The following is a 144179-nucleotide window of genomic DNA, read 5'->3' on the forward strand; positions in this document are numbered from 1 at the left end:
CAACAAACTAATTTCGGTCCCTGTAGGCCATGCCCAGGTGACCGAGGCCAACAATGAAGGCAATAGGTCGACGGAACAAAAAATAAACATGATACGATATCAGGATGGCAACAGGATCGAAGATGAGCTATATCAGGAACCTGCTGTCTCTGATAAGCCACAATATTCTGCTTGACACAGGTGCGAATATATCAGTTATGAACACGCAGTTTTTCAAGAAGGTATCGGAGATAAGGAGATTGCCGATTTTGCCGGCTGCAAATTGTAAGGTTATAGGGGCATTGGGAAAAAAGGCACAGAGTATAAAATACCAGACACAGGTGGAAGTTTCCTTGGGAAATGATCGCTTATTATGCACGTTCCTACTAATCGATAAATGGATAACTTGTCCATACCGGTGCTTCTGGGTCTTGAGTTCCTTCGGGAAAGGGAAGCTGTAATTGATCTCGCCCGTGGGACATGTGCACTTAAGTACCAACAGCGACCCATAACATTAATGCTGAATCGGGAGTTCGGTGCGAACCTTCCGCTGATGAGAAAAATGAATCTTTCTGTCAGCAAACAGAAGATGTTAGTGTTGGATCATAAGCACCCACAGATGTGTCACAAAAATCGAAACAACGATGCACCCAGCAACGTGAGTGACATCGTCACAACAATAGAAGAGAAAGTACAGGAGGCAACTTGCATTAATGCTTCAGAGGCTAGACAATTAACAGAATTATTATCCGGATACCTCGAAGTATTCACTGAACGCCCTGGAATCATAAAAGATTACCAGTATAATATGAAAGTATATTCGCACAAGACCTATTGCAGGGCATCTTACTCGGTCCCCTGGTCTAAGAAAATCGAAGTGAAGATACAATGGACCAATCAGAAGTGCAAGTGCACCATTCCACAACTGTAAATTTAATGTTTATGGTAAAATAATTAGCAGTAATAATTTGATAATATTATGTATGTATTAGTTTATAAGCTTTTATGTCAAGTATTACACTGTAATATTCTTGAATTATTTGAACAAGGAGTAGAGAATCCCCATAATAAATGTATTTTTACTCTAAAAGGGATAAATAACTTGATAAACACTTGAGTGTTGTTATATTAAGTGTGAGGAATTTTACCGTCCTATACGTAGGATAGAAATGGTTAAAAAGCTTGAGTAATATATTTGTTCGTGTGTAAGAATGGATACAACAAAAATATTTTCGTAAGATTGAGTCATGTAGTCCCACACACGTAGCGAGTGTTGGTGGTGTGTGAGCTGTGTGACTGAGAAAAAATAAATAAATAAGTAAGTAAAAAATAAAATAAACTGCTTTCACCACTAGTGAAGCGAAATCTGAATGTGTACTGATTTACGTACACGGTTTCATTACAAAGTCATTTAAAATGCTCTTATGAGCAACATTCCTGTTAGATAAACCGAACATGGACATCTGTCCCAAAAACATGGTAAATAACGATCCCAATAAAAAAAGAATAGAAATATATTAATATATGTATCTGTAATAAAAATGGAAATGTGCTGTTATCTGGACAGTTCAGTAATGATCTCATGGTCAAGATAATGTAGCAGATTCTGAAAGTTTTATATATCGTCTCATGTTTATGTGACAGTGTAAAATTTTAAATTTTGTTATTCAGTCATGGTAATATGAACTTATGTTCCAGTGTACCATACCTCATTACTTGAAAAGTGTCATTTGCATATAGATTGTCTGTTAAGTGCTGTGGAAAACTACTGACAGCAATCAGAACAGTGAAACGTGTTTCGCAGGAGCTAATGGACCCGTGAATAATGATGAACAGTGATAAAAACTGTGATCACCTAACCTTATGAACGCTCTTGGAGTGTCAAAGTTAGCAGCAACGCTATGAACGTTGAGTACTGTTGACTGTATTAACAATTAATTTGAACTGATGACCTTTAGTAGTTTGATATGAAGCGTCTCCGCGTGCCATATACGCTCCTGGAAATGGAAAAAAGAACACATTGACACCAGTGTGTCAGACCCCCCATACTTGCTCCGGACACTGCGAGAGGGCTGTACAACCAATGATCACACGCACGGCACAGCGGACACACCAGGAACCGCGGTGTTGGCCGTCGAATGGCGCTAGCTGCGCAGCATTTGTGCACCGCCGCCGTCAGTGTCAGCCAGTTTGCCGTGGCATACGGAGCTCCATCGCAGTCTTTAACACTGGTAGCATGCCGCGACAGCGTGGACGTGAACCGTATGTGCAGTTGACGGACTTTGAGCGAGGGCGTATAGTGGGCATGCGGGAGGCCGGGTGGACGTACCGCCGAAGTGCTCAACACGTGGGGCGTGAGCTCTCCACAGTACATCGATGTTGTCGCCAGTGGTCGGCGGAAGGTGCACGTGCCCGTCGACCTGGGACCGGACTGCAGCGACGCACGGATGCACGCCAAGACCGTAGGATCCTATGCAGTGCCGTAGGGGACCGCACCGCCACTTCCCAGCAAATTAGGGACACTGTTGCTCCTGGGGTATCGGCGAGGACCATTCGCAACCGTCTCCATGAAGCTGGGCTACGGTCCCGCACACCATTAGGCCGTCTTCCGCTCACGCCCCAACAACGTGCAGCCAGCCTCCAGTGGTGTCGCGACAGGTGTGAATGGAGGGACGAATGGAGACGTGTCGTCTTCAGCGATGAGAGTCGCTTCTGCCTTGGTGCCAAAGATGGTCGTATGCATGTTTGGCGCCGTGCAGGTGAGCGCCACAATCAGGACTGCATACGACCGAGGCACACAGGGCCAACACCCGGCATCATGCTGTGGGGAGCGATCTCCTACACTGGCCGTACACCACTGGTGATCGTCGAGGGGACACTGAATAGTGCACGGTACATCCAAACCGTCATCGAACCCATCGTTCTACCATTCCTAGACCGGCAAGGGAACTTGCTGTTCCAACAGGACAATGCACGTCCGCATGTATCCCATGCCACCCAACGTGCTCTAGAAGGTGTAAGTCAACTACCCTGGCCAGCAAGATCTCCGGATCTGTCCCCCATTGAGCATGTTTGGGACTGGATGAAGCGTCGTCTGACGCGGTCTGCAAGTCCAGCACGAACGCTGGTCCAACTGAGGCGCCAGGTGGAAATGGCATGGCAAACCGTTCCACAGGACTACATCCAGCATCTCTACGATCGTCTCCATGGGAGAATAGCAGCCTGCATTGCTGCGAAAGGTGGATATACACTGTACTAGTGCCGACATTGTGCATGCTCTGTTGCCTGTGTCTATGTGCCTGTGGTTCTGTCAGTGTGATCATGTGATGTATCTGACCCCAGGAATGTGTCAATAAAGTTTCCCCTTCCTGGGACAATGAATTCACGGTGTTCTTATTTCAATTTCCAGGAGTGTATAATGTGACAGCCTGTACAGCCAGCCGCGCGGCAAAACAATAATGCAATATTGGCTACGCAGCCCGTCGCGAAAATATTTACATTCCGCTTAAGTAAACGAAGCACACTACGGGCACTTGTATGGTTAACGGTGCAGTGTTCAAAATGCGCATATTGTGATAAACTTACATGTGAATCACTACATTGTGTTGAACAGTGTCAAAATGCAGAACATACTCCAAAAACAGTGTAATTCCATCCGTGTGAATGCAAGTGAAATGGACACTAATAGACTTCTCCACAGGATGAGAATAGTAATTATCTTGTCACTGATGCTTATATTTTGACATTTTATGTACCCGTCTTAAACTGAGGGACGCGGGAAAGGAGGAACAAGACCTGGTGCAGCGCGACTTCTAGCCAGCAGCAGATCCAAACCACGGTGCAGCCGTCGGCATCCGACGGCCACCGACTCGGCCGGGGGCGGTCCAGCAGCAGCCACTACCTGTCTGCGGTCCAACGGCTCGACAAGAGGGCGGTCCTCGACGTCAGCGGCAAATTGTTATGGCGTTCGATAAATGAGTAACTTTGGAAATTTGGTGATACCCCACCATGAAAAAACATTCATTATCTCAGATGCTTACAACAGAGACATAAATTTGCATTTTCCAGCATATTTTATTACATTCATGTCGAGCCTGACTGTTAAAAGTAGGTGTCTGTATTTTCTTGAAGCCCCTTGGACGGTTTTATTCCTGGTTTTCCGAGTCCAGTGAACCCAAATGAGGGTTCAAAATGGTTCAAATGGCTCTTAGCACTATGGGACTTAACATCTTAGGTCATCAGTCCCCTAGAACTTAGAACTACTTAAACCTAACTAACCGAAGGACATCACACACATCCATGCCCGAGGCAGGATTCGAACCTGCGACAGTAGCAGTCCCGCGGTTCCGGACTGCAGCGCCAGAACCGCACGGCCACCGCGGCCGGCCCCAAATGGGGGGGGGGGGGGGGGGAATAGTTAATCTGGGAAGTATCCGCAGCAATTTCTGAGATAATACAGTCGCTGAAGTCATTTAAAGTACTCGATTCAACTATATTTTATCATGTCTAAAACAACATTGAAATTAACATTTGCATCTTGAGAGTAACAAATCTACGTCGATTACGTGGACTGATAAAAACATATGCAATAGATAAACTAATTTTTTTTTCTCAGCCCAAGAGGCATTGTAACATCCATGTGATAAATTTTTGGCTACAGTGCGACGAGAGGAAATTATGCCTCTAACAGTTATAAACATTATTTATGCGACAAATGAAAAAATAGTGAATTAATTATTTATATAATATTCTACGATGTAATTGGACATATCGATGTGTATCATATAAAGACAATGATAATTGTAAAGTGCTTTTATGATCTGCGTTTGTCTTCTTTTGTTTTTAACTTTTGTTGGATGGCTTTTGTAGGTTCAGCACGCAAGACGCATATCAAACTGAGGTCTGTTAAGAAATTATTTTTTTATTTGTTAATTATTGCTTGAAAATAGAGCTCATTATTATTATAATCATGAGTGAATAATTATTTGTAACTGTAATTCCACTCTCAGTACGCATTATCTGTGTTAATTGTTTCTTTCCGCTGCAAGGAGCGCAGCCATTCATGATAGCGATTTGTATCGCGTTTTTGTCTGTGTTTTCCTTAGAAACAAATCAAATGTTTGCTTGATGAGGTCTAAATACTGCACAATATGAAAGTATAGTTTATAGCGTTTAGTAAACATTTTAAATATTTACTTATTTGTTCTAACAATAGAAAGTGTCTATCAATTGTCTGCCGCCATCTTAACAATTATCACAGCGGGAAATTCAAATTACGCAACTCTGCAGACATAAATGCTGAACGTAATACAAATGTGTAAAAATAAATGTGCACTGGTGGTTCCGAACTCATTTTAATGAAAATAATTCGAATCAGATTGGTTCTTAAATAACAGTGCTCATAGCAGAGAGCGAAGAATATTGTTTCAGGTAACATATGTCAGTGTTGTGCGCGGCTGATATTCGGTGGTTTCAATGATCATTTTGCTGAAGATAACTGCTTCCATCTTAATCAATAGTTGTATAGAGTCTGTTGTACGAACTGTGATTTAGTCACACTTACACAACTTACAGACAACACTTTAACACGACGTTAACTTGGAGTTCTTTAGCAACTTGATCAAATCTTAAGCCGGGAGAAAAATTATTTAAAATAAGAGTATCATTTCCATTTACAAATTAGTTAAATACCAAACCACTGAATGACACAGCGAACGCCACAAGCACCTATCCATAATGCACGGCCTGTGGTGGAGTAGTTACACGACAATAACATCCCTGTAATGGACTGGCCTGCGCAGAGTCCTGACCTGAATCCTATAGAATATCTTTGGGACGTTTTGGAACGCCGACTTCGTACCAGGCCTCACCGACCGACATTGGTATCTTTCCTCAGTGCAGCACTCCGTGAAGAATGGGCTGCCATTCCTCAAGAAACCTTCCAGCACCTGACTGAACGTATGCCCGCGATAGTGGAAGCTGTCATCTAGGCTAAGGGTGGGCCAACACCGTACTGAATTCCAGCACTACCGATGGAGGGCACCACGAACCTATAAGTCATTTTCAGCAAGGTGTCCGGATACTTTTGATCACATAGTGTATATGGAAGTTAAAGAAGTAGTGGTAATTTCTGCACACGATACAGATTTGGCTAGTATAGCGGTTGTAGGTAGGATAGTATTGAAGAGGATTGTAAAAATAGTGTAGACTAGAGTGGGACTGGTAGAGCGCCATAACTCGGTCAGTGGTATAGAAGAGCTCTTGAAGTCGGGTCACTGGTTAAATTTGTCAGACAAGAGATATCAATAAAGAAGTAATGACTAGTAGAAAGAGTACTAGGTCATGTAAGTTCGGATAGATTCCACACTCATAATGTCTTAAAAACGAGGCTAAGGCTAGGTTACTATGGACTTATTACTTTGGTAAATAAATTTTTCCTAACTGCAAAGATAGAATATACGGTACAAAAGGAGAGTGCGCAGGCCAGTGTCGCCAAGCCATAGGCCAGGCAGTGCATGTGAAATTCAATTCCCTTAGATCAGTTTTGCTCCCCATAGGTTATTGAAGCGTCTATTCTATATGATGGTCTGTACAGGTAGACAGTAAATTACTTAACTGGAAGAGAAAGAGTAGATGTAAGTAAGATGGGACTTCATCAGGTCCTATTAAGCTACCCTTATACCTTCCTCTCCCACGAGAAGTAACTACATAGCTACTTACCGTACTGGATAGAAAGAACTGATGGAATAATAGTGCAAACGGAACCTAGAGTTCTGTGTTTGTGCATCGTAGGAGTATGGCTCAAATGGCTCTGAGCACTATGGGACTTAACATCTGTGGTCATCAGTCCCCTAGAACTTAGAACTACTTAAACCTAACTAACCTAAGGACATCACACACATCTGTGCCCGAGGCAGGATTCGAACCTGCGACCGTAGCGGTCACGCGGTTCCAAGCTGAAAGCCTAGAACCGCACGGCCACCCAGACCGGCTTGTAGGAGTAAGGCAGTGAACCTAGTGCAAATATCAAAAGGAAACAGCAGCACCAAAAGCTGAAGATTATTCAAGGGTGTTTACTTCAGACATATCTAGGAGAATGTGGATCGCAAAAATAATTTTAATATATTAGTGCTTCGTCTGAAGCCAGTTTCTCAAGCACGTTTCCCAGAGGAGGAAGGAGCATGCTATTTTTAGCAACATGTTTTGCATTGTTATAGAAAGTAATCATTACGGAGAGTGGTGAAATTCATTGATGAGAAGCTATTTGACATACATAATAATTTGTGAGATATAAAACAGAGAGAAGAAATTTATAAATGAGGCAGAATTTTGGATGCTTGTGTATTTTTGGTAAATAAAGTAGACGCATTACGTATTTTTGATGACGTGTCAGCACATGGGAGATGATACGTTCCCTATTCGCCACAAATATTTTTTCGTATTTTTTAAGATAATACAGGTCGTTTAGATAGTTTTGAACATAGCGCACAATTCAATCGATCAGATGTTTTTGCATATATGCACCTATATGACGCTCCACAAGTCACCGTATGGTGCATGGCGGAGGGTACCTTTCATCACTGCTAGTCATTTCCTTTTCTGTTACACACGTAAGTGGAGTGAGGAAAAAACGGCTATATTCCGTGCGAGCCCCAAATCCTCTTATCTTAACTTAGCACTCGTTACCCTAAATATACGTCTCCTGCAGTAGAATCTTACTGCAGTTAGCTACAAATGACGGTTCTCTAAATTTTATCAACAGATTTTCGCGAAAAGAAGTCGTACTTCCTCTATGGATGTCCATTTGAGTTTACGAATCATTTCAGTAACACTAGCGTATTGATCGAATCTACCGATAACAAAACCAGCAGCATGCCTCTTGAACTGCTTTAACGTTTTCCTTTAATACGACATCGTGCGGACTCTTTATGGATGACCCGTACTTTTCTAATGCTTTTCCAATAATCTGAAGTCGACCATTTCCCTTCCCTACTACCGCCGTTGCATGATGGTTCCATTCATATCGCTTTGCAACGTTTAACCTACGTCACAGTATCAAGCTGCACATAGTAATACTGTATTCGATATGTACATGATTGTTTTTCTCACTCATCTGCATCAAATTACATATTCCTACATTTAGAGCAAGCTGTCATTCAACACGTCAAATAGAAATTCTGTCAGACTCATCCTGTATCCTTTAACAGTCACGCAACGACGATACTTATCCGTAAAATACAGCGTCATCCGCAAGATCCTTTGCATTTATAGAGAACAATAAGGGCCGCATCACACTTCCCTGGGGCACTCCTGACCATACCCTTGTCTCTGATGAACATTCCTCGTCGACGACAACATACTGGGTTCCATTACTTAAGAAGTCATCGAGTCACTCACACTTCTGGAAACCTATTCCATAGGTTTGTACCTTCGTTAACAGGCTAGATTGGCGCTCTAAAAATATGAACTGTGACTGTTGCCTTTCGTTTATAGTTCGCAGTATGTCATCTGAGAAAAGGGCACGCTGAGTTTTACACGAGCGATGCTTTCTAAACCTGTACTGATTCGTACAAATACACTACTGGCCATTAAAATTGCTACACCACGAAGATGACGTGCTACAGACGCGAAATTTAACCGACAGGAAGAAGATGCTGTGATATGCAAATGATTAGCTTTTCAGAGCATTCACACAAGACTGGCGCCTGTGGCGACACTTACAACGTGCTGACATGAAGAAAATTTCCAACTGATTTCTCATACACAAATAGCAGTTGACCGGCGTTGCCTGGTGAAACGTTGTTGTGATGCCTCGTGTAAGCAGGAGAAATGCGTACCATTACGTTTCCGACTTTGATAAAGGTCGGATTGTAGCCTATCGCGATTGCGGTTTATCGTATCGCGACATTGCTGCTCGCGTTGGTCGAGATCCATTGACTGTTAGCAGAATATGGAATCGGTGGATTCAGGAGGGTAATACGGAACGCCGTGGTGGATCTAAACGGCCTCGTATTACTAGCAGTCGAGATGACAGGCATCTTATGCGCATGGCTGTAACGGATCGTGCAGCCACGTCTCGATCCCTGAGTCAACGGGGCCTTTTGCAAGACAACAACCATCTGCACGAACAGTTCGACGACGTTTGCAGCAGCATGGACTATCAGCTCGGAGACCGCGGCTGCGGTTACCCTTGACGCTGCATCACAGACAGGAGCGCCTGCAATGGTGTACTCAACGACGAACCTGGGTGCACAAATGACAAAACGTCATTTTTTCGGATAAATCCAGATTCTGTTTACAGCATCATGATGGTCGCATCCGTGTATGGCGACATCGCGGTGATCGCACATTGGAAGCGTCTCAGTCACCTCTTGTTCGCATTGACGGCACTTTGAACACGGGACGTTACATTTCAGAAGTGTTACGACCCGTGGCTCTACCCTTCGTGCGATCCCTTCGAAACCCTACATTTCAGCACGATAAGGCACGACCGCATGTTGCGGGTCCTGTATGGGCCTTTCTGGATACAGAAAATGTTCGACTGCTGCCCTGGCCAGCACATTCTCCAGATCTCTCACCAATTGAAAACGTCTATTCAATGGTGGCCGAGCAACTGGCTCATCACAATACACCAGTCACTATTCTTAATGAACTGTGGTATCGTGTTGACGCTGCATGGGCAGCTGTACCTGTACATGCCATCCAAATTCTGTTTGACTCAATGCCCAGGCGTATCAAGGCCGTTATTACGGCCAGATGTGGTTGTTCTGGCTACTGATTTCTCAGGATCCATGCACCCAAACTGCGTGAAAATGTAATCACATGTCTCTTCTAGTATAATATACTTGTCCAATGAAAACCCGTTTATCATCTGCATTTCTTCTTGGTGTAGCAATTTTAATGGCCAGTAGTGTAATCTTATTGGTCTCACTGAAATTTATTATATTCAAACTAAGAATGCGTTCAAGAATTATGCAGCTAACCTACGTTAGGGATATTGGTCTGGAATTTTGCGGGTCCGTTCTTTCACACTTCATATATACAGGAGTCACCTCCACTTTTTTCCCGTCGTGTGCGTCTTCGCACTGGACAAGAGATCCGTGATAAATGGAAGCTAAGTAAAGATGAATTCCATGAAGGACCCATTGAATGGAGATTATTTTGAGAAATAGGTCTTTTTGAAATTTTCCTGGCGAATTAAATGTTCAAACAAATTTCCGGCATGCAGCCGATCTTTGTTTAATTCATCGAGAGATATTTCGACTGTCGAAATTTATTTTAACAGGATTTTGTAGCCAAAAGAGTACTGAATAATGTAGTGTATTGAATCCTGAATTAAATCATTCTTGTTTCAGAAGAAAGAAGTGTTGCATTTACTTATTAAACGCCCATCGTATGACGGTGAGTATGAAACCGCGTGCTGTAATCGAATTTATAATTCGAAGAACTCGTCCAGACATGAAGCACCTTCTCATTCAGCTCGACAATGCCACACCACCCACTATCACTGCGACATCTGCAACAATCCATCGCCTTGGGTTAATTGTCATCGATCGTTCTAAAATTGTTAGAATTGTTGAAGGTGTCAATGGCTCTGAGAATTCAATATGCAGCAATAAAAAATTTTGATCTTTTGCCTAATAATATAAAATGTCTGACAGATAGCGAAGCAAGTTTTAAATTGAATTTAAAATCATTTCTCCTGGACGAAACGTTCTGTTCCATTGATATATTTCTGCTTAAACACCGATAGCCAGTAAAAAAAAAATGTTTCAAGTGTAATTGCATGTGTAGGAATGAAATGCTAATACGTTCATTAATATTAACATGTATTCATATTCTGTAAACTGAATGGTTCCACATCATTTCGATAAAAGAGTTTTTTAAATGATCTACGGAACATGTAACTAATTCTTCCATATAGTGCCGATTTGGCCCCTGTTTCCAAAAATTGAAGAACACTTTCGTCGACATCATTTTGATAGTGAGGAAGCGGTGCAAGCAGATGTGAGGTTGCGGTTCCGTCAACAAAGTCATGCATTCTCAACAAACTTCTCTCGTTGGGAGAAGTATTATTGTCGCCAGGGCGACTATGTTGAGAAATAAATGTGTAGACATGAAGAATAAAGATGCAGAATGTTAATAACGTCTGTTTAATTTAGAAAGCTTTAAGAGATTTCACATTTAAAAAATCGGAGGCATTACTTTTCCGAAAGCTATCGTAACTGATGTACATCCATTGTCTAAGTAGTCTGATGTGCAGAACTTAAGGATGAAAGTAACTTTCTGGTAATGTGTTGGTGCCAAACGGCATAGCCCGATGAAATTTGGACCATGCATAGAAACAATTCCTTCAATTATAGCACAGTAAGTAACAGAAAGAAATTCGCAATGAACGGAATGATACACTCCTGGAAATGGAAAAAAGAACACATTGACACCGGTGTGTCAGACCCACCATACTTGCTCCGGACACTGCGAGAGGGCTGTACAAGCAATGATCACACGCACGGCACAGCGGACACACCAGGAACCGCGGTGTTGGCCGTCGAATGGCGCTAGCTGCGCAGCATTTGTGCACCGCCCCCGTCAGTGTCAGCCGGTTTGCCGTGGCATACGGAGCTCCATCGCAAACACTGGTAGCATGCCGCGACAGCGTGGACGTGAACCGTATGTGCAGTTGACGGACTTTGAGCGAGGGCGTATAGTGGGCATGCGGGAGGCCGGGTGGACGTACCGCCGAATTACTCAACACGTGGGGCGTGAGGTCTCCACAGTACATCGATGTTGTCGCCAGTGGTCGGCGGAAGGTGCACGTGCCCGTCGACCTGGGACCGGACCGCAGCGACGCACGGATGCACGCCAAGACCGTAGGATCCTACGCAGTGCCGTAGGGGACCGCACCGCCACTTCCCAGCAAATTAGGGACACTGTTGCTCCTGGGGTATCGGCGAGGACCATTCGCAACCGTCTCCATGAAGCTGGGCTACGGTCCCGCACACCGTTAGGCCGTCTTCCGCTCACGCCCCAACATCGTGCAGCCCGCCTCCAGTGGTGTCGCGACAGGCGTGAATGGAGGGACGAATGGAGACGTGTCGTCTTCAGCGATGAGAGTCGCTTCTGCCTTGGTGCCAATGATGGTCGTATGCGTGTTTGGCGCCGTGCAGGTGAGCGCCACAATCAGGACTGCATACGACCGAGGCACACAGGGCCAACACCCGGCATCATGGTGTGGGGAGCGATCTCCTACACTGGCCGTACACCACTGGTGATCGTCGAGGGGACACTGAATAGTGCACGGTACATCCAAACCGTCATCGACCCATCGTTCTACCATTCCTAGACCGGCAAGGGAACGTGCTGTTCCAACAGGACAATGCACGTCCGCATGTATCCCGTGCCACCCGACGTGCTCTAGAAGGTGTAAGTCAACTACCCTGGCCAGCAAGATCTCCGGATCTGTCCCCCATTGAGCATGTTTGGGACTGGATGAAGCGTCGTCTCACGCGGTCTGCACGTCCAGCACGAACGCTGGTCCAACTGAGGCGCCAGGTGGAAATGGCATGGCAAGCCGTTCCACAGGACTACATCCAGCATCTCTACGATCGTCTCCATGGGAGAATAGCAGCCTGCATTGCTGCGAAAGGTGGATATACACTGTACTAGTGCCGACATTGTGCATGCTCTGTTGCCTGTGTCTATGTGCCTATGGTTCTGTCAGTGTGATCATGTGATGTATCTGACCCCAGGAATGTGTCATTAAAGTTTCCCCTTCCTGGGACAATGAATTCACGGTGTTCTTATTTCAATTTCCAGGAGTGTATTTTTATTCAAAGGCAGTAATCACACTGAAGCTATCGCGTTCCAAGATGATCCCCTTTTTTTTTTTTTGGTCATCAGTCTACTGACTGGTTTGATGTGGCCCGTCACTAATTCCTTTCCTGTGCTAACCTCTTCGTCTCAGGGTAGCACTTGCAACCTACGTCCTCAATTATTTGCTTGACGTATTCCAATCTCTGTCTTCCTCTACAGTTTTTGCCCTCTACAGCTTCCTCTAGTACCATGGAAGGCATTCCCTCATGTCTTAGCAGATGTCCTATCATCCTGTCCCTTCTCCTTATCAGTGTTTTCCACATATACCTTTCCTCTCCGGTCCTGTGTAGAACCTCCTCATTTCTTACCTTATCAGTCCACCTAATTTTCAACATTCGTCTATAGCACCACATCTCAAATGTTTCGATTCTCTTCTGTTCCGGTTTTCCCACAGTCCATGTTTGACTACCATACAATGCTGTACTCCAGATGTACATCCTCAGAAATTTCTTCCTCAAATTAAGGCCGGTATTTGATATTAGTAGACTTCTCTTGGCCAGAAATGCCTTTTTGCCATAGAGAGTCTGCTTTTGATGTCCTTCTTGCTCCGTCCGTCATTGGTTATTTTACTGCCTAGGTAGCGGAATTCCTTAACTTCATTGACTTCGTGACCATCAATCCTGATGTTAAGTTTCTCGCTGTTCTCATTTCTACTACTTCTCATTACTTTCGTCTTTCTCCGATTTACTCTCATGATCCCCTGGACACTATAAAAGGCCGGACATGGTTCGCTGTATTGTGTGTAGTCACCACGGATGGTAATGCATGCTTTGCGGTGTGCCGCCATGCAGGTCACAGCGTGGTTGTCAACTGCTCGATGTTCGTAGGTGGATGTGGGTGTGTTGCAGTATGCACCCGAAAGGCGATCGATGGGATTTAAGTCGGAGGAACTGGCAGGCCAGTCCATTCGCCGAATATCTTCTCGTTCGGGAAAAGCTCCTCCTCTTCCTGTACCTCCTCCTTCTCCTACGCAGTTCAGTGCGGTCACGCATTGTCATCCTTAATACTGAAGTCAGGGTTGAGTGCTCTCCTGAAAATACGCACTCCGAAACGAATACAGTGTCCAGTAACGTTGACCGACGAGTGTACCGTGTTCCAAAATTTGAAGGTCAGTACGCCCATGTAAAATTATGACATACAACAACATAATAACTGTACCACCAAAACGATCATATTCGATACTGTTCCTGGGTGCATCACGTATCTTTATATGGCGAGAGGTAATGATGTAATGTCCAGGGACTGACATGATGTATTTCTTTCCGTTACCTTTGTGTACTATACTGTAACAGTTCTTTCTATGTGTAGTCTGATTTTCATTGAGCTATCCAAATGTTACGTTACTGCTTAGATTTTCATACTATCGTTTGATGCTAATAACTGCTTATCTGCTCTTTCCAGAGTAAATACTCTCTCAGTCTTCTTGAAGGACTTATTAACTTCAGTAACCATCGTCACTATGACATCATGATCACTAATCCCTGTCTACACTGACACCGTCTATAAGGTCAAATCTGTTTGTAGTTGTGAGGTTCAAAATATTTCCATTGTGCGTGTGTGTTCTCGAGCTATCTGCTCCAGACAGTTTTCCAAAAACATGTTCAGAACTACCTCACAAGATTGTCTGGCCATGCCACCTGCAATGAATCCATAAATGTCCCAGACTGTACTCGGTAGATGAAAGTGGCGTCCAGCGAACATGACGTAAGCGGGGTACTTCCGCACTACTGCGTTACTGAGCATAGATTTACTTTGAATTATTCTGCAAACGTTACGTCGGTTAGCCGATAAAAACATCCCACGATAACATGAGAGTTGACCTAGGCCGGTTACTCTTGTCCAGATAATTTCACAATCGGATTCAATATTGAATACGATAGACACAATTTTGATGGTGACGGCAATGAACACTCCTTCTACTATAGCGTCTAATATGTCGTTTCAATATATGTTCTATGTCTCGTTCAATATTTGTGAACTTACTACTCTGTGTTTCATCTAGCTCTTAGTTTTGGAAATAATTTCAGCGCTACAACTTTTCCGGACGTTGATAAATTCAGAAAACTTGTTACGAATTTTTGGGCAACTTACTGTTAAAGGCCTAAAAATTGTAGTGTCTTTACTTTGTACGTGATCTGTCTTCGCTCTGTGTGTATCGACTGGCGAGCGTTGATCAGGGGACCGCAAACTATGGCCTAACCTAAAAGAAAAGAAAGATGTGCATTCTACAGGTAACCTGCTTCCAAAGTAGTTGCTTCCTCTGTGTAACTCGTCCTGACATATCAGTCCTACAGTTTTCCAACCCATAACGCAGGTTCACACATCTACAGACGACAGCTGAGAAGGCCTCAAAATCGATGGAGCCTCTGACTGAAAATCTCCACTCGGTTCCACCTATAAAGAACACGATTCAATTCTGGACATAATATGGCAAATTTTGACCCTTGATTGCACCCCACGAACGTGGTTCCAATTGATTCAATTCTGGCGATAGATACACATTTTTGACACGGAAGTATTGCTAATGAAGTATTTTGACAAACAATGAAATACTATACTATTGACAACATCGTTTTTTGAGCAACGCACCATTTCAGTTAATGTGAAAATCACACAATTTTCTTCCCAAATAAAACTGGTCATTTGACTTGAACTTGGAAGACACACAGTGGTTGTGTGTGTCATCAATGTTACTTGAATTTCCTGTTAACGTTAAGTCATAGGAAAAGGCGTATGGCTTGTAAAATCTTTATTATGGTTCCATTGATAAGGGCTGTGCCTCTTCACATTATGACGACGACAATGCAGATAACAGTGCGTGGCTTGTGATCTCATGGCTAGGGCAGCGACCTAAACAAGTGACGTCACAAATGTAAACAAAGTACACCAGAGGGAACGTGGCCCTTCTATTTTTGCATCACCTATTGAATTTCAAGCTAAGGTCTCAGAATTAAAATCTCGAAAATATAAACTCTCTCCAATCCGAAATTGTTAATAGCTGTGGCAGATTCGAAGATCAGAATGGCTCTACGCGCAAAAAAAGCTAAGCCTTTTTATAGAGGGTAACTCGGTTTCTCATCAACTGCGACAAGCAATTAACTTTGTCATTCATCAATGCGATACGTAATTTTCGCCTTGTGTGCTATCTTGAAACTAAAGATACCAAAAAGTACTTGATGAGAGACTGATTAAAGTGATACATCTTAATAAATTTGTCCATGAATATTTCGCCCACAGTCGCAATTAAAGTGAATGCTATTTACACATAATTTTAAGTAAATTTATTCTTATTGAACTGTGCCTTGAACCTCTGCGATATAAATTTAAGTGGGACGTCAGTCTCATAGGAAATTATCTGCTGTTTCTGCTGGTGTCGTATAAATTTATGTAGCTCCGATAGATTTTAAATTATGAGCGAATCTATGCAAAAATGATTTGAAAACAGCAATGAAATTCTGATAACTCAAAAACCTAAATTTTGCTCATAGTGTGTGGTTATGTTGTCCAATACATGCTGCAGTGCTATTTTTGTATGTGTTTTGTACATTTAGACTGACCTTAATTAATTATTTAATTCAGACCCTTCTCAGGGACTAGTTATGTGCTTGAATAATCATTTGAGTAGCTCATTCTGTTTGTTTCAACGAGTGCTTTCATTTTGTTGGTCGATCTTCTCAGTGGCTCAATTAGTGTAGATGTTCTTACAATTATTGTAAAAAGTCGTTACTGATTCATTTCCCACCTGTTAATTAATTAAGTACTTCACTTCCATAGGCAACCAATACATCAACACAAGTGTCTCAGTGGCTTTTTAATTTGATTCATCGTGCTCTGCTGTACATTCACTGGTTTACACTTCACATATGTAGACATGTATTAACTTCTAATGACTCCTGCGAATCAGACGAGCGTCCGCACGCTCGAACTGAAACACATCACCTCGGAGCTCTATTCAGGCTGCGTGTCGCAAGGGCCACACTGAGATGATAATCGTCGGTTATTTAAGCTGACCGTGGCGTTTAGTGAGGAACTATGATTTTTATCTTTTGTGGGTAGTAATCTAACATCTTAGCCTCAGATGGCGATCAGCAAATTCTATTTGCCACTGTGCCTCTTCTAATATTACTGATGGTTCAAATGGCTCTGAGCACTATGGGACTTAACATTTGAGGCCATCAGTCCCCTAGAACGTAGAACTACTTAAACCTAACTAACCTAAGGACATCACACACATCCATGCCCGAGGCAGGATTCGAACCTGCGACCGTAGCGGTCTCGCGGTTCCAGACTGAAGCGCCTAGAACCGCTCGACCACTCCCGCCGGCTGATATTACTAGTACAATCTTTAACCAGGTTCTTTTGAAGGCCATCCTGGGATCATATACAGTACACATGCATATCCGTATTTAGATTCGATCTAGATCACTGAATAATTACTGTTTTATACAGATCGATGGTGACTGTCATGGAGGCAAAGTTAGTGTTGCAGTTGGAGTTGCAATATTCCACTACCGCTATCTCTAGGAACTATATTCAAGTGTGTCTGCCGCTCGTGGTCTCACGGTAGCGTTCTCGCTTCCCAAACACGGGGTCACGGGTTCGATTCCCGGCGGGGTCAGGGATTTTTCCTGCCTCGAGATGACTGGGTGTCGTTGTGTCGTCTTCATCATCATCATTCATCCCCATTACGGTCGGAGGAAGGCAATGGCAAACCACCTCCACTAGGTTCTTGCCTAGTAAGGCGGCGCGGGTCTCCCGCGTCGCTCCATTACGCTCTGTAAAGAAGTATGGTACTCATCATCATATTCAAGTGTATATTTTGAAATAATTATGCGTCTTATTAATAACATCAGTGTCACTATCAATACTACCAAAATTTGTATTGCTGACAACAGTGACATTGATGAATATTAAGACTAGTTTCATATACGTAAGGCAGAGTTAATATATGAAAACAGCAACAGCCAAGAGATTTGAAGCAACTGTCACACACATACACATACATACTCTCTCTCCCTCTCTCTCTCACAAACACACACACACACACACACACAACACAAACACACACAGAGAAATAGATAAATGCACTAGTAAATTAAATATGATGTGAGTATAATTCAGTCTCCAGTCTCTGTAAGGTATAACAGTGCAAATTCCATTGAAACTAAAACAATGTGAAACAAAATACGTTTGTTATATACATAATATCGTCCTTTAATGAATAAAAATAATTATCTTCCAGTCACCTGCACAGCAGGGATTATTATTTTTTATTGGAGTATCATGTACGAACAAGGTGTCTAAAGGTTAAGTTCATAAACTATCACAGAAACTTCTTTCTGACCTCTCTCTTCACATGTTAAATCTATAGAACGACTGTAGACACCTACAAAAGTAGCTTCACGCAGTCTTCTGCTTCAGATTAACAGCCAAAAGTCTTTTGCAATAGGTGGCTGCCTTGAACAGCACGTAGACCACGATGGACGCCATTGCAACAACGAACCCAATCACGTCGAGCAGCAGCAGCTGCCACCAGCTCAGGTCGAGGGCTGCACTGCGCATGTGCGGAGCACCGTTTTGACGTATCACGTACTCGATCCACCAGACGGCATTGTCCAGGGACCTCTCCTGGTGCTCACGTAATACTGCTGAGAAACGCTTCATGTTTTCTCGATAGCTGTCGTAAAAGAGGACAGATAACCATAGACTACAAACAGCAAAAGAATAGTGTAAAAACCAGCTAAACGTAGTTAATGAAAAAGTAGATGAATATGAATAAAAACAAAAGGAATTGTCCACTACGGAAAACTTTCTACAGTCGACATGGAAAACACTGTTTTTAAATATAATAACAAAGAGGGGAAGTAAATTATCACCAATGACAGTAACTTGTGCGAGGAAATAAAGTTCACCAACAGAAATTTTCCATTGTAAGTCTAAAGCAAAGACATATCTCGTGCAAGTTAATTAAGAAAACGGCTGTTTTTTTTTTTTTAATATTGTCTTGCCTAGGCTAAACGAATGAGATAAAATTAAGGCTCACCTTTTGTTGACATAGACATCAATAGGAGAAAGCAACAGTCAAACTAGAGAGGGGAATGAAGTGGCTGTCTGTATGTTCCCTTGATAACATAAATGAAATTTAATATTTCTGTTCCTACCTGTCGTTTTCAAGAACTGTGTGAATGGCTTTCAGAATGGTATCGGTAGTGACATCTCTGAACAGCAGCTGGTAGCCAATACCAGATTGTACCATCTTAGCCACATTCTGTTGCTGGTCCGCAATAAAGGGAATTCCTATCAGGGGTACTGCAAAATAACTTGCTTCATTCATGCTCTGAAGTCCTCCCTGGGTAATGAACAGACGAATGTTTGGATGTGCTGGAAAAGCGAAAAGGGAGGTAAGACAAATAGCTTTTACAGTACTGCACCTACAAAAATTGGTGCACTGAGCAGAAGCTTACCCAAGACGTCCTGCTGGGGCAGCCACTTGGCTATCATGACGTTCTCCGGCTGTCCAGGCAGGCTGTCCACCTCCCACTTCCAAAGTACTCGCTGTGGTAACTGCGCAAAAGCTTCCAAGTATGCAATTCGTTTGTGCTCGGGCATTGTACTACCCTTCACATTAGTACCAAAGCTGAAGTAAATCACACCGTTTTTTGCACCATCAAGGAAATCCTGGATATCCTGCAAAATAATTAATTTCGTATTGTATAGGGAATGTGCCTTTTAAATCGCCTCACAAATAAGTAAACCGTTTTTGATTAGACACAGTAAATTCTTTCCATCCTTGAATACAATAAATGCTCCATTTATCTTTTTTTGTAAAATAATAAAAACAAATTTTATAACAACAGCAAAATCAATCTCAAATAATTTTCATCGCAGTGTTTTATCCTACAAGTACCAAAGCCAGTAATCTCATCTACCTCTAAAATACTGGTTGCCACCAATGTGAGACAGTATCTGCATAGTTAGGATGTCGTGGATATGAGCCTGTGATAAGGCGCTGATACGAATTAAATAAGTGTTCACTCATACACATGCTTCATAATAACTGAGGAAATTTAAATCACTCTGTAGATGAATAAGTTACATGTAAAATTTTTATTTTCTTACAACTGTCGAACACATGTTATTATATAGTGCCAATATTTTTGTTAAATCTAAGTACTTCTAAGTTATTGGAACTTCAGCCTCAACCCAAAAATTCTGCAATTTTTGCATCACAATACATTCGAAATGGTACTAGTAGATTTAACTTTAATCCCTTATGTAACACACACAAGTACACCTTTTTTTAAAAAAAATTGAGAGTGACAGTTGTTGAGAAAACTTCACAAGGATGAAAATGTGGTAATTTAGACTTTCTCGTCGAATCTGGATGATGAAGTCTTCTTGGGTTATCAGCTGAGTCAAGGTGTCGTTCTGTGGCATCCTACTTGCCGTCTTCAGGTCTGATAACCTGAGAAGGCTTTATCATCAAGAGTGAAAATGTACTGTCAAGCTTCTCTCGCTAATTAAGCATGTCATAGAGCTGTCTACCAGCGATTTCAAAATGAGTACCATGTATTAGTACCACATACATTAATAAACGTCAGCAAGAGCAATTAACTTGTAGGAACTCCAATTCAAAACTTTTCTCTCTCACACAGCACCACAGTTTAAGAGATTAGGTTCCAGTCTACTTCCAAAAAAGTAATCCATAATTCTAGTTCTCATAAATGTAGAGATCCCCCAAACTTATAAAGCTCACGTTTATGTATCATAAAATTACGCTTTTCTCTGAAACTGCAATCTAGATCAAAGAATTGGATGATTGAGGTTTTGTCAAACTTAAAAATGTGTCAATATGTGAAGAGCATTTCATGTGACTCGATAATCCTTTTTCTCTTCTAGGTAGCATCACACTGAATCTGAGAAAAGACGTCATTCCACAATGCTGTATTTTAAAAATCTTCTTTATTGAACTCTCCTAGTTTTGGGTGTGATCCAGTTTCAAGTGCATCTAGTTTCACATCCAGACTAAAGTCGTTTTCCTCCATGGTTGTTCAATATAACTAACCACCACTGTGGCAATCTTAAGTGTTTAAAAAAGAGACATTACATATACAAGGGAAAGCATTACATTCAACACTGCGCAACATAGCTACCAAGTATTATGGACTCCTGTAACTGATTAGTCAGCCAACAAGTGAATTAGCTATCATTTAACTCTGCAAAACTTCATTTGTATAGATAAAATTGTGACATTCAGCGTTACACGATTCACATATATCACAGAAATTTTAGTTATAGATCGTTTCTTACGTATAGTTTTGATTAGATATTTAGTAAGTTGCACTCTCTGTGCACTCCGAAAACCTAACAAGCTATATTTTGGAAGGTCTTCAAAGAGATATAAAAATATTGCAATGATTTCCAAAGGGTTTCAGGAACCAAACTCAGTCCTTTTTGAAGAAATAATGCTGCATTTATTTTTATCCACATGGAGGATTTATTCAAGAGAGTATTACCTTTGTTGATATTCTTTAAAGAAGGAGTATTTTCAAGTTATTAACATTCACTGTAATATGTCTCATTCAGATACTTCTCTTCAGCACCCAGTAAGCATTTTATGTTTAATTTAAGTTGTTAAAACTGTGTGTTTATATTTTGAGATTTGGTAAATATTTTCAGTATTCATATCACATTGTCACTATTTGCTTTTAAAACTTTCTACAAGTACCACATGGTTTGAATCATATGAGTGGAATTATAAATTCAAAAATTGTTTATTTTTAAATCTTTACTTCTATGAGTTTTATTTTTGTAGCTTTGCTAGTCATAGTTGATATGTAAAGTATCCATATCTTAACGGTTGGAATATTTATTGGTTTCTTATGATAATTGGTTCTTCTTCTGTTGTAGTTACATGTCATTGTGCTTTCTTCCTTTCTATATCTTCCAGTTTCCTGTATATATGACTGTATTTAAGATTGGCTTTTGGCTTTGGTCTTGTAGAGCACATGCGTTGGTATAGCTGTTACTCAATAAGTTTTCTTTTCATTTACTGTTGTAAGCTATGTGCCTTTTCAATTTAATTGTTATGATATACTCTAAGTGTGCTCTCTACAATGACTAAGAACATTTAATTGACTGATCATCATAGCAAGAAATACGATTGTTATTGTCGACTGTAGTTATTGCATGTATAACAGATACATACTTCACCACCTGAACAATAGTCAAGACCGAATTTGTAGCTCCAGGAAAATATAAATATCTAATTGTATTTGCATGGCTAATACTAAAGATTCCATAGCTCAGTATTTCATCAACTTTATGTAAGATATCAAATACAAACAAGTGATACACAAAACACTCTCTAGCAGGGAAAAAAATCTTGCAGATACTGAGACAGTAGCTGCTAGAATAACAAACGCAGTGTGAGTTTTGGATATCAGGAAGCAATCTCCACAAAATTTCTAAATGACAACTTTTTATTCGTTGACTGTATGTGTTTAGTGTTATCCTACAACTGAAAATTCTACTTTCAGCCAGTGTCTGGTGGTTTAGCTACATCATCAATAAATATTAAGGACATACATACCCTATGGAACAGCTATTACCATTACACAATGCTTTCATGAAACAATGAGAACTGATAATTAACAAGGACTACTCAAATTCTGATAAATATTGTCAGCATGGTTGAAAGAAATAAGATGAGTGCGATGTTATATGGCTCTTTTCACTGCTGTTATACACACCACCTGTACAAATGATCAAAACACATCTCCTAAAAGTGGTAGAAAAATAAAGCATTCATTACTAAATTTACGAGTATGTAATTGATAGAAATGATTTTCGGGGACTTGGCTTCGTGATGTCTATAAACATCCCAGTATTGTACAAAATACTGGTCAAAACAAGTGGAGGAACCTACGACATATTTACAGCAATGCCAAAGTCTGCACTTCAGGCGCTTGAAGGCACCATAATACAGACACTTTTCGTAGTATAAACGAATATAATCCTCTGCAAAGTTAAAAGGGAAGAGAAAATCATGGGACTGAACGCCTCATTGATTGTACTATTAGACGATACATGCACCCACACATTTGACAAATAATTTAAATCGTAGATAGTCGTGAAGAGATGTCTCGTAAATTGGTTTTATCACAGTTAACTAAATCTTCTATCCTAATGCAACTGTTGACCCGAAATCAATGAACCAAGAGTAATGGGAACTCTTGTCGACTTTAGCAACAACGTTTTCAGTCTTGTTGCAAGAGATACAACAGTAGAAAACGGTACTTCTTGCAACAAGAAAATCAACATGTTTGATGGATTTTGTATTTTTAGCTTGAACTCAAAATATTCACGACCCTTCAATCGCGATATTATGATCAATATTCTTAGATTAGGCTTATTTTTTCATAGAGTGACCAAGGACAGCGTATTTATTCGTTTCTCCAAGAAATACTTTGGCGTGTGAAATGTTATGTACACAACATTATTGTTGATTTCATACTGCTCGTAACAAGTCCACGTGCAATATATTATGGACTTACATCTACCAGAAAAAAACATTTTTCCTTTTCCTTATACCTACTTCCGATCTGTCAGAAATAACCTAATTAATTTTCTCGTCTACACTCTTCAAACATCTATGTAGTATGCATATGTTATTTCAACAATGGCAGATCTAAACAAACGATTTTGTTATTCTTCCCCTCTTATCTCATTCTGTTCTTTGAACCATCTTTCTTTACGGTAGTTAAAATGGTTCAGTTTTGAAGTATAGGTCCTTATATCACAATCTGCCATTCTATCTCTGAAATGAGCGCACTGGTGACATGAAATTTGCTTCCTCCCTACTGAAACCGTTTTTCAGTGAGATCCCGCAAAATGCATATAATGTGAACAAACAGTGGTTCAGTTGTAGTACAACATGAACAATATTACATCAGAATCTCAAAACAAGCTAATCAAATGATCTCGTTTTCTTCCCACTGTTTCCCTTAAAACGTGTATGGTATGACTAAGAATAGTTTGAACTATAATGAGAATTTGCAGTTATTTGTGAGATATTGTAAGAACAGCAGCTACTAAAATCAATACAATTCTCAGGTCGCACTCTATTAAATCACCACTTGAGGTTAAATGTGCGTTGTTTTATTGGGGAAAAATTCTGGAATAACATCCCATTTCATAGGGTCTTCTTCACAGATATGATTACCAAAATTTGTAGGCAAGGTTTCAAGTAGAGCTTATAACCCTACTACTACTATTGGAATTTAATATGCTTTTACCTAAATAACAGAAACGCTGTCTCTATGTTCCCACATATAACCCTCATACTAAAATTTAGTTTAGTTTCTAAGTAAAGTACACTGTGTGAGGATAGTCCTGTTTATAGGAAAAGCTAATCAATAGAGTTACCCTTTTTACAGAATTTGACCGTGTGTTGTGTCTAATGAATAAGTAAATCAGACTATTCACTTCTTTTCCTAAGATCTTACCCACCGGTTAGATAGAAACGCGGTATGGACAATATTACACTGAATCTGCGACAACTCAGTTCAAAGTTCATTTAGTGGTTTAAAACATGTACTGACGGCTGCCAGCCTATCCAGTCAATTAAACAATGAAGTATTGGAAAAGCAGAAGTATGAATTTTGCCCACTTTCTTGCTACTGTTTAATTTGGCTCTTCACATAAATATTACTCCTCTTAAACAATGCTCGACTACACCCTTATACATTGCGCTTGCAAAAGAGAAAAAAGCCCTGTAGATAACTTCAAGGAAGCTAAAAAAAATTGACCAGGGGACCTTTAGAAAAGCACTTTCCATAATCAACAAACTTAAATACTAAAATAATTAGATACTAAAGCGCACACTTTTTATACTGGATATTTAACTTCAAGAAATCCTCTTTCTTACTGGAATTTACTTTCAAAAGATATTACTCTTTGAAGTAATTTTGTATAGTTATTTAACAGATTCTAATAACTTGGTTTCACTTTGGTTGAATTTTACATAAGCAAACTTTTACTATAACGTTTTGTAATAGTTGAGAAAACTTCGTTATTATTTACACAAAAACAATTTAAATGGTAACTCTTTGTTTTAACTTGGCACTTCAAAAGTCTGTAAAACAGGATACTCGGATTAATCAAACACCAGGAAGAAACTCTATATGGGTGTATGGTTAGGATGAAATAACGGGATGAACCAGTTCCTTTAAAGTTCAAAAATGATTATTAAAACACGGTTTAAATTAATGGTTCACGTTGTACAAAAGTAAAAATACAAAAAAAATCTTATCTGGTGGCTGTAGGCTTGGGTGTGGCGAACAATTATGACGGCTACACTACCCATAGTATGGCCTGCAATTATCTTGCTGTATGGCTCCATTTCTCTTCTTGGAGTTGTTCAATTTTACATACAGTAGCTCAACAACTCGCAGCTATCCCGTAAGCCATTTGCAGTCTTCGTCCGAGGCATTTTTGTGCAAATTTGCAGGCAAAGTTTCTCCTGCTCCACAGAGGTGTTGCCTCAATCACTGCTGCTTACAGACTGATTGGCTTACTTTCCGCGCTTGCTCTAGGTAGCACGCCAATTTGCCATTGCCACCTTTTCGACTTTCCAGAACCACTTCCATTTCAAATACAAGCATACTGGCTTTTACATAACGCCTATTTTTTACACTGTTCCGAGGGGTGACCAGTTCTTAAATTGTCAAATTTATTCAACACTAACAATTTATACACATAAATATTTTTAAATGCGAAATGCCATTAGAAAATTATTTACAGTAATACACAATTTACATAGTATTTTACATACATTACTCACATACAATGCGAAGAACTTCAAACTCCAGTGTAGCACACTTTACTTTACATCTACAGAAAATATAGTACCAATATGCGAAAATTTTAAAGCAAAAAAATTATAAAAATTTAAATTAACCATAAACACGTAATGTTATAGGCTGTGTTGTTTGTTACGAGTGTCTTAAGCCAGAATGGGGTCGCTAAAGAGACTCTGAACCAACTGCAGCATCTGTGATATCTGGAAATGACTCATCCGGTGGTACTACGAAACCAGATTAAGGAAATATTCAAAGAAAATAGTGATGTCTTCCACGTCAGTACCATATGAAGGACATAAAGATATTAGGGAAAGATCTTTGGTGGCTATTCAGAAATACGATTGGTGACTGAAAAGGAGTGATGAGGTGAGGAATTTTGCCAGTACACTATGTACTGCATGGTGAGTTTCCTTCCCAAGACACCATTTGGGAGATCAGAGCGTATCTATACGCCACAGCTAGTAAGAATGATTTGTACTGGAAAAAATAGTCAATTGCATGAGTGTTGAGTAGCGCTTCAATTTAGACAGCAGTACCCACAGTGTCATACAACCAGTTGTTGTTGTTGTCTTCAGTCCTGAGACCGGTCTGATGCTGCTCTCCATGCTACTCTATCCTGTGTAAGCTACTTCATCTCCCAGTAATTATTGCAACCTACATCCTTCTGAATCTACTTAGTGTATTCATCTCATGGTCTCCCTCTACGATTTTTACCCTCCACGCTGCCCGCCAATGGTAAATTTGTGATCCCTTGATGCCTCAGAACACGTCCTACCAACCAATCCCTTCTTCTAGTCAAGTTGTGCCACAAACTCCTCTTAACCCCAATTACCTCCTCATTAGTTACGTGATCTACCCATCTAATCTTCAACATTCTTCTGTAGCACCACTTTTCGAAAGCTTCTATTCTCTTTTTGTCCAAACTATTTATCGTCCATGTTTCACTTCCATACATGGCTACATTCCATACAAATACTTTCAGAAACGACTTCCTGACACTTAAATCTATACTCGATGTTAACAAATTTCTCTTCTTCAAAAACGCTTTCCTTGCCATTGCCAGTCTACATTTTATATCCTCTCTACTTCGACCATCATCAGTTATTTTGCTCCCCAAATAGCAAAACTCCTTTACTACTTTACGTGTTTCATTTCCTGATCTAATTCCCTCAGCATCACCCTACTTAATTCGACTGCATTCCATTATCCTCGTTTTGCTTTTGTTGATGTTCATCTTATATCCCCCTTTCAAGACACTGTCCATTCCGTTTAACTGCTCTTCCAAGTCCTGTGCTGTCTCTGACAAAATTACAATGTCATCGGCGAACCTCAACGTTTTTATTTCTTCTCCATGGATTTTAATACCTACACCGAATTTTTCTTTCGTTTCCTTTACTGTTTGCTCAATATACAGATTGAACAACATCGGGGACAGGCTACAACCCTGTCTCACTCCCTTCCCAACCGCTGCTTCCCTTTCATGCCCCTCGACTCTTATAACTGCCATCTGGTTTCGGTACAAATTGTAAATAGACTTTCGCTCCCTTTATTTTACCCCTGCCACCTTTAGAATTTTAAAGAGAGTGTTCCAGCCAACATTGTCAAAAGCTTTCTCTAAGTCCACAAATGCTAGAAATGTAGGTTTGCCTTTCCTTAATCTATTTTCTAAGTTAAGTCGAAGGGTCATTATTGCCTCACGTGCTCCAACATTCTGCGGAATCGAAACTGATCTTCGTCGAGGTCGGCTTCTACCAGTTTTTCCATTCGTCTGTAAAGAATTCGCGTTAGTATTTTGCAGCAGTGACTTATTAAACTGATAGTTCGGTAATTTTCACATCTGCCAACACCTGCTTTCTTTGGGATTGGAATTATTCTATTCTTCTTGAAGTCTGAGGGTACTTCGCCTGTCACATACATCTTGCTCACCAGATGGTAGAGTTTTGTCAGGACTGGCTCTCCGAAGGCCGTCAGTAGTTCCAACGGAATGTTGTCTACTCCCGGGGCCTTGTTCCGACTCAGGTCTTTCAGTGCTCTGTCAAACTCTTCACGCAGTATCGTATCTCCCATTTCATCTTCATCTACATCCTCTTCCATTTCCGTCATATTGTCTTCAAGTACATCACCCTTGTATAGACCCTCTATATACTCCTTCGACCCTTCTGCTTTGCCTTCTTTGCATACAACTGGGTTTCCATCAATGGTCTTGATATTCATGCAAGTGGTTCTCCTTTCTCCAAAGATCTCTTTAATTTTCCTGTAGGCAGTGTCTATCTTACCCCTAATGAGATAGGTCTCACACATCCTTACATTTGTCCTCCAGCTATCCCTGCTTAGCCATTTTGCACTTCCGGTCTATCTCATTTTTGAGACGTTTGCATTCCCTTTTGCCTACTTCATTTACTGCATTTTTATATTTTCTCCTTTCATCAATTAAATTCAATATTTCTTCTGTTATCCAAGGATTTCTACTAGCTCTCGTCTTTTTACCTACTAGATCCACTGCTGCCTTCACTACTTCATCCCTAAGAGCTACCCATTCTTCTTCTACTGTTTTTCTTTCCCTCATTCCTGTCAATTGTTCCCTTATGCTCTCCCTCAAACTCTGTACAATCTCTGGCTTAGTCAATTTATCTAGGTCCCATCTATTTAAATTCCCAGCTTTTTGCAGTTTCTTCAGTTTTAATCTACAGTTCATAACCAATAGATTGTGGTCAGAGTCCACATCTTCCCCTGGAAATGTCTTACAATTTAAAACCTGGTTCCTAAATCTCTGTCTTACCATTATATAATCTATCTGATACCTTCTAGTATCTCCAGGATCCTTCCATGTGTACAACCTTCTTTTATGATTCTTGAACTAAGTGTTAGCTATGATTAAGTTATGCTCTATGCTAAATTCTACTAGACGGCTTCCTCTTTCTTTTCTCGCCCCCAATCCATTTTCACCCACTATATTTCCTTCTCTCCCTTTTCCTACACTCGAATTCCAGTCACCCATGACTATTAAATTTTCGTCTCCCTTCACTACCGGAATAATTTCTTTTATCTCATCATACATTTCATCAATTTCTTCATTATCTGCAGAGCTAGTTGGCATATAAACTTGTACTACTGTAGTAGGCGCGGGCTTAGTGTCTTTCTTGACCACAATAATGCGTTCACTATGCTGTTGGTAGTAGCTTACTCGCACTCCTATTTTTTTATTCATTATTAAACCTACTCCTGCATTACCCCTATTTGATTTTGTATTTATAACCCTGTATTCACCTGACCAGAAGTCTTGTTCCTCTTGCCAACGAATTCCCACTATATCGAACTTTAACTTATCCATTTCCCTTTTTAAATTTTCTAACCTACCTGCCCAATTAAGGGATCTGACATTCCACGCTACGATCCGTAGAATGCCAGTTTTCTTTCTCTTGATAACAACGTCCTCTTGAGTAGTCCCCGCCCGGAGATCCGAATGGGGGTCTATTTTACCTCCAGAATATTTTACCCAAGAGGACGCCATCATCATCATTTAACCATACAGTAAAGCTGGATGCCCTCGGGAAAAATTACGGCCTTCTTTCAGCCGTTCGCAGTACCAGCTTAGCAAGGCCGTTTTGGTTAGTGTTGCAAGGCCAGATCAGTCAATCATCCAGACTGTTGCCCATGCAACTACAGAAAAGGCTGCTGACCCTCTTCAGGAACCACACGTTTGTCTGGCCTCTCAACAGATACCCCTCCGTTGTGGTTGCACCTACCGTACGGCCATCTGTATTGCTGAGGCACGCAAGCCTCCCCACCAACGGCAAGGTCCATGGTTCATGGGGTAGGCATACAACCAGTTATTTATTGGTTTTCTTCAGCTCTTCTGTTCATTGTGTTGGAAAGGAAAACATTGACACGTCACTGTGTTTGTTTTGACCAACTAAAGCGGTAGTAAAGGAGTAGCAGAAGTACTGAACTAGGTTTCCAAATGTTCCTTTACAAAGGAAATACTACAAATATTGACACAGCACAATTAGCGCATCATTCGAAAAATAAGTGCTGTAGATATTAATGGCGATGACGCTGAGAAACAAAAGAGATCATTTAACTGAACAGGTCCCCCAAAGTCCAATGGATTCCCTGCCAGAGTCTATACAGGATCTGCAGTTGACTTAGACCCTTTTTTGACCATAATAAACCGTAGATCTCTCTGAATCTGTGCCCATTATTTGCTCACACCTGCCTACAAGAAGAATACCAGAAATGATTCACAAAATTGCCATGTAATGTCACTGACATCCAGCACTTGTAGGATCTTAGAACAACTTATGAGCCCAAATGTAATCAGATATCTCGAACAGAATCACCTCTTCCAACTCCAACCAGCATGAATTTGGAACGACCCAGTCATACGAAGCCAAACTAACCTTCTTCACACAGGACGTCCCGAAACCCGTGGGTCAAGGCAAAAACGTAGACACAATTTGTCTAGTCTTCCGTCAAAGCATTTGATTCAGTGAAATACGGACGATTATTAACTAAGTCCAATTATATGAGGTTTTTGATTGGGTTAATGATTTCTTTGCTATCGACAGATGCAGATCTAATTCAACATATACCTCAGGGACATGTATTACTATGCTTGCTGTTAATGCTGTACGTTAATGACATGATCGACAATATTGATAGCATTCCCAGACTTCTTGCAGATGATGCTGTTACGTATAATGACCCACTATCTGAGAATAAGTTGCACAGTTATTGAGTAACAGATTAATAATATTTCAAAGTAGTGCAAAGATTGGAAACGAAACTTGCTTCAGATATTCAGAAGCGTAAAACTGTGTACATCACAAAATGCTAGCACGTTATAGTCCATGAGTACTATGGCAATGAAGCACGGTTCGAATCAGAAAAATCTGCATTTAACAATTTGTGGGGATATGAAATGGAAAGATATTGTAGGCCTAGTCGTAGACAAGCTGGTGTCTAACTTCGGTTCATTAGTACCATACATCTACATCTACATCCATACTCCGCAAGCCACCTGACGGTGTGTGGCGGAGGGTACCTTGAGGACCTTTATCGGTTCTCCCTTCTATTCCATTCTCGTATTGTTCGTGGAAAGAAGGATTGTCGGTATGCCTCTGTGTGGGCTCTAATCTCTCTGATTTTATCCTCATGGTCTCTTCGCGAGATATACGTAGGAGGGAGCAATATACTGCTTGACTCTTTGGTGAAGGTATGTTCTCGAAACTTTGACAAAAGCCCGTACCGAGCTACTGAGCGTCTCTCCTGCAGAGTCTTCCACTGGAGTTTATCTATCATCTCCGTAACGCTTTCGCGATTACTAAATGATCCTGTAACGAAGCGCGCTGCTCTCCGTTGGATCTTCTCTATATCTTCTATCAACCCTATCTGGTACGGATCCCACACTGCTGAGCAGTATTCAAACAGTGGGCGAACAAGCGTACTGTAACCTACTTCCTTTGTTTTCGGAATGCATTTCCTTAGGATTCTTCCAATGAATCTCAGTCTGGCATCTGCTTTACCGACGATCAACATTATATGATCATTCCATTTTAAATCACTCCTAATGCGTACTCCCAGATAATTTATGGTATTAACTGCTTCCAGTTGCTGACCTGCTATTTTGTAGCTAAATGATAAAGGATCTATCTTTCTGTGTATTCGCAGCACATTACACTTGTCTACATTGAGATTCAATTGCCATTCCCTGCACCATGCGTCAATTCGCTACAGATTCTCCTGCATTTCAGTACAATTTTCCATTGTTACAACCTCTCGATACACCACAGCATCATCCGCAAAAAGCCTCAGTGAACTTCCGATGTCATCCACAAGGTCATTTATGTATATTGTGAATAGCAACGGTCCTATGACACTCCCCTGCGGCACACCTGAAATCACTCTTACTTCGGATGACTTCTCTCCATTGAGAATGACATGCTGCGTCCTGTTATCTAGGAACTCCTCAATCCAATCACACAATTGGTCTGGTAGTCCATATGCTCTTACTTTGTTCATTAAACGACTGTGGGGAACTGTATCGAACGCCTTGCGGAAGTCAAGAAACACGGCATCTACCTGTGAACCCGTATCTATGGCCCTCTGAGTCTCGTGGACGAATAGCGCGAGCTGGGTTTCACATGACCGTCTTTTTCGAAACCCATGCTGATTCCTACAGAGTAGATTTCTTGTCTCCAGAAAAGTCATTATACTCGAACACAATACGTGTTCCAAAATTCTGCAACTGATCGACGTTAGAGATATAGGTCAATAGTTCTGCACATCTGCTCGACGTCCCTTCTTGAAAACGGGGATGACCTGTGCCCTTTTCCAATCCTTTGGAACGCTACGCTCTTCTAGAGACCTACGGTACACCGCTGCAAGAAGAGGGGCAAGTTCCTTCGCGTACTCTGTGTAAAATTGAACTGGTATCCCATCAGGTCCAGAGGCCTTTCCTCTTTTGAGCGATTTTAATTGTTTCTCTATCCCTATACTGTGTAAATGCATTCACTCTACAGAGGAGATCGCTTAAAAAATACAAGGCGCGCTGAAAAATTCGTTGAATGGTCCCAAAGGCTAACATCAGCGTCAGTTATAATGAGAGTAATGTCAACAGGCGCTTCCTATGGCGAAAACTGCCGAAGTGAAGCAATGGTGCACCCTGCCACCAAATTAACGGAGTCAATATGAAAACTTGTGTCACTGCAAAATGGAGCAACCCGTTGGCATGAAATTTTGCTTCAACTTAGTGAACACTGTGACGTAGACTCATGGGATGTCAGTGCAAGTGTACGAATTTGAAGCAGTAACTAGGAAGTGTGTATTGCGTGATTTAAACTCTTTAGAGTAGGAAAGAGAGGCTTCATGGATGAGCCACTTTTGGGTCGACTGTCAACAAGAACAGTGCCAGACAACTTCGAAAGAGTGAAACGGATGCTTGCGGAGGGTCGGCGACTGAGAATGACAACAGAAGAGTCGAAGATAAGCAGAGACGGTGTAAGAGGTATTGTTCAGAAATATTAAAAAAGGCGGAAGATCGGTGCCCGGTTTGTACCGCACACGCTGACAGACGAGAAGGAGCAAACACGGATGGAAACGTCTGGACATGTCATCGACATGTCTGGCCAGCATCATCACGTTTTGAAAACCATCATTACAGGATATGAGACCTGGTGCTACCAACACGATCCAGAGGCCCACCGACCGTCAGTGGTATGATGTTCATCATCTTTCGCGAACCAAAAAAAAGTCGGCTGGCAAAATCCAAGCTTCCGTCGATGATGATCGCCTTTTCCTACAGGAAGGGCTTCACCTCTCAGGAATTACTACCCGAGGACCAAATTGTCAACATGGAAGTTTATGACTGAGTTTTGAAACGGCTGCTGCAACGCATCCGGCGGATTCGGCCACAACTGGACCTGAGTGGACGGTGGAATTTCGTCGGCGATAACGCCCGTCCGCACATCGCTATCTATGTGCTCAACTTTGTCGCTCTGCGCAAGGTGATTGTTTTGCAACAGCCTCCTTGTCTTTCAGATTTGGCGCCGAGAGACTTCTTTTTGTTTCACTTTAATTTGACGCTGGTAGGCACAGACTTCAAAGACGTTGCAGACATCCAACAACGCGTGGCCGCAGCGATTTGAGCGATTCCACAACAAGCGTTTGCCAACGCCTTAAAAAAACGATATCAGAGGTGTTGTAGCTAATGGTGATTACCTGAAAGAACAAAACGCCGAACAAGCCTCAAAAGGCCCAACAGTATCGACCGACTGCAGCGTCATTTTCAGCCAACAGGTGTCACTGGGTGCGGTTATGGAGGGCATGTGGTCAGCTCTCCACTCTCCCGTTCGTTGTCAATTTTTGTGACCGAAGCCGCTTGTGACGGTACGTCACATAAGTATTGACATTTTTAGCGGTTGTAAATCGTAGTTTACGTATTTTATGAATATAATTAGTGTAAAACATATAGTTAATGTTCTTGAAACAACTGATATGCACCGATAGCATCTTTATTTAATGTCTATGAAAATAAAAAAGGATCGAAAGAGACGCGATTGTACGGCCAAGGAGGAAGGACGTATTTTGTGGGAGACACACTGTTTTGTTTCGCTATACGGAAGGCAGCCATTGAGCGGCTACACATATTTTATGTAAGTTATTCATATTCATTGCCAAAACAAACTTGTTATTATTACAACATGAATTTTTTTGTAATAGTTGTAACCTCAAATGCTCGCAGTGGCTATTTTTAATAAGCATTTTTTCAGTAATTTGCGCTGCGAGAAGCTCATCTTCCTATGCAGCCTCTGGGCGGCCATTACGCGCCGAACTATTAATTTATTTATCAAAGTGTTAACAGTAAATGTAAATGCGAGAGATTTCGTTGTACGAACCTTTTAAAATTGCAACAGATAATTAATTTACGTTAAAGTTCATGCTTTTAAATTATACAGATTGACGTCACAAGTGGCGATCAACAACGTGGGGGCCCAAACTTTATGTACCAATATTAAACACAGAAATGACTGAGATATGTTTATCCGTCTAGAAAACTATATTCAAAAGAAAATTTTTTATGTATATAATTATATGTATGTGAAATTAATACCATATATGTAATCTATTTCTATGTACCAAAAATACAAAACTTGTACGAGATCCAACCAGTGAAGATAAATGGACATGAAGCTGATTACATGCGTACCATTGTCTCGACTGAGATAAAGACAACACCAAGCAACAATAACTAATAAAGGTAAGGGTGTATATGCATGCGCTTCTGGGCTGGAAACTAAAGGAAGAAATGATCCGGGGGCCATGCACTGTGTTTATCTTCTTGAGTTAAAATTTGTCAAAAGTGTTTACGCAATTTGTTTTAACGTCAGTGGATAGTGAAACAGATTCATTTACTACTACTGAACAAAAATCAGTGTTAGAATTCTGAGACAGTGATCAGCTGTCTGAATCAAATAAATGCTAGTGAATTTGATCGCCAAAGTAATATTTTTGCAGAAGTAAAATTTTTCACAGTGCAACGGAAATATAACGAGTACGAAAGTGTAACTGTTAGTTTCAGTAGTAATAGTAGCAGGTAGCTTCTTTGCTTTACTTGATTTCAGTGTTTTGTATGTGCTTTGTGTAGTTAGAATATTTTGTGTCTGTGTCATTTTTGGGGGAAAATAGATTCTGTGTGTACTCGTGTCTTACCAGTCAGGATTAATACTAGTTTAAATGGTGAAGACACGCAAGGACAAGCGGTTAGAGGGGAAAGATTTGTCAGGCTATGACACAGACGAAAATATACAAGAGTGTCCAGTGAGGAACACACCCACAATGACGGGTTCTCAACTTCCAAAACCGGAAGCTGAGCAACCTGAAACGGACAAAATGTTAGGATCTGATCAGGATCAAGCTCAACTGAGCAAAGAACTACACTCGACTACTGGCACAGGGAAGGAGGATGCTACTGCATCGACAGCAAATGTTGTACAAGTACATGCACCAACGACCAATTTTCTAACGGTGCTGATGGCACAATTAGACATGAGAGACAAGCAACGGGAGCAGGCATTAATTAACCAAGTTAAGGACATTTTAGTGGAAGAACGTCTCGAACGTCAGGAAAAAGGGAGACAGGAACGCCTTGAACGCGAACGCGGGGAACAGGAGCGTGATGCTCAGTTCCTGGCAAAAATGAATGAAATGTTTGAACAGCGTGACAAGGCGTTGGTGTCATATTTGTCGCAGGAGATCGATGCAGTAAAACCGCAAGTGGCTGACTTTGTAGACCAAAACAAACACATTCCGCAAAAGGTAATGCAAATAGACGAGCGCGTAGATCAATTAGACAAGGCGCATAACGTCTTAGAAATTGAAGTGAAATATATACTGAACAGCGTGACAAGGCGTTGGTGTCATACTTGTCGCAGGAGATCGATGCAGTAAAACCGCAAGTGGCTGACTTTGTAGACCAAAACAAACACATTCCGCAAAAGGTAATGCAAATAGACGAGCGCGTAGATCAATTAAACAAGGCGCATAACGTCTTAGAAATTGAAGTGAAATATATACAGGAAGCAGTCGAACATATGTCAAACAATATAGATCAAAAGATCGATGACTATGTCACAGGCCGCAGCTCGCTTAGAGCGGACCGAGCAGTCATCGACCCCCGCGCCATTCAACGACAACAACACAAAGTACGGAAATGTGCCGATAAATGTATGCCGAGTGAAAAAAGCTGACTGCGAGAAAGTGCAACCGTAACGCCAGTCAATTGTTCAGGCGTTGTCGTCGCGAACGGAGAGGTAGCGCTACCAACTGTAGCGCAAGTAAAGCACGAAGAATCACTATTAAAACACAGGCAGTTGTCGTCGCGAACGGAGAGGTAGCGCTACCAACTGTAGCGCAAGTAAAGCACGAAGAATCACTATTAAAACACAGGCAGTTCCAGACGTTTAATGATGAGAAAAAGAATGTACATCCGGTAATAGTTATAAAAAGTTTCCGGAATGTACTCCCAGCATCATGGACTGAGCACCAAAAGGTTCAGTTTGTGATCTCTTTCATCACAGGCGACGCGAGATCAGGGGAGTAAAAACAACGGACAAGCGAACGGTAAAGGAAAAAACCAATCCAATAATAGCCATCGTAAGAACGGGTATTCAAAGAGTGACGCATATTCGCAATGGGAAAACTCTAAGAAAGGAAACACTATGAATAGCGTGCCCACTGTGGATGGTCACTGGCACAGCACTGGATACAATACGTACCAGCATGGCCACTCAAACCCGTCTTCGCCAAAAAGAGGTGGAGAAAACTACAATCGAAAGAGACGAGGTGAAGGGGGAGGAAATTCCAACTTCGGCAATAAAAATATGAGAACTAACAATGAGCAATGGCAACGGGCAGGGCCAGCAAACTGGCAGGCACATCAAAACATGCCGTCAGGTCATGTGCCTGTTAATCACATCAATGTCATCCCGATGCCACCGCCTCCACCTCAGCCTCCGAACAATCAGTCACACGTGTACGCACCGCAGTGCACCTCACCAATTGTGACTGATAATGTTCGAATAACCGATGTGTCTGATCACGTGTCGGCAGGGTGCGACAGGCCGTCAAACTCTGGCCGACCTCTGTAGGCCCTTCCCAGACGGTCGGCAAGATGAAAGAGGGGGGCAGACAGAATGTGGGGGTGAATATGCTCCGCTACAATGACGGATGCGACATGAAAGATGAACTAACAGTTCATCCGCGACCTGCGGACCAACAAGAAATGGAACATGTGCAGGCTGCCTTTGTGGCAAAGATAAATGGGGTCGAAGTAATAATAATATTGGATACAGGGGCGAGTGCTCCTTGTATTGATGAGTAGTTATTCAAGTGCGTGGATCGTGTGAAAAAGTTACCGAGCCTGCCAGTAGAAAATTGTAGGATAGTAGGTGCCCTACGGGGCAGGGTGCAGCTAATAAAGAATCAGGTGCAGGCAGAGATTGCCCTGGAAAACGAAGCCATACTGTGCTCAATCCTGGTGGTCAAAAATCTCACAGTGCCTTGCATACTGGGCCTTGACGCTCTTAGGGAATTGAAGGCAAAACTTGACCTCTCCCGAGCCAGATGCACCTTAACTTATCTAAACCGAAAAATTGATCTGGCGTTAATGAGGACTCCGGACGCGTATGTGAACTACTGCCGGAATGTCCGGGTAACTTTAGAGGATCCTGATGCATTGAATCACAACAACTGTGTTGTAAATCAAGGCAGCAGCGAACCGGAACCTGGTTGGGAACGGCAAAATGCTATTATTAAGCAGCGTATTGAATCAAAAGTAGCCGAATCTTCGTACCTGAGTCAAGTGCTGAACCAATTCGTACAGGTGTTTTCAGAAAAACCGGGGATAATAAAAGAGTATGAGTTCGACATGCAAGGAAAACCTCATCAAACTTTCTGCCGTGCCTCCTATTCAATACCGTGGTCGAAAAGACAAACCGTGGGGAGAGAAATTCAGAGAATGCTGCGGTGGCAAATAATAGAACCGTCAACATCACCATATAGTAGCCCTCTGTTAGCGGTTACAAAAACAGACGGCAGCGTTCGGCTGGTGCTGGACGCACGGGATATTAATAATTTAATAATAACTGTTCGGACCCGGCCGGAAAATATAGAGGAACAAATTCAGAAATTTCAAGGTGTTAAGTACTTAACAAGCCTGGATTTAAAAAGTTCGTACTGGCAGGTGCCGTTAACGCCAAATTCAAGAAAATATACCGCGTTTATATTCGCCGGTAGAAACTATCAATTTCGAGTTTACCGTTTGGGCTGAATATAAGTGCGTGCGTGTTCATTGCAGCTCTGGACACCATGTTAGGACCTGACCTTCTTGAAAGGGTAACGGTGTATGTCGATGATATTCTCATCGCCACAGAAACCTGGTCTGAGCACATCGAGATTTTGTACCGTGTGCTGGCAAGATTTGCAGCCGTCGGGGTTACTGCCAACCTCGAAAAGTCAAAATTTGGCAGGCAAGAAATAAAGTTCTTAGGACATATTATTTCTCCGGTGGGGATTCTACCTAACCCAAAGAAGCTGAAAGCGATAGAGGAGATGCCGTACCCCAAGACGAAAAAGCAATTGAAAGCGTTCCTCGGAATGGCCTCCTTTTTTAGGCGGTTTTTACCGGCGCAGTTGGTAAACAGTGGGGACTTACTAGGTCTACTTAGAAAGAATCGGCCATGGAATTTTACAGAAGAATGCAAGAGAGCCTACGACCAAATTAAAGCGCCATTAGTGAATGCAGGAATCCTACACCATCCTGACATGTCACGAGATTTCTATCTAGCAACAGACACATCTTTTTGCAGGCTGGGATGTTGTTTATTGCCGGCCGAAGTGGCCGTGCGGTTAAAGGCGCTGCAGTCTGGAACCGCAAGACCGCTACGGTCGCAGGTTCGAATCCTGCCTCGGGCATGGATGTTTGTGATGTCCTTAGGTTAGTTAGGTTTAACTAGTTCTAAGTTCTAGGGGACTAATAACCTCAGCAGTTGAGTCCCATAGTGCTCAGAGCCATTTGAACCATTTGAACCATGTTGTTTATTCCAAGTAGATAACAATGGCCAGCAAACAGAAGTAAAGATAATAGGATTTGCCAGCCGAGTGTTAAATTCATGTGAACGGTCCTATTCTGCAACTGAATTAGAGGCGCTTGCAGTAATCTGGGCCTTGAAGAGATTTCACTACTATGTATATGGCAAAAGAGTCATAATCTTTTGCGACCACCAGGCGCTCAGCTATGTGCTTACGTGCCGTTTGTTGCACAAGCGACTCACGGGGTGGATTTTAGCTCTACAGGACTAAGATTTTCAAATTAGGCATGTGAAAGGGTCGGACAATGTTGTGGCAGACGCGTTGTCTATATTACCCCGAGCATTAGCAGAATTTGCAGGGCTTGTAGAACCATCTACAGAATTCAAAATCTTGGTACTAGGAGATTCCATCCGGCGGAATAAATACGTGCATATGTGACGAGAGACCGCACACATGCAGCGTGACGATCCGTTGTGGTGTAAAATAATGGATTCTCTAAGCAATGATCCGTATGGGGAACTTGCCAAATTATATACGACACAAAATTATATTTTGTACCACAGAAGGGCTGAAACATCTGAAAACTGGTGTGTGTGTATACCAACACAGTCAGTAGAGAATTTAATATGGTACACACACGATTCTTGGGGACACTTTGGCGGAAAGAAATGCGCAGACTTATTGTCTAGGTACTGCTACTTCCCAAACTTGCATCGTAAGGTGAAGGCTCTTGTGAGAACTTGCCTTATTTGTCAAAAGACAAAACCGTGCACTCGTAGCGCGAGACACGAGCTACACCCAATAGTGCCGACAGCACCAGCACCCTTGCCGATAGCAAGAGGCGGGTTGAAGTATGTGGTAGCAGCATTGGACATTTTTTCAAAACATTTGGAGTTGCATCCTACAAAAATGTCTACCACAAAAGCAATAGTCAGGAAAATGGTATCAGATTACATACCGAACGTCGGAAAGCCGATGGCTTTATTAACTGACAATGCTACTTATTTTAAAAGTCACGACTGGTAAGTGTTTATTTGGGAACATAACATCAAGCATGTTTGTGTGTCATTGTATAACCCGAGCGCGAACCCTGTCGAACGTTGCTTCCGCGAATTCAACGGGTTTGTCCGCACATATGCGGCAAATCATCAAACGAAGTGGATTGAGTTAGCACCTCAACTCGAGAAAATACATAATAATATACCCCATGAATCCACTGGGTGCACACCAAATGAACTCATGACACAGGATTCACCCGACGAGGAGTGGTTAAAGCTTTTGCGACGAATTCCACGACTTGTAAACAGAGAGCAGAAGCTACAGCAAGCCCTGTTCGCAATGCAACACAATGCAGCCATTAGGAAGAAGAAGTAAGATCGCACATTTAATAAACTCTACACGTACAACAGAGGAGACTTGGTGATGCTCAGGAGTCATCCCAAGTCCTCGAGTATCAAAAAAGTCAACAGAAAGCGGCAACTCTTGTATACAGGACCACATGGGATTTTAGAGATACCACATGACGGGTGTTACCTGTTGGCACACCCGGACACAGGAAAGATAAGAGGGTTGTTCCCGCACAAGGACTTAAAACCGTTTATATCCAGGGATACTTAAGGATTTAAGTCTAAAATGTGTAGTGTGTAAAAGTAGATGTAAGTTGTATGCCTAGTTAGTAAGATTTATTTAATGTTTATTTGATTTTATACTTGTGCTTGTTAGATATAGAGTAGTTGCTAAGTGTATGTATGAGTGAGTTGTGACAGAAGGAGAATACTGCACTTAAACAAGTGCCGCGACAGAAATGAGATTAGCAAATGAATCTGCGTAAGGACGCTCTGCACAGGATAAACCTTGAAAATGGAGGAAGCATTGTGCATGGTTGTCGGACGCGCAAATTAACAGCGAGAATTCTCGTAAAAAAAAAAAAAAATTCAAACAGAATAATATCGCTTAACTTCCACACTGATTCCAGCTTGAAGGCGCTTGCAGGTACACCCGCTCGCAAGCAAGGCAGCTGAAAACGCAACAATGACAAAAGTTTCTGAATCAGTGTTGAATGAATAAATAATAGACATGTCATAAAACCTACTGAACTCACGGGTCCAGTATGACCAACTGGTCAACACTTTAAATAAGAGGTGACAACTAGGTCAATCACTGAATACTAAGTGATAAATTGACCTAGAAGGAACTCTAATTGTACCATATCTATGTATATACATAATATTAACATATAAAATGGAAAGCAAATTTATTATGTAATTCTAGTAAAATGCTATAAACCATGTTCCAGTTTAAAAGTGACTATCCGAACGCTCAAATAGTGAAAAAACGGATGAACTGAACTACGAATTGGATCGACATAAAAGTGTGAACAGTTAACTGTGCAAGAACACAACATGTGTGACTGTGTTTTACAGTGGATGACTGTTCTGAAAGTATAGTGAACAAAGGAGTAAAAATTAATAGCTCAAATGGTGTGCCTTTCCCAGAAAACAATTTAGATGCGAAACATGATAGACATTCACAATGCGGATAAATGTTTCGGCAAAGAAGTGAGACTTCTGATAAACGGAGCCCTAGCAGTGGACTGAGAAAATACGCTATAGGTAGCGCACAGCGAACTGTGGTTTCCGGACCGGCAGAAGCACGCTAGAAGCGACGCAGGCCAAGTGATATGAAGCGAAAAGTGTCACCGCGACGTACTCAACCGAACACTCACCATAGTGACATAGTGACTGCGATCAAGTGACCACTTAGCTTAAAACTACAGTTATGTTAAATCAGTGTAAAATATGTAAGTTAGTACCAGAACTTATTTAAAAGCCTGGAACTCGTTCGTTCGTACATTCTTACAATGCATTACGTAAACAGTGAACACGAGTGACTGTGGAGTGTTTAATGAATTTTCTTCCAACACTTATAGCAGGTATATTTACTTTATTATGCTGATGAACTGATACTCGGTGAAATCGGCAGTTGTCCTGTCCACGCAGCGGGCGCGGCGCCACGCCCACCGACCGGCAGCTGTTCGCGCCTACGTCACCGCTTGGGCCAACGAACCGGCGCCGGCTGCTACAAGCGGTCACATATGCTATCGTCTACGCCAGAAGCGACACCTCGCCAGACCAACAACAAACCGCCGTCGGCAACGTTTATTTCGATCAGATCCAAAAATGTTGTAGTCGACGATTAACTGATATACCACGTAAAATGGTAACAGTCAAAAACACAAAGCCTAAAACAACTATCTGTACAAAAAAAAGACTGTTGGACGTTATGTAATTTCATGTTTTAGTGATGATTTTTTGTAATGTAAATGTATACTTATATATTTGTCTGTTAATTTGTGTGCAGGTGCTATACATTCAATGTAAATCAAAATTAACCGTAATAACAACAATCCGAAGGCTCCGGGCGGGGTTTTTTTGGCCCGTTTTTTCCATTACGCCTGTAACTCGAATGGGGGAGCGTAAGTCAAAGAGCCTCGGGTCTGTAAGATATCGGCTTGTTCCTATTCATAATAAAACAGAATGGCAGATGGGACTGATAGACGTACTCACCTGTAATTGTGAATTATATATGACAACCATAACTGAGTAAAGAACAGAGTATTGAACAGTGAATTGAAATAGGTGGGCCAAACATAAACTTTTGGCCGTCCACAAAACTGAACTAAACATAAAACCGTAGTGAGTCTGTACATAAACAGTGGACTTTATTACGTACACCCTCACTAGGGGGTCCATATGACGGTACGTCACATAAATATTGACATTTTTAGCGGTTGTAAAAATGGTTCAAATGGCTCTGAGCACTATGGGACTTAACAGCTATGGTCATCAGTCCCCTAGAACTTAGAACTACTTAAACCTAACTAACCTAAGGACATCACACAACACCCAGTCATCACGAGGCAGAGAAAATCCCTGACCCCGCCTGGAATCGAACCCGAGAACCCGGGCGCGGGAAGCGAGAACACTACCGCACGACCACGAGCTGCGGACTAGCGGTTATAAATCGTAGTTTACGTATTTTATGAATATAATTAGTGTAAAACATATAGTTAATGTTCTTGAAACAACTGATATGCACCGATAGCACCTTTATTTAATGTCTATGAAAATAAAAAAGGATCGAAAGAGACGCGATTGTACGGCCGAGGAGGAAGGACGTATTTTGTGGGAGACACTGTTTTGTTTCGCTATACGGAAGGCAGCCATTGAGCGGCTACACATATTTTATGTAAGTTATTCATATTCATTGCCAAAACAAATTTGTTATTATTATTACAAAATGAATTCTTTATAATAGTTGTAACCTCAAATGCTCGCAGTGGCTAACTATTTTTAATAAGCATTTTTTCAGTAATTTGCGCTGCGAGAAGCTCATCTTCCTATGCAGCCTCTGGTCGGCCATTACGCGCCCAAGTATTAATTTATTTTTCGGTGTTAACAGTAACTGTAAATGCGAGAGATTTCGTTATAAGAAACTTTTTAAATTGCAATAGATAATTAGTTTACGTTAAAATTCATGTTTTTAAACCATACAGATTCCATGAGTTCAGTAAGTTTCATCTTGGCCGCTCCACGGCAAAATTCGAAATTCTCTCAGGCTTTGCTTTGCAATCAATAAATAGAAATTAACAAAATTACATTCAATTCAGTTAACGGCAACTATATTTTAGTCATCACGTTCAAAATCTAAAGTTGGTACATGAATAACTGAGGCCCTTGAAGAACCCGTTTCATATTTACTTATGCATGTAAGTAAAAGTGATAAGAGAAGACAATATCCCTGAGAGAAAGAATCATGCTGATAAATTAAAAATAAAAATATATATAAAATATACATGTAATTTTTTTGTATGTATACGACGCCGCGAATCCCAACGGACGTCACACGCTACTACTCATTCAAGTAGCTCCTCGGTTGGTCTCACAAGGGCTGAATGCATCCCGCATGTCAAAACCTCCCGGCAGACCCGGATGATCAACCACCCGCGTGCTAGCCAAGCCCAACAACCCATAACGTCGGTGATCTTACAGGAACTGGTGTTACCACTGCGACAAAGCAGTTGCCCAGTGAAGGTACTTTGTAGCCCTTATTTCGATTATTTTCTGAGACCATTCACAGAACTTTTCACATGCACCGTGTACTGAAGTGACCAAGCTTATAATACTGCTCAAGTGTATGTCATACATACCTAATAGGACTAATATAATAAATAGAAAGTTGGACAATACGAATAGTAACTTGTCCGACACAGGTGAGAGCGATGCGGATACTGTAGAAAAACTGAACTGGCAGACCACTGAAAACTGGTTTCAACTAAAAATGGCTCTGAGCACTATGGGACTTAACATCTATGGTCATCAGTCCCCTGGAACTTAGAACTACTTAAACCTAACTAACCTAAGGACATCACACACATCCATGCCCGAGGCAAGATTCGAACCTGCGACCGTAGCAGTCGCGCGGTTCCGGACTGAGCGCCTAGAACCGCTAGACCACCGCGGCCGGCAGATTTCAATTAATCTCTAACAGTCTTAAGAGGCAGTGTTCAGGACTCTAGGAGAATACACTACTGGCCATTACAATTGCTGCACCTCGAAGATGACGTGCTACAGTCGCGAAATTTAAGTGACAGGAAGAAGATGCTGTGATATGCAAATGATTAGCTTTTCAGAGCATTCACACAAGGTTGGCGCCGGTGGCGAAACCTACAACGTGCTGACATGAGAGTAGATGATTATCTCCTTGATCATAACAGCAGTCGTTCCCCGCTTGCAGATGGATTTCTGCCCTGTCATTGCTTCGGAAAGAAAGTCACCGGGTAAAACTGGGACAGAAACCAGCAGGACTGTCAGCACTTGGACTCAAAATAAACTGTCGCCCCCATCACCCCCCCCCCCCCCCATCATGTTACATTCCTTAACACCTTTCGGGACAATACGACAGAAGGTATGTGACTGGCCAATACGACACTTCAGGGGAGTATATGAAAGACGACATACAGATCCGACCAAGGTTTCTGATGTTTTTCATTGGTTTAGAAGTCCCCAAAATGTTCTTAATCGTTTTTCAATTGGGTGATGTAGGAAACCTGTCAAAAATTTCCTTCAAAATTAGACTCCTGCTCAGCTCCGCAGAAGAGCTGAATTCCGCATAGAAAGTCTGAACTATCATGTAAAGGCGACTTTGCTGTAGAAAATATTCTAATGTTGCAATTCCCATCTGACAATTTCTTAAACCTAGAGTATCGATGACGACGTTTACTTCTTGCCTTCTCTTACAATACCACCGTTGATTATACCCATGTGTGCTAGTAGCTCTTGTGGAATCTGTCTGGCACTCTTCTCAAACTTGTCAGTCTCTACAAACATGCAGCCATCGGTGGCTGACATAATTCTCGTTGTCATTTTCTTCTGACAGAAATCATTTGTATGTACGCATTTACATGCGCAACCTAACGTCGCACGTAGTGTATTCAGTGATATGTATGGCAATTTTTGACCAGTCCGCATATGATACATTTATTAGGTACTTCAGTGCACAGTCAGACGGTATTGGAAATGCGTCGTGTCCACAGTTGTGTGTAATGGATCAAGAAATGTTCAGTTACTCATAAAGAGTGGGGAATATTCTTACAAGGAAGAGTTTTACACTAATCATTTAAAAATGAAATTATTGTTCTGGGTTAACACACAGTAAATGTTACTACTTACCCCAGGAAGTGGCTTCCGCTGTTCCTCTAGATGTAGTCCCGTCACCTCAATGACATTAGGCAACAGTGGCCGTGGGTAATTCACGCTGAAGTGGTTGTTGACAATAAGAAGGCTGAAGTTTCTGTCGGTTTCTTCCACAGGGGGGTGATCAGGGCCAAAATATTTCCTAATCAGTTCATTTTGCGATGGCCTTGTTACGTAGTTCCATATGTAAAATATTCGAGCCATAACATAGGCATTATATAGTCTTTCCCAGAAAGACATGTGGTCTGTGTAGCCAACCAGCATATCGGGACAGTATGCTGGGTTGTTGGGATTTCCATAAGAAGCGAGTACTGGAGCAGGAGCGCGCAGAGACACGAAGCCAATTGTTGGTGGGGATCCCAACTGGTGAATCAAGCCATAATAGCAATAATATACTAACTGCTCCAGAATAACTGCGTCGAAAGACGGTTGGGACCTGCAAACAAAAGTAAGACACCAAAACATCTTAGTATCAAGCATTTTAGAATGTAAAACATATCGCTCAATTCAAACGACATAATTACCGGAGAAAATCCTTCATCTGTGGGGATTCTAACTGGATCTCACACGCCGCCTTTCCTGAAGGAGACCATGTTTCTATTAATTCAACTGGACTTCGGTCTGACATCGAAGTAAAGTCAAATGTTTTTCTCCAATAGTCGTATGTCATCGATACATCAATTTCTGTAAAATTCTGGATGTTTTTCTATAGGAAAAAAATGTATTTCAGTAGATACACCCCACAAATATATTACATGTTCAATAACGAACTACACAATAGTGTCCAACTTCTAAGTGTCGGCGTGAAAAAGGAAAACTGAATGAGAAGAATCTGAAACTCATTCTATAACTACAGTAGCAGTCAGCTGAGTAGCTGTAAGTATGTATAACACTTGACACGATATTCTGTTCTTTTCTTTACTGCATGAGCTTGTTTGTCAGTGGACGTGCGCTTAAGAATTACCTGTAACAGACTTCGAATAGGTACGTTATTTAAAGATAACGCATTGCAGAGGATCAGGAACACTTTTTCCCGCCATATCTACATCGTCTGTACACTGGTTTACTGGATACAGTCCACACGTGCATAAAAGTACGCCAGACAACGACCATCGTCACAGCTGAGCTTGCTAACGTATGTCAGTATGGTGTTTCTCCACTCTGAGGTGTGTGGCTCGAGACCGGGCGTTGGAATTAATTTTCATCTCTTGTATTTACCTGACAAATGAACTGCGGCTCATGTGTAGTGCCCTTGAACACAAGATTTTGCGCCAATAACCTGGACTAAATACCGGAAGTCCCCATAACGGTACATGGAGTGAGGGAATGACAAACTGTTGACTGAAATCCGTCCGATAGATGGGAAGTTAAGCTGGGTGGTCCCCTTGGTGCCTGTTTGAGAAGAGGCTACGTGCTGTCACAGGTTTCACTCTCCCTCTTCTCACATTTTAATAGAATACAAATAAGGCATTATACACTACTGGCCATTAAAATTGCTACATCACGAAGATGACGTGCTACAGACTCGAAACTTAACCGACAGGAAGAAGATGCTGTAATGCTGCTTATGCAAATGATTAGCTTTTCAGAGCATTCACACAAGGTTGGCGCCGGTGGCGACACCTACAACGTGCTGAAATGAGGAAAGTTTCCAACCGATTTCCCATATACAAACAGCAGCTGACCGGCGTTGCCTGGTGAAACGTTGTTGTGATGCCTCGTGTAAGGGGGTGAAATGCGTAATCATCACGTATCCGACTTTGATAAACGTCGGATTGTAGCCTATCGTGATTGTGGTTTATCGTATCGCGACATTGCTGCTCGCGTTGGCAGAATATGGAATCGGTGGGTTCAGGAGGGTGATAAGGAACGCCATGATGGATCCCAACGGCCTCGTGTCACTAGCAGTCGAGATGACAGGCATCTTATCCGCATGGCTGTAACGGATCGTGTAACCACATCTCGATCACTGAGCCAACAGATGGGGATGTTTGCAAGACAACAACCATCTGCACGAACAGTTCGACGACGTTTGCAGCAGCATGGACTATCAGCTCGGAGACCATGGCTGCGCCGACCGGAGTGGCCGAGCGGTTCTAGGCGCTTCAGCCCGGAACCGTGCTGCTGCTGCGGTCGCAGGTTCGAATCTTGTCCCGGCATGGATGTGTGTGATGTCCTTAGGTTAGTTAGGTTTAAGTAGTTCTAAGTTCTAGGGGACTGATGACCTCAGATGTTAAGTCACATAGTGCTCCGAGCCATTTGAACCATTTGAACCATTTGAACCATGGCTGCGGTTACCCCTGACGCTGCATCACAGACAGGAGCGCCTGCGATGGTGTACTCATCGACGAACCTGGGTGCACGAATGGCAAAACGTCATTTTCTTCGGACGAATCCAGGTTCTGTTTACAGCATCATGATGGCCTCATCTGTGTTTGGCGGCATCGCGGTGAACGCACATTGGAAGCGTGTATTCGTCATCGCCATACTGGCGTATCACCCGGCGTGATGGTATGTGGTGCCATTGGTTATACGTCTCAGTAACCTCTTGTTCGCATTGAAGGCACTTTGAACAGTGGACGTGACATTTCAGATGTGTTACGACCCGTGGCTCTACCCTTCATTAGATCTCTGCGAAACCTTACATTTCAGCAGGATAATACACTACTGCAATTTGCTTGTCCTGTACGGGCCTTTCTGGACACAGAAAATGTTCGACTGCTGCCCTGGGTAGCACATTCTCCAGATCTCTCACCAATTAAAAAGGTCTGGTCAATGGTGACCGAGCAACTAGCTCGTCAGAATATGCCAGTCACTACATTTGATGAACTGTGATATCGTGTTGAAGCTGCATGGGAAGCTGTACCTGTACACGCCATCCAAGCTCTGTTTGACTCAATGCCCAGGTGTATCAAGGCCGTTATTACGGCCAGAGGTGGTTGTCCTGGCTACTGATTTCTCAGGATCTATGCACCCAAATTGCGTGAAAATGTAATGACATGTCAGTTCTAGTATAATATATTTGTCCAATGAATACCCATTTATCATCTCCATTCTTCTTTGTGTAGCAAAATTAATGGCCAGTAGTGTACTATACACATACCCATTACAATTTCCTACACTTAACAGATCCATTTAAGACACAACTCTCATACTGTCACGAACTGCGAAGAAAGGGATCATGCAACGAGGTGACAAAAGACCTCCTAATATCGTGTCGGACCTTCTTTTTCCTTGGGGAAGCGCAGCAACTTGACGTGACATGCACTCTACAAGCCGATGGAAGTCCCCTACATAAATGATAAGCCTTTCTGATTCTATGCAGGATTTTGTGGGCGATCTGACCTCTCGACTGTGTCCCATAAATGTCCAATGGGATTCATGCCGGGCGAGATGGGTGGCCAAATCAAATCGCTGTAATTGTCCAGAATGTTCTTCAAACCAGTTGCGAACAATTATGGCCCAGAGACATGGAAATTTTAATTCATACAAATTCCAACGTTGTTTAGGAACATAAAGTCCACAAATGGCTGAAAATAGTCTGTAAGTAGCCGAAGATAACCGTTTCCAGTGAATGATCAGTTCCATTCCATGTAAACATAGCCTACACCATTATGCAGCCAGCCACCACTAGCTTGCACAGTGCCTTATTGACAACTAGGATCCATGGCCTCGTGGGGTCTGGGCCACAATTGAACCATACCATCATCTCTTATCAAATGAATTCGAGACTCGTCTAACCAGGCCACAATTTTCCAGTGTCTAGAGCCCAGCTGGTATGGTCACGATTCCAGGAAACGCGCTGAAGGCTATATCGTGCTGTTAACTGAGGCACTCGTCTCGGTCGTTTGCTGCCATAGCCCATTAAAGAAAATTTCGCCTCATTGTCCTAACGGATATGTTCGTCGTGCGTCCTACATTGATTTCTGCGATTCTTTCACCCAGTGTTGCTTGTCTGTTAGCACTGACATCTCTAAGCAAAACCCGCTGCTCTCGGTCGTTAAGTGAAGGCCGTAGGCCACTGCGTTGTCCATCGTGAGAGATAATAGCTGAAATTTGGTATTCTCGGCACACTGTTGTGGCTGTGAACCTCGGGATATTGAATTCCCTGACGATTTCCGAAATTGAATGTCTGACTCTAAGTACTATTCCGCGTTCGAAGTCGATTAATTCCCGTCGTGCGGCCACAATCACTTGGGAAACCTTTTCACATGAATCACCTGAGTACTAATGACAGCTCCGCCAATGCCCTGCCCGTTTCTGCCTTGTGTAGGCGATACTATCGCCGTCTGTATGTGTTGTAGTGCGCTGATGAAGCAAATCCTTCTCTATTAAGCTGCTGAATTTACACATAGGAGTCTCCCAAGCCAACAGTAGCACTGAACTCTCTTTTGCGACGCTTCTGACATACACAGTAAGCAGTTTAGTGATTAATGAGGTGTCGTATTGGGTTGGTCACACTTTTGTTTGTCATCGAGTGAATGTTTCTTCTTCTGTCAACTACAGAGGTGGCTCAAATGGCTCTGAGCACTATGGGACTTAACTTCTGAGGTCATCAGTCCCCTAGAACTTAGAACTACTTAAACCTAACTAACCTAAGGACATCACACACATCCATGCCCGAGGCAGGATTCGAACCTGCGACTGTAGCGGTCGCGCGGTTCCAGACTGAAGCGCCTAGAACCGCTCGGCCTCCCCGGCCGGCGACTACAGAGATGACGTACTGTAACCACGTGACCGAGAGATGTGGCTGAGGCTCGGAATGAAAGCGGTTCGAACCCAATCTGGCTATCTATATTTAGAATTTCTGGGGTTTCCCTAAATCGCCACGGAAATAAACCACTCTCTCGAAAAGAAAGCGGCCGATTTCATTTACCTTTTTTACTAAGCACCGCTTTTAGATCGTGCAAAAGAAGCCACCTGTCGTTAAAACGTCATTATTTAAGCGTTTCGGGTGGGGAACATCATCTGAGTATCTACCATAAACGTCACAGTTGACACGAACGCACAACATAAATATGGAAATTTGTGGTAAGTTCCTATGGCACCGAACGGCTGAGGTCATCGGTCCCTAGGCTTACACACTACTTAATCTAACTTAAACTAACTTTCGCTAAGGAGAACAAACATACACCAGTGCCCGAGGGAGGACTCGAACCTCCGACGAGGGGAGCCGCGAGAACCGTGGCAGGGCGACGACAGACAACGCGCACACCGCGCGCGGCGTACAACTTATGGATGACATATTAAGAATAAATATAATTAAATCATTTGACAAACAAGTTCACGCAGTAAAGAAAAGAACTTAATACAGAATATCGTGTCAAGTATTACTTGTAGTAACATAGATGCCCAACTGACTGCGTACTGCACTTATAGATACCAACTATCATAACATGTCACCTGGTGGCATGGTTGTACTGACGTATCATCAAAAGTCAACGGGCAATTATTAAAACTTTTAATGAAAATTTAGAGCCACAGAAACGTGCAAACAAAAGTACATCGTAAAGGAAGAAATATGTAGAGCTTAGCATCCCATCGACAATGAAGCCATATAGGGGCAGACCATGAGCTCGGGGTAGGGAGGGATGGAGAACGAAATCGGCCGTGCCCTTTACAAAGGATCTATCCCGGCATTTGGCTGGAGAAAGACAGGGAAAACATGGAAAATCTATATCTCGATGAATGGGCTGGGATTTGAATCGTCGCTTCCAAAAATGGGAGTCCGACCTTGTAACCACTGTGGCACCTCACTTCGTAACATCATAAATACGCGCATCAAAAAATGTTTTGCATCACCCCAGTTCCCAGAACTACTGAAGATAGACGTTGACTGTGGATACTGTTTCGCAGTCAGTCCCTTTGACTGTTCAGAGATGTCACTAAACCCGCCCAAAGATGTGAACAACCATGCACGAGCAGCGCCTATTTGACGGACGGGATCCGACAGCCGATCAGTTCGTCATTCCACCAGGAAGGAGGTACACAGCTCTTATTGTCTGTAGTTCAACCATGCCTAGACGGGCAATGCCGCGGTTCCGTCGCGTCCGCATTGTTACTTTGTGACAAGAAGGGCTCTCAACAAGGGAAGTGTCCAGGCGTCTCGGAGTGAACCAAAGCGATGTTGTTCTGACATGGAGGAGATACAGAGAGACAGGAACTGTCGATGATATGCCTCGCCCAGGCCGCCCAAGGGCTACTACTGCAGTGGATGACCGTTACCTCTGGATTATGGCTCGAAGGAACCCTGACAGCAACGCCACCACGTTGAATAATGCGTTTCGTGCAGCCACAGGACTTCGTGATACGACTCAAACTGTGCTCAATAGTCTGCAAGATGCGCAACTTCACTCCCGACGTCCATGGAGAGGTCCATCTTTGCAACCACGACACCATGCAGCGCGGTACAGATGGGTCCGACAGCATGCTGAATGTGCCGCTCAGTGGCATCTCGTTCTCTTCACGGACGAGTGTTGCATACACCTTCAATCAGACAATCGTCAGAGACGTGTTTGGAAGCAACCTCATCAGGCCGAACGCCTTAGACACACTGTGCAGCGAGTGCAGAAAGGTGGAGATTCCCTGCTGTTTTGGGGTGGCATTATGTGGGGCCGACGTCTGCTGCTGGTGGTCATGGAAGGCGCCGTTATGGCTGTACGATACGTGATTGCCATCCTCCGACCGATAGTGCAACCATGTCGGCAGCATACTGGCGAGGAATTCGTCTTCATGGACGACAGTTCGCGCTCCCATCATGCACATCTTGTGAATGACTTCCTTCAGGATAACGACATCGCTCGATTGGAGTGGCCAGCATTTTCTCCAGACATGAACCCTATCGACATGCCTGGGATAGATTGAAAAGTGCTGTTTATGGACGACGTTCCCCACCAACCACCCTGAGGGATCTACGCCCGATCGCCGTTGAGGAGTGGGACAATCTGGACCAACAGTGCCTTGATGAACTTGTGGATAGCATGCCACGACGAATTCAGGTATGCATCAGTGCAAAAGGACGTGCTACTGGGTATTAGAGATACCGGAGTGTACAGCAATCTGGATCACCACCTCTGAAGGTCTCGCTATATGGTGGTACAACATGTAATGTGTGATTTTCATGAGCAATAAAAACGGCGGAAATGATGTTTATGTTGATCTCTATTCAAATGGTTCAAATGGCTTTGAGCACTATGGGACTTAACATGTGTGGTCATCAGTCCCCTAGAACCTAGAACTACTTAAACCTAACTAACCTAAGGACATCACACACATCCATGTCCGAGGCAGGATTCGAACCTGCGACCGTAGCGGTCACGCGGATCTCTATTCCAATTCTCTGGAAAGGTTCTGGAACTCTCGGAACCGACGTGATGCAAAACTTTTTTTGATGTGTGTACATGCGGTATGAGCAAGGGATGATGGAAAGATGAGGAAGAGAGGACAGCGTGAAAAAATCCTGGCTCATGCAGTCCGCACATTTGCTCCACCTGTAACCACCTTGTATTCAGTGGGACGTTAAACATAATTTTTTTTCTTTCTTCTATGTATCACATCAGTGATGGGATAAACACATTATTATGAGTATTAATGGTTTCCAGAAACTTGATATTTATTCAATTCGGTCCATGTAGGCAGTGAGACACGGCGAAATCATTAAAATGGTTCACATTAATGTAACATTGGTTTCTAAATTTTAAACGAGATTCGTTTCAAGTTCTACACAATGTATTCATAGTTCCTTCATCAAATAGATCGCATTTACATACAGAATCGTTTCTACATCTTTCCATGGCGATAAACGTACATTGACAAAAATATTGTTGGATGCTTTCTCTCCAGATGTTCTCTCAGGTTACTGTCAGTCATTTTGGGACATAACGTTTGATTACAAATATCGTACCATGCAAATTCGTAACTTTCGTCTGTTACAGTAACATATCTTCACAAATAACTTGACTTATGCCTGCCAATTACTTTTAGCAACCAGAAACGAACACAGACAAAACTGAATCTAGGATTACTATGCTTTACTTTATATAATTCGAGCGGAGACACGCGGTGTTGCCCAGGTACTTATTTATAGCTGTGCGACCACGCCCGTACTGCCCAACGTCTGGCCTTGTACGTAATGTTTATGACGTCATATCTTCTGAACGATGTGTTCTCCAGTGATATAAATATTTTGGCACATCTTCACAATAAGTTGATACCGATCGAAAAATGTGTTGCGACTGGAGTTACTAGTAAAGAAGTAATTAATTTAAACATCATACATGATGCGGCAGTTTTTCAAATTCAAATGGTTCAAATGGCTCTGAGCACTATGGGACTTAACTTCTAAGGTCATCAGTCCCCTACAACTTAGAACTAATTAAACCTAACTAACCTAAGGACATCACACACATCCATGCCCGAGGCAGGATTCGAACCTGCGACCGTAGCGGTCGCGCGGTTCCAGGCTGTAGCTCCCAGAACCGCTCGGCCACCCTGGCCGGCGCAGTTTTTCACCCAAATCTTTTCTTCTACTTACCTACATGCATCTGTATGATTGCTCTCCAATTAACAACTAAGTGCCAGGCAAGGGTTCATCAAATCATCTTTAAGCTACCGCTCCACTCTAGCTTTCCGTGCGAGCTCAGATTTCTCTTGTTTTATTATGATGATCATTTCCAATATGTAGGCGTGTGCTAGCAAAATATTTTCTCACTGTGAGGAGAAAGTTGGTGATTGAAATTTCATGAGAAGGTCCTGCCGCAGCGAAAAACGCCTTTGTTTTTATGACTGACCTCCCAGTTCGTTTATCAGATCAATGGTAATCTCCTGAACTATATGTTGTAAAGTGACAGTAAGGTATATCTGTACCAAGTTTGGCTGAAATCGGTCCAGTGGTTTTGGAGGAGATGTGGAACATACACACAATGTTTATACCTGTTCACAAGAGCACAGAATACACTCGGAGCTACGAATGTTTAGCCTCTTCCGCGAAAGGAAAGCTGCACTTCTAACGACTTGTTTTTTTTCATTCTTCACTAGCACAGCCAGTGAGATGGGGCAATGATTACAACAATGGTCCACTTTTGGGAGGACGACGGTTCAAAATCCGCGTCAGGCTGTCCAGAATATGTTTTCTGTGATTTCCATCATATGCCACGGGCAAAGGCTGGGATGGTTCCTTTGTAAAGAGCACGGTCGAGTTCCTTCACCATTCTTGAAACATTTCCAGCTTCTGCTCCGTCTCTAATGACCTCAACGTCGACGGGACGTTAAACCCTAATCTTATTTCCTTCACTCCTTTTCCAGAATCGCTGTTATATATTTCCCCGTCTCGTTGAGCTTAGTCGACCTTTTATTTTGCACCTGCCTCTTGATAATTCATTTCCATTCAATTAACATGTAGTGCAAAAGCCTTTTGATCGTTCGTTAACTACTCTCTTCATAGCTTAAGCGTACCAAGAAGATACCGCGCTTCGTAACTGCGTTTATCTTCGACACCGCCTCGAGATATATAAAATACCCGTTTTCTGGGTTAAACATTTACATACCAGTTACACAGCAAATATTGTTTCTTTGAGAATATAAGTTACTCAGTGCACATCTTTAAACAACACATCGAGTGATCCATCCAATCAGCCACTTCTCACGCTGACCACACCTATCCCTTAAACTGTGAGCTGCTAAAGAAAACAGAAGTTCCATCCGCGAGTAACACTGCCCGTGTGGAGCTATTACGGAGTAGCGGCTGCCACTTGGAACGGCTTCGGGGAAACACAAAACTGTTCGTGTGCTTCTTAGGAGTGTGGCCATTGTGCTGATCACACGAGACGTCTCAGTTTAAAGAGCTCCGAGACGGAATTCTGAGTCTGTCTACTGTCGTGGCAAGGCGTGAATGGTAAGAGTATTGGTTTGTTGTACATTAATGAAATTTGTAACTGACACCAGCACTAAATTATTGGGGCGGGAGGATTCAATAGATACAGTGCATATCACAAGGGGGTCTAAACATGAGATCCCCTTGAAAGAAGTTGAAAAAATTAGGACCTAAAACCGCTTTATGGAGCATTCTCAATGCCTCAGAACAGATATTTCAATGGCACTTAAAACTTCCAAAGCGTGTCATTTTAAGACTGCATTACCGACTCTAAAAAAGTTATATAGTATTAATATTTAAATTTGTCGAGAGTGTGTGGACTATTACTATACATTATGTCTTAAACAATCGTTTTCAAACTAAATTCTTTTTGGTGAGTAATACAAGCGCATTTGATTCACTGGAACGTTAGTAAATCCTGAAAACTGTAAATTCTTACTGCACAAGTAACGGTATCATTTTTTGTCAACTAAGACTCAAAAAACTTAAATCGCTTTTCAAATAATATTATGGAGGACTCGCGTCTGCGATCCCCCGCCCCCGCCCCCGGACGCTGATGCTCATGGCTAGAGGAAAAGTTGTTTAGTTTCATGGCCATTGCCAGAAGAAATGTATTTTAGCTTCATAGCTACACAAGACGAGGATTGTGGAAAAAATTCGCTTCTCTGTTCGTGAATGTAATATACCCATAGCGAATCGTGTTATTGCTTACATTTCAGTAGCGGTATTATTTTAACAGCTATGTTAAATATCGCCCACCCTTGAGCCAAATGAGTGACTTTTCAAAGTTCCCTCGCAGTCTCTGTCTCTAGAAGACAATGCCTGTCTGCCCTAGCGGACGAATATGTGGTGAAGATGCGTATGCCACGTAGACAGATCACACATGATCCCGCATATGATTTGCAGAGAGCCGAGTAGCGATGAATAGGGGGACAAGAACCGCAGATGACCTGCGACCAAGGACGCATGCAGAGCTGTGCAGGAACTTTACGTACATCCATCATTGCTCTTTCAACTGCCTCACAGAGAGCATATGACGATGCTGCCAAGCATGTGTGGTGGCTGCAGGTATCTTTTATTTTGTTAAGTACAAATGTCAAATACAAACACCAGTTTTCTTACTCTTTCTTGGCAAAGGATGAATCCTTTATACCTCAGCTAGTTAGTTAGTTCTGTGCCCCATGCATGACCATAAACGTTATTATCAGGAATTTTGAACTAAATAAAAGACTGTAGTAACTGTTTCACGTTTCTATACTTGCCAGTTACAGTTTTGCATAAGTCTACTTATTTCTAATCAAGAGTTGCTGTATGGTGCAGAAAATGTTGTTAAGAAGAAACCACTTAAGTCTTCATGTGAAAACACTTCTAAGGTCCTTCATACATTCCATCTCCATAGAAAAAGTTATCAAAGAGTATCATGTGTGCTTATTTCACAGCTTGTGCCTAGGTTAGATTCACTACAACGAAATTAAAATCATTTTTCTTTCTATTGCTGTATTTGTGAACTGGTTCATAACTCTCAAACTGCAATGAATTGTGGGCAACAAATTTCTTCAGGAAATATATGTACTGTAAAGCTATGGCCTATATTCTCAGTTGCCTTACGATTAATGTAATTATTTTCCTTTGTGCAATGAGTGCTTAATGATGGGTTATTACAGAAAAGGTCACTTGTGGACTTACGCTAAACACACTGGCGGAAAACCATCGCATCACTAAGAAGAAGTTGTGCGACATAAACGAAAGTTGACAGGCATGTTGTCGCACCTATTTCTTTTCGAAATTCGCGTCTGTCGCGTAAGAGTGGCGCTATTAGGCCCACTACGAGGATGCAAGTCATGTATTTTTCAAATTCACGCTGTTAAGGTCATCAGCGTTAGTCACCTTTCAGACTGGACGTGGTGAGTTGATGCTACTCAAGAATGGCTTTAACGCGGCAAAGACACCATTCTCACAGCATCACTGACTTTGAGAGGGGCCGTATAACAGGGCTACGAGAAGCTGGATGTTCCTTCTGCAATACTGCGGAAAGACTGGACAGGAATGTAACCACTGTATATAGTTGTTGGCAGTGGTGGTCGCAAGAAGACCGGGCTCTGAAGGGCCACGCGGCACTACCGAGAGGAGAGACCATCGTGTTGTGGCGCACCGTACTGCATGTCCAGCAGCAATGTGAGCACAGTGGCACAATGAACTGTTGTAAATCGTTTACTTCAAGGACAGCACCGAGCCAGACGCCGCATACCGTACAATCCACTGATGCTAATCTACCGTCATTTGGGGCTTCGGTGGTGTCAAAGGACAGTCACTGAAGGGCACGGTGGAGGTATGTTGTGTTCTCTGATAAAAGCTGGTTCCGCCTCGGTGGCAGTGATGGTTGTTGTAGGATAGAAAGAGCCCAGTTGAGGGCCTGCTGCCAATCTGTCTGAGTGCTAGACACACTGGACCGACACCTGGAGTTATAATCTGTGGTTGAAATTTCGTTTGAGCACTCATGGTTATCCTACGCACCCTGACTGCAAATCTGTGATGCAGAATCCACTCGAGCACATGGCATGACGTCGTCCGCAAACAACTTTAACTGTCCCTGTACTGACCTACCATGTGCAACAGCGCAATAGGCTGCTGTCACTGTCTGCACACGCGCATCTCTCGCACGCTCTGTCCTTAGTACTTCGCTATGACGTTACGATTGAATGAGCGAAAGGAGTAGGGGGGGGGGGGGGGTGAAACTCATATGGGGACTTCCGGTAACACGATCTTGGTTCGCTGCCAGGCCACTTGGAACGCTGCAAGTTTATCAAGCAAACATCTCGTCTTCTTATTGGGCGATTTAAATCCTTCCATATTTGTTTTGATTTCGTTCAGGACAAATGGAAATGGAAATGAGCGTTTGGCGTCATTGGCCGGGAGGCCCCTTGCGGGGCAGGTCCCGCCGCCGAGGTGCAGGTCTCACTACATTCGGCGCCACATTGGGCGACCTGCGCGCCGGATGGGGATGAAATGATGATGAAGACAACACAACATCTAGTCCCTGAGAGGAGAAAATTCCCCAACCGGAAATCGAACCCGGACCCTTAGGACGGCAATCCGTCACGCTGACCACTCAGCTATCGGGGCAGACCGTTCAGGACAGAAGTTGATTTCATCGCACTGTGTTGCTGACAGAGTACAACTTCATGTGTTTATTGCACTCCATGAATTGCACTGTTTATATTTTACTCGTTTTGTGCTTGATCTTGCTCGCTTCTGTAATATGGGGCGGAGAAAATAATTCCTTATTTGTTTTCGTTTCATATAAAACAGAAGCTGGTTTCGTCGTACAATTTTCTGTGGCCATTTATTTCTCCTGTGAACCCGTCTCTGAACTGATCGACTTAAATGCGTCCTCCTTCCCATTTAGTATACATTTTAGAATTAGTGTCTGAGTACATAGCTCTTGTACAAGTTACTATTATGCAGCAAAAACATTCTACATCGATAGGCATAATTGCACATGGGATTGTGTGGTATAGTGTGAATAAACTTCCACAGTACTGAACGCTGCGGCATTTAGTAAACTCTAGTTATAAAGAATTCACTAGCAGATCCATTGATGAAATTATGAGAATGTGTATAATTTGCTTTTAAATTTCCATCAGGGTGGGAAGATGATTATAGCATATTGATTTCTGCTGAGATATATTGCTTGTAGTACATGTTAATAACTTTTGAATACATGTGCGTAACTACTGTTACATTTTTAGCATTTACAAGCAAGTGTGTTTGGGCCACTAACAGAAAATAACACCTCTTAAGCACATGTCCAAACCTAAAACTCATCTGACGTGACAGAAGCTGGTTTCATCGTATTGTGTTCACGATTATTACTTCTTCTTCGTGTTGTACTCTTTGAATTGCTTTGTGAATATCTTGCTAGCAATCTGCTTAATTTTTGCTTAGACTCATAATACTGTGTGGTGTAAATGAATCCACGATTGCCTGTTTGTTTTCTGCATCACATAAATAGAAGCTGAACTGATCGCATAAGTCTAAACTGCAATATTTGGTTTTAAAAATAAATTATTTTAGATACAAAAGGCAACCACGACGTCTTTTATAAAATTTTACATGATTGTGAAACCCAGCTATGAGAAGTTGAGCTTGGTTTTTGATTGAGATTTCTGGAATATATCGATAGATGGACGTAAATGGACAAACAAATGATTACAATGTCAAAAAAATTATTTATTCAAGAGAAAGCGCTTCACAAACTAAGCAAATCCATAATGCGTTGGTCCACCTCTGGCCCTTATTCAAGCGGTTATTCGGCTAGGCATTGGTTAACAGAGTTGTTGGATGTCATCCTGAGGGATACCGCGCCAAATTCTGTCGAACTGGTGCATTGTTGTTGTTGTGGTCTTCCGTCTTCTGCCTGGTTTGAGGCAGCTCTTCATGCTACTATGTCCTGTGCAAGCTTCTTCATCTCCGAGCAACTACTTCAACCTACATCCTTTTGAATCTGCTTCTCTATTCATCTCTTGGTCTGCCTCTACGAGTTTTGCCCTCAATACTCCCCTCCAGTGCTAAAATGATTTTCATCTTGTATCCTACTTCCAAGACACTGTCCATACCATTCAACTGCTCTTACAGGTCCTTTGCTGTCTCTAACAAAATTACGATGTCGTCGGGAAAACTCAAAGTTTTAATTTATTCTGCCGGCCGGTGTGGCCCAGCGGTTCTAGGCGCTTCAGTCTGGAACCGCGCGACCGCCACGGTGGCAGGTTCGAATCCAGCCTCGGGCATGGATGTGTGTGATGTCCTTAGGTTAGTTAGGTTTAAGTTGTTCTAAGTTTAGGGGACTGATGACCTCAGATATTAAGTCCCATAGTTCTCAGAGCCATTTGAACCATTTTAATTTCTTCTTCATGGACTTTTACTCCTACTCCACATGTTTCTGTTGTTTGCATTACTGTTTGCTCAATATACAGATTGAATAACACGTAGAACACAGAAAATGTTGTGGGGAAGGCTAACCAAACGACACTTAGGATCTGTAACAGATCTACTAAGGAGAAATCCTTATCAGATAGGATTAGATTAGATTAGATTAGATTTACTTTCATTCCAAATGATCCATAGCGAGGAGGTCCTCCAGGATGTAGAACATGTCAGAAAAACAACAATACATGACAAATATTTACAACTAAAACAAATAAGCTAATGTACCATTCCACAGGTCGCAAGTGGAATGATCGTCATTTTTTAATGAACACTATATGAAAGAGTCATTTTACAAATACTAATGCACTGAATTTAAAATAAAAAAAGCTCAAAGAAGGGCAGTTTTGTATTATCGCGAAATAGGGGAGAGAGTGTGACTGAAATGATACAGTATTTGGGATGGACATCATTAGTTTTTCGTTGTGGAGAAATCTTCTCACGAAATTCCAATCACCAACTTTTTCATCCGAATGCAAAAATATTTTTTTGATGCCGACCTACATAGGGAGAAACGATCACCATGATAAAACAAGATAAATCAGAGCTCGTACACAAAGATATAGATGTTCGTTCTTCCCGCGCGCTGTACGAGATTGGAATAATAGAGAATTATGAAGATGGTTCGATGAACCCTCTGCCAGGCACTTAAATGTGATTTTCTGAGTGTCCATGTATATGCAGATGAGCATCTGGGACAGGCTGCAACCCTGTCTCACTCCCTTCTCAACCACTGCTTCCCTTTCATGTCCCTCGACTCTTTATAACTGCCATCTGGTCTCTGTACAAATTGCAAATATCATTTCGCTCTCTATATTTTATTCCTGCCACCTTCAGAATTTGAAAGAGAGTTTGCCAGTCAACATTGTCAAAAGCTTTCTCTAAGTCTACAAATTCTATAAACGTAGGTTTGCCTTTTTTTAATCTATCTTCTAAGATAAGTCGTAGGGTCAATAATCCCTTGCGTGTTCCAGCATTTCAAAGGAATCCAAACTGATCTCCCCCAAGGTCGGCTTCTACCAGTTTTTCCATTCGTCTGTAAGGAAATCGTTTTAGTATTTTGCAACCGTGACTTATTAAACTGATAGTTCGGTAATTTTCACACTTGTCAACGCTTGCATTGTTTGCGATTGGAATTACTATATTCTTCTTGAAGTCTGAGGATTTTTTGCCTGTCCCATACATCTTGCTCACCAGATGGTGGAGATTTGTTATGGCTGGCACTCCCGAGGCTATCAGTAGTTCTGATGGAATGTTGTCTACTCCTGCCGCCTTGTTTCAACTTTGGTCTTTCAGTGCATTGACAAATATTTCACTCAGTCTCAATTTCTCCCATCTCATCTTCAGCTACGTCCTCTTCCATATTGTCCTGAAGTACAACGGCCTCGTATAGAGCCTCTGCATACTCCTTCCACCTGTCCGCTTTCCCTTCTTTCCCATCTGAACTCTTGATATTCTTACACGTGGTTCTCTTTTCTCCACAGGTCTCTCTAATTTTCCTGTAGGCAGTATCTATCTTACTCCTAGTGATATATGCCTCTACATCCTTACATTTGTTCTCTAGCCATTCTTGCTTAGCCGTTTTGCACTTGCTGTCGATATCATTTTTGAGACGTTTGTATCGTCTTCATTTACTGCATTTTTATATTTTATCCTTTCATCGATTAAATTCAATATCTCTTCTGTTACTCAAGGATTTCTACTAGCCCTCGCCTTTTTATCCACTTGATCCTCTCCTGCCTTCACTATTTCATCTCTCAAAGCTACCCATTCTTCTTCTACTGTATTTCTTTCCCCTGTTCTTGTCAATTATACCCTAATGCTCTCTCTGAAACTCTCTACCCCCTGGTTCTTTCAGTTTATCCAGGTCCCATCTCCTTAAATTCACAATTTTTTGCAGTTTCTTAAGTTTTAATCTACAGTTCATAACCAGTAAATTGTGATCAGAGGCCAATTTCTTACAATTTAAAACCTGGTTCCTAAAATTATATACAATTATATAATCTATCTGAAACTGTCCTGTGTTCCAAGCCTCTTGCACAAATACAACCTCCTTTCATGATTCTTAAACCAAGTGATTAAGTTATGTTCTGGCAAAATTCTACCTGGCAGCTTCCTCTTTCATTCCAAACACCAGTCTATATGCACCTACTACTTTTCCTTCTCTTCCTATTCCTGTTATCGAATTCCAGTCCCCATGACCATCAAATTTTCGTCTCCCTTGTCTGAATAATATCTTTTACCGCTTCATACATTTCTTCAATCTCTTCATCATCTGCAGAGACGTGGTAGACGTGGACTTCGTGTCTGTGTTGGCTACAATAATGCGTTCACTATGCTGTTCGTAGTAGCTTATCAGCGCTACTATTTTTTTTTATTCATCATTTGAAACGTCCCCTTTGAACAATTTATATATGACTGTCCTTTACCTGACACACAATATTTTTTAGCGCAACGCAATCTGACTTTCAAAAAAATCCCTACGAAAGAATGGCCCTGACTAACATTAACCTATACGTTTCACAAATCACTTACCTCACAAAAATCTTCGCTGCTCAAGCTACTGCAATGCAGCGAGCGCCACTACTGCCAGCTAAATAAAAGATTCAAACTACTGAAGGCACTAACTACTGATAGGGATAGTTAGCAAATGAAAGATATTAATAGAGAACAAACAATGTATTTACCTTGATATCATCATATATAAATATAGCAGTTCATGACAAATTTCAAAACTCCGCCATCTCTCTCCCCACATCCACCACTGCTGGCGGCTCACCTCCAACTGCGCAATGCTACGCGCTGTTCACATCCAGCTGCTGCTGCCCAACACTACAATGGCAGACAACAATGCAAACTACCCACAGACTGCACACAGCACAGCCAGTGATTTTTCATACAGAGGTGGCGTTACCAATAAAAAAACCTAAACAGCCTACTTACATAGCCCCCATGCTCCCCACAAAAATTTTTACAAATTGTTTTGGGCAGTGCCCAATAATGATTTGATAAAATTTTTCATAATTACAATAACAAAGAAATCAAATGCACACACTTATTGATACAATGTTGGTCAAAAGCTAAAATTTTCTCACAGTCCATAAAGACAGTCCTGATCGTTCATTACGGTAAAATAGTAGTGTTTTTCTCAAAGTCTGAGCAGTAGAAGAAAATGCACACGGAAGTAGTGGATTTCCATGCAGTCTTGAAGAAGTATTGTTGTCCTTCCAACGGAAAGACAGTGCTGACTCTCGACATGCAGACAAGTATTGGGTCACAACAGAGCAAACCCACTGCAGAGTCAGTCGAAGTTTTGATGAATATTGGTAGGTCATCACAGAGCAGACCCACTGTAGTCCTGGTAGAGATTACGATATTGGTGGGCCACCAGAGGTGCAGACCCACTGTAGTCCTTGTAGAGATAATGGTATTGGTGGGCCACCAGAGGTGCAGACCCACTGTAGTCCTTGTAGAGATAACGGTATTGGTGGGCCACCAGAGGTGCAGACCCACTGTAGTCCTTGTAGAGATAATGGTATTGGTGGGCCACCAGAGGTGCAGACCCACTGTAGTCCTTGTAAAGATGACCAGCAGCCATCTGTTGCGATTGTGCAGGTGCACATTCACCATCGAAGAGTCTTGCGGAGAATATAGCAAGTCCATAAACCACCACTTGTGCACTCACAAAGTTTTTGGAATTGTTCTTAGAACCAGCAATGCTGTTATCCAGTCCCTTGCTGAATTATTAACACACGTGCAAACACTAACAGTCCCTACTTCTCACATATTGTCCATATACTATGACCAACAGAAACGTGTGCAGTGAAATGTAACTTACAAGTTAATAATAAGATGAACTGGTGTCAATTACAATTTTATAAATTTACAACATGAAAATACAATTACAAAGGTACAAAATACATCATTAAAGAACATAATAATACAGATAATATTTGTAGTACAGGCTTTACAAAAGAATCGAAATAACATATACATCAGTGTTACAGGAATTATGAGATAAGTAGATACATAAAAGATCACAATAACTTTTGAAACACCAACTTCACACATGAGCATTAACACAAAACAGAATAAATAATGTCTAAACATCTTTACAAAGTAAATGACATAGTATTAGAAAAATTCTACAACATAGCTCTCATCAGCTAAACACATAAAGACAGGAAAAACACAAATATACAAGAGTACACAAACATATAGAGGGATGACACAAAAGGAAAGGACAGGGTTCGTTTTACTGCAGTCCAACCCAAAACTTCATATATCTTCCCTCTTATTTCATCCTTTGTTTCCACCAAAAAAATTCTATCTAAGTATGCTTTCTGTATTTATATGTTCACACATTTCTCACCTCAACATTTATTTCCAAGAAAATCCTACCTAAACCTGTTTTCTGTACTTTTTTTTGTACACTCCTCAATGCATTTCTTCCAATTCATCGAAACTCATTCTCTTAGAGGCTACCTACTCTTAAGCTAACTTAAATCTACTGAGCTCAGATGCTAAACTAAGGGACGAGGCAATGCAGCATCACATAACAAATTATCACAAACAGCAATGACAAAAACAATGCCAATTTGCAAAGCAAGCAGCACCAAATCTAAATTAACAGATAAAATGCAAAATTACAACTAATATGAGCCAATGTGCAGCAACATGAAAAATATAAATCTGGCTTAGCAGAGTAACACAAATTAAAGTTCAGTAGCACTATGCCTGGCAAACAGCAGCTTATATCTAAACATGACATAGCTCAAGCAGAAAAAATATTACAGTAAAAACAACAATGCAGATAAGGGAAATGTATATTCACATCTTAATATCTATGTAATTAAAGTGGTGCACCACAACAACTTATTGTAAAAGAAATATTACCATGTACTTGAAAAGAAAATTATGTGTTACTGTTACTAGTTCCTTCTTATTGTTCTTTCCTTTCCAAGTGCTCCTTTTTTGAAGAATGTGGATCACAAAATTATTATTTAATAGATCTGTTGACAGAAAGTGTTCACATTAGCAAATGCATTTAATTTTATTTTATGAAACCAATGCTGCAACACAGCTGAAAAACAGATGTCAAATGAAATAAGCAATTACGCAAACCAAAGCATAAAAACATCATTCAATAGTCATGTGGCATTTCGTAAGTCAGTAGCTCTCAACTTTCATAGAAAGACGCTTGTCATAATCAGGTGTGCAGATGTAAAAATATTTCTCGTCATTTCATTAGGCATTTCAGTAAATATCATAAATTAAGAGCACAGTGTAATCGTATGTTTTCAAGTTCGGCCGTGTCGTTTTTGCGATGCTTTCTACAAAGGAATGTCAATAGCTAAGTTAATGGAAGTAATGAGGGTGTCGCATTTGCAATATTTTCTCTAAAGGAATGCCAATGGCGAGGATAAAGGCCTGCCTTTTTTTCTTTTTTTTTTCTACCTGTGCTTCCGGAAAGGCACACCCTAATGGCTTGTTCTCCAGGTGTTTGACACAGCTGCGTGCCCACGACGCATTACGTGCAGGTGGTCACTTAACTTTCTTACGGAAATATTTACGACACCAGTATCCGCTACAGTGACAGTCTCACATAAAAATTTCACAGGTCGAGAATTTACGTTGCAAATGTGTAGAAACAAAATGCTATTGATATAACAGTGTCCAACAAATTTTCGCCAGCATTGTGATACATTCACGCATATACACACACATTTCATAACTCTTAAAGTACGTTTCTTGGTTTCCAACGTCCTTTTCATAAATCAAAGTCCCTAACCACTATTCATTACTCCTTACCTTATTCGTCGACACTTCTTCAATACTGCATCATAACAGATAAGTATCATAATCAAATAACTCATATAGCATCAGCCTATTAATCATAAACATACCTCAGCAGCATAATACACATCGTCGTCGTAATAATAACATCATAACACCTCAGTCAAATCTCAACATCGTCGTAGCTTCCTCCAATAATTTCAAAACCTAAAAAAATTCTCTGCTCATGTCAAAAGTGTCATCTGCCTCAAACGTACTTTAAAAATCATGAATCCATACCAAATACATAATTCAAAGCTCTCATAGTATCACAATGGTTCCAAAAAAAATATGAACAGTTCACACAGAACAGACAAAATACAATTTCGTAAGTGTGAAGTAATCCAACTCTGTAATTGCGTAAACATATGTCACTGATGTAATAAAAAAAGTTTATCTCTCAGTTAAATGATCAGATAGCTGTGTAATTTGTGTGTTAGAGAAATATGGTACCGATGTGTAAAGTTGTATAAGCAAACACCATATTAGCTAGGGTTCCTTGTGGTTGCCACACACATGGTACACAAAGTAAGCGTGTACTCCCCTGAGGATTAATGTAGTTATACCCTCAGGTGTTATAGATTATTGCAATGGAATGAAATGTATCACGGAAAACCTTCTTTGTAATTCAAAAATCTTTAAAAATAAATGGCTTAAGTACAAAATTAATCTCTCAAATGCGTGTCCTGTAGCGCTAAATGTGCGTCTTGCTGTAAGATAATTCTGTGGAAGTGTCGTAGTTATCGTCCTCCGAAAGCTAAGTTCTGCAGAAGTCAATGTACTTACCTCATAATACACAAAAGTGAAATGCTTTGCGTATAGATATCGTAGTTATTACGCTTATTGTTGTGATGAAGAAAGTACTGTACAGTAAAGTATTGTTGTGCTACAGAAAACTCTGTCTCATTGTAGCTATACTACAAAAGTTACTAATAAAACATGTTTTGCTTTCCAGAAGAATTCAGAAAAACTGTGCAGATATAAAACAGAAACACTGCAAAAGCAACATTGTGAATTGTCACTCATTAGTAGCGTCGTGATAACATCGTGTAGCTGTCAAATAAACTAACCACTGTGTCACCTGGTATCTCTCAGAAAGCACCTTGAATCCATAATGTATTTTCAAGTAAACCAAAAGTTGCATTAAAATCTCATTAGCAGTACCAGATATAATGTTATTTTTCTCGGAGCCAGCCGGCGCACGTGTATGCCTGCGGTGCGAGTCATTGTCTGTCTCTTTGTTGCCGCGCGTCGTTACTGGGATTAGGAGGCCTAACTTCCACAAATTCGTCTTGCCGAGAGGGCCCAGCTCTGTTTAAAGCTCGCCAGTTCTGATGGAATTCAGGTCTGTCGTTTTGTCGGTAGTTTACACAGTTTCTTTCGTGTCGGTCATGTGGTGGTGAATTTCTCCCTGAATCGTAACTGCGCGCTGAACTGTTGCGTCTGAAATTATTCTGTCTCCCTTGATAATAATAGTTCTGATTACCATATTGTCTGTTTCTATGGTTATCTCTGTCATATTCATTACTATGGAAATGTGATCTTTCTCTGTAACTATTACTCTGCCAATGGTTGTCATATGGGTGGTGTCTGTTTTGGTCACGATTTCCGTTGTAAGAATAGGCTTGTCGTGGCCAGTTATTGTTTCTGTCGTCACGGAATTGTGACGGATGTGACCTGTAGTGATTGTTTTCCTGTTTTCGCATCCCGCGACTGTCTGTGTCAATTTCTAATTCTTGTAGGAGTCCCGGAAATGCTTCAATGTCGTCTTTGCAACGTCCTGCCAAAATAATATGTCGCAAATGTTCAGGTAATTTGATTAAGAAAATGCGGATGAGTTCTGAGGGGCTGTATGGGTTTGAAAGATATTGATTCTTATGCAACATGTCTTCAAAATATTTCACAAGACTGGAGAATTCAGATTGTTCGAAATGTTTCATCATTATGATACCATGTTTTACGCGGTCTTGTGTGGCTTGAGACCAATACGCTGAGAGGAAGGCATGGTAAAATTCTCCTTCACTGTGGCAATTGTGAATGACCGATCGCATTCTTACAGCTGGTTCATTCTCTAAGTAGCCACACATAAATTCTAATCTGTGTTCCAACGACCAGTTGGGAGGAAAACAATGACAGAATTGATGGAGCCATGCTTGTGGATGAATGTCGTTGCCAGAATTCTTAAATGCTTTGAATTTATGTGTAGTAATGAACAGCTTATAGTCAAAATCGTCATGTCGGCGAGTCGCATATCGGTCATTGTTAGGTCGTGTCGGCCGTTCCATCTCAAAATTCGGTGCACATTGCCAATTTCTTTCATAACTTCCGAAATGCCCTGTGTTATTATTTTGCGGCTTTTCCGTGTTTCTAAGTCCCTCTTCCCGTGTTGGAGCGCGAGTGTCCTCTGAAATACGTAATTCTTGTATTACCTGTATCAGCTGATCTTGTACTTCCCGGATTTCTCTTTGGTGTTGTGTATTAATTTGATTCTGATTTTGTTTGAATTTTCTGATTTGTTCATACTCTTCTGTGTCAGTGAAGGCTACGGGTCTTGTGTCATTCAGATCATCATCTACCTTTGTAGATAAGTTAGTGACCTGATCCGAAAGTTCGGCTACTTTCTCCGATAGTGTACTTATTTCTTCAGTGTGTTTTTCTGAACCAAGTTTCAGAATATCTACTGTGTCCTTAAAGTTTTCCTGAGTTTTTGCAAGTTGCGTAACCGAATCGGTAGATGCAACTGAGTCAATTTTAGCCCACAAGGTCTCATGATTTTCATGAGCAATGGTTTGCAGTTCTTTTATGGCTGCTTCGTGATTCTGTAATGCATTTTCATGCCGCGAAAAAATAGGTTGAAAATGCTCACAAATTTGTGTTTTTACGTCATTACAGACTTTTTGACATTTCGATTCAATGTTATGTAACTCAGTAGTTAAATCTTCACGTGTTTGTTCAAGCGTGGTGTGAAGATTTTGTTCCATTGCGTCTAACTGTTGCTGTGTTTGTCTCTGGTGTTGTTCCATTGTGTCTAACTTTTTAAGATTTTGTTCCACTGTGTCTAACTTTTTAAGATTTTGTCCCATTTGTCTCTGATTTTGTTCCATTTGTTGCATTAATTGCAATAATAATGTATTAGTGTCTGGAATCTGTTTCTCTACGCTTTTCGGCAGTGAATTTGCACCGGCAACATTCACATTTTGACAAGCGGAAAATGTGTCTTGACTTATTTGAGAAAACGGTGATGACCCAAAACCTGAATCTACAGTATTTGCAAAATTGAGTCCTGTCATTTCGGATTCCTGAGGCGAGCTGTTGCCGACCGATCGATCGATAATGCTTCCCTCTTCACTAATTGTTTCACTGTCCACGCCATTGTTTGCCGCCCGCTCCATTTCCCTATGCATAATTATCAAATTACTACTTTGAACATCAGTTAATTCATTACTCGGTGGCGCTAACACACTGCTTTCATTTTCACTGTCATTTCTCAGTTTACTTTGGAGCCTAGTATTACGTTTTTCACACGCCATTATTGTCACAGTATTTCACACGACAACACAGAAAAGCACAATTTGAAGAGCAAAAATAAGAGAACACATTAACATAACACTGAAAATAATATCTAGTTAATTGCAGCTGCGAAATACTTGGTGCAAATCTACATGCATGCCACAACTGTTTTACTGTCCAACAATGAAAGACTGCAACTACAAAGGAGATTTTCTCTACAATTACGCGCTAGAAATAAACAAAATCTACACTAATTACACAAACTACAACAAAAGATCAGAAGATTCCAGTGAGGTATCCTCGGCTAAGGGTCGACATATGAAACGTCCCCTTTGAACAATTTATATATGACTGTCCTTTACCTGACACACAATATTTTTTAGCGCAACGCAATCTGACTTTCAAAAAAATCCCTACGAAAGAATGGCCCTGACTAACATTAACCTATACGTTTCACAAATCACTTACCTCACAAAAATCTTCGCTGCTCAAGCTACTGCAATACAGCGAGCGCCACTACTGCCAGCTAAATAAAAGATTCAAACTACTGAAGGCACTAACTACTGATAGGGATAGTTAGCAAATGAAAGATATTAATAGAGAACAAACAATGTATTTACCTTGATATCATCATATATAAATATAGCAGTTCATGACAAATTTCAAAACTCCGCCATCTCTCTCCCCACATCCACCACTGCTGGTGGCTCACCTCTAACTGCGCAACGCTACGCGCTGTTCACATCCAGCTGCTGCTGCCCAACACTACAATGGCAGACAACAATGCAAACTACCCACAGACTGCACACAGCACAGCCAGTGATTTTTCATACAGAGGTGGCGTTACCAATAAAGAAACCTAAACAGCCTACTTACACATTAAACTTACTCCTCCATTACCCTTATTTGATTTTGCATTTATAATCCTGTATTCATCTGACCAGAAGTCTTGTTCCTCCTGCCATCGAACTTCACTAATTCCCGGTATATCTAATATTAATCTATCCATTTCCGTTTTTAAATTTTCTAACCTACCTGGCCGATTAAGCGAACTGACATTCCACGCTCCGATCCGTAGAACGCCAGTTTTCTTTCTCCTTTGCCCGGAGATCCGATTGGGGATTATTTTAACTATGGAATATTTCCCAAGAGGAGGCCATCATCATTTAATCACATTAGACCATTAAAATCCCTAGCTGTTTGGAGAGTCCTGCCCATAATGCTCCGAATGCTCTCAGTTTGTGGGAGGTCCAGCGACCTTGCGGGCCTAGATAGAGTTTGGCAACCACGAAGACAAACAGTAGAAACTCTCGCCGTGTGTAGGTGGCCATTCTCTTTCTGAAATGTTAGGCGAGGATGGCTTGCCATGATGGGCAAAAAAACGGGATGTAGAATGTGTCGACGTACCGCCGTGCTAAAGGATGCCGCAGATAAGAACTGAAGGGGTCGTGCTATGAAATAAACGGCACGCCACACAATCACTGCTGGCTCTCGTATTCAGAGTTCGCTGCGAGGCCTCTAGAGCGCTGCTGTCGTTCTTTACTTCCGTGTCGTACCATGGGCCTCGAACTTCTTATATTTTGTTGTCCTTCAGGGAGGAACACAAATGTTTGGTGAGTAGCTGAGTGTGTTCGTGATGGTGCTCGTGATAACACCAGTTCTACCAACTGATTAAAATAAAATGGTAGACCATTACCATAAATCAAGAACACTACAGGGCCCATGATGAAACCCCGAGAAACGCCCTTCGTGATTTTCCCCCATGAACATGATGTGGCGTCCCTCCACTCATACATCCTAGCGTACTTTTCCGTTAACAGTTTGTTAAAACCGAACTAAATAAAGATTGTTCTGAAACAAAGTAAACAATAAAAACGTTGTTGCTCTTATCAGAATATTATGACTGATACAATCAAATAACTATGAATAGTCACAAAAAATAACAAATGCTTGCATTTTATTTTGTACTCAATAAAATTATAAATAGCTGCCTCATTAGAATAGCCCTTTTAAATTATATACTGTGATTGACTCATCACATTACATATTACACGGCCACTGAGTCTGAGTTTCTTATTGAGATTTTTTTATTCTATATGAATTTTTACTACTGAGGATAGTGGTATTTTCCTTATATTAAATGGTGATATTTTTGTATCAGATTTACTTAGTACCACTTCCTCAATGACTGTTCGCTTACCCCTCTGAACTTCTTGCAAATTTTTAAACTTTTCGTGGTATCTTCCACTTTTTTGTCAGTAATCACATTATTTTTTTCTTTCAGATTTTCTAGAATGTTCATGTGAATGAAATTTGAACGACTCTGGGTCACGTTCTGATGTTCCATTAACCACAGAACAGCAAAGTTCAGGCACCGAGCGCCACGGGTTTTGAATCCGTGCCAGACGGCATGGTCCTCGACTACCACTAGAGGTCTCTTCAGCCGTCGCGCAATAAGCCGTGGCTGCGCGCGCACTCCTGGCAAGCTACAACTTGAGGGCGCCACGGTGGAGCACGTGGTCTCAGCAGCCAATAGCGACGTACCGTACCCTGTATCTAAGTGCCTGCCTCTCGCTCAGCTAGCAGGCGATCACTGTAGCCAAAACCACCTCTTCCTTCCGTCTCCACGGCTTCTATATCACCATTTATGGCCGTCCTATCACCCTCACCCCCACTCTCAAGTACCTTGGCGTCACCCTTGACCGTCGCCTCTCCTGGACCCCCCATCTCTGGAAGATCCAAGCCAAGGCACGCTCCTGCCTCCGTCTCCTCAAGCTCCTTTCTGGCCGCACATCGGATCTGGACCCTTCCACCATCCTCCATACCTATAAATCCCTCATCCGCCCTATCCTCTGCTACACAGGCCCTGCATGGATCTCCGCCCCTCCTACCTTTTACAAAGCCCTTCACATCCTAGAACGTCATGCGCTCTGCCATGCCTATCGCATCCATCTCCCCTCGCGGACGCAGATCCTGTATGACCTTATTCCATTCCCGCACCTCCTCCTTTTCCTTGAACAGATATGGATCCTCTACACCTCCCATAAACTTGATCCCCTTCACCCACTTGTCTCTCCCATCCTCTCCCACCCCATCCACTGCCACGCCTGTATTCCCACGTCCCACCTGCTCTCCATATCTCTACTCTCCATACCCTCACCCAAGGTGACTTCCACTAACTCCCCCTCCCTGATGATGCCCTTAGTCCCTCCATCTACCACTCCTACCAACTTTGATCCTCCCCTTCCACACCCTGTCTTTTTTCCTTAGGGCACCCTCTCTCCCTTCTCTCCCTCCTCCCTTCCTCCCACCCCCTCCTCCCCTTGGGCTCCCCTTACCCTCTACCTTCTTCCCTCCCTCTCCCATCTCCTCTACCACTGGCATCTACACCCTCCCATCTCCCTCCTCCCCCACCTTTTCCCCTTTTTGGCAGGTCCCCGGACTCGTACATGTCAAGTGAACGTTCACGCGCCAAAGATGATCGTGGTCGGTTCTTTGTGTGTGCCTTCATGTTAGTGCTTTAGTGTTTCACCGCTCACGCTCCATCGTCCACGTGTGTTATTTCAGTCATCAGTGTTCGTGTACAAGTGCTGAACGTTTTTTTATTTTACTGCACCTGTGAACGGCTCCGTGTTTTTTACTCATGTGACAACTGTTTTTTGTACATCATTATGTTTTGTTTTTCTATGTCTTCCTTGTTGCTATTTGTACTATCTGTGGCCGAAGAGCAGCGTAATATTGCCGCTGTCGGCCCACCTTTGTATAAGCGGTTAAAATAACAATAAAGAAAAGAAAAAGCTCAGCTAGGCAGTCCGAAATTCGTGGAGTCTATCGACATCGCGGCAACAGACAGAGTGTTTACAGTACTTTGTTTCCGTTACTAGTGGACGTTGTGCATTCGTGTCGCTTGTCACCCCGTTGCTTCTTGCGTGTTATCGTCGTAAGGTCTCCCTACGTCGTCCGTCGTCGTTCGTGTCCGTTCTTTCCCGTTCGTTCGTTGTTCGCGGGACGCTCCCGTTTGGTTCCGCCGCGCTTCGTTCTCGGCAACCCCACTACCGTTCCGGTCGTGGTTACAACAAAAGTGTTCATTTAAATTTTGCGTTTCCGAAAATTCATTATATTTCGTCAGTATTTCAGAGCTATTAAAGGAGTGTTTAAGACATAACTCTACAGCTTGTCTTGCATTTAAGGACAGTTATTGCTTCGTAGTTAAACCTACACTGTTTGTTAAAAAGAGTGAAGCACCGGAATAAATGGTTGGAGGTCAATCTAACTTCATACGTGTGCCACACTCGGCGGGTATGGAAATTATTAGAGTTGCAATTCTACCTGTAAGGAAAGGGCAGTGGATAGTGTTACTACGGTTTAGTGTTGTTACCAGGTACGATAGGTATGTAAGGGGCGTGGGCAGTGTCAGATATCGAGGAACTTCTGTGAAGGACACGAAGATGCCGCTTACTCGTGTGAGACAGCGTTATCAGCAACAGAGTTTCAAAGCAATCTTACTGTGGGTCTCCATTTGACTGGGTGGTCTTATCGTGCTGTGTGTAGATTCATGTGGCACCTGGACTCGACCGTGGCCCGATGTTGGACTGCATGGAACGGACGGCAGGCATACTCGTCGAAAAGCTTTCGGTCGAGCAATTCTGACCACCAGAAGGGACGATCGCCGTATTGTGCACTAAACACATCGTAAACCCTTCTGCCCTCCGAAAAAAAGTAATAAACTTCCTGCAACATTTTGTGCCATCGCACATAATTGGACGGAGACAAGCAGGAGCCAGACTAGGGAGCAGCCGTCCGACGCGTAGTCTGCCGTTAACATCGCAACACAGACGGCTGCTTTTGGAGGAGTGCATTGATAGGGAAGCGAGGACTGGTTATGAATGGCGTCGCACTGCGTTCAGCGATGAATCGCGGTTCGTCACTACCCAGTCTGAGCATCGTCAGTAAGTGCGAAGGCGAGTCGGTGATAAGTCCCATTCCTCCAATGTTTTGGAGAGGCCCAGCAGTGTTGCCGGCCGCTGTGGCAGAGCGATTCTAGGCGCTTCAGTCCGGAACCGCGCTGCTACTACGGTCGCAGGTTCGAATCCTGCCTCGGGCATGGATGTGTGCGATGTCCTTAGCTTAGTTCGTTTTAAGTATAGGGGACTGATGACCTCAGATGTTAACCCCCATATTGCTTAGAGCCATTTGACCCATTTTCAACGCAACAGTGTTAATCCTGACGTCGTAGTGTGCGCAGCCGTCAGGAATAACTTCTGGTCATGGCTGGTAGTGACTGAAAGAACTCTGACGGCACAATGGTACGTCATGGACATCCTGCGGCCTCGTGTGTGAGATTCTTTAAAAGTGCAATTCTTGTTAACACATGACACGTGTCTCTACGAGCTGGCTGCGCGATATGAGATACTCTGTTGGCCAGCAAGATGCTGAGTTCCCCCCCTCCTCCCACCCCCCGATGGATTAGGACATCGACGAGCAGTTACAACAGCTGTGGGCCGGCTTGCCGCAGGAGAGGATACAACGTCTTCCCGACCCCCTGCGCAACCGAATTAATGCACACATCCAGGCCATACTGATAAGTGGACTCATACCGACAGGTTCCTTGTAAATCTGACTCGACTTAATCTCTGAACTACCTCGAGATGACTGGGTGTTTGTGTTGTACTCATTTCATCATCATTCGTGAATGTGGCGCGTTTGGACTGAACGAAGGTTGGGACTTTGTACGGGCGCTGATAACCGCGCAGTTGAGCGCCCCAATTCAGTTTAATGCAAGAACCTTGCAGTTGACAAAAGCAGCCGTTATGTTTCGATAATAGACTGTGATACGACCTGATTTTCATAACGTACAGTTGATTCCAGAGCCTCAGTTCGAGCCTCAGTTTGGTACAAGGAGGAGATGGAAAGTGAATCGGCGTCCAATCGGTATCGTTAGATATAGTAAAGAATTACAGAAAAAAGGGAGAGCTGCAAGCTATACCTGTGAGCCCACAATATTAGCGTCCAGGAAGCAGCGATAGGTCGACAACTTTCCGTGGACCCCTGACCATAAACTCTTTTTGGGTTATTCAGTGGCAGTAAGGGATATCAGAACATTGCGGATTAAGGACAACTGCTCATGGAATGAATGTTCTCTTCTTAGTGTATGTTGTCACAGACAAAAGAATTCCGCATGCACTTCCAACTCTCGACGTCTATTTAGAGATTTATTTTTTTCCACCTGCTCTTCCGACTCTCGACATCTGCAGAAGTTTTTATCTATGTACTATTATTTAAATGGTTTCACAATCGGTCTCCTGATGTTTAAGAAATTTTTTCTGCCTCCACTAGAAAGTGAAGAAACCTACATTGCATGTTGAAGAACCCGAAAGCCACGCCAAAGATTTTGACTCTAAAAATTATTTTCTGTCGAAGGTGCACTTACTCTTATCGGGTCCGTTGTCATGACTGTGACCTGATGGCCTCTCTTGGCGAGCTCGAGAGCTATCAGTCTGAAAGGCAGCTGGTGGCTGATGGAGGCCGTCGGGACGATGCCCAGGATCCTGGCTGAGTGGGCCACTCGAGCCGCCAGCATCACTACTAGGATCAGCGGCACGGAGGCATTCATTGTGAAAATGGCGGAGTCTCACCCGCAGGCAGGGCCAACGATCACGTAAAAGCGCCTTACCCGTCTGCGAAAGAGAAACATTAAGAGATCATCCTTAGCGTTTAAGTCTTTCTAGACAGCCCAGGGCATAATGGAACATTTGTTACGGTAACAAATCCTAGCTTTACTTAATATGTACCCCAGTTTGTTTATGAAGAAGCAATTCTTGGTTTTACACACGAAATTTTGCTGAAGAAATCTTCAGAAGATGGCAGAAAACAAGAACTCAGAAGAGAAACCTACAAGGGAAGAAAGAACCCTGAGTACAAATCTGTGGCCTTCTGAAGAGATGACATAAAAAAACGTTATGAAATTACAATGAAATCCAGATCATTAGCTGCTTACAGGCATTGATAAATATCAACGGCGACATTTGAAAATGTGTGCGCAGACCGGGACTCGAACCCGGGATCACCTGATTATATGGCAGACAGTGTATCCGACTGAGCCACCGAGGACACAGAGGACAGTGCGACTGCAGGGACTGATCTCTGGCAAACTCCCCGTGAGATCCACATTTCCAACTTACTGTCCACACATTACATTTGTTGTGCCCCTGCCCACTATACTCATTACTCGCGGCAGTCAGTCTACCGATTTTGGTAAGAGTTTGAGCAATGCGAGTGCTTCCGCACTGAAAAATATCATTGTCCGGTAACCTTTATCTATATGAACATGGTATCTGTTCTTTCGGACATGTCTTCATATAAATAAGACTTACCGGCCAATGATCTTCTTCAGTGTGGATGCTCTCACATTGCTCAAACTCTTATGGGAATCAGTAGACTGGCTGCGGTGAGTAATGAGTGTAGTGGGCAAGGGCACTATAAATGTAGTGTGGGGACAGTAAACTGGAAACGTGGAATTCACGGGGAGCGTGCCAGAGATCAGTCCCTGCAGTCGCTCAGTGCTTTGTGTCCTTGGTGGCTCAGTCAGCCGGCACGGTAACTCAGCTTGTCGGTCAAAGGCCCTCCGTAATTAAAAAAAAACAAACACTGAGTGAATAGATCAACGATGAACCTGAGCAAGCTTCATGGTACATCCGACCCAAACAAACACAGCGGCCAATGACGAACAAAATGAGATCAGAAAAAAAGTCGCATAGAACATCTGCCATGTAAGCAGGTGATCCTGGGTTCGAGGCCTGGTCGGGGCACACATTTTCAACTGTCACTGTTGATATTTATCAACGCTTATAAGCAGCTAATGGTCTGGATTTCATTGTAATTCCGTTCTTCGAGAGCTGCAAGATCACCAATGGTATCTATTCTTTCGGACATATCCGAAAGAACACATACCATCTTCATATATTCATATATCATATAAAAACGTTAGGTTGAACTTGATATTGTATTTTATGAAAATTGATACGTTTTTTAAAGTTTATGTTCCTTTTTCTCAGAATCTATGAATTATTTAATTTCGTACACTTTTTCTGTGAACACAATAATTGTCGTCTCAAGAGCAAATTTTAAAATTCTGAGTGTGAACTGAGATAACGGGCAAAGTGCTTAGAATTTTACCTGAATTTTATATTACCCTTAAGAATTAAATTTGAAAAATTATTAAAATTCTCCTGTTCCATACATTCAAAAGAATCTCACGAGAGCAGCTTACTATATGCAAAGGGATTAAACAGGGAAAGTTGTATAGAAATCTAGAAATCTCTCGAACAGTTTCTGAGAAAAAGATGATTATATTATTTACTGCTATTTCTTGAAAAAGTTCCTATCTTAAATACTTAAGATTTAAATTAATACTATATTAAAAAGTATTATATAGCCTGCTTTGGCCCGCAACGTTCACTGTGTGTTAACGTACCGCTGCAATGCCTCGTCGACGTTACTATCGTCGGCGACTTCGGTGGTATGTTCCTGTGTATGGTTCATTGAAAGAAATAAAAATTGACCTTATTGGGAAATTTATTACTCTATATATATATATATATATATATATATATATATATATATATATATATATATATATATATATATTGTATTATATATAATAATAATAATATATATAACAATACAAGGAACTTAACAGTAATGTGTTACTTTCATGTAAAGCACGTGCTAAATCTCGTTGTCATGTATTCAAAACTGTGGATTTGGCGCTTCTTTTAAATAGTGTCTGTTTTCCATGAACGTGTCCCCCCTCCCTACTTATTGGAGTAGTGAAAAACGGTCAAATTAATGATTTCAGTTATTCATTAAATGTTGAATCTTCTGGTCAGAGATACAAAATATGCTGGCTTCATTCACCTATCGTCTCTCGATTCCAAGTTAGAAAATTTCATTATGGACTGCTTCTGCAGCACAATAGCGCACAGGCGTTTAATGTTCTTACTAAAGGAGAACTTTCTGCACAATGTTATCCCATTCAGACACTTAATGAACGCGGATAGTCAAAATACGTAACACCGTTTAAATATTTTGATAAAGAAACTAGTAATGATGAAGGAGTGTTGTACTCATTGGAAAAACTGTTCTGTGTTTTTAGTTGAGGGTCAGTAATTCGTAAATTAATTACTACTTCCTGCCTTGCGCTTTGTCTGACGTTGATTATAATAATTTTTGCCACTTCAAAAGATATAATTTCTCGTCAGTATCCATTAAATAGGAGGAAAACAATGTATTTACTGAACACAGTTGATATTAATATCGAACCTTGTGGAGCTTCATTAATGATTTCCTCAACCGGAAAATCTTTCCTGCCTTATTACTTGAATTATCCACTTGTTAAACTATTAATTCTTTGAATACTTTGTTTTTACAGTAAAATCTGCCATGTCGATTTGACGGAAGCTGAGAAAAACCTGGAGGCGTCTGTGCTCTTTATTGGGATCCCTACGCTGGCCACCTTTGTGAAGAACTCTGGGTGTTTATTATACACGTCTTAGCGAATACAGGTCATGTTTCTTATTTCCGCCTCATAGTCAAAACACAATAAATATTAATACATGAAAACCCGAAGAAAAATGCATAATTTTAGGTTTATACCGGTGTGCTGCACGATGTTTTCTTTCACCTTAATTGAAGTTGATGGCATGGCTATAATAATTCCATTGTTTCACTCAAAAACAAAGAATTCATAGCGAAAAATATCTGAGCACCCACAGGTATGTGTCCTTGATGAGTGATAAATACCCAGAGAAATAGAAGAAAAATTCTATTAGCAATACTGAAGACTTTTCCAGAACACTATACCACCATAAACGTCATAGGAAATAATTTCAGAGACATGTTAGGTAGGTATAACTGTACAACTGTAGTATCACGTTCTCTAAAAGTGATGTATTGTAATTTCTCTAAAAGATGTTCCTTAGCCTTTCCTCTTTTGTTAAGATACGATTTTTACCAGAGAACGAGTACTGAGCGGTGAAGTTGTAACCCTGTAATACGCCTTACGCTGTATTAAACTTCAAAGAAATTGAATTTTTATCAGTCTTCTTCACTTACTCTTTTCTGCTGCTTGAGCATGTTTTCCTCTTCAGATATCATCATCAGCAGCAGCAGCAGCAGCAGCAGCCAATTCAATCATTAAATGATGTGGCCTCCTCGAGTCTTGGATTCAGATGGGCTTTCAACAGTCCTCTCCAAGTGGATCGGTCTTGGACTGTTCTCTGCCACGTGCTACCAGCGATCTTCGTGATATCTTTGACTCATCTGTCCGGTGGTCTTCCTCTAGGCCTCCGATGCTCTTTCGGACTCCACTCAAGTACTAGCTTCGTCCATCTGCTATTTTTTCCTCTGGTGACGTGACCAGCCCACTGTCCATGACGCAACCACACGTCAGCATAGGAAGAATGCATTGACCACATACTGTTTTCTTTAGATTTACTACCATTTTTGATCTGAATACTGTTGAATTCCGCCGGCCGCTTTGGCCGAGCGGTTCTAGGCGCTTCAGTTCGGAACCGCGCTGCTGCTACGGTCGCAGGTTCGAATCCTGCCTCGGGCATGGATGTGTGTGATGTCGTTAGGTTTAAGCAGTTCTAAGTCTAGGGGACTGATGACCTCAGACGTTAAGTCCCGTAGTGCTTAGAGCCATTTGTTTTTTTTTTTTTTTTTTTTTTTTTTTTGTTGAATTTCTCCCAAACGCTTGCCAGTAAGGCAATATCATCAGCAAATCTCAAGCTGGTAAGCCTTCTTCCATTCATTCTAATTCCCTTACCTTCCCAGCTCAGCTTTGACGTAGCCATTTCCAGTACAGCCGAGGTTTTGAGATCGGATCGCCTTGCTTGACTCCCCTCATGATGCGGAATTCTTGAGTTGATTCGCCGATGTTAAGATAAGCTGAAGAAGTCTTGTACATATTGCTGAGCACTTCAGTGTACGCTGCTCCCATTCCTTGCTCACTCAAAGCTTGGAGGACAGCTATATGGCTAACGGAGTCAAAGGCCTTTTCAAAATCAACAAAGGCAATGCAGAGAGGCAGCTGGTATTCATTTGTTCTGCTTATCACTTCACTAACGGGCAGAATGTGGTCAATAGTGCTAAAATTGCTTTGGAATCCTGCTTGTTCTATAGATTGGGCTGAGTCTAGAGGAGGACTAATTCGATTTAACAGAATCTTTGTGAAAAATTCGTACGAAATTGAGAGCAAGCTGATAGGACGATAGTTTTTGATATTGTGAGCACTTCCTTTCTTGTGTATCAATATAATCTTTGCCTTGTTCCACGATAGTGGGATTGAAACATAGTGCCGCAGGAAGTAAATACTTTTGCCACGTGATTTATTGTTACCTCTCCTGCCAGTCTCAGGATGTCAACACTGAGCTCATCATCACCCGGCACTGTTCCCTTCTTCATGCAGCCTAGAGCACACTTGACTTCCGATGAGAGTATATCTGGAACAGTTGTTGTTGTTGTGGTCTTCAGTCCTGAGACTGGTTTGATGCAGCTCTCCATGCTACTCTATCCTGTGCAAGCTCCTTCATCTACCAGTACCTACTGCAACCTACATCCTTCTGAATCTGCTTTGTGTATTCATCTCTTGGTCCCCCTCTACGATTTTTACTCTCCACATTGCCCTCCAAGGCTAAATTTGTGATCCCTTGATGCCTCAGGACATGTCCTACTAACCGATCCCTTCTTCTAGTCAACTTGTGCCACAAATTTCTTTTCTCCCCAATCCTATTCAATACCTCCTCATTAGTTACGTGATCTACCCACCTAATCTTCAACATTCTTCTGTAGCACTACATTTCAAAAGCTTCTATTCTCTTCTTGTCCAAACTATTTATTGTCCATGTTTCACTTCCATACATGGCTACACTCCATACAAATACTTTCAGAAACGACTTCCTGACACTTAAATCTATACTCGATGTTAACAAATTTCTCTTCTTCAGAAACGCTTTCCTTGCCATTGCCAGTCTACATTTTATATCCTCTCTACTTCGATCATTATCAGTTATTTTGCTCCCCAAATAGCAAAACTCCTTTACTACTTTAAGTTCTCATTTCCTAGTCTAATTCCCTCAGCATCCCTCGACTTAATTCGACTGGAACAGTAGGTACATCAATTAATTTAGATACACTCAAATTTTCCCTTGGTTTGCTATACAAATTGCTATAAAAGTCTCCGATGAACTTCAAAACCTCCTCCTTTTCAGTGATTCGACTATCATTTCCACCAAGGGCGATAATCTGCTTTTTACCGATTGTGAGTTTGCGTTTGGGTGGCTTCAAACGTGTCTTGCTCTCTGCGTTTGCTTGTAAGGTGCCTTCACTGAATTTCTATACGTCAGTTTTCATTTCTCTTCGCACTGCCTTACATAGTTCGGAATTCGCTGCCATGTCACGATCGGTTTGGATTTTCATTTCTCTCCTCTGTTGTAAAAGGTTTTCAGTCTTGACACTGAACTTCTTTGGTTGTTTATTCTTTTGGCATAGCCCACCAACTTCTTCTGTACTTGAAACAATCATCTCCGCCAAATCTCCATCTTTAGTTTCGTGGAATTTCGACGAATGTTCTTCCAGGTTTTTGAAGGTTGATTATGCTTCTCTTCCCTTTCATCTCTTACATTGAGCTCAGTCTTTGCTCTCACCAGACGGTGATCACTGCCAGTGTTGAACTGATTTAGCACTGTCACGACTTTCACAATTCGCGGAATGTTTCACAGAATAAAGTCTATCTCATTTTTGACATTGAAATTTTCGCTACTCCAAGCCCATTTTCGGTCAGGGTGTTTCTTAAAGAATTTATTCATGATGGACATATTGGTGTACTCACCGAAGTGGACTAATCTCTCACCTCTATCCTTTCGGTCATCAATCCCATAGTTACCCACCACTGTGTCACATTGTTTCTTGGTGCCAACTTCTGCATTAAAATAGCCAATAACCATCTGGAAGTGACAATCGCTACCTTTTTTACAGGTGCTATCCAGGATTTCATAAAAATATTCAATTTCTTCGTCAGGGTGGCTTGAAATGGGAGCATACACCTGAACAATCTGTATTTTATACCTATTCGACACTTTAAGGACCATTCGAACAATCCTGCTGGAAGTTTCTTCTAAGAAAGATACTCTGTCAGCGATATTCTTGCTAATTAAGAACCCAACGCCATTGAGTTTCCTTCCGGGTCGCCACAAAAGTAGAACAAGTTGCCAGAGTGCAAACGGAGACAGTCTTCCCCTTTTCGGCGTACTTCGTTTAAACCAACAATACTCCAGTTGATTTCTGTAAGCTCTTTCTCGATCTCTTTTAGTCTGTCATTGCCTATTAGACAGCGACAGCGACAGTTATATGTACAGAGTTGAAAAATCTGCATCTTCTTCTCATCACATCTTGGTTCCAAGGCGGGTGTAAACTGAATGTGTACGCAACGGAGAATAATACACGCTAAAATGAAGATCTGGCCCAGTCTTACTGCCCCATGGAGCAGGTTTTAGGATCTCTTAATTCTATAAATTAGAATCTAAACATAAATGAATGATGAAGGCAACTAAACCTACTAAATGATAAACGTTGCTCCTGCTTATATACTTACTAATCAATCCAACTCTGCCCCTCATTATGACTGCACGGTCTAATATCAATAACGCGAAATGACTGACTTCATCTACGTACGAAACACTAGAAGGCACTACTTTCAAAGTGATCTACGATGGTGTGGAACTTCAGTGGAAATAAACTAACGTGATCACAGCTGTTTAACTTTTATAGCCCTAATAAGCCGAAGCAGTTTGCGATATCACCGTATTTACTGCGTCTGGTGCGTCGAAGTGATGGTTCTCGTACTCGACTGCGACAATGGAATTACTCCAGCCACAATTAAACTCCCTCAAACACTAGGACGGCAGAAGGCGGTCCTCTGACTAATATACTCTAATTCTGTCTTCTCCTCTCTGTGTTCTAGAGACGAGAAACGCGAACTCCCAGCCACGAGGACGGAGTTCAGATAACATCTCAACGTAAGTATAGGCAGAAGAAGTGCTCTCAGTTACTGAACGCTGCGTACTCAACGACGACAATCAACCCGGAGGTGAAGTCCAGAACCGTATAGGTTCGCAACAGTACAGTGCCTAACTGTTCAAACTATAAACTCTCCTGAGAGCAAGGAGATCTGTATCAACAAATTTGATATCGAGCGACCGTCACACATGGACTCTCACAACGGAAGACGTCGTCTCTCCAGCGCTGGCTTCCCGGCAAGGTTCGGCTCCCAACCATCGTAATTCCGAAAACGAATCATATCCCGAAACTACGGAATATTCTCCCTCTCTGCGGATTCTTCCGAACGCCGACCAACATTATTTTAGGCTTTTGTCGTACAGCGTGGAAAGTTTGCGAGGAAAAACCTATACTCGTACAGTGGTACGCTACTGAGTAAAAGTCCTTGGAAATAACCCAGCCTGTGTGGTTTCTGAGGTGCCGCTTCTTCGTTCCTCTCACCTGCGTCCAAGATTTTCAGCGTTCGCAAGTGTTATCCGGTTATCCTTCCGACCCCTACTACAATAGCGGCCAGCCGTCACCTTATTGTGCTCCAGAGCACAGGTGCTACGATGTCTGTCTAGCTACTTCCTGTGCTTAAACAGGACCAACACCTGTGCGGGCCTTCCACCCAGAGGTTGAGTTCTGCCTGCCGTTTCATCTCCACTGGCGTTCCAACCTTTACTAGTATAGGCAATCATTCATTATGCCGTTTTTATAATTGCGTTAACAATTATTTATAATGCGTACGTGACATTGTCAGTCTCCTTTAAATATTCATATATATGATGTACTACCTATCAAATAATACCTAATGTGGTTGTACATCACGACAAAGTATGTGGATGAGTGCTTGTAAGGTGCGAAATTATAGCCACCTTACATGGTGTTTGGGACATCAAAGTTGCTCCCACCCGGAGATCCGATTGTGGGGCTATTACTCCGGAAAATTTAACATTAATGTCACACATCATAACTGAAATACATAAGAAAACATAATGAACCATACGCGCTGCCGTCTGAGTTTTTGTTTATGACCATCAGTTTAACCTAACAGTGTATTTTCTTCATCTGTGACATATGTTACTTCACTTCGTTTTATTACAATCCATATCAATTTAGGCCTGTTACCTGAATTGTTAATCAGAAGAATTGCGGCCAAGACATTGCTTTCAACGACGTACCAATAGTTATAGTATAAAAGTCCGAGTAGAGATTGACATTTCCAGGAACGAATATAGATTCATTATAGAGGAGGGCTGTGTGCTTCACGCTTTGTGGCTTCCCGGAGGTGAATACGCAGCCACAGTGCACTAGGAATACAGTGACCATGAAGCCATCTCCGTGGACGGTAATATTTTTGATAAACATTCCCCCTCCCCTACTGCGCACGTTTCGCTTCTACATAACGACGATGACCAACCAGTAACTGAAGGAAGAATTTTAACCAGTAACTCCTCTTCTTCCGCATAAGCATGGGGATACTCCTTTTCTATTCAATGACGATGGCCCATCAATGGTACCCACAATAATTTTACACATTTCTTCACTATAAGCGGGGGCCAACTCTCATTTAGAAGAAAAAGCGACACTAGCCTTTGACGTGTTCAGCTCTACATGAACTGCTATCCTGAAGAAGACCCCAGCAGCAGAGAGGTCGAAACATCGATCGTGTAGAAGAAATATGTCATGACCTAACAACCTACAATATTTTACCTTCAATTGTTAATTTGTCTCATAATATGCAGACGCTTAGGCTTGTGTAATAAATGTCCTTTCCAAACTGCCGAACAAAAAACGGTAAATACCTAGCTTAAGGGGGGGAAGGGGGGGGGGGGGGAGGGAGGAGGGAACGAAATTAAACCTCACAGTTTTCGAAGGTATGCGTTGTTATTTCAATGGTTACAGTATCGACTGAAATTTACGAAGAACTTGGCGGTATGATCCCGCTTATCAGAATGACTTTGCTTTTCCTCTGGCCTTGATGAGTGCACTCATTAGCTTGGGATGAGTGTCATAAAGCCATTGTATCCTTTCCTGTGGCAAATAGTTCATAACTGTGTAACTGGTGCTTGATATCCTTGATACTGGCATGTCCCACATATGTTCTGTCAGGTACAAACCTTAGGATCTTCCACAGGAGTACGTCAATATCTGGCAGACAATTCATAGAGACACGTGCCATACGTGGAGGAGCATTGTCCTGCTGAAAAATAGCATTGCGATATTGTCGGGTGAGAGGTAACGTATGAGAATGCAGGATGTCCCTGACATTCCGTTATGCAGTCAGAGAGCCTTCAATGGCTATTAGCCGTTTCCTTAAGTCGTAGCTCATGACACCATGCACCAGGAGTCACACAGCTGTGTCTCTATAGAACACTGTTAAGTATGAGACTTCTTCCCAGGATGCCGGTATGCTTTCCCACGTTGGTCATCTGGTAGTGCAGAATCGCGATTCATCACCAACACAGTGCAACGCCATTCATCGGCAGTCCATGCTTCCCGGTCATAGCACCTCTCCATAGGTAGTCTACTCGAGCGACGGTGATTCCGAAGTCCGACTGCAGCTGGTTTTCGTCCAAAGGTGTCACAGAATGTTGCAACGGGTCCATTACGTGTTGTATAATGGCAGGCGCAGAAGTAAAGAGATTACTGTGTGCTTGGTGCACAATACAGTGATGCTCCCTTGTGGTGGTCAGGCGTGACTGATGAGAACCTCGATGACTAGTACACCTTCACTCGGGTTCCCAGGCTTTCTAACATCAGGTCACTATCACATCCGAATGCCCCACAAATATTTATATTGCACGATTCGACCAGCTGGTGAAATGGAGACCAACAATGAGACCACTTTCTAACTCTGTCAGGCGCTGATAATATTGACTAACACGAGTACGCAGCTTGTCAGTGTCCTTCACACGATCATTCAACTTCTCTCGTTGTTCATACCTGTTATATGAGATGTGACAAAAAGTAATTAGACTGATGCGAAAAAAAAATGTTGTGTAACGTTTTAGTCAGTTTAGTGTTGTCTCCTTCAAAGTAGTTCCCTCCTGATTGCACACACTTTTTCCAGCCCTTCTGCCATTGATGGTAACATTTCTGGAACTCATCTTCTTCAATATCCTCCAAGACCCTCGTCACAGCTTTTTGGAGATCTTGTGTTGTTTGAAAATGGTGTCCCTTGACCGCCGTTTTGAGTCTTGGGAATAGAATAAAGTCGCACGGAGCGATATCTGGTGAATAAGGTGGCTATGGTATCTGTTTTGAGGTTAAAAATTGCCGTACTGACAGAGCAGTATGGGATGGTGCATTACCGTGATGCAGAATCCAATTTTGCACAAATCTTTCTCATACCAAAATCTTCAGTTATTATTAGACGAGCCGTTTCTCGGCTAATGTTCAGTTCTTCTCCAATAATTTTCACGTATAACCTTTGATCAGATCGAGATTGATGGTCATCCACTGCGGTCTTCATTTTCACCATTCGTTATGCCTCCACTAAACACTTTATGGTAACGAAAAACTTGAGCTCTTGACATAACTTCCTCTCCAAAAGCCTTCTGAAGCTTACCGTAAGTTATCGTCGCGTTTTCACCCAATTTAACGCAAAAAGAAATGGCATACCGTTGCGCAATAATAAGCGGTTCCATTTCCGTGACGAGAGACGCAAACACGTGTTATTACAGCACAACTCCCGACTGAGCAGTTGCATCGATGTGCCGCTTGGACATGAACAATGAGTTAAAATTTTAACTCGTTGGACTAGAAGCAGCTTATAGACCAAGGTCAAAGATATTGTGCCTACGCAAACCTGCAGGGTTGCCACATCTTGCAAAGAAAATCAGTCTCATTACTTTATTTTTGCACCTCGTACATCATACGAGGCATTGTAACGGCGCTAAACACGCACAACACTAACGCACTGTGATGGCCATCCTACCTCTCAAAGACGTTGCAAGCAACCCGATTTACGTATACGCTAATGGTGTGTATGTATTACATTGAGGTCCGACCATGTCTTCTGGATGCTCCACATTTTTTTCAGACAGTATACATTGGATTAAAATTTGTATGTGCTGTATATTATTATGGATATTATATCAAATTCAACTTCTCATTTATAAGATCTGTTAATCTCTTAAGTAACCTTCGGTTTTTTCATGCTTGTTTAACATCATTTCACATCACATTGTTAGATAAGTTAGATTAAAAATACAAGATATGCTTCCCATCAAATATGCAACATTTCACGGTGGCCGTCCTTATACCGTGCACTCCACTCTACTTCTCGTAATTATTTCAAAGCTATTGTCTCAACGTATCGTTGCCTTCACACGCTTTTATGACAGTTTCTTTGTACTACGTTGTTCTATGTTTTTAGTGTTTTGTTAATATAATCACAAGCTTTTTTTGTAGAACTATGTGTGTGTTGTTATGTAACACCTCTGTTTTACATCTCTAAAACAGTATCTGCATAACTACTGGGTGCAGAATTGTGGCACAAGAGAGTGATTAGCCATAATGACGACGTTTACTTTTAAAATTAGGAGAGCATATGTTCCAAGAAGGGTCGGGCAACGTATTACTTTCCATCACGTACGTCTCGCGAAATAATCACGACGAGAAAATTTGACAGATTACAGACCATAAGGAAGTCTACCAACATTCTTTCTTCCAACGCATGACGGCGAATGAGCGTGGTTTTGAGGTGTAGGCGGCGATACTAGCGGTGACAGAAGTACCCTCCGCCAAACAGCGTAGGTTGATTTGTTGAGTAAAGATGTAGCTCCTCCTCGCCTTGACGTGACTGGGATGTCGGTGTGTTTCAATGATCCACTGATCAATGCTGGCTGGAGTAATGCTTCTTCTAGGAACAACCATGCAACACTTGTCAGCTGGTGATATTGCTGACAAAGAGAAGGCCCGATAGGAGTCTTCTTCTTGGGAATAAGTGGGCGGCAACCACACGAGCCTTAGCTAAGTCTGACATAACTGCCACTTACTTGTGGCCTGCTCTTGTTTTTTTGGCCTCAACTGTTTTAGGTTTCGAGATCTCAGGCGACTTCGGTTGATTCAAATGGCTCTGAGCACTATGGGACTCAACTTCTGAGGTCATTAGTCGCCTAGAACTTAGAACTAGTTAAACCTAACTAACCTAAGGACATCACACACATCCATGCCCGAGGCAGGATTCGAACCTGCGACCGTAGCGGTCTCGCGGTTCCAGACTGCAGCGCCTAGAACCGCACGGCCACTTCGGCTGGCTCAGGCGACTTTCATTACCCTTTTCTATCTCCAACGGTCAAAGCTTAGCATAGGATTCCAGTGTCTGTTCAGACTGCCAATATCCGTTCAGAGTGGAAACTCTATGAAACGTCCGCCGAAACTTCATGAATTAATTCGACCTTCAAGATTTCAAGGCAATTCGGCCGACAACCCTATCTTCCAGAGGACATGAGTCGCATGAGCCCTGGACAATGCATGGCGTAAGTGGATGTATGTTATCTTGCCAACGGGAGAGGATGAGAGGTAAATTTTCTAGCACCTTTAATAATCAGAACATATCAGCTAAGAAAGGTAACCCCGAAAGGAAATTCTTGTCCACCTAGGTGGTGGTGGGGGTGGGGGGGGGGGGGGTGATGGCTGGTAACCAATTCTACACTACTCCTTGCACCCCAAGGAGCCTCGGAAACAGGATGGACTCAAAGGTAAATGATAATGCTATGAAGAAAGGCAAATGGAATTGAAGCAATGGGTGCATGAAGGCAGCAACATGTAATGTCAGAGGAATTTTTCAAAAAGATATATAACTAGTAAATATACTAAAAGACTTGAATATCGTTGTTGTAGTAATCACATTTACGAAAATGAAAGCTAGAGGTTATAAATGTGTAGGAGATTACGTTATGTTCTGTAGTGTAATTACATAACATAAAAGAGCAAGCAATGGTGTAGCACGGCTCCTGCATAAAGAACTGGGAAAACAGTTCAAAGATTGCACATACTTACAGTCAGAAGAAAACTGACGAGAGGCAATGGCTGCACCAGAAGAAGGAAAAAATGATAACCTTAACACCTTATATGAAGAACTACAAAAGAATTTGAATATTTACAGTGCTACTGACCATATTATTATGATGGACGATTTCAATGCCAGAATGTGAAATTTCCGAGTAACGAACATTATATGGCCTTTTGGAGAAACGGTATGTAATTAAAATGGAAAAATAACAAGGGATTTTGCCACTTACAATAACTAAAAATATAAAACTCACTTTTTAAGAAAATTAATTTACATAAGTATACTTGGGTCACTAAAGTTCTTGCATCGCCGGCCGGTGTGGCCGTGCGGTTCTAGGCACTTCAGTTTGGAACAGCGTGACCGCTATGGTCGCAGGTTCGAATCCTGCCTCGGGCATGGATTTGTGTGATGTCCTTAGGTTAGTTAAATGTAGTTCTATGTTCTAGGGGACTGATAACCACAGGTGTTAAGTCTCATAGTGCTCGGAGCCATTTAGTTCTTGCATCAGTAACTGACTACTGCTTGGTAAATGATAAGCGAGCAGATCAAGTAAGGGATACAAGACCTTATAGCGGTCATGATATAGTGTCAGATCATTTTTAACAATCTCTGGAATAGATCTTTTTTATAAAATTCAAGAAAATGACAAAACAAATAAGTAACCAAAAAATCAGAGTCTTTATTAAGTACACTTGTTTCAAAAGGACAGCGTGAAACATCTTCACTAAAGCAGATTAAATAAATATCTTGCAGACTAGCAAACGAAGGGTAATATAGAAGATGAATGAGAAAATATAAAGAATGTGGTATATAGAGTAGCCAGAGAAGCTCTTTTTAAATCAAGAAAATAAGGAAAAGAAACCGGCTACAAATTTCGAACGAGGACCTTAAGAAGGGTGTCAACCCTTTCGCGGTCCTTGAGAGGGTATACTTCTCACTAAATGTGTTTCTATACAGCGGAATGTGTGTTACCACTTCTGTACGCTCCTGGCCTCTAGTGCAGTACGGTGCACCTGCTGTAGTCTCTGTTTGTTGTGAATTACAGCTTCAGGACTGTGGGAAGCATATATACCCCCAAACAATGGTGGTTTAATGGTTATTGGGAAGTGCAGTTACCACAAAAGTAGTTTCTGAAAGGGGCTTGGGAAGTATACTCACCACAAAATTAATCTGTCATTTGTGGTCCTTGGGAAACACACTTACCACCAACTTTGGGGGTATCAGAAAGCTTTTGGAAATACGTCTTACCACCTCTGTCTATGCTTGACATCTTATGGTAGTACACTGCACTAGGTGTATGAGAACTGCAACAACAATCCGTTTCTGTTTGTCGTGGGTTACTACTGTTGTCGCAACACATTGCTACGCTTCTGCAATATACATTATTGTGATCTGTATCAACTCATACCTTCACTGCGTGATAAAGTTTCAAGGACTATTTGCACATTGTGGTAAGTAAACTGTAATATCAGCAACAATTATTTTTAAATGAAGTAAAGGAAAACAAAATAAAAACAGAAGACACTTCATTATTTGAAACTGAGCGAACAGGTAAGAAGGTTATACATGAAACACAATCTGAAGAAATAACACCCGCCTTGACAACATTGAAGAACAGAAAAGCAACAGGAAGAGAGGATATTAATACTGAGTTGCTAAGCTACCAGGAAACAGTACTACACCCAAGACTAATACATCTCTTAAACGAATGTTGGAAGAACAAAATATCCCCAAAAACTGGCAGATTCCTGGGATGATATCAGTTTTTAGAAAGGGAGACAAAAGCCTGTGCAGTAACTACAGACCAATACATTTCCTAGACTCAGCATGCAAGCTATATGCGAAGATTTTAAACAAGACTTAAAACATAACGGAAGTAATTTTGTGTGAGGAACAAATGGCTTTTAGGGAAGGAAGCTCCACGACAAATACGCTTTTATTTTACCGCAAATTCTAGAAAAACACAGAAAATATAATAAAGAGACATGCATTATTATTGTTGATTTTAAAAAAGCTTTGGACCATGTCAATAGACAGGAACTTTGGCAGATAATGACGAATCGCGAATATCCGGAAATTTAGTAATACGTTGAGAAGTTACTCTAGATCCTAACTGGAAAATGCCTAATGAGATATCAACTAACAAAGGAGTACGATAAGGCTGCTGTACCTCCCCAACATTGCTCAACATTTACATATATTTATTTATTTATTTGTTTGTTTAGCATATGGCTTACAGAATTATATTTTACAGCAACTGTATTGGTTTATGAGTCTTGACGGATTTTTCTTAAGGGAAAATTTTGCGTAAAAAATAAACGTTTTGACAATGCGTTTTACGTTATTCGACAAACAATTATGTAGATGAAGCTGGTAACTGTACAGATACCATTGGTGATCTTGCAGCTCTCGAAGAAAGAAATTGTAATGAAATCCAGACTTTTAGCTGCTTACAGACGTTGACAAATATCAAAGGGGACAGTTGAAAAATGTATGCCCCGACCGCAACCCGGGACCTCCTGCTTACATGCCAGACGCTCTATCTTTTGTTTTTGTTTAGACCGCTTCCACTTCAGGCATTGGCCCCTGTCACCCATACTATCCTCAAAAACCTATCTAACCTAAAATCAAAAACAAAGCTAGTGCCACCGACACTTTCACCCTAAAGCTAACTAGAAGGGTCATGTGCAACCACTTGAGGCTCCGCCCACGAACAAAAATTAAATATGCCTCTGAACATTTCATTAAAAAAGAAAAGGATAAAGGAAGGGGTAGAATACTTTATTATATTTTATGTGTTGTTTCTTTTGTTCTTATGTTTTAATTTGTGCTGGCCGGAGTGGCCGTGAGGTTCTAGGCGCTACAGTCTGGAAGCGAGCGACCGCTAAGGTCGCAGGTTCGAATCCTGCCTCTGGCATGGATGCGTGTGATGTCCTTAGGTTAGTTAGTTTAATTAATTCTAAGTTCTAGGCGACTAATGACCTCAGAAGGTAAGTCGCATAGTGCTCAGAGCCATTTTTTTATTTGTAATTCTTCCTTTTCTTTTCTTTCCTTTTTTTCCCTATGGGGTGTCCACAGCAGCCAGACGGTGGGATGTCCTTGTCGTCTTCTCGTTCAGCGAGGGTGAAACACCCTATAATTACAGTTGGTGTATCTCATCAGTCCATCATGTGTAATATCTCAGTCTCTTCTCACACCCGGTACACCCCAATAGTCTGGAGGGCGCATTAACAACGACCACAAGTAATTCGCAAGGAGCGTACCATACAATGCTTTGCGTCGTAAAATCGTGTAATTACTCGTTAAATAATGCCAGAAATCTAACAACCCTGCAACGCTCTCATTAAAAAAGTATGACAATGCCACATACTCTCAGCCCACACCATGGCGTTGTGACGAGTAGCAGGGTAGCAAGTGACGTCGGGATGGATCAGTTCGGTGGGCTCTACGGACTGAGGCGTCCGTCGCAGCAACAATGCCAACTTGGGATGTGTGAGGTGCCAGCAGTCGGTAGCCGTACCACAAATTAAACGGTTCATTTCATTGTCGACATCGGTGCATCTGGGGCAGAGAGGATCCCCGGCAAGATGTGTCATGTGTAAACGTTGTCGGGTGGGGAATTTTTCAGTCGTTATCACATACCACAGTGCCCTGACCGTGGTGGGAAGGAAAGGCGAGTGTATGTTGCTCCACACCCGCCTCCAGCCAACTACCGGAAGTCGGCGTTCAACCACACTAGCAGGCAGCGTCCGTTGAAAGTAGCGGTAGAAGTCCTTGGTTCTAGGATCCCGCGTGGTCGGCAAGAGATCCAACAGGTAACTCATGGCGACCAGATAGGTGCGAATGTGACACAGGGCTGGCGTGATATGTCCAACAGAAATCGGCGGACGGAGGGATTGAGCCACCACCTCCTGAATCAGTTTACCAGGGATAGTGTCCTTGACCGAAGTACGTAGGCGATGCATCGTCCGCAGGAAGAGAGCGCGCGCCCTGTTGTGCACGTTTATCATTCCAAAGCCGCCTGCACGTGTGGGCAGCGTTAGCGTCTCGTAACGGTTCTTGAACACCCTACCCTCGCTGGCTAAATAACCGAAGGCCGCCTGGAACTTTGCAGCTACCGTAGCGACCATCGGGAGAACGTGTGTGTAATGATTAAGTTTCGGAGCGAAGTAGACGTTGACAAAATATACTCGCACTATCAAGTCAAGTGTTCGAAAGTTATGGAGGCGAACTTGAGTGCGGAGCACATTAAGTAGTCTGCGATACGTATCTGCTGCTGTACGCTGCACGTTCCCATGGAAGTACACTTCCAAACACTTCATCGCCGGGACTTTGGTAATGGTCACTGGCGTATTCATAAGCAGTCCTCAGCCCACATCCATGTAGGGCGACTTTCGCGGGTTGATACGGCTCCCGGCCACTCAATCGCCGTACATATATCTTCTGCCGACCTCGCCGAGACTACTACAGCGTTGACATAGGCACAACATTTAAAATGCACATCGCGGAGGCGAATGCCCTCCAAACGCTGTCGTAGACCTGAAGTGCAGGCTCGAGGGCAAGAGAAAGGCCGACAGGGGATATCCTTGTCGCACTGGGAGCGCAATAGTGAACGGTGGCAAGCGGCAGCCATTGATCAGATCTGTGGAAGGGGCTCCGTGGATGAGATGGAGAACCACATCTGCCGATATTGGGGACAGTCCCATCTTCTCTAAGACAGCCTGCAAGAAATGGTGCTCAACTCGGTCAAATGCGTGGTCTACGTCAACTGCCATGTGGGCACCCTCTAAGTGACATGCCGACATGAGTGCCACCACATCTCTACAAGAGCTTGACGCCGTGTGTATATTACTGCCACCTCCCAGTAATGTTTAGTCGGCATGAATAGCATCTTTGACAATAGCGAAGAGGCGAGAACGAAGCATGCGGGCGAACAGCTTGTAATCCGAATTCATTAACGTCAACGGCCGGAAGTCTTCCGGTCTGCACCCCCAGTTTGTGTTTGGCCCTCCAAAAATTCGGGTGGACGCCGAAGCCCCGATCCAGGGGCTCGCAGCACAGGCGCCGCCAAACTTCCCCAGTCAGGTCAGAAAACGTGCTATAAAATTCAAGCGGAAGACCATCAAGTCCAGATGTTTTTTTCTCGCGCCCGCGAGAGGGCCATGCGCATTTCTTCCCACGTGACGGCCTCCAAAAATGTGGCATGGCCTTGCGCCCTACCCGATGGTGGCAGGTCGTGCAGGACGTCTTCAATGTCATTGTCACGCCGTTGATCTGCTAGATAGAGAGTGCGGTAATAATCTGTGAGGGCACAGGATACGCCGTTGTGTGTCTCCGCGCTTTCCCCGTCCACAGAAATAATTGCTGCGGTGAGTCGTCTCTTATGGTGTCTGCGTTCTCTGACAATGTGATAAAGAGAGGCACGTTCCTCGGGAATGGAATCTTGCAGTCCCGATCGAACCCGCGTGCCGTCCAATATGTCAGCCGTGATCTGCAGAAGCCATCCATCCCTGTGTCCGGTGGACGGCCATTTGGCGCTCTGGCGAATGTTGTTGCAACGCTAGTTCCCGCAAGACCGTGTAGTTAAAGTCAGAGGTGAATCGGAGTCAAAGCGCCCTGTCTCGTCCGTACGCCGTGAGCGTGCGTCGAAGAGCTGGTTTGGCGCAGTATGTCCACCATCGTGTCGTGGAATCATACGTATGGCGCCGTCGCTCACATTTGTGTCCGGTATCCCGGAGAATGTTAACAGTCCAAGGTCCTCTAATGCAGCTCGTCTGTTGTCGTGGCAGAGTCACGGCGCAGATGAAGGCCTGATGGTCGGTGAATGCAGTGAGCCACAGCTCAGCACCGACAGCTGCTGTCCGAAGACCTCGGGAGACATGAATCCTGTCCAACCTACTCTCAGAGTGGCTGGTGACGTGTGTATATCCGCGTCGGTCACCGTGGATTAGCGTCCATGTATCATGCAAAGCGGGATCTCTGACCATAGCATAAAAGGCTGGACATGGGACGTGGTGAGGTATCTGACTCTCAGGGCGTAAGGCACTGTTAAACTCCCCACCCACCACCAGGTGCTCTGTAGCGCCTAGAAGCAATGGAGCTACCTCAGTGGAGTAATAGAGTGTTCGATCTCAATGGTTCGCAGTACCAGAAGGGGCATACAGATTCAAAAGGCGGACTGCGCCGATGGTGAGCGCAATGCCTCTCGCTGATGGCAAAAACTGAATATCCGTTGGTACGATGCCATCGCGTAGTAGTATGGCCGTACCACCACCACCGTCGGAAGTTGGGTTGACGTAAGACGCGTACCCATAAACATCCAGGCGCAGATCAAGCCGTACCTCCTGAAGAAACAAGATATCAATGTCCGCCGCCCGAATCATGTCCTTTAACAACTGAGTTTTGATAGTGGTACTAACGCCGTTGACATTGACTGTACCTATCCGATACACCTGGGTCATTTGATAGTACGATGACGTATCCTGAAGTCGTTTAAGCCAATATGAGCCACGTCGTCCGTCCGACCGTCCCTGTCACCCGCACCGTATATATTATTGATCGGCTGAGACAAGATGTCCGTCCTATGATCCGCCGGCCGCGGGCATCTGGTTGTCGCTCGAGTCTGATACCATTCTTACCATCTCCATCTCCGACGCCCAATCACCAAGCTAGAGGTGTTGTACGTTAGGCGACGCATGACGTTCTTCCGGTGTCTAACCCCAAAATCGCCAGGGGGCTAGTCGGTGAGTTGAACATCAACTTGGCTTTGTCCTTGGGCGGACATTGCCAGCAGCCAACCAGGAACCGTTGGCGTGAGGTCCACAGCCCGGGCCGCAGAGGGATTTTTCTCATCCTCCTGCAACCTGTCACCATGTCGCGAATCATTTCCTGACGACAGCCCCCTCTTCTTTCGTCTCTTGGACGACTTCCGTTTGCGAGAACACCGCGTCCTGTGGATCACGACAAACAGTAGGCACCTCCCCCATCTCCATGTCCGAGCTCGAATCGATTTGCTGATGCTCTCCTTCCTCACACGGCTGGAGTGCAGACGTGGTCGCTGCTGTCGAGCACAGCGACAGTTCAGATGGAGGCTGCGTCGTCGTGGGCTCGGAAACCGGGCCCGCGGGAGTCGGCAACTGGAATGGAACAACGTCCGCGTCCTCGCTGCCTCAACGTATGTAATAGGCAGCGTTTTCGGTTGCGATGTAGGCGTCGTGTCTGCAAGTGGTATTTGGACTAGGCGTCGCTGCAGGTATTCAGAGAGTACATGCCCTTCCTGACCGCACCCTGAACAAGTCCGCGGCTGACCGTCATAAATGACGATCGCTCGACAACCACCAACGGTGACGTACCATGGAATGTGTTTATGCAGTTCGATTCGCACCTTACGCTCTCCATTTAGTGAAGGATACGTCTCGAACGTAAGCCACTTTTCTTCCACGTGACTTAGTACTTCCCCGTAAGGCCTTAGTGCGTTCACGACAAGCGTGGCCGGAACTTCAAACGGCAGCTCAAAGATTCATATGTTTAGAACGCCGAGGCCTGCATGGTCGACAGTCACTACACCCACATGGCCGTCCGAGGGGTGGAAACTATATTCATCGATGGAACGGCGAAGAAGTCGTTCGTACGCTGCTTCATCGACAAGTTTCAGGTAAACTGTGCTGGAGGCGATCGAAAGATGTTCCTGTGGATCGACGTGCATTACTTCACGCAGGAGACGCTCTACTTCGTATGCCTGAGGTCGTCCGTACTGGGCATCGAACGTTAATTAATCGTGGCCTTTCTGTAAGAAAGCCAAATCGTCGTTCGAGATGATTTGTTTACACTGCAATACCACTACCACTACCCGCGCGACTAAACAACGCCGCGCTTGCGGAGCGCCGCACAGAGCCTCGCTCACGTCCGCTTCACAACACGGCTGATAGCCGACTGGCTGTCCGACTGAGCCAAAAAGGACACAGACGATAGTGCAACTGCAGGGTCTTATCTCTGGCACATTCCCCGTGAGACCCACACTTTCCAACTTCCTGTCCAGACACTACATTTGTAGTGCGCCGGCCCACCATACTCATTACTCGCGGCAGTCAATCTACTGATTCCGGTAAGAGTTGGGGCAATGTGAGTGCTTTCGTACTGAAGAAGATCATTGGTCGGTAAGCCTGATCTATAAGAAGACATGTCCGCAAGAGCTTTTCGTTCAACAAACGCAATGACTCAACAACGCGGAAAAACGTCCTGATGGGCGATACGAAAACGCCCTCACATTGTCAAGGAGGCTATTCATTATCTCGTCTGGGAAGTGCTGCCGCATTCTTCACATTCTCCCGGCTTGGCACCTTCGGATTCCAATCTGTTACAAACCCTCTCTAATGCATTTCGTCGCCTTTCGCTCAATAATGATGTGTATCTGAATGCTAGGCTGCACGGTTTCTTCGAGTGGAAATCAGTTGATTCCTATTGTCGACGCACTGAACAACTTATTGAAAGTTGGAAAGACGTTTTTTGTCCATTCCTGTTTGCCTTTGTGAAAGCCTAAACGTAAAATAAAAAAATCGCCACGACTTATGGGCTAACCCAATACACCCAATTAAACTGATACAAGATAAGATATAATGAGATGAATTAGTACAAGCAGATACATCTACAAACACTGGTGAGCCAAAATAATATGACCACCTACTGAAAAGCGTCTCGGTCCACCTCTGGTGCGCAATTCAGCAGTGATTCTGCCTACCATTGATCCGATAAATACTTGGGTTACTAAAGGTTTGTGGCACCAGATACCTAAGCACAGGTTACACACTCCCCGTAATTTACGGGCACTTGCCTTGTGGATCAGGAGCTAGCGTCCGATAGCGTCCCAGTTGCTTTTCATCGGATTCAGGTAAACCGAATTTGATGGCAACACATCAGCATGAGTTGACTATCATGCTCCTCAAACCATTGCAGCACCGGTCTTATGGCATGGACGGTCATCATGTTGGAAGATGCCATCGCTCTTGGGGAAGACGTCAGGCATAAGGGGCTACACGTGGTCCCTAATAATGTTCATATAGTCTATATCTGTCACGGTGCCTTCATTACTACCGCAAGTCCCATAGAAGACCATAACACAACACAGTTTCCACCTGCGAGCGTCCGTGCCGCGCTGCATGTTTCGAGCAACCGCTCACCTGGATGATGGCGTATCTGGACACTACCATCGACCTGGTTTTAACAATAAACGGTATTCATCTGGCCAGGCACACGATTCCATTGATCAGTGGTCCAATCTGGGTGATCCCGCGCCCACTGTAATCATAAGTGATGATGTAGTTGGGTCAACACGGGAACACGTAGGGGTCTTCTGCTAAGAAACACCATGCTCAGCGCTGTGCGCTGAACGTGTGTCTGCGCCAGGACCACACTCTGTCGTCAGATTTGCCACATCTTGCCGCCTGTCCTGCTTTAGAGAGCGAGCAAACCGCCAATCCCTATGTTCTGTGATGAAGTATGGATGTCCAACTTCTTGTCGCCTATTCGTGGTTTCAGAATTCTGGAATCACTTTCCATAGGTCCTCACGACGGTAGCACACAAACAGCCGACCAACTTCGTCGTTTCCAAGATCCTCGCCCCCAGAGACTGGGCCACAACAAAATGACTTTTTTGAAAGTCACTTAAGTCGGTGGATTTTCGTATTTGCGCTATTTACCATAGCCGGGATGATTCCCCAATCGTTTCTGCTCCACTCATGTGCTTCTCTTGCCGCGTCACGTGCCCTCAGCGCAACCAAGCAGCATACAACCTCGCTGTGGACACTGGTCATAATGTTTTCGCTATCAGTATGTATGTAGATACATGTAATACTGATAGCTGGCGAACCGGCAGTACCTAAAAGCGGTTGAGATGTCCATTTTTCTCCATAATTGGATATCCTAAATACTCCAGCTAGTTAATTGCTGCCAGTCTTGGGTCTACGATGTCTTTCCAGATACCCACGAATTTTCTTTTTGGGAAGTCGTGTAAGATGTGTTACAATGTTTGTTCCAATGTTCCTCAGTCGATACTGGTCATTATTCCCCAATTCAATAGGATTGCAGCGATCACGCAGTAGCCAATTCTGATAAGGTTGAGGTAACTTGTAACGCCGGAAATGCATATCCTCCTATTTCCATCTATTGTACTATAAAGTTTTTCCTTATTTTGTTACCTGAAGATATGACATTTCTGTGTCTTTATATTTTGTAATTGTTTTGTTATTTGTATATATATGCATTTATGTTAATGTATGATTGGTTTGTTTTGTAAATATTATTTGTATTTTTACACTGGGTCTTACTTAGGGGAAACTATACTATCGAACGATTACATCGATAGGTCGTGTGGAGAACCAAAGTGTTTAGGATCTTTGGTAGTGTTAACTCTGCCGCGTGGAGCGCGGTCAGAGCGGAGTCTGGCTGGAGTAGGGCGGTGGAGCAGGTGTGTTGTGTGACGCTCCCTTGAGTTGCCGCGCTTTCGGGGTTTGGCAGCATGTAATTGTGCTCGACTTGCTATGATAGTTTCTGACACGGTGTCGCGGACGGAAAGCATTAGCTGGCGCACATCAAGAGCCCATTTCGCCTGGTGACCGTGTCGAGAAGAAGGCAGCTTCTGCAACAGCAACGGCTGACAATGAGTGACTGTCGCCACCTCCTCGATCGACGACTTCAAACCTTCAATCAACCAACAAGGAAGACTGGAAGCACGTAAAGTTTTAAAACTGTATGGCAGACCTCAGCTTTTCAAACTGTTCCATTTGCCTCACAAAAATACGGCAACTTAGCATGAACCTTCGTTGCTCATTGTCCCAATTGCATTACCAAGCAGGATCCCTTCCTTTTCCGGAATGAACCCGGGTGTCGTTGAAATTCTAACGCAAGCATTAAAGTAATATCATTCTATTTGACTGCTTTAATTTCAAAGTTCAGTTAAAGTATTCATAGCTGGCTACCATAACCAAACAGAATTATATTTGGATTCCACAAGCACAAATTAAGAGTGTGAATTTTGTTACCATATTTTAGCTTGTCTGTGACTGCAACTCAGCTTGGTATGTACTAAATTTTACTGTTGTTAGCTGTTCAAAATCATTTAATTCAAGTACAAAGTTAAATCTCTTATTTCTAAATTGCGCAGATTCAAGTTGCTTTTGAGATGATTGTTGAGGTAGCCCAAGACTAACCTTACTTTATTTAGTTTTGTAGTGCTTCAGAACCAAAGTTCACTATTAATTTCAGTCACTAAATTAACTTTCAATTTTCCGGTTTTTTTTTTTTTTTTTTTTTTTTTTTTGCTAAATTAAGAATTTTCAATTTTCCGGGGTTTTTTTGCTAAATTAAGTCAGAGTGTAGCGAAATTTATTACTTCTGACAAACATTCAGTTTTCACACAACACGTGCCAACCTTCAGTTGCCACGCTTTTAGTGCTAATTATATGTGCAATAACCTTCTTTTTCAGTTACTATAGTAGTTGTCCATAGGACTGGCGACTGTAATTTTTCCAAAATCTCAAATATCTAATTAACGCCAGTTAATTGTTAACGTAACGACCGCACATTTACCTTCTTTATTAACTTTATCCCTTTTAAAAATTAATTTCCACCAGTTTCATTTGCATTTTTTCTTTCATTTAGATGTAACCTTTCCTCCCTCTTTAGCGACTGATTAACTTCGGCGACGATTGCTTTTCCCAGACTTCCATTAGGTACACGTGGTTTAATTTTTCACTGTCATTAAGGTCGATAAGTGAGGGGAAGGTTACAAACTCAATATTTGTTTTGCCTGGTTCGCTTTGGGGAGTTGTGTAGTCGGATCTGTTTCACCCAAATTTTTATTACCATGGAAGGATCCGCACTAATTTCTCGATTCTTTTTGTTAGATTATATATTTCTGGAGCGAGTCTGCAGTTGTTTATCCGGATTGGTTCTTTCGAATTGAGTCACGTTCGTGGTAAATTGTTGAATGTTTAATGAACTGTTGTCTGTGGGTCTTTTGAGCTCCATCGGTTCATGTGTTACGTTGTCGTCGGAGAGGAATTTGCGTTAGATCCCCGCCTATCACCAGCCTGTTTCCTTAATGTATTATTTCTTATTTTAGCTTCTGTCCTGTTAGTTCTCGGTGTTTCCCTAATGTCCGGCTCTGTCAAGAGTATCACCTTAATTTTTGGGGTGTCGTCCATGTCGTAATTTTTTGTTGTGAAACATTACTCTCAGATCACTGTTTGCCATTCTTCTGGTTACGTGGAATGACATGACTTCTGTTATATTAGGCTTCGGAAAGAGTCTCCACTTCTTGTAATACTGGTAGAGCTTTCCTTGACTGTTAGTAAGTGTTTGTTCACCTTCATCGAATGTGTTGCTTTGAGTTGCTACAGCTAGGTCGTCGGCGCAGCTAGACTTTGAAGGATCAGTACTGACTATGTAGCTAGTGTACAAGCTAAATAAAAGTGGGACCACAGCTTAGGCCTATGGGCGACCACTCTTTATGGTATAGGATTTACTTGTGTTTCGATGACCATTCTTTATGGTCTGGGATTTACTTGTGTTTCTGCAGCGTTAACTTTAAAAGAGAGGTTTTTAAGAATGTTTTCGATTACCGTTGTGGTCTTTGAGCTTGGAACGGTTAGTTAGAAGCCCGTTTCTATAAAAGATGCTACGGCGAGAATTTGCGCGCTGTAGCTTCGATTCTCACGAAATTCTCCAATAACCTCTTCACTTACCGAAGATGGATGGTGACGTATGGCTACAGCACAGATGCAGAAATTAAGTTTAGTAAATTCGACCACTTATATGAAACAATTAACAACAAAACCTTAAAAATAAAACTAGGAAATATATTCAAATCAAACACTACAAAACTGTTGCAGAACCCACACAACATAACGTACGCGAGACATAAGGGACTAACGAAAATCAAGAAAGCCGTAATCAGGCACAAGAAATAAAGTCCCTAAAAAGAGTTAAAAGTTGCACAGTAGAAGAGAGACTAAAGAATCAAGGTATTAGAGAATAACTAAAACATTTTCTTCTATATGATACACTTCTAGATCACAGAAGAAAATGGAACGAACACCTAGAAAGAATGGAGAGTACGAGACACCACTTATAGGCTAGAGAAAGTGTCAAGGAAGAAGAGACAGACGAAGACCCCGGCAAGGATGGGTACCGTAACAGGCAACTTTGCATCATACCGGGAGAGGAAAAGAAGAAGAAGGTGTAGCCGAAGGACTCTATGTTTTTGTTCAGTTACAAAAGAGAATCTGTTCGATATATGAGAACAAGGATTCTGTTTTCCAAAATCATCATGGAATGGAAAACTACATTGCATCTCAAATCTGCAGGTGGTAGCAGAGAGAAATAAGAATATGTATTAACTGTGGCCTCTGATATGCACGAAATTTATACGAGAAATATAACTGCATTGACAACACGAGCAGGAGCAATTTGGGAAAATAATAAGAAGATAGTCGAAGATAGTCTCAGGAATACTTAGGACTGTAAACATTACTACACATGTGGTATTTTGCAAGGTGTCAGTCATATATCCCACGGTCACAAAAAAGATAGCAACTCTCCCCTATGTCCATTATCTCATTCTGTTATACAAATATGTGTTACGGTAGGAATCATATGACATCACACAGTATTTATTTATCTCACTGAAGCATTTTTACATGGAAAGGATTATCTGCATAATGGTGATGAGCTGGAACATATTTATTTATTATTTTATGTAGGACGTTCAAACTCTCCCCCACCATGAACTATACACATCAAAAACTAACACAGAATATTATCATTTTCTATGAGTGTCTCTGATACATTATCCTGAGACTACTTATACTTACAAGGGAAAATAAAAACAGTGAATGATAAAAATACGAATAACAATAACAATGATAATAGAAGGCACAAAGAAGCCGTGTTTAATATCATCATAAGCACAAAGTGTAATGACAGGGGAAGATTGAAATGACCGTAACTATTCAGAAAGAGCTGACTATTTATTAATGAGACAATCAATTTCGGTCAGCTGTTACTATATTCAGACCTGAGTGAATCCAGTGCATTACATAATTCGTGTCATTGTATGTATAGATGCTACAGTCACATTAATGAGCCATACAAGCTGCGTCATGATATGGCTGATTAATGTGACTGTACCATCTATACATACAATGACACGAATAACGTTATGTACTGGATTCGCTAATTATCTGAAGATGGTGATAGATGACCGATATTAATTACCTGGTTAATATCATTTCTGTGATAGATGACTGGATTTATAACAAAACAAGCACTTCCTGGCTCGCTGTGAAACATTATTACATACATGCCGCAACTCGTGAAAAGAGCTGACTGTTTTAATAGAAGACTGTAGACAAGGGAGAGGGAAAGATGAAGGGGGAGGGGAAGAGGAAGTTGAGACTAGTGATCTAAAGGCAAGTGTATGAGTTCCTTGAGATTTCGCAGAAGACCCTTCTGGGTTCTTGTTACAGAAAAGGAGTTTGAGAAGATGGGTCTATTATACGACTGAACAGAGAAGATTTTAATTTGTTGGGAGCCACTACTACTTCTATGATATTTAGGTAGATGTGTGAGAGGTGAGTGTGAACGAGAGGGAGTGCAATGGCTGAGCAGGCGGTTCTGCAGCAAGAGGGTACGGTAATCATTAATTCTGTATTCACGTAGCCATGATAAGTGTTTCTTAGCCAAGAGTCATATGATCGAAAAAACGATAGGCATTAATGTATCGCGCACACGCGTTCATCGACAGTTCCATCCGGTGTGAGGTCCTTCAGGTAAGTCCTCGAATAATACACTACCAGCCACTAAAATTGCTACACCAAGAAGAAATGCAGATGATAAACGGGTATTCATTGGACGAATATATTACACTAGAACTGACATGTGATTACATTTTCACGCAATTTGGGTGCATAGATCCTGAGAAATCAGTACCTCTTGCCGTAATAACGGCCTTGATACGCCCGGGCATTGAGTCAAACAGAGCTTGGATGGCGTGTACAGGTACAGCTACCCATGCAGCTTCAACGCGATACCACAGTTCATCAAGAGTAGTTGAATCAAAGTTCACCTGCTCGCGAGTACTGCAGGCCAGCAACGCAACAACGCAACCAAAATGTGTGCTGACGCTGGCGAAGACTTCAGCAACGGATCGCGACAGTGCAATCGGCTGGCATCTGAAAGCAGACGCGCCTGTTATGGCATTAAGTCGCTGCGCCCGACCTCGGCACTCCAGCCGACACCACCTAGACTATAGGCCTGCGCTCACACTTGTGACGTCACATACTGATGGCCGGGTCTGTATCGGAACGCTCCTGTTAAGCACTCTGCAGCTATACGAACTTTACGAGTTTTAGAGCTGAGACCGCATAGGGATTCTCCTGCTTTCCTCTTCTACATGGCCTTGTAATGAAAGTATGGAAATTTATATCATTGCGTAAAGTAACTGAACAAAACTGCCCTATGTTATTTCAAGATGTAGAATTCTTTGACGATTTGCCTTAAATACGCGTTTCTAGGCTTGAATACAAACTGTAATTTTAATTTCTGTCTTTTACCTCAGGAGCTACGTTTGTTGCAGTAAAAAATCGACAATATGCAACAACAAGCAGACGTTTTCGGTTTTAAATAAAGCAACTGGAGGTCCTTCAGAATTTAAGAATTTGTTTCCCCGGTTATTTTCGTAAATTTTCCTATCCACTTCAAAATTTGCTGGCCTCACACGAAACTGAAATCATTCGATGAAATGCAGCACCTCCTGACATAATGTTTAATAAATCAAAAAACCCGAAAAAATATTTTATTTCCCTGTTTCTCCAGAACTTTAGAACCTTAAACATGAAAAGATTGTTTCTCGTATATCCTTGAGTGAAATTCGTGTCACAGAATGCTGTTAATTTAATCACAATGCACTTACCTCGAAATTCTGCTTTCTATACTGCTTAATCTGTCGAACACTGAATTCATTAAAGCAATTTTCTAAGGTGGTTTACTCAAATTGAAATTATTTCCGAATAGCTGCATATGTAAAACTGAACAAAATCATTCTATAGCTCTCCCAAATAAAAGTACTGGAAACTCAAAAATCTGGTAGGAATGACAAGGAATACTAAACATTTTCGAGCCACACTAATTAATGTAACTATTCTGTGTGACAGTAGTTGCAAATATGAGACATTTCACAGCCAGCTTCGTATTAACCTCGCAGCAATGGTCCAGAATCAAGAAACAAATTATACTGGTACATGATACGTAACTGCTTTTAAAAACAATGTGGTGCAATGGAAACAAATAACACGCTATAGATTTTTTGTCATTTACTTACCCTTGAATGATGTGTAGATAGAAATTCATGTCTGTGAACAGTATGGCAGCTGAGCTATCACATCTCGAAGTCACCTTTCGTCGGAATGGTTATAGTGAGAGGCGGATCAAACGTGTGTTGCGCTATCGGCCTACTGTCAACGGGTGAGTGACGATAGCAACGAAGTGGTACCTAAGTTTACGGCCTTTTTGCCTTACGCAGGAAGCATTTCCAACAGAATTGGCCGTATTTTGCGTAAATATGATGTGAAATGTGTTTTTCGACCTCCTTCTAAGATTAAGGCCCTGTTTGTGTCCGTAGAAGATAATATTGGTTTTTCGAATCGCTGGTGTCTATCGTATTCCTTGCAGTTGTGGCATGTCATATATTTGCCAGACAATCAGGACTGTGGAAGACCGGTGTATTGAACATAAGCGTCACACACGCTTACAACAGCCGAGCAAATCCGCCATTGCAGAACATTGCCTTGACACCGGTCATCCTATGGAATACAACAATACAGAGATTCTGGCTTGCACGTCCAGCTATTGGGATAGTGGTATTAAGGAAGCTGTTGAAATCAAACTATCAAGCAACCTTATAAACAGAGATGGTGGATTTTGCTTAAATGCTGCTTGGAATCCGGCTCTGTCTCTCATCAAAAAACAGAGGGACAGAACTAGTGCTATCTCACCTGCTGATTAATAGTCACTATCGATATTTCTGATGTTGGTTATCTTTGGTTGTGTGTGGACTCTGCGGTTACTTGTTCTATGTGTAGTACCTTCCTTGTTTCTCCTCTGTGAACCGAGGTATTAAATTCCCTTGTACATTGCTTCCTCCTTGCAGTTGTGCCTTGAGAATGGCAGGGTGTGCTCCTGTCGAAATATCGGCGGTGGTCGACGACGTCACCCGGCAGCAAACCCGTAAGTTATTTGAAATGTTTTACTTCAGCTGCGCATTTAATATAAAGATAAGTTGTATTCATACCAGTAAAAGTTCAGTTCAAATTAGGTTCTGGTTAGTCAAAGGTTAGCATCCGAGTTTAAGTTAGATAGCAATTTGAGGGTACATAGTTTTGGTAATACATAGACATTTTATAGATTGGGAGTTAAAGTTGGGTTAAATTTCATACAGAAACACGTAGTCAGGAACTTACATACGTCGACCTTTTCTGCTAGTATAGTTCGTTGATTCGATTTGTAATACATAGCCAAATAGTGTTGGATTCATCAAAAGCAAAACAAAAAAAACACCGCTGTGCTAATTCTACCAGTCTTGTGCTTCTTTTTCAGGCAGTTCATTCAAAATTTTGTTTTGAATCTGCGAAATGTTGTGTCTTCTCACGATTATCGATTACTTTATTACGTATACAATTACCATAATAGTGCAGTATCTGTGCGGATTTCATATATTATTGAGTATTGACTACAAAACATTTCACTTATATAAGAAGAAGGGAGTGCAAGGGTGCCTAAAAGCTTACGAAGACTAAGCAAGACTAAGCAAGACTATTACGTAAGTCAAACGAAACTGAACATCTGTCATAGAGAAATGAGACACCATTAAGACCTTATGTCGCGTGCTAATCAGGTGTATGAATTTTTAAACAATTTGTGTAACTCCTGCACTCGGAAATAGATAGTTGTTGTATATATTTTTGATAGTTGATATATATATTTTTATTATATATTATTGAGTATATAGTACAGTTTTTTTTGTTTGTTTGATCACTGCATCCGTTTTGTTTTTCCAAGAAATAGTATTTCGTCATGTTTGGCACAACAGAAAAAAAAATGAAAGTACGTCGTAGCACAAGACAACAGAGGGTTTTACGAAATAGATGGTCGGCACAGGAAGATATAACTCACCTTGAGTAATTAGGAACTACCAGTATTTTACATGAGACTACAGGGAATTGCGTGGTTCCACAATTATTAACCATAAGTGTAGAATTCGGTGGCCAGTGTCACAGTTAGTAAAATTTTTCTTAGTTTGTGACAGTATTGTCAATACGAAAAACTACCGACGTTCCGGTCACTGTTACAAGTGACCTTCTTCAGGTTTTTTTTAAAGAACCAAAAAAAAGAAATTAAAGCGCCCTGAAGAAAGTCACTTCTAACACTGACCGAAACGTCGGTAGTTTTACATATTAACAATGCTGTCACAAACCAAGAGTTTTTTTTACAATTATTAACCAATTTAGCGAGCAATAATGGAAAGGACAAACGATGGGTAATGAGGTCGCCAATTCTGAAGTCGAGTCGGTCGGTGATAAGTCATCACAGTCTACAGAAAGCTTACAAAAGTTGCCACAGTCATGCGAAATTTTGCAACTAGTCAGATATACCTTAGCGTAAGGTTTTTCGTCAATGTCTTTTGAAGGAACACAGCCGACATCACCTACAGTGAACAGTTATATAGAACCAAAGTGCGCGAATCCGACAAATTTTCTAGAATCAATTCGTCAGATCCTTAAAGAAGCATAAGATGAATTCAGTAAGAAAACTGACAAATCACAGAAAGAATGTAAGAAATCACAGAAAGAAAATGGTAAGTCACTTAGGGAAGACAAAAAAACAAAGAATGGAAATACAAGATCACTGGAAGAAATGAAATTTAAAATACAAAATTTAGGAAAGAAATTAAAAATGACCTTCAACCAACAATAAGAGTTTTACAACTAGATAAAATAACCTTGAAACAGAACACGAAAACATAAACAAAAACCAGAGTAATGACAAGGACGAATTGTTAGCTAAAATCAACTATCTATTTCCGAGTGCAGGAGCTACACAAATTGTTTAAAAATTCATACACCTGATTAGCACGCGACATAAGGTCTTAATGGTGTCTCATTTCTCTATGACAGTTGTTCAGTTTCGTTTGACTTACGTAACAGACAAGAGCCCCCCTGATTTTGCTTAGTCTTCGTAAGCTTTTAGGCACACTTGCACTCCCTTCTTCTTACATAAGTGACATTTTTTGTAGTCAAATTATCAGTTTATTGCTGCTAATCATTACATGTCTCGTGGTTTTTTAATATTTTACTTACGATGCGAAGTTCTTTTTGTCACCATATCCTCGTATTTGTTGCGTTACTTTTTAACTGCTTGACAGCACTATGTAAAAATATTTTAACGAAGGTACGTTTATAATCTGTTTCTTACTGTACACTTGTTGTTATTAACCTGCTGTTAATTGTGATCCAACTCCAGCAATCACTAAATTTTCATTCTGAACACATTATTTGTAGGACTCTGTCGGCCAGAGTTCCCTTGAAGATTGCTTTCCGATGTAAGCTTAATTGTATGGTCTCCTGATGGGGGCAAATTAATTTGCCGAAATTAGTCAAGAAGTTAATTTAACAAAAATGTGTGCAGATGACGACTGATTGTGTCTATTCTTAAAGTAGCAAGATATTCATACACAAAGGAAAAAAGAAAACAAGTGAGTCAGACATGTTTTTCGTGGAATGTATGATTAGGCATGTAGAAAATAGATTACTTGTGTGATGGCACGGATTTTCGTCATTACGTGATAGTTAGATTAATACTTAAGACTTGCTAAATAACAAAGTTAAGCCACCCAGCCGCACAGATTCAAATTCAAATGGCTCTGAGCACTATGCGACTTAACTTCTGAGGTCATCAGTCGCCTAGATCTTAGAACTAATTAAACCTAACTAACCTAAGGACATCACACACATCCATGACCGAGGCAGGATTCGAACATGCGACCTCAGCGGTCGCTCGGTTCCAGACTGTATCGCCCAGAACCGCACGGCCACTCCGGCCGGCCCAGCCGCACAGTTCCTTAGCTTGAACGCTAGAGGAAGCTTCATACAAGGGACTGGCAATTTTCTCGACACACTTCCTGTTGAACTACGTATACTAACATACAATTACGGTGGATCTGGAACAAATCTGTAGAAAGATTAAGCAAGGCGTTAACGATATCGAAGAAGCTTGTGAAGTGCATGATACGTCATACAGTGCAACCAAAGATGTTACAGAATGTCACTCAGAAGATCGTATTTGACGTGATGGGGCTAAGGAGATCCCTTCAAAAAAGTCCGTTGATTTAGGACAATATGTTGCAGCTTTAGCGTAGGTAAAATAATTTGTACAAAAACGAAATACAGTGCATGGATATGTTGCTGACGAGCTATGAATGGCTCTCGCTGTCCTGCAAACTTCAAAAGTGATGTAGCAAAATGCATTCGATCATCTTCATCAGCGGCTGAAAAGGCTCGTAACGCAAAAACGAGGAAAAAGGCAAATCAAAATGAGACGTGTTATACCCCTACCTAAAATTTCAGGTGAATTTCTTCCATTTCTGATACCAGCATTAGCTGATCTGCCGGCGATAACGTCTTTAGGAGGAGGAGCTAATGCAATAAGGCAAACAGTAATAAATGTGAAAAATCCACAAGAATAGTGTTAGGGAACCAAAAGACATAATAAATCGATGGACTATACGAATGCATGTTGTCTTTTCTTTTAGACATGTCTGAAAGAACAGATACCATGCGTTATCCACAGCTGTTATACGTATTACGTTCATTGAAAGGGGTGTGGAAAAAAGGGCAGCGACGAGTGGAAATGTATGCCAGACCGGGACCTGAACCTCATTTCCTGCACATTGGGCAGTTGGATTAACCAATGTGCCACTTGGACACAGTGTTTGTCGCAAATGCGCAGACTATCTCAGCACGCGCCCCAGCCAACTCACATTCCATCTACTATCCATAGTCCCTACCCATGTCCTCCATGTTTACTAAAATTAGATTATCACTGGAGGTCGAACTCAAACCGCCAGGGTAGACGAGAGCGCTAACTCGCTGCTTCCTGGACTCGGGTAGGCACGCCGGCCCCAGATCGAAACCGCCCGACGGATTAACGACGAGGGCCAGTGTGCCGGCCAGCCTCAATGTGGTTTTTAGGCGGTTTTCCACATCCCGCTAGGCGAATACCGCGCTAGTCCTCATGTTCCGCCTCAGTTACACGGCTCGCAGACATCTGAACAATTTCGCACTATCCCATGGATTACACTCGACGCAGACAGCTGGGGTACACTAATTCCGTCCCGGTGGGTACGGGGTGGCGCCAGGAAGGACATCCGGCCACCCCTTAAACATTAACATGCCAAATCCGATTAACGATGGCTGACCCTGCGTACCTGCGTGACAAGGCTCAAGCTATAGAACTGGAGGTCGAGCTCAAATGTGCATCCACAGTGAACATTGTAGATTCATCGCCCTATCGAGGTGAACCAAATATATGAACGTGTGGTATCTGTTCTTTTATACATATCCAATAGAACAGACACCATGCGGAATATGCAGCTTTGATACATGTTATGTAAATTGAAGGGAGGGAGAAAGGGAAGAAAAGGGGAGGAACTAATCAGCTTCAATGGGAATCAGCGGCGATGAGTGAAAATATGTGCCAGACTCGGCCTCGAAACTTGGATATACCACTCAAAATGGTTCAAATGGCTCTGAGCACTATGGGACTTAACATCTGAGATCATCAGTCCCCTAGAATTTAGAACTACTTAAAACTAACTAACCTAAGGACATCACACACCTCCATGCCCGAGGCAGGATTCGAACCTGCGACCGTAGCAGTCCCGTGGTTCCGGACTGAAGCGCCTAGAACCCCTCGGCCACCGCGGCCGGCACCTCCCACTTACTAGGCAGCTGGGTTAACTACTGTATATTGAGCAAGCACTAAAGGGAACAAAAGAAAAATTCGGAGTAGGAATTAAAATCCATGGAGAAGAAATAAAAACTTTGAGGTTCGCCGATGACATTGTAATTCTGTCAGAGACAGCAAAGGACCTGGAAGAGCAGCTGAACGGAATGGACAGTGTCTTGAAAGGAGGATATAAGATGAACATCAACAAAAGCAAAACGAGGATAATGGAATGTAGTCGAATTAAATCAGGTGATGCTGCGGGAATTAGATTGGGAAATGAGACGCTTAAAGTAGTAAACGAGTTTTGCTATTTGGGGAGCAAAATAACTGATGACGGTCGAAGTAGAGAGGATATAAAATGTAGACTGGCAATGGCAAGGAAATCGTTTCTGAAGAAGAGAAATTTGTTAATATCGAGTATAGATTTAAGTGTCAGGAAGTCGTTTCTGAAAGTATTGGTATGGAGTGTAGCCATGTATGGAAGTGAAACGTGGACGATAAATAGTTCAGACAAGAAGAGAATAAAAGCGATCGAAATGTGGTGCTACAGAAGAATGCTGAAGATTAGATGTGTAGATCACTTAACTAATGAGGAGGTATTGAATAGAATTGGAGAGAAAAGAAATTTGTGGCACAAGTTGACTAGAAGAAGGGATCGGTTGGTAGGGCATAATCTGAGGCATCAAGGGATCGCCAATTTGGTATTGGAGGGCAGCGTGGAGGGTAAAAACCGTAGAGGGAGACCAAGAGATGAATAAAGTAAACAGATTCAGAAGGATGTAGGTTGCAGTAGGTACTGGGAGATGAAGAAGCTTGCGAATGATAGAGTAGAATGGAGAGCTGCATAAAACCAGTCTCTGGACTGAAAACCACAGCAACAACTGAGCCATCCTGGCACAGTGCTTATCGCAAATGCACGGATTATTTGGGGTGCACAAACATTCCCACCTAGCGCCACATCCTCCATGATCCCTAATCTTAGATTCCCACTGAAGGTTGAACTTAAATGTGGATCCACACTGAATGTTGTGGACTTATTTCCCATACAGGCGACTCAGTTATATGCATGCACAGTCTGTTCTCTCAGACATGTCGGAATCAACATACACCACGTGGAATCCGCAGCTCTGATATGTAACATGTAAATTAATGGTGGGCAATGGGTAGGGGGGAGGGGAGAAAGAAGAGGAGAGGGAAGGAACTAATAACATCAGCTGCATTGGGACCTTACGGGGAATCAGCAGCAATGAGTGAAAATTCATGCTGGGTTGGGATATGAATATGGGAACATCCGCTTACCAGGCAGCTGCATTAACCATTACTCCACCTGGACACAGTACTCGTCGTGAATGCATGGACAATATGGGACGCTCCCCAGACAACCCACATTCCCACCTAGTGCCACTTATCCACAGCCCTCTTCCATCTCCTCCCTCCTCACCAATTTTAGATTCCCGCAGGAGGTTGAACGTAAATGTGCACCCGTGCTGAAGGTTGTGGATTCACTGCCTATCGAGGCTAATCAGTTATATGAACGTGTTGTGTCTGACGTATGAAAGAACAGACACCACACATTCATGTAACTGATTCGCCTCAACGGGCAATGAATCCACACCCTCCAGTGCGGAGCACATTTACGTTCATCCAGCGGTGGGAATCTAAAATTAGCGAGCATGGAGGACTTGGCTAGCGACTGCTGATGGGTGGCGCTAGGTGGAAATGTTAGTCAGCCAGGGAGCGTGCCTAGACAGTAAACGCATTTCTGATACACGCTGTGTGCGGGTGGCGCACTGTTCAACGCAACTGCCTATTAAGCAGGGGATCCTGGGTTCATTTCTCTGTGGAACACACATTTTCACTGATCACTGGACTGATTCCACGTAACGTCCTGATGCAGCTGATATTATTAATTACTTCTTTCCTCACCCCCTTCAATTTACATAATGAATTGATGGAATCTATAGCCATAGGTAAAGACCTACATTTAAACCCATACAGACATGGGATGCGACAGTAAAAACAGTCCCCTAGCTATTCTTAAAGATAGACTTCTCACAATCACAGCTCTTCTGAAATGTGTGAAAAATTCCCACATCACAACACTGCTAGGAGTGTTTACCCGCAATGAATTTACTAATACTGTATAGGAAACGACTGAATTTGAAATTATGAATTTAAGTATGGAATGAAGCTGTGGCACCCGCTGAGTGGCAAAAGTGAAGCAAAATCGGAATAACACCTATTACTTTCACTCGTTTCGAGGCTGAAAACGTCCCTAACAATTACTTCTAGGTCATGGTCGATCAATAAAAAATTTTCCTAACGTTTTATCTTGGACTGCGAGAGACATCCTCAGCGGTAAAGCGGCGAACTGCAACCAGAACTCGAGGGAGCTCCGAATATGTAGAAAGTATTGAGTCCATCACATGACGTCAGCTACGAAATTATCTCTGGTAATGCCAACATTCTCTGCTGAAAGAAACTGGTCGTCATTCTTACAGTCCGACGTTGACTTGCAAATTTGAGCTAATTTAACACCTTCCTCTTTTCTGTTACAATTATTACGGTGTTTATAAATCTCAGTATCCTGTTTATACATGCGAGCATGATAATGCGTTGTTTTCAACATGATACTCGTCTCACTGAATTTTATTTGATGAACATCTTTCTGGCTAACATGATCCGCTACATCCAATTTATCCGTATCTCCCAACGTCTTCTTGTGTTCAACCAAACGGGTCTTAACACTTCCTTTCATGGAACCAATATAAACCACTCGACAGCCGCACGCGGTTTCATACATAGCCGGTGAAGCCAAAGGATGTCGTATATATTTTCCCAATCTTACCCTTCTGGTGGGTCTGAAGATAGCTTCCACACCACACTTGCATAACAATGAATTAGTTGGACCACTTTTTTCGCTTTGTGATAGCTGGCGCTGTAATAGTCACAAACTTATAAGTTCGTGGTATCGCGTAACATTCCGCCAGTGCGGACGGTATTTGCATCGTGATACTTCACCCGTGTTAAAATGGACCGTTTACCAATTGCGGAAAAGGTCGATATCGTGTTGATGTATGGCTATTGTGATCAAAATTCCCAACGGTCGTGTGCTATGTATGCTGCTCGGTATCCTGGACGACATCATCCAAGTGTCCGGACCGTTCGCCGGATAGTTACGTTATTTAAGGAAACAGGAAGTGTTCAGTCACATGTGAAACGTCAACCACGACCTGCAACATATGATGATGCCCAAGTAGGTGTTTTAGCTGCTGTTGCGCCTAATCCGCACATCAGTAGCAGACAAATTGCGCGAGAATCGGGAATCTCAAAAACGTCGGTGTTGAGAATGCTACATCAACATCGATTGCACCCGTGCCATATTGCTTTGGACAAGGAATTGCATGGTGACGACTTTGAACGCCGTGTGTAGTTCTGCCACTGGGCACAAGAGAAATTACGGGACGATGACAGACTTTTTGCACGCGTTCTATTTAGCGACGAAGCGTCATTCACCAACAGCGGTAACGTAAACCGGCATAATGTGCACTATTGGGCAACGGAAAATCCACGATGGTTGCGACAAGTGGAACATCAGCGACCTTGGCGGGTTGATGTATGGTGCGGCATTATGGGAGAAAGGATAATTGGCCCCAATTTTATCGATGGCATTCGAAATGGTGCCATGTATGCTGATTTCCTACGTAATGTTCTACCGATGTTACTACAAGATGTTTCGCTGCATGACAGAATGGCGATATACTGCCAACATGATGGCGGTCCGGCGCATAGCTCGCGTGCGGTTGAATCGGTATTGAATAGCACATTTCATGACAGGTGGACTGGTCGTCGAAGCAACATACCATGGCCCGCACGTTCACCGAATCTGACGTCCCCGGATTTCTTTCTGTGGGGAAAGTTGAAGGATATTTGCTATCGTGATCCACCGACAACGCCTGACAACATGCGTCAGCGCATTGTCACTGCATGTGCGAACATTACGGAAGGCGAACTACTAGCTGTTGACAGGAATGTCGTTACACGTATTGCCACATGCATTGAGGTTGACGGACATCATTTTGAGCATTTATTGCGTTAATGTGTTATTTACAGGTAATCACGCTGTAACAGCATGCGTTCTCAGAAATGATAAGTTCACAAAGGTACATGTATCACATTGGAACAACCGAAAAAAAATGTTCAAACGTACCTACGTTCTGTATTTTAATTTAAAAAACCCACCTGTTACCAACTGTTCGTGTAAAATTGTGAGCCATATGTTTGTGACTATTACAGCGCCATCCATCACAAAGCGAAAAAAGTGGTCCAACTAAAACATTCATATTTCTTTACGTACTACACGAATATGTAATAAAAATGGGGGTTCCTATTTAAAAAAACGCAGTTTATATCCGTTTGACCTATGGCAGCGCCATCTGGAGGGACAACTATAGCGCCATCTGGTTTCCCCCTTCAAGCTAGACAAGTTTCGCTCTTTGTAGTTTTTTCGTTTGACGCTTTTCTCTTGAGATATTTGGACCGGTCACGATCAATGGACCACCCTGTATATATGTGTGTGTGTGCGAAGTCATGCATTGTTTGCCATAATGCGTACATATGAATACTGAACTGCTGCAAATCTACATTTCAGTTTAACTTATATACACTAATGCTAAACGGATGAACTACGATTCTAAGTACAAATTATTTTGCAACATTAGACTTGGGCAAAGGAAAATGGTTTACTGGACTGACAGCCTTTGGGGTGTATAAAGCAATGTCAAATATCACATCACGAAAGTGTAAATTAAATCTAGCAGGTAACAATTCTGTAAGTGTTTCCTATGTCGAAATGGATACTGATTATGTCAATTCATATTTAAAACGGTTTACAGAAGGGTCTGAGTTACATTCAAGTATCAATAAGCTTAATATGGAGATATGAATAACCGAGGAGACTACTGACGAGAAAAGGAAGGATCAATAGGATACTTTTGTGTTTTACAAAGAGACAATGTCTGGCATCAGATTCTGATCAAGGTTATGTGTCAACTGGTAGATATATTACCAACTATTACTACTCACACTGAGAGTAATATAACAAAAATGCTTATCTGAATGAGTCATCCATATAATTTACATTTTTTTTCTGCATCACACCCTTAAGCGTTGCAGCGTGCAACTATTTGTGTACCTGCTTCTACCTACATGCACAGGACGTACATGAACTATTAAAATGGCAGTAAAACTTGAAATGCTGTGATTCGTAATAATTGCAATGCAAACGGGCCGCAATGGAAATTCTAAAAATGATTCTAGTGAATTTGATCATTTGTAAATTAACAAAGGAGAAGGTATACTTAATTCAGAATTCTATCCACGAGCAGCTTAGAACAGGATTGTGAGTAGAACATTTACACCTTACTATATGACTTGCAGACGAAATTTCAAAGCACTGATTATGATGGTCTTAAAGACGGTAGCTGTATCTTATCACCGAGGGAACTGAAGAAAACGACTCCCATTGTCGTAATCGACTATTGGAAACAAAACTAAATCATTAAATCAGGTCTAGTTGACGTACGTAGTCAGTTTATAACCATGGATAACTTCCCAGGGGGCACACCTACCTAATTTGCATGGCCGTGTCATAAATAACACACCGTTCAGTTGGTACAAAGAGATGCTTAAAAGGAATTTTAAAGAATTTCACTATGATACGTATCTCCATATTTCAGTCGTCCCAGGATTCCACGACGACAATGGTTTATTTACGGTGAAAAATGTCACTTTGATCGCTCTAGGAGAAAAAGTACGTGTTATCACAACATTCAGTACGATTGTGGCACCGCAAAAACTATTTCCAAATCTTACATGCTTGAAAACACGATCAACGACTTTGTGGTTGGTGCATCATTTCTATGGGATCTGATGCGATGCACCTGGTATTCAATACACGGACTTAACAAATGGTTCAAATGGCTCTGAGCTCTATGGGACTTAACATCCGAGTTCATCAGTCCCCTGGAACTTAGAACTACTTTAATCTAACTAACCTAAGGACATCACACACATCCTTGCCCGAGGCAAGATTCGAACCCGCGGCCGTAGCAGTCGCGCGGTTCCAGACTGAAGCGCCTAGAACCGCTCTGCCAACACGGCCGGCACGGACTTTACAGCAACACTGAAGATGTTCGATCATCGATCATACAAAGTGGAAAAACGACTAGGATTAGAACAAATGGGTATGTAGCAGGGCGATCTCTTGAAGGCAAGAAGACATAGGATACCAGTCCTCATACTCTGGAGATTGTAAGTGATAAAGTTACGAAAGTATTTGAAAATTTAACACTACTGTTAAAATGGGGGTTAAAACAAACTACTTTTTTTAAACAAAGCTGCTTTTACTTTACTCACCTCCAACACATGCGAATAGGTGTAGTGCGCGCCCACTGATAGTTACAGAGGGGGCGTGGTGGCACGGCGTGGTTATGGAAGAGAGCGTGGAGACAATCGCTTTCCCATCTCTGCAATATGCGCGAAACCTGTGGTTTATAAATGTTACGGTCGTAACGCCGAGTCTGAACAGCAATTGGCCGCACACGTGGTGGCGGTGATAAACACACGTGCATAGAGATAATGAAAGCTAATGTGGAGACACTCGTTTATCTATCCCCGCACAAGGTGGCGAAACTAAATTTCTAGAGCCAAGGCCTTTCTTGAACAGCAATTAGCCGGACGAACTGTGACGGTTGAAACCCTTGCTTGTATAAATCATAAATGTAAGCGTTCCCCGTATCGTTAAACTTCTTCTGCGACCTACATCGGTTAAGCGAAATACTCGTGCGGGCACTGTGATAATGCAAGTGTACATGGAAACAATGGTTTCTGCTTCTGGTTAACTTTCTCCCACAAACTACAACGGTCATAACGACGTTTGAAGATACTTGCTACAAGGTTAATTATGGACGGGCGCAGATATTACATACTACCTGTGGATGACTCCGATTGTACTAATGATTTACAAATACTTTTCTTTCGTAGCACCTCACTGTAGCGTACACTCAGGGGTAGGTGCGGAGAAATAAGGTGCTTTGGTCTCTGCATAAGACGTCTGAGAACGAACCGCCTGCATTATCCCCACATAGCGCCGATGGGTTTCAGGAACGCATGAGCGCCAGCATCTTTGTCATTTACACACTTAAAAAATCGTTTTGGCACTTACTTTTTAGATGTACAAACGAAAAATTATGATCTATGTTTCACAGCTAAAACGTCTATACTCGATCGAATATTTTCCATCGAAGATGAGGTATTCCGTATGTACCCATCCTGAAACACATACCTATACACTGAGGCGACAAAAGAAATCAGATAGCAATATGCACATATACACTAATGGCCATTAAAACTGCTACACCACGAAGATGACGTGCTACAGACGCGAAATTTAACCGACAGGAAGAAGATGCGCCGGCCGCTGTGGCCGAGAGTTTCTAGGCGCTTCAGTCCGGAGCCGCGCTGCTGCTACGGTCGCAGGTTCGAATCCTGCCTCGGGCATGGATGTGTGTGGTATACTTAGGTTAGTTAGGTTTAAGTAGTTCTAAGTTCTAGGGGACTGATGACCTCAGATGTTAAGTTCCATAGTGCTGAGAGCCATTTGAACCATTTTTGAAGAAGATGCTGTGATATGCAAATCGTTAGCTTTTCAGAGAATTCACGAAGGGTTGGCGCCGGTGGCGACATCTACATCGTGCAGACATGAGGAAAGTTTCCAACCGATTACTCATACACAATCAGCAGTTGACCGGCGTTGCCTGGTGAAACGTTGCTGTGATGCCTCGTGTAAGTTGGAGAAATGCGAACCATCACGTTTCCGAATTGATAAAGGTCGGATTGTAGCCTATCGCGATTGCGGTTTATCGTATCGCGACATTGCTGCTCGCGTTGGTCGAGATCCAATGACTGTTAGCAGAATATGGAATCGGTGGGTGCAGGAGGGTAATACGGAACGCCGTTCTGGACCCCAACGGCTTCATATCACTAGCAGTCGAGATGACAGGCATCTTATCCGCATGGCTGTAACGAATCGTGCAGCCACGTCACGATCCCTGAGTCAACAGATGGGGACGTTTGCAAGACAACAACCATCTGCACGAACGACGACGTTTGCAGCAGCATGGACTATCAGCTCGGAGACCATGGCTGCGGTTACCCTTGACGCTGCATCACAAACAGGAGCGCCTGCAGTGGTGTACTCAGCGACGAACCTGGGTGCACGAATTGGAAAACGTCGTTTTTTTGTATGAATCCAAGTTCTGTTTACAGCATCATGATGGTCGCATCCGTGTTTGTCGTGAACGCACATTCGAAGCGTGTATTCGTCATCGCCATACTGACGTATCACCCCGCGTGATGGTTTGGAGCGTCATTGGTTACACGTCTCGGTCACTTCTTGTTCGCATTGGCGGCACTTTGAACAGTGTACGTTACATTTCAGATGTGTTATGTCCCGTGGCTCTACCCTTCATTCGATTCCTGCGAAACCCTACATTTCTGCAGGATATTGCACGACCGCCTGTTGCAGGTCCTGTACGGGCCTTCCTGAATAAAGAAAATATTCGACTGCTGCCCTGACCAGTACATTCTCCAGATCTCTCGCCAACTGAAAACGTCTGGTCAATGGTGGCCGAGCAACTGGCTCGTCACAATACGCCAGTCACTACTCTTCATGAACTGTGGTGTCGTGTTGAAGCTGTATGGGCAGCTGTACCTGTACCCGCCATCCAAGCTCTGTTTGACTCACTGCTCAGGCGTATCAAGGCTGTTATTACGGCCAGAGGTGGTTGTTCTGGGTACTGATTTCTCAGGATCTATGCACCCAAATTGCGTGAAAATGTAATCACATGTCAGTTCTAGTATAATATATCTGTCCAATGAATACCCGTTTATCATCTGCATTTGTTCTTGGTGTTGAAATTTTAATTGCCAGTAGTGTATAAATGGCTGTAGCATCGCGTTCACGAGGTGTTAAAGGGCAGCTATTATTTGTACTAAGATGATTGGTGTGAAAAGATTTCCGACGTGATTATAGCCGCACCACGGGAATAAACAGACAGAACGCTGAATGGTAGTAGGAGCTAGTCGCATGGGGCATTCCATATCGGAAATCGTTAGAGAGTTCAATATGCCGAGACCCACGGTGCCGAGAATACGAAATTTCAGGAATTTGTCCTCACTACGGGCAACGCAGTGGCCGACGGCATTCACTTTACGACTGAGATCAGCGGCTTCTGCGTAGAGTTGTTGGTGCTAACAGATAAACAACGCTGCTTGAAATAATCACAGAAGTCGTTGTGGGACGTACGACGAACGTATGCGTTAGGGCAGTGCGGCGAAATATGTCTTTATTAGGCTATGACAGCAGACGACCGACGCGAGTGCCTTTGCTAACAGCACTCCATCGTTGCAGTGCATCTCTTTGACTCGTGACCATGTGGTAGACGACTGTAAAACCGTGGCCTAAGCAGATGAGGCCTGATTTTACGAGGGTGAGTCAAATGAAAACCTTAAATATTTTTTAAAATATTATTTATTGTGCAGAAGTGGTACAAAACGGTATCACTTTTCAACATAATCTCCCCCACGCTCAATGCAAGTTCTCCAGCGCTTATAAAGTGCATAAATTCCTTCAAAAACAAATTCTTTTGGTAGTCCACGCAACCACTCATGCACCGCGTGGCATACCTCTTCATCAGAATGGAACTTCTTTCCTCCCATTGCGTCTTTGAGTGGTCCAAACATATGGAAATCACTTGGGGCAAGGTCTGGTGAGTATCGTGGATGAGGAAAACACTCAAAATGCAGGTCTGTGATTGTTGCAACTGTTGTACGGGCAGTGTGGGGCCTTGCATTGTCATGTTGCAAAAGGACACCTGCTGACAGCAATCCACGTCGCTTTGATTTGATTTCTGACTGCAGATGATATTTTAGGGGGTCTGTGTACAATGCACTGGTGACAGTGATCCCTTTACGAATGTAATGCTCCAAAATGACGCCTTTTTCGTCCCAAAAGAGAGTCAGCATAACCTTTCCTGCTGATGATTCAGTTAGAAACTTCTTTGGTTTTGGTGATGGGGAATGGCGCCATTCCTTGCTCGCTCTCTTCGTTTCCAGTTGGGGAAAGTGAACCCAGGTATTGTCCCCTGTAACGATTCTTGCAAGGAAGCCATTACTTTCTCGTTCAAAGCGCCGAAGACGTTCTTCACAAGCATCAACACGTCGTTCTCTCATTTCTGGAGCCAGCTGCTGGGGCACCCATCTTGCAGACACTTTGTGAAACTGGACCACATCATGCACAATGTGGTGTGCTGACTCATGACTAATCTGTAAACATGCTGCAATGTCATTCAGTGTCACTCGGCGGTTTTCCTTCACTACGGCTTCAACTGCTGCGATGTTCTGTTGAGTCACAACTCGTTGTGCCTGACCTGGACAAGGAGCATCTTCCACTGAAGTCACACCATTTGCGAAATTCCTACTCCATTCGTAGACTTGCTGCTGTGACAAACATGCATCACCGAACTGAACCTTCATTCGTCGATGAATTTCAATAGGTTTCACACCTTCACTACGCAAAAACCGAATGACAAAACGCTTTTCTTCCCTGGTGCAAGTCGCAAGTTGGGTGGCCATCTTTATTACGATACTGGACGGTACGTGTGCATCTGCACTATGCTGGCACCTACAGGCCATTCTGCACGCTGTTTGTAGCACGATTACCAACTTACAGGTTAACAGAGCGAAATTTCGATTTGTCATTACAAATTTAAGGTTTTCATTTGACTCACCCTCATAGTTCATAAGAGCCGATGGTAATGTTCGAGTGTGCGCAGACCCCACGACGCCATTGACTCAAGTTGTCGACAGCGCACTGTGCCAGCAGGTGGTGGCTCCATAATGGCGTGGGCTGTGTTTACGTTGAATGGACTGGTTTTTCTTGTCCAGCTGAGCCAATCGTTGACTGGAAATGGTTTTGTTCAGCTGTTTGGAGGCTATTTTCAGTCATTCATGGACTTCACGTTCCCAAACAAAGATGAAATTTTTATGGGCGACAAGGCGCCATGTCACAGAGCCACAATTGTCTTCAATTGGTTTGAAGACCATTCTGGACAATTCGAGCGAATGATTTCGCCATTCACATCGCCCGACATGGATAACATCGAACATTTATGGAACATAATCGAGAGGTCAGTTCATGCACCAGACCCTGCAGCGGCAACACTTTCCCAATTATAGACGGCTATAGAGGCAGCAATATTTCTGCAGGGGACTCCGACGACTCGTTGAGTCCATGCCGCGTCGAGTTTCTGTACTATGACGGACAAATAGAGGTCCGACTCCATCTTAGGAGGTATCCCATGGCCTTTGTCAACTCGTGGGGGGAGGGGTATTATTCTGCTGTGCTTGCTTCCTTCTTCTCCCAAAATCTCTTCATCCTCTCACTATGGTTTTTCTTACGTCCCTCTGTCCGCGTTCTCTTAGATGTGACGGTTTAGCTTTAAACTGACGCTTGTCCTGTAGAATTTTGTTTGTAATGCCTATTTCCTAAGTATATTTTCAATGTAAAATGTCCTACGGTTTTTAACTTTCATTGAGGGGGCATACTAGGGCTTCTTCTGGTCAGTCTACTATTTTCATTCTGAGACTGTGGCCATAAAATTTCAGTCTTTTATCTGAAAGTGTCCGAAATTATCTCCACTTTTTTCTATAACTCGATGAACTTCCGTCTCATCCAGATGCACTCAGCACAAAATGGACCAAGAATTTTCTTTAGTATTTTCCTCTGTGCTGTGTCTATATCTTTATTTAATAATCTGCCTCCAATTTACAGTCTCTAATGCATATAATGTTTCAAGTTTGACTACTGTAATACAAATTTTTAATTTAATGATAATGGTTTTTTATTACAGCTATTCAGTGTAATTCTGTAAGATTTTTGTAATTTAATGATTCTGTCTTTGCTGCTTCACGATTTAATCCAGAGGTTAGTTTCGAATCCTCCCTCGGGTATGTGTTGCGAGTTGTCCTTAGTGTCAGTTAGTTTAAGTTAGATTAAGTAGTGCGTAAGCTTAGGGACTATGACCTCAGCAGTTGGTCGCATAAGACCTTAGCATAAATTCCCAATTTCTAGCTTTAGGCTGAGTTCTCGTAGGTGTTTAAACTAGTACCGTATAAACTTGTATACTTGAGATATTTTGCCAGACTTTGTGAACATGGATTGCCCATTTAAGTATCTCTAAGTATCAAGGAGAACCTTCCATATATTGTTTTCTTCCATAAGAAATTTTTGGTATGCCAGAGCCAATGTAGCCCCTGAGGGTTAGCAGCCCATATTACACCACAGAGGACGAGGCTGTCTATGTCCAAGGCGTACCAAAAGCACCATGGTAAATACCAACTATTTACATACAAGATAATGGAAACAGACATCCCGAGCACTGCTTCCTGCAGGGGAAGCTCGAGCCATGGCCTGCAGTAAGTATCACTACGCCATAACCTGATTGGCTGGAGACAGCTATTTAAACGAATTTTAGTTTCTTGTAGTCTGCTAATGCTTGTTCCTTCCTTTTCATAGTACAAGATTTAACTGTGCGGGGGGTAGTCTGTCTCCCTGTCGGACTCATGTCTATATATCCAAAGCTTCAGACATTTCACCTTGTAATTTAACTTCTGGGATGGTGTCGTTTAATATTTGTTTCATCAATTTATTGTCCTTCCATCCACTTTAGTGTACATCTGTATTCTGAACAGAATCTTTTAACCTCTCGAAGGTGACTGCTGTTCTTGTAAGACCGTCATCAAATGAAGATTTGTTCCACACAGGATCTCCTTTTCCTAAAATCTGCTTGATATTCGCCAATTGAAAGGTCCGTTCCCGCTTCAAGATTTTAAGTAAGATTTTTGAAAGAATTTTTAAGTAATCAGTAACAAAGACATCACTCTGTAGTTATCACATTAGTTTGATCCATTTATTTTGTAATAGGTGGATTATACCACATTGTCTTTCTTTAGGTATTGTTGCCTCCAACCAAATGCCTGAGGGACTTTATATATTGACTGCTTGAGGCTTTTACCGCCTATTCCCTACTTTCTGTTATTATCATATCTTCTCCTCGAGCATAATTGTTTTCAAGTTCCCATATTGCTTTGTCAGCTTCTTCTGTTGTTGGAGGCGCTGATTCTACGTTTGGCTCAGATTTTCCAAGTGTAAATTCGGCTACAGGAGATACAGAGTTTAAAAAATCATAAACTACTGGTCTAGGTATATAATGAATTTCCTTGAGACAGAGAAGTTGCTGTCCATGCATCAGCGCGGCTTTAGAAAGCATCGCTCCTGCGAAACGCAACTCGCCCTTTTTTCACATGATATTTTGCGAACCATGGATGAAGGGCATCAGACGGATGCCATATTCCTTGACTCCCGGAAAGCGTTTGACTCGGTGCCCCACTGCAGACTCCTAACTAAGGTACAAGCATATGGGATTGGTTCCCAAGTATGTGAGTGGCTCGAAGACTTCTTAAGTAATAGAACCCAGTACGTTGTCCTCGATGGTGAGTGTTCATCGGAGGTGAGGGTATCATCTGGAGTGCCCCAGGGAAGTGTGGTAGGTCCGCTGTTGTTTTCTACCTACATAAATGATCTTTTAAATAGGGTGGATATCAATGTGCGGCCGTTTGCTGATGATACTGTGGTGTACAGGAAGGTGTCGTCGTTGAGTGACTGCATGAGGATACAAGATGACTTGGACAGGATCTGTGATTGGTGTAAAGAATGGCAGCTAACTCTAAATATAGCTAAATGTAAATTAATGCAGATGAATAGGAAAAAGAATCCTGTAATGTTTGAATACTCCATTAGTAGTGTGCGCTTGACACAGTCACATCGATTAAATATTTGGGCGTAACATTGCAGAGCAATATGAAGTGGGACAAGCATGCAATGGCAGTTGTGAGGAAGGCGGATCGTCGTCTTCGGTTCATTGGTAGAATTTTGGGAAGATGTGGTTCATCTGTAAAGGAGACCGCTTGTAGAACGCTGGTGCGACCTATTCTTGAGTACTGCTCGAGCGTTTGGGATCCCTATAAGGTCGCATTGAGGGAGGACATAGAAGCAATTCAGAGGCGGGCTGCTAGATTTGTTACTGGTAGGTTTGATCATCACACGACTGCTACGGAAATGCTTCAGGAACTCGGGTGGGCGTCTCTAGAGGAAAGGAGGCGTTCTTTTCGTGAATTGCTACTGAGGAAATGTAGAGAACCAGCATTTGAGGCTGACTGCAGTACAATTTTACTGCCGCCAACTTCAATTTCGCAGAAAGACCACAAAGATAAGATAAGAGAGCTTAGGGCTCGTATAGAGGCATATAGGCAGTCATTTTTCCCTCGTTCTGTCTGGGAGTGGAACAGGGAGGGAAGATACTAGTTGTGGTACGAGGTACCCTCCGCCACGCACCGTATGGTGGATTGCGGAGTACGTATGTAGATGTAGGAGTAACGTGTTTGAGTAGTAATCAGATTGTCTTGGGTACAGGGTTCGAACATCGTCACTGCTTCAATTTTCAACAAAAATCATCAGCAATGGCGGCCGAAGACTTGTCGCATGGGAAGTCAAGGCCAGCGGCCTTGTCAAAGAGGGCGGAGGAGCGGACAGAGTTTCAGAGCACGCCTTTGCCATAGGGTTGGGAAAAAGCCCCTAAAAGGCGGAAGAATCAGCAGTGAGCAATAGTACGAGTTCGCAAAAGCAATAGAAACCACTGTACTAAGGACTCATACAGTAATGTCTATCGACAGGAAATCTGCCTGTAACTGGAAAAGTGTTAACAATAACACTTTTCCAGTTACAGACAGGGAGACATTGACAAAAGATTCCTCCACCCTGATCGCCGGGAAGGGACTAACAAGGGGGAGGTGACCATGAGAAAAAGATTGAATAACCAGCGGAAGGGTAACGTCCCACGAATTGGAGCGTGGAATATCAGAAGTTTGAACATGACAGGTAAGGTAGAAAATCTGAGAAGGGAAATCCTGAAGGTTAAGTCTAGATACGGTGGGTCAGAACGTTGATATAGAAAGAATACAAGGATTCTTGGCCAGACAAATATAGCGTAACATCAACAGCAGTGGAAAATGGTGCAAGGGGGGAGCATGTTGACATTTCTTGTCTAAAAAATATATCTGGAAAGTATCAGGTTATTTGTCTTGCACTCTTTTTCTATTTGTGCTAGTCTGGTTTTATCATAATGTCGTTTTACGAATCGAACTATTTTGTAAGTATGTTTCTGAACGGTGGTGAATTCATGCCACTTTTGTGTGGTTTTATGGAAGTTCCGATCTTCCTAGGCTTTAATTCTTTGCTCTGTGGCCTTTTCACATATATTATTCCACCACCCACGTTTACGTTTCTTCGAGAGTATCCCAGTACGTTGGGAAGGTTGTAAGAGAGTATCTTTAAGTCCTGAGCAGCTGGAAAACTCTTGGCTGAGGATGTTTGCATAGAAGATCTAATTTTTTTAAAGAATTTCTGTTTGTCTTCTTAGATTTTTATTTATTCTTAATTTCTTTCTACTTGCCTACAATTTAATTTTAATAAATATGTGGGTATCAGAATCGAAGGACACTTTTTTTACTTTTAATTTCAAAATTTCTTTTTAATTTTTTGTTTGAGATGGCCATTTTCTCTATTTTAAATTCTCCAATATAAATAAGGTGTTGGAGACTTTGAAATTGCGTCTTCTTAGGCAATGCCAGAAAATCTGTTGACATCAGTTTCATTTGCAGAATTTTTATTAGTGCTTTGGTGAGCAGGGTACAATCTTTCATTTGTTCTGAATTTCTTTTCCTTGCCAGTTTGTGTCTGTCCTCCAAATTTTAATATGGTTATCGCGTACAGCAGCTCAAGTTTCTGCCTCTTAATTCCCAGAATTGCTCTACTTCATGTTGTAATTCTTTTGGTTATAATTCTTTACTGTTGAATGGTCATTGATTAAGACAAAAGCCTTGTTCCCTAATTTTATTGATAACATTCCGAATGTGAAGTAAGATTCAGCATTAGATTTATTACATTTCTTTTGATTGTAAACCCAGTTCCAAAATGCAGTGGTGTGTTGGGTTCCTAGTAGAGCTCTGCATTTCGATGAAACCAACCGCTCGAGCATTTCCCATTTAGTGCCGCTGCTCGACGGCTGGGAAAGGGCCACGCTGCGATACGGCTGTGGCCGTCTAATGCACCATGTGGCCGGTTGTCCTCCACCTCTCGGTTATCGGTTGGACTGTCGAGCACTGTCGGGCTCTCGAGCGTACTCACAATCTCGACGGGTGACAGTACAACCGCCGCGCACCCTACAGTGGCGAATCGCGTTAGAAATCGTGTGTAAACGCAGTTGACGACCTGGCTTTGAGCAGCGCAAACAGCGTTATGGATAAATCAAGTAAAGTAGAGCGTCGATTATCCGAAGTAACCGGGGGACATGGGTGTTTGGAAAACTGGTTTGTTCGGATAATCGAACTGTACATGTTTATTTGCCAAAAAGAAGTACTGTACAGTAAATTTATTCATAAAAACAGGCATCTCTTTTAGTATTGCAAAGTAACATACAAAGGCAACTTCAGTAGGAATATATAGTATGTGGCACAGTTTATTAAACAAAAATATATACATAGAAAGGATAACAAGTTTACGTTTAAGCATTTTGTATCGTCAAGTTCACTTCTACACGCAGCAGCACACAATTGGTCGTAACAGAGAACAGAAGGTGACTGTCTGCACCGTGAGAAGCTCTTCTTGGGGGGCGCGCAATCCTTCAAACTGCGCGGAGCGGCACGCCTCAACTCTAAGCTGGCGCAGCTGTTGCTGTGAACAGCTTTGATACTACCGCTACTTTTACTGCCAGTGCCAAGCCGACAGAAGTGTGCTGATTGTTGAAACACAGCGACTGGCGGCTTGGCCGGTCAGCAACGCCTTGTGAAGGCCCCATTAGAAGCAATGTTCCGCCAGCGGTGGCCCAGTGCGGCGACTACAGTGGGAAACTTGGTTTGAGAGTGAGGGGGATGATGGACGGTAGGGTGGGAGAGTAACAGGTGAGAGCGAGTACACAGTTCGGTTAAGCGGTCGTTCGGTTGACCGACGTTCGGATAATCGACGCTCTACTGTATATAGGTCGTAAACGTTCCATTCATGAAACGAAGAGAAGTACTATGGAGAGAATTATGAGCGGCTCATTAGTCCTGAAGAAGAAAGACATGTCGGAAGAGGAGGCGAAAAGTGAAGCTTGGAAATCGTTTGCACTTGTAGTGGATCCTGTCACGCAGGCTTCTGCTAGTTTCGTGCAATGTACCACATGTGATACCATACTTTCGTACCAGTCAAGCACAACAGGTATGATTCGTCACTGCAAAAGTAAAAGCGGAGCAGAAGTCCACCGGCCACTTGCAGTACCAAGTAGCATAGAGAAAGTTGTTGTTGACAGGTTGGTCGATATGAGTGGAATAGATTTGCTACGTTAAATACTTGTAGTAAGATTGGCTTCAAGAATTATTCGCAGGAGCTCATCAATGTTGGCGCCACTTACGGCAGAGTCAGTATAGAAGATGCTCTTTCGCACCCTACCACTGTATCGCGGCATATTAAAGAAAAGGCAAACAAAATACGGGTGACAATGGTACCCAAGCTAATATGTGCCGTAAATAACAAAATGTGCGTTTTAGACGCTGATCTGTGGTCTGATAACTACAAGAAGAGAAATTTTTTGACTGTGACGTCGCATTATGTGAATGATGAGTGGCAGCTAGAAACGCTTGTTTTGATAACAACCGAGTTTCCGGAGGTACCTAAGACACGAGAGAACATACGGCACGAAATCGAAGAGCGGATGCTTGCGTTAGGAATGAACAAGAATGATCTTACGAAATGTTACTTTGTCACCGACCGAGGAGCTAATACGAAGAAGGCACTTGAATCTTACGACCGTTTGCCTTGCTTTGATCACTGCTTGATGACTGTGCTTCGTCACACATTTCATGAGACGTTTTTAGAAGACGAAACCAATGAAATTCTGTCGTGTCTACTATCAGCAAGAGCTATAGTGAGCTATTTCAAGAGATCGGTGTAGGGAAGCAGCATACTCACGCCGTATAAAATTCACATCAGTCTTTCCATTGTGTGCCAGCCTAGTCCGCTGTAACTAGCTCTGACGTCGTAAATGTTGCGCAATACTTTAAAAATCAAGTATATAACCTTAAAAGTTTCTAGCATGTCAGGAGTAATACTAAATCAATATGTGTTGAATATCAGTTCAATAACTTTAACCATTTTCGAAATTTGGACGTTTTTATGTAAAAATTATTGGCGCAACAGGAAAGAGCTAGAAACTTAAAAATTTATATTTAGATTCCTTTTGCATAATAATTTAGTAGGAACAGTATTCTGGATCTCACAAATTAAAACTTTAGTTGAAATTCATGATTTTCTGGTTTTTGTCTTAGAAATTAAGGAAGCAAGATAGATTAAGTAGGCGAATAAATAAGGCTAGGATGTTTAAATTTAAGCAGAAGGGAGATCCGCTATAATTATAAAGATGTGAGAAGTTTCAATTGAATAACTATAAAACTATAGCAATAGCGTATCTCCAAAGGGTAAGTTCAGAGCTTGTCTACTGCGTGTAGTGTAATTAAATTAATTCTCTCGCCCAAAATATTTGACTTAGCCACGTTAGACTTTAATTATGATTACTTACCTGTGTGCTGATTGCACATTTAAATTGAGAGCTTCATCGGCCATCAGCAAAGGAAGCAATGATTTATTCGATAACTTAAAGTGGTGCATTACTAGCCCAGCGGCTAGTCGGGAGAGCGGATTTGATCAGGCATTCCCTTAGCCGTCTGCACCGTGGCTTTATATATAAGAACGCTGCGTGAAAGAAATAGGCCCCAGTTCTCTCCAGACGCTGATTAGCGCACCACCTGTGCCGGGAGTCGCGTCGCGTCGGTATCATTGCTATAAACAGCCTCGGATGCCGTAATAAGTTACTCGGGATATGCGTAACCATGAAATCGTTTTCGAGTGAAGTGTTAATTCTGGGATGACTTTAATGATCTATCTTCAGTTTGCGTACGTCGTATTTTCACGTGCCGCCACGGGACAGACATTCTACCATTATTTAGTGTGGCGTTTGATGAACATTATCATCAAATTATTGCGAGCATTCACTTAAACATTTAATTTGAACAGTTATAGTTGCATCAGCGCATTAGACTCTGAACTGCTGTGATAGTTGGATTGTGTGGATTCTTTTTTGGTCTGTGACTTTCAGAATATAGTGAACATTTTAGAGAGTATCGTTTTTGATTATGAATCCCAGACAATCTCCTAATTCCTCAGAGCTATAAGCTGTAGCTATAAATGTATTTCTCAGATGAAGTGGGCACTAGGAATTCTAATTACAGGCTTCACGTTTTGCTAATCATTTTCTGGTTGCCAATATTGCAGTTAGAGAGCCAGTGTTGAGAACGGCAAACAACAACAGCATAAATAATAGGAACATTAATATAACAATAATTCCACCCGCCGCCCCACATCTGGTGCATCGGCCGGGAAAGAAACTGAGTAAAAGTGAAAGTGATTTTTAAATATTCGAATTCAGGGGTGAATGCGACACGAAACTGAGGAATAGAACAGTGATAGTGTTACGTTTGTATGTGGACGACCCAATTGGATTAATAACGCATCTGGATTGACGGAGCTGGCACTGAGTCTAGCGGCGCTCCCGGCATCACGAGAAGCCAGTTTCACCTCACCACAGCAACCGGAGCCGCGCCTGCAGTCCGGGCCAAGCAAACACACAGCAGCCGTCGAAGTGCCGTCTGCAGTTCAACGCGCCACGTCGCATCAGTAATCCTGGTACGCTGCGCCGGCAACGCCATACGTCATGCAGAAGGAACCAAGTTAAGTGAAAAACTGTTAAAAATTTTACTAACCTGCACTAAAAGACTGTCGGAAATGGAACTGCCTGAAGAAACCGAGGTTAAACTTAAATCAGAACCTATGTCTGTTGAGGAAACTGTAAATCCAGACAACGGTTCAAGTGTAAATATGCATGAAAATAGTAATGTTAAAGTGAAATATGAAGTATTGTCTCCTGGCAGTAGTGTGAAAAGGGGCAATGATTCAATAATAGAGACCCCTGTAGTAAAGCAGAAATTAGAAATTGTTAATTTATTGGATGATAGTTTATCTGATGAGTTAAAAACGAAACAGTGATCAGAGGTGGTAGAGTTTCAAAAGGATAAGTTAGATATGACTGATCGATCAGAAGTTTCATTTAGTTTTGATGATTCTGGTGTTGGAGCTAGTTTTTCGTCACCTGAGTGTGATAAAAAACCAGCTAGTGAGCAACCCAAAGATACTGGGGTATTGATTTAAATGTTATATTACAAGCAATAGCTGCCAGTAAGGCAAAATTGTTAGCCAGTGATGCTGAATTAAAGTATGACATTGTGGCCAGCCAAACCAATTTAAATAAACGGTTTGAGGTAATGGACAATATATTAGAATCCAATAAAGCTGAATTAGAAACTTCCCTCAAGACTGGCTGCAATAAGTTGAAAGAGGATCTGGACTGTTTAAATTATAAAATTGTTTACAGCCGTGAGGATATTAAGAAAAAGGTTGCTCAACAATTTTCTGAAATGTATAAAACAATAAAATCCGAAGTTGCTGAGGTTCGCAAAGACCTCCAAACGGAAGATGCGAAGCTGGAGCACAGTTTAACAGAAAAGATCGAGGCGGAATCTGAACTGTGCTCAGATCGGTTTAAAGATGTTAATACAAAAGTAAACATATGTCAAGCAGAAGTAGACGCAATCAAAACTGATACTACTCATATTGTGCAAAGAGTAGATAATGTTGAAATGAGAGTAGAAAATATTAGTACTAACATTGCTAACATTGAGAGTAAAGTAGCTTCAGTAACTTCTGGTAGTGGTAGTAGACAACAAGTTGTAGCTGCAAACGCCGCTTTTATCGGGTGTCCGCAGTTCTTGCGGTTCGATCCAGATAAAAATATCCACCCGCTAGCTTTCTGGAACGATTTTGAAGATGTGATTCCACAAACTTGGTCTTAACGAGAGAAAATCTCATTTATTAGAAGCCATTTAGCAGGTGACGCCATGTGTTGGTCAGCTCATGTTATGTTGAAGTGTAAAACATTAGCGGAATTTAAAACAGCTTTCATTAATGAGTATTGGTCTAGCAATAAGCAAAATGAAGTTTTGACAGAATTTTGGAGTGGAAAACGCTTCAATGTAGAGAAGAAATCTATTAAAGAGTTTGCCAGGTCATGGATCTCACGTTTGTCACATTTGGCCGAAAAGCTAAAACCTGAAATTATAATACTAGGTCTTGAAGCCAAACTGCAATGGTATTGGCAAACTAGAATTATATCTGCCCCTAGAGACAATCTGGATCGTTTCATTGAATATTTGGAACGTGCAAGCACGTAATAACAGAAATGCTAATAACACTGGTAGTAATTTTAAGAACAAGCAGAATGGCAATGTAAACATCAGAACAGTAGGTGTTCGCCATTCTAAGAGAGGTAGGAATTGGAGAAATAATTATCAGAACCAACAATGGCATCCAAATGATAGTAATTTTGTACCGAACAAAGTTATGCAGATAAGCAACAGTGCGGAAAGCAATGCTGTGCCAGTTAACTATAATGGAAATAAAGGAAACAGTAGTAGGCCGAGGCAGGAAAACTAGTTCCCGTCTATGAGGACACTGGCGCTCACCAGGCGGTTACTTTTCCTAAGCCAGTAAATACAGTAATTGGTAAGACAGATCAGAATACTCAGACTGAACATGTGGATGAGGGGTCGGTAGCATCTAAGGATACAGCAGATCACTCACAATATTTGATAGATACCGTGTTAGAGACGCTTTCTAAGTGGGAAGAGAAAGAGAAGACGCAGCAGTGTAACGGTAGGGATGAGCTGCAAAATACTGAATTGTCAGGTGAAGAAGCAGAAGAAATTCATGCTTATATTTACGATGAGGATGATGTGCTCTTATCTAAAGTGCCTGTGCAGGATGTTGGTACTGTACTAATAGATTTAGGACAGGAGGTAAGTGAGAATGGAGAGGACAGCCTGTTGGGGGTAGATGAACCCAGTAGCTGTGACCAGTTGTCACTGGAGAAGGAACCCGACGATATTAGTGAAACTGGTTTAGCTGTAACTAGTGTTATGCCCGGTCTGGAGGCGCAGAATCGCTCAGACTGCAGTAATTTGGGTCATATTCAGCAAACTAAATGTAATGAAGTCGTGCGGTGTTTCGATTTGAAATTAATAGACCGACTGGAAAAGGCAGCTGAAAATGTAATTCAGGAAACCCCTACACACTTTGACCTAAATGTAATGAAGACAGATGTCGATCACTTTAGTTGGAGACAAACCAAAAGGAACTATTGGATGAGTTTGAGGAACCACCTCTACAAACTAGAATAAGCCACCCTATAATAATAGTGAATATGTTGGGTATCAATGTACGTTGTCTCTTAGACAGTGCGACACTCTTAGAGAGTGCGATATCTCAGTCCTTCTTTGATGCATTACCTAGAAAAAACAAGCTTACAGTAATGAGGGTATCAGGACTAAGAATAATTGGTGCTACTGGCAAGGTGTCAAAAGCGGTAAAACAAGAAGCTTTGCTGCCCTTTAACATTAATGGTAATTTAATTGATCATCCATGTTTAATTGTAAATAATCTCAGTATTGAGGTTTTAATTGGCATAGATTTCTTGTCAAAATATCAGAGTGTTGTTGACTTTGAAAGAAGCCAGTTAAAATGGTCTTGCCGATAACCGGAGTAATTACGGTACCTTTTATTGATAAACATGTAGTAACTAATGATGAAACTTGGGAGCTGCCTATACGAGTTCTGAAAAATAGGAGATATTGGGACGAAAGTGTTAATCTTAGTAAAAGTAAGCTAAACACAGAAGAAGAAGAAGCAATTATTTTGGACAAAATAGAAGCTAAATTGCAGGAAATCGATGAAATTTCAGCTGATCAGAAGGAAGAACTGAGACAGGTTTTAAAAAGGCATCATAAGGTATGTTCAAATCGACCTGGCGTGGTCAAAGGTTATGAATGTCAATTAAAGGTGAAACTTGGCCAAGTGTTTTTCAGGAAGCCATACCAAATACATGCAGCTAGGAAGGAGGCGGTTCGAAAGGAGATACAGAGAATGCTAGAGTGGTGTGTGATTGAAAAAGCGGTCAGTGAGTACAATAATCCTCTTGTTGTTGTACCAAAAAGAGACGGGAGTGTCAGATTGGTCTTGGACGCTCGTTGGTTGAATGAAATAGTGGTTAGGGAAAGTGATAGACCACAGAACATGGACGAGTTATTGCAAAAGTTCCGGGGAGTAAAATTCTTAACCTCTATGGACATCACGTGTGGATATTGGAATTTGTCACTGGCTGAAAGTTCAAGGAAGTACACAGCTTTCTTGTACGAAGGAGTTTGTTACCAATACCGTGTGGTACCTTTCGGACTTAATATCTCTGTTTGTGCCTTCGTACGTGTGATGTGCCATGTTTTAGGACCAGCCTTAAGTAATAAAATAACAGTCTACGTAGATGATCTGTCAATAGCAACTCCGACCTGGGAAGAACACGTAGTTTTATTAGAGGAAATGTTAGAGGCTATTGAGAGAGGTGGCATGAAACTAAAGATTGAAAAGGCAGAGTGCGTTAAAGAGGAAATAGGTTTCTTGGGATACATGATAAGTGGAAAAGGTATTCTGCCTGACCCAGGCAAGCTAGCAGTCATTGAAAAATTTGAGGCTCCCAGAATCAAGAAGCAGTTGAGATCGATGTTCGGTCTTTTCGGCTTCTATAGGCGTTTTGTTAGTGATCAGGCTTTTAATGCGCCCTGTCTTCACTTCCTGCTGAAAAAGAATACCCCTTGGGTTTGGACAGCAGAATGTCAACAGGCGTTCGAGGTGCTTAAACAATCTTTAATTAATAGTCCTATTTTACATCATCCTGATTTTGAAAAACCATTCTGTATGTCTGTTGATGCTAGTGGCTATGGTATAGCTGTGGAGATATTCCAAGTAGAAATAGAGAACGAACAAGAAGTGCATAAGACTATAGCTTTCGCAAGTCGATCTTTACAGGCAGCAGAGAGAAATTATGGCATCTCAGAACTGGAAGCATTGCCAATTGTATTTGGGGTACAGAAATTTGAGCAGTATCTATTAGGTCACAAGATAATTGTTTACAGTGACCATAAGGCGTTGACCTTTTTAAAGATCTGTAAGTTGAGGAATGTTCGTTTGGTAAGATGGTCATTGTATTTCCAGCAGTTTGACCTTGAGGTTAGATATATTCAAGGGAAAGATAATTTGGCAGCTGATGGGTTATCTAGAAGTGCGGAACTCTGTGACGACGTGGGAATTACAGCAACAGACCTAAGTGAAGTACGAATGTTTGCGTTGCACGAAGTAAAGGAAGAAAGTGCATTAAAGAGGGTGATTAAGAACTTGAGACGTGAGCAGAATGCAGATGACCAGCTATTTGGGAAATGCGAACTATCATAAGGTTTCGCAATTTTACTGTCTGCATAAAGGTATTCTGTTTAGGAGGAAAAAGGTAGGTGTTTCTGAGTGGAAGCTGTGCTTTCCCTCACAACACGTAGACTTACTAATCGACTATGTACACCTGAGGTATGGGCACTATGGTGCAAAGAAGTGCATTGCAAAATTAAAAGAGAAAGTTGTGTTTGACAACATGAACCGCCGTGTTGCCAAGCGTCTAGCATCTTGTGTAGTGTGCCAGAAAGTTTGTGCTGCTAACACGAGAATACAAGGGGATATGCATTCAGTAGAGCCAACTGAAACGCTAGAATTACTGGCTTGTGATTTGTTTGGCCCTCTTCCTGCTTCGAGAGGTGGGTGCACCCATGTTTTCGTTGTTGTGGATGGATTTAGTAAATATGTTAAGCTATACCCAATTAAAAGAGCAAATGCAAAAATATTGGTAGAAAAGTTGGAAAAGATTTCTTCGTGAACGTTGACGTTCCGAAGAATTTGCTGTCAGACAGTGTACCCCAATTTACTTCTGATAGATTTAAAGAATGTCTGGATAAGGCCGGAGTGAAACATCTGAAAATATCTGCGTATTTCCCCCAAGGAAATATGAGTGAACGTATTATGAGAGAATTGAATAGGCTTTGCAGGACTTACTGTGCTCGGAAACACTCAAGTTGGGTAGAGCACATGAAGTATTTTGACAATGTAATTAACAACTTAAGGCATGATGCAACTGGTTTTGCCCAACAACCGCGCAATGTGATTGCAGATATGGTAGAATTCCCTATTCTAACGCAAATATCCACAGACGAGAAGAAGTTAAAGGCTAGGGCAAATATAAGGAAAAGAACATTAGAAAAAAAGAAACGTCATGAAGCAAAAGCTGTACCCACCAGTTTTGAAACAGGTCAGTTAGTCCTTGTCAAAACAAAGGAAAAATCAAAGAAAATAAATGCAGAAACAAAGAAATTCATGTTCGTATACCAAGGACCTTTCAGGATCATAGGAAAACCACATGCCAATGCATATAGACTAGGGTACCCTAAGAGTAAAAAGCTATTAGGTCCCAGGAACGTGATCGACCTAAAGAAGTTCATAGGTAGTGAATGAATTCTGTAGGGAGGAGGTTGTTCTGTAACCTCTACACAGTGTGGCAGCTGTGCAGTCCCAGCTGTGTAAGATCTTCTTTCCCATTTCAGATCTCACTCACTCTTCATCTTTTCTATCCACCTAAAATTTCGACCTCTTCTTTCCAACACATTAAATTTTCCGTTACGGTTATCAAGCCAATAATAAACTAATGAATTCTGTAGGGAGGAGGTTGTTCTGTAACCTCTACACAGTGTGGTAGCTGTGCAGTCCCAGCTGCGTGAGATCTTCTTTCCTTTTCAGGTCTCACTCATTCTTCACCTTTTCTATGCACCTAAAATTTCGACCTCTTCTTTCCAACACATTAAATTTTACGTCATTGTTATCAAGCCAATAATAAACTAATGAATTCTGTAGGGAGGAGGTTGTTCTGTAACCTCTACACAGTGTGGCAGCTGTGCAGTCCCAGCTGTGTGAGATCTTCTTTCCTTTCAGGTCTCACTCATTCTTCATCTTTCCTATCCACCAAAGTTTCGACTCCTTCTTTGCAATACTAAAATTTTCTGTCATGGCTATCAAGCCATGAGTTCTGTAACAATTCTATCCACCGATTAGTGAAGAAAATACCTAATGTGACAAACCTAATAGTGACAAACAATAGAGAAATATGACGTAATTAATATACAAATGTATTTGAGTAACAAGTATGTACAGAACCCTGGTAATATTATAAGTACAAAATTGTTGTTTTATTGGAAATGGTCCACCAACAGTAATTTAAAAAGATATACAAATTCGTGTACAAGCAGGATCTAAAGTGGCAGTGAAACTGAATAGTGTTTGTGGTTGAGACGTGAAGGACACGTCCTTGAAATATTTATAAGGTTGGAGCTGGCCGTTATTTGGTGTAGTGTGTGACAGGACACACCTACATGTATTGAGGTTATGAGTTGGAGGCGTGAATGCGACCATAGGTACCCTTATGCTAGATGAGACAGAGCAGCTCATGGTGTTCTATAGGTTTAAGGAATTTAGCATTACGCTCGGCCATAATTACTTAATGCACTTTAGTGGTAGATCGAGAGAGACTACCTGTGGTTTCAGCGTCCGATCGAGTAGAAATGGATTGCCACGTGAGCAAACTGATCAGCTGCAATACACTATAGATATGAAATAAATGAGCTATCCTATGCGTTAAATGTTAATAGAGTGAGTGTTAAATAAGTACATACACTAGCAACATAATTGAGTAACATATTGGCAAACGTGAAACACTATTTATAGCTCAGCATAAATACACTTCGGTGAAGTAAGTACATAATTGCAGATGTGGAACTGACAGCAGCAGAGGAACAATAAGTAGATTTAGTAGTCAACCAAACGTAGTGTGTTTTGAACACTCAGAACTGTACTATTACCACAAATTACTCACATGTACAAAGAAGCTGAGAAGACAACTACTAATCGAATATACTCATACTATCTCGAAGAATAAGGTAACCGAAGATGAGTCAGCTAAGTAAATAAAATACAAATGTATCAGGAATGTACCGAGCATTGGTTCAGTGTTCTGGCCCAGAAATAATAAATTGAAATTAAATAGGATTTATGATTGCATGCCTTGAGCGTAAATTTTCTCTAGTACGTGACTAACGGCGTTTTGAGCCATTTCTTTATCGATTTTATTACAGTTAAGTAACTGAGAGAGTGAAATTGAAAAAGTTCTGTTAACTTTGTTCCAGTAACATATTGAAAGATAAAATGTGTATATCCCCATTTCATTGTGACCCACCCTTAGATATTAAGTGAACAGAGTCTGAGGCACTCTTTTTGTTTGTTCTACAGGACAAACCAGATAACGGCAGCCTGGTAGCTGTGTGAAAGTGTGGAGTGACTTGGACACAACTCACAGTGGCCCCTCCCCTTTCCCCATGTAATTTAGAGTGAACGTGAAGGACGCACACCATAGCAACTTCCCCTCCTCTACCCTTGAGAATGGAAGTGTAGAACGGCAGCCAAAGCGACTACAACCACGTGTGTAAAAATGAAATTGTCATGATTTGTGAAATTTTCTTTCAGGTTTAGAAAAGACTGCTAAGATATAATTATCTGTTTATGTATCATGAATAACTGGGTTATTTTCTTTGAATTTGTGTATGTAAAAATGTATTTAATGGATTTAAGATTTTCATAATTTTACATATTTTATGTGTTTGTCTGTCTAAGGCAATATGTATGCCAAAGTGTTTCATTGATTTTGCTTAAATTTTGAGTGATAATGTTGCTTAAGAATCAGTGAAAATGCCAGCAATTTAAATAATTGAAGTAGGTAATCAGTTTTCTTTTAATATTTCTATATGTTTATATTTAAATTTTAATTTTTCATAGGGAGTTAAGCTGCACTCTTGCTTCCCTTTTTGTAATTAATTTTTTTCTTTCCATTCACATTCAAAAAAAATTAAGTAGAGGGTGATGTAGGGAAGCAGCATACTCACGCCGTATAAAATTCACATCAGTCTTTCCATTGTGTGCCAGCCTAATCCGCTGTAACTAGCTCTGACGTCGTAAACGTTGCGCAATACTTCAAAAATCAAGTATATAACCTTAATCGTTTCTAGCATGTCAGGAGTAATACTAAATCAATATGTGTTGAATATCAGTTCAATAACTTTAACCATTTTCGAAATTTGGACGTTTTTATGTAAAAATCATTGACGCAGCAGGAAAGAGCTAGAAACTTAAAAATTTATATTTAGATTCATTTTGCATAATAATTTAGTAGGAACAGTATTCTGGATCTCACAAATTAAAACTTTAGTTGAAATTCATGATTTTCTGGTTTTTGTCTTAGAAATTAAGGAAGCAAGATAGATTAAGTAGGCGAATAAATAAGGCTAGGATGTTTAAATTTAAGCAGAAGGGAGATCCGCTACAATCATAAAGATGTGAGAAGTTTCAATTGAATAACTATAAAACTATAGCAATAGCGTATCTCCAAAGGGTAAGTTCAGAGCTCGTCTACTGCGTGTAGTGTAATTAAATTAATTCTCTCGCCCAAAATATTTGACTTAGCCACGTTAGACTTTAATTATGATTACTTACCTGTGTGCTGATTGCACATTTAAACTGAGAGCTTCATCGGCCATCAGCAAAGGAAGCAATGATTTATTCGATAACTTAAAGTGGTGCATTACTAGCCCAGCGGCTAGTCGGGAGAACGGATTTGAACAGGCGTTCCCTTAGCCGTCCGCACCGCGGCTTTATATATAAGAACGCTGCGTGAAAGAAAAAGGCCCCAGTTCTCTCCAGACGCTGATTAGCGCACCACCTGTGCCGGGAGTCGCGTCGCGTCGGTATCATTGCTACAAACAGCCTCGGATGCCGTAATAAGTTACTCGGGATACGCGTAACCATGAAATCGTTTTCGAGTGAAGTGTTAATTCTGGGATGACTTTAATGATCTATCTTCAGTTTGCATACGTCGTATTTTCAGTTGCCGCCGCGGGACAGACATTCTACCATTATTTAGTGTGGCGTTTGATGAACATTATCATCAAATTATCGCAAGCATTCACTTAAACATTTAATTTGAACAGTTATAGTTGCATCAGCGCATTAGACTCTGAACTGCTGTGATAGTTGGATTGTGTGGATTCTTTTTTGGTCTGTGACTTTCAGAATATAGTGAACGTTTTAGAGAGTATCGTTTTTGATTATGAATCCCAGACAATCTCCTAATTCCTCAGAGCTATAAGCTTTAGCTATAAATGTATTTCTCAGGTGAAGTGGGCACTAGGAATTCTAATTACAGGCTTCACGTTTTGCTAATCACTTTCTGGTTGCCAATATTGCAGTTAGAGAGCCAGTGTTGAGAACGGCAAACAACAACAGCATAAATAATAGGAACATTAATATGACAATAATGCCACCTGCCCGCCCCACATCGGGTCACTCGGGGTGTCTGCGGCACTCTGTGAAGCAAGAAGCTGTAACTCGGTGGAACAGTATACTGTTAATGCTCAATTCCGTCATAAGTAAAATCGACGATATTCGAGATCTACTAGAATCCCGGGGGCAATCGACATCTTAGTAACTTTCCAAGAAGCGTGCGTACGAGACGTTCGCTTTTCTAACCCCCTTTAAAGAAGCGAGTTTGGATTTGGAAACTGCAAAGATAACAACGCCGGAACGTGTGCTGCCGTGGTACAAGAGTCTGTTACATCATTGTGAACCAATAGACAGTGACATCGAGGTAAGAACACTTTCCATAGGTTACGGTCCTTTATGCAACTGTTGAATTATCAGAGTGCAGTTATGTATATTGGGCCTCCTTTTCAGCTCATGGCGAAAATAAAAAGGAGAGCAGCATAATTCATCACAGAGAAGTGCAAAATTGAGGCTATCCATTACGTTGCCACGGTTCTATGGCCATCACGGCGTCATTTGAAGAAACTCACAGCAGACGAAAAGCAAGCCGCGTATGCTGAAGTTCGACGATTGTACTCGAAACTGCCCGTGAATGGTAAGGTTCATTCACTGAAACCAATTACTAAATGAATGTTTGTTTTTTCTAATCTACCATCTTTCGTTATATAAACATTCATTACGTCTACAATGTGATATTTTGGAAAGGTTTCACAGCTTAAACATTCCACAATGCGTTTTGATGAAATATGTGCGATATATATAAAATGTCACCGTAAATACTGTATAGTCGTTTAGTAACCAGTAATTCTAACTACGGTGTATACATATTTGAAGGTGACAGGAATATCTTACGGATGTTTTCATTCATGTTTAGAGTCCATTCAAGCAAACAGTGACTACGTTTCCAGAATGAGATTTTCACTCTGCAGCGGAGTGTGCGCTGATATGAAACTTCCTGGCAGATTAAAACTGTGTGCCCGACCGAGACTCGAACTCGGGACCTTTGCCTTTCGCGGGCAAGTGCTCTACCAACTGAGCTACCGAACCACGACTCACGCCCGGTACTCACAGCTTTACTTCTGCCAGTACCTCGTCTCCTACCTTCCAAACTTTACAGAAGCTCTCCTGCGAACCTTGCAGAACTAGCACTCCTGAAAGAAAGGATATGGCGGAGACATGGCTTAGCCACAGCCTGGGGGATGTTTCCAGAATGAGATTTTCACTCTGCAGCGGAGTGTGCGCTGATATGAAACTTCCTGGCAGATTAAAACTGTGTGCCCGACCGAGACTCGAACTCGGGACCTTTGCCTTTCGCGGGCAAGTGCTCTACCAACTGAGCTACCGAACCACGACTCACGCCCGGTACTCACAGCTTTACTTCTGCCAGTACCTCGTCTCCTACCTTCCAAACTTTACAGAAGCTCTCCTGCGAACCTTGCAGAACTAGCACTCCTGAAAGAAAGGATATGGCGGAGACATGGCTTAGCCACAGCCTGGGGGATGTTTCCAGAATGAGACGAGGTACTGGCAGAAGTAAAGCTGTGAGTACCGGGCGTGAGTCGTGGTTCGGTAGCTCAGTTGGTAGAGCACTTGCCCGCGAAAGGCAAAGGTCCCGAGTTCGAGTCTCGGTCGGGCACACAGTTTTAATCTGCCAGGAAGTTTCAGTGACTACGTTCTTCCCATAAAAAAGTCCAGGATGGACTGGAGTTCGGATGAGGACGACGAAGATGGACACACAGTTATTACCAATGAACTCGACAGGTACCTTTCGCTCTCCAAATCCGACTGTAGCTGTGCCGAAGCACAAATTTTGCAGTGATGGAAAACGCACGCGGGGTTATTTCCAAGGTTGTCGGTAGTAGCCAGAAGAGTTCTCTGTATTCCTGCCACCAGTGCTGCCAGCGAGAGAAATTTTAGCCAGGCCGGTCATCTGCTGTCCAGCAAAAGACAGTGCCTGGAATCAGACAGAGTGGATGATCTCTTATTGATCCATCGCCGGCCTGGGTGGCCGAGCGGTTCTAGGCGCTACAGTCTGGAGCCGCGCGACCGCTACGGTCGCAGGTTCGAATCCTGCCTCGGGAATGGATGTGTGTGATGTCCTTAGGTTAGTTAGGTTTAAGTAGTTCTAAGTTCTAGGGGACTGATGACCTCAGAATTTAAGTCCCATAGTGCTCAGAGCCATTTGAACCATTTTTTTGATCCATCACAATTACGTAAGTATTCACAACATACTACGTAATCACAAGGAAGGAAACATTCCTCAAACTCTATAAATGTATGATTCCACTTTCATTGACTTCACAGGAAGAGGTTCAAACCGCCAGCTGTAGTAATAGCTCCAGGAACACAAATGACGCCTGTGTATCAGGGAGCACCAATGACGAAAAACGAATTGTATAGTCATGATTCACTTGTAACGCAGGCCATAATTTGTTCAGAAATTAACGTCATTCCTTCCCGATCCTGCATTCAATATTAGTACAACGTATACGTGGCGGAGTTTGGAGATAGGCTAACATAGTCCATGATTAGACTACTGTGTTCCCGTTTGTCTACCGAACGGAACAAAATA

At 42.2% G+C, this 144179-nt stretch overlaps 1 protein-coding gene and 3 non-coding genes across 4 annotated transcripts; 1 reads left to right on the forward strand and 3 right to left on the reverse strand.

Annotated features, from left to right (window-relative positions):
• Positions 1–18052: 18052 nt before the first annotated feature.
• Positions 18053–106278, reverse strand: LOC124607101 (UDP-glucosyltransferase 2-like). The gene is made up of 7 exons (XM_047139297.1): positions 106256–106278; positions 76189–76435; positions 46084–46265; positions 45536–45995; positions 19317–19539; positions 19014–19233; positions 18053–18529 (listed from the first exon to the last, which is right to left on the reverse strand). The coding sequence occupies exons 2-7, from the start codon at positions 76369–76371 to the stop codon at positions 18253–18255; spliced, it is 1545 nt and encodes a 514-aa protein (XP_046995253.1). The 5' UTR covers positions 76372–76435; positions 106256–106278; the 3' UTR covers positions 18053–18252.
• A 36301-nt stretch (positions 106279–142579) lies between these two features.
• On the reverse strand, positions 142580–142654 carry Trnas-cga. Its single transcript has one exon. It is a non-coding gene; the product is annotated as a tRNA-Ser (tRNA).
• A 226-nt stretch (positions 142655–142880) lies between these two features.
• On the reverse strand, positions 142881–142955 carry Trnas-cga. Its single transcript has one exon. It is a non-coding gene; the product is annotated as a tRNA-Ser (tRNA).
• Positions 142956–143170: 215 nt separating this feature from the next.
• Trnas-cga lies at positions 143171–143245 on the forward strand. Its single transcript has one exon. It is a non-coding gene; the product is annotated as a tRNA-Ser (tRNA).
• Positions 143246–144179: the final 934 nt, after the last annotated feature.

Source organism: Schistocerca americana, chromosome 3 (assembly GCF_021461395.2).
Source record: "Schistocerca americana isolate TAMUIC-IGC-003095 chromosome 3, iqSchAmer2.1, whole genome shotgun sequence".
NCBI classification, from domain to species: domain Eukaryota; kingdom Metazoa; phylum Arthropoda; class Insecta; order Orthoptera; family Acrididae; genus Schistocerca; species Schistocerca americana.

Bases quoted from the DNA above. Each gene is read 5' to 3' on its own strand.
- LOC124607101 (XM_047139297.1), bottom strand. From the start codon at position 76,371: ATGAATGCCTCCGTGCCGCTGATCCTAGTAGTGATGCTGGCGGCTCGA. The intron at 46,266-76,188 runs GTAAGTGCACCT...TTTTTCCTATAG, and splicing joins TGACAACGGACCCGATAAGA to AAAAACATCCAGAATTTTAC. The intron at 19,540-45,535 runs GTAAGTAGTAAC...ATTATTTTGCAG, and splicing joins AGCGGAAGCCACTTCCTGGG to GATATCCAGGATTTCCTTGA.